A 106,698-nucleotide genomic window follows, 5' to 3' on the forward strand; every position below is an offset into this window, starting at 1 on the left:
TAAATAAAGAAAAGATTGAGGTTGTCAAGGATTTCATTTTACTTGGATCCACAATTAACACCCATGTAACCAGCAGTAAATAAATGACTCATTGCTTTGGGCAAATCTGCTGCAAAAGACCTCTTTAAAGTGTTAAAAAAAAAAAACAACGATGTCACTCTAATGGCTAACATGTGCCTGACCCAAGCCATATTTTCAATCAGCTCATATGCATGTGAAAGCTGGACAATGAATAAGGAAGACTGAAGAAGACTTGACACCTTTGAATTATGGTGTTGGCAAAGAATATCGACTATACCATGGACTGCCAAAAGAATGAACAAATCTGTCTTGGAAGAAGTACAGCCAGAATTTTCCTTAGAAGCAAGGATGGCGGGACTTGATCTCACATACTTTGGGCATGTTATCAGAAGGGATCAGTCCCTGTGGAAGGACATCGTACTTGGTAAAATAGAGGGTCAGCCAAAAAGAGGAAGACCCTCAATGAGATGGCCTGACACAGTGGTCGCAACAGTGGGCTCAAAGCATTACAATGATTGTGAGGCTGGCACAGGACTAGGCAGTGTTTCATTCTGTTGTACATAGGGTCGCTGTAAGTCAGAGCCCACTTGATGAAACATAACTAACGTACAAAGTAATCTTCACAGAAGGTATCTGAGTTCTAAGAATAAATGTCACCTTCTTTGTATGAAAGAAGAAATGACCTGAAGTTAGCATAATACAGACTCATGGGCAGTGGTAACTGGCCTGGCATGCTGGTCAGGGACCTAGAAGAAAGACTGCAGACAAGGAAGTCTAAGGTAGAGGCATGTGAATGGAGATAGCATGAGGGCACCACCAAAAGCCCCACACATTTGGAGGATTTTCTCTCACCACTGTCTTTTAAGGCCACTCCTAATGAGGCTACAGAGTACTGTCATCAATTTTCAGTTTGCACCCACATACCCAGCTGACTCATCCAAATACCAAGTCCAGGCTTTTTCCTCCTCTGTCAGTTGGTCATAAGATGTGAACTGGGGTGGTGGTGGGAGGAGTGTGAGGGAAGGAAAGTGTGGAGGGGGAGGTGGTGGATAACATGAGAGGCTGGGTTCTCTGCTCATGCAGCTTGCTTGTGCCTTCTGATATTATTCATGCTCAAATCTGATGTACCACTTCCATATTATGATGGATTGCTGGCTGCTGGACCCAACCAACTTTATGACTTGTTGGCTCTGACAACCCCCAGCTCATGACAGGCATTGACAGCTGCAAGATCAATCACTTTGTGACCCATGGTCAGAGGCAGTACTCCAGCTCTACTAGGGCATGCCACAAGATATTTTTCAAAGGGCACATAGTTCTCTGCTGCAGATTTCATGGCCTTGCTCCAAAACCTCAAGGACATGCATGCAATTCCCCTACTTGAACTTTTCATAAGCTCCACAAGTCATCTTTACACCACCGATACCTCTAAGACCATAGGGTATGCCAGAGGAGCTCCTTGCACCAAGCCTAGACCTGTGGCAAAGCTCTTTACTGCCCTGGGTCCCACCAAAGCTGACAGCTTTTAGCATTATCCAACATATAGGTCACAGCAGTATTTCAAAGCGTGGGCTATTCTGCCTCCATAATTCAAAGATAACTACCCGCTGTCGAGCGTCCTTCTTTGTGGTAGGAAGTACAAAATGTGATAAATTGTCTTTTGCTTTGGAAGGATATTCTGACATGCCCCTGTCCACTGGGCCCCTAAAATTTTTACTGATGTGAAGAGCCTTGAATCTTTGTAAGGCTTATCGCCCATCCTCTGTAACACAAGTGTCTTATTAAGGCCTCCAACAACTTCTTGCATATCTGGCCCAATCATCATAACAGCACTGATATGGTGGGGCAAACCTATGAATGTATATTATTGCCTATTTATGTGAATGAGAACTCTTTCTTATCCTCTTTTCTTAGTGCAATAGGCGTGTGTCAGTCTGGGTTCTCTAGAGGAGCAAAACCAATGAAGCATATAAATAAATATATAGAGAGCTATTCAAGAAAAATGGCTCATGCAATTGTGAGGAAGTGGCTCATACAGTTGTGGGGACTTGCAAGTCCCAAATCCATGGGTCAGGTGGCGAGCTGAAGACCTCTGCTGGCTCACATGATTGCAAGGGCAAACAAACCAAAAATCTCCAGGTCAGGTGGTAGCCTAAAGACTTCTACATGCTTACATCCCAAGAACTGGAGGTCAGACAATGAGAAGAGTGCATGGGAGGGAGGGAGAGAGAGGAAAGGAGAAAGAGAAAGAAAAAAAATCCGTATATATACTGGAGGCTGGCCACACCCCCAAGGAAACTCCCCTTTCAGCTGACTGGCTGCTCACATCAGATCACAAAATGGAAGATAATTACATCATGTCTGGCAAATCACTGAGAATCATAGCCTAGCTAAGCTGACACATAACCATCACAGTATGCATTCATGTACCTGAAGACATGTTGATTTCCTCTAGCAAAGACACCACATTTGGCATGGCCACTGCAATTTTTGCTACTACTTGGTCGAGTTTGTGGTAGTCTGCTGTAATCTTCCGGGGCCTTTCTGAGTTCTTCAAGGGCCATACCAGTGAATTAAATCAGGATTTGATCCTTTAGATCCATAAGGGTGGCACTAATTTCTCCCATTCTTCTTGGGATGGTATATTGTTTTCGATTTACTATCTCCCCTGAGTTGGGGGGAGGCAAGTTTTAGAGGCTTCCACTTGCCTTCCCCACAATATTAAACCTCCTCTGCAAGCCAAAGACCCAATATGGGGCTTGTGCCAACTCTTTAGTATGTCATCAATTATGTTTCAGGGACTGAGGAAATAAACATTGGATGTGTCTGTGGTCACAGTGAACCCACCACAAACCAGATCTTTTACAGGACTCTGTTTTATTACATGATCCCCATATGCCCACACTCTAACAAAGGGACCATAATGATGCTTCAAATATCTGGTATCAATGTCAATTCAGACTGTGTGTCCAACAGCCCTCAAATGTTTAGCTATACCCCTTTCCCCAAAGCACGGTACTAAGGTAACCAGCTCATCCTTGCTTGCCCAAGACTCCCAATTTTAAGTTGGAAAGTCCCAGATTCTGAGCAGCCCCTCAGTCCTGTGCAAACCACCTCGGCTCGTCATCCCAACTGTAATCCAAGTGGATAGTAAATGACTTTTGGAGAAAGAGTGGTGAGTCATTACTGAGTACATTTTCTATGGAATTACAATTTCCTTCCTTCTGGAATCTTGGCATCCTCTTCAGTCAACATGTTCTGGGTCTTAAAAATACCTCAGGTTCAGAAACTTGGCACAAGATTATGACTTTTAATTGGGGCAAGACTCCTAGTCATCCAACCTTGATTTCTTAAATGGTGCAAACTAGAGTTCCTTTGTTGGATTTCCGTCTATTTTCCCCTGATCACACAATGTTGAATTAACCAACTCCATCCATATGCTTCAAGCTCCTTTGCTGCTTACTCTAAGTGTACTGCTTATTGCAATAATTGTATCACCTGGATTCGTAGACAAGTGCTACCACCTGGCCTTTATTGAGGGGCGGGGTATCCCATCATCTCGATTACAATCAGTGAGCCCAGTAAAAAAGAGACGAGAACCTTTCCTATCTTCAATCCTGGCTTGTAGGAGAGAGCCACCACTGAACATTTTAGTGATGCTGGTGCCCCTCACAACAGCACGTTGTTGGTGGTCTTGATAAATGGTATATTTTATGATCCTTCCCATGGAACATAATCATCTGCTGGGTCTTCTAGACTTATATATTCAGCAAGCCCATTTTCACAGGCTTTTTTTTTTTTTGTAGTTTTATTTTTGCTTTCCATCTGTAATTAAATTTTGTGTCAACTATGAAGTAGAAATCTATTACTTTAATAAATAGCCAATTGTCACAAAGTACTATTTGTTAAATAATCATCTTTTTCACACTTTAAGTACTACTTTTATCATATACTAAATTCTCATATACCTGGGTCTGTTTCTGGACTCTCTATTTTGTTCCCTTGGTCTATTTGCCTGGTTCCGTCCCAATACCACGCTGATTTAATCTGTGGTAGCTTCTGGAACTCTGGCAGGGAGAATACCTTTACTCCCCCAGCACCCTCCCCAAACTCATTATCATTATTTAAAATTGCTTCAGCATTCTTACACATTTATACTTCCAAATGAACTTTAGAATTTGTCAAGTTCAAAAAGGGTGTCTAATTTCAGTAGAATTACAATGAATTATGAGCTGTTTGGGAGACTCAAAATCTTTAAAGGAACATGACATGTATTTTATTTGGGTCAATTTAGAGGAAGCTTATTTTTTTGTTGTTTTTTTTTTTTATGTTAGGTCTTCAGTAGTTCTTTACATATTATAGGTAGGCAGTTCTATAATCTGCAATTAATAATTGTAACTTTCCATAAGCCTTTTATTTCCTTGAACTACTATTTGTCCTTAGTTACCATCAAGTAGATTCCGACTCATAGAGTGACCTCATGTGTGCAGAGTAGAACTAGTCCATAGGGTTTTCAAGGCTGTGACCAACTGGAAATAGATAGCCAAGCCTGTTTTCTGAGGTGCCTCTGGGTGGGTTTGAACCACCAACTTTTTGGTTAGTAGACAAAAGCTTAATGTTTGCGCCACCCAGGGACTTGTTCCTGGAAATGATATCCGTTTATTGATGAGATGTTTGTCTAAGAACTGAGAAGGGCCTGGGAGTTCAAAAATTCCAGGGCCATCCACCCAGATGATCCAAGTGTTAGGTCCCAACCAGGCCCTGAGCTTGTTATAATAGACTCTGCTTTGGTTGTGCATTTACCCTTAAATCCATTACATCCTGGTTCCTAAGCTTTCTCTACCTTCTGGCTGCAGATGAGCTTTGTTAGCTATCCCAGAGGTCCATTATCTGCATACTTGTTCAATTGTCTGTTAATTGCTCATAGCTTTTCATTATCTTTTTCTAGGGTAGCAATGAATTTAACCATAGCCACCTACCCCATTAAGCACTCTTTCCCTAGTACTTCTCAAACATCTGATATTTCACATCAGCTAGTGCTCTAATGGCACAGTAGTTCAGCGTTAAGGCTGCTAACCAGAAAGGCAGCAGTTGGAATCCATCAACCATTCCTTGGAAACCCTATGGGGCCGTTCTACTCTGTCCCATAGGTTTGCTATGAGTCAAAATGAACTTGATGGCAATGGGTTTTTGGTTTGGTTTTTTTAGTGCACACCGTACCCCCACTCTCTTGGTATACCCTCACCAATGGAGAGAGCATTGGTATCCACCTTTTGCCACTTACCAGTAGTGGAGTCCATCTGGGCTAAAATTGATCCAGCTCTCAGATCCCAAATTATTACCTACTTTCTGGTATCTCGGAAGCCCTGGTAGCATAGTGGTTAAGTGTTACGGCTGGTAACCAAAGGGTCGGCAGTTCAAATCTGCCAGGCACTTCTTGGAAACTCTATGGGCCAGTTCTACTCTGTCCTATAGGGTCGCTATGAGTCAGAATCAACTTGACGGCACTGAGTTTGGTTTTTTTTGTTTGTTTTCTGGTATCTCAGGAGCCCTGGTTGCACAGTGGTTAGAGTGATCTACTGCTAACCAAAAGGTTGGTTGGTGGTGGGAAACCACCAGCAGCTCTGTCTGTGAAAGAGAGATGTGGTAACCTGTTTCTGTAGAGACTTACAGCCTTGGAAACCATATGGGAGTTGCTATAAGTTGGAATTGACTCCATGCAGTGGGTTTGGTTTTTGGTTTCTGGTATCCATCACTCCTGGCACCAACTGGTTGACCTTCCAAAAGAAGATGCATAAACAGAGTTTGGTGTACAAGATATTAGGCATTAACATCTGTGGAAGAGAGGGGACTGATTCTGGCTTTATTTAAAATTCTGATATTTTGTTCATCATCTCTCCTCACCCCGGTCCCTTCCCTTGGAAAAGAAAGCAAGATTTGGCAGAAGGAGAAGTAGAACTGCAAGCCTCGGTCATACCCCCAGGAAGAGTTTGGAAAGATCCAGCAATTTGATGTATGAGATTCATCATTTTTAAGCCCCTTATTCTTGAGTCGTTGTTTTGTTGTGTGCTATCGAGTTGATTCTGACACATAGCAACCCTACAGAACAGAGTAGAACTGCCGCATAGGGCTTCCTAAGCTGAATCTTTATCATAGCAGATTGCCAGGTCTTTTCTCCCACTGAACAACTGGTAAGTTCAAACTGCCAACCTTTCAGTTAGCAGCCGAGCGCTTTACCATTGCACCACCAGGGTTCCTTCACTTTTGAGTTATTAGCGGTAAACATAGAGCCCCATGGTGTCATCTAATGTTATGTCAAGGAAACAATGTAGTGAGGCGAGTAGGAGTCTGAATCAATAAGTTGCTGGTGGTCAATTCAGGCTGTGCAGTGGGGGAAAAAGCAGACCAGAGCACAGCAGAGAACATGGTGGGCGACGTAGATGTGGACAGGAAACTGGAGGACAGCAGTTGGACCACTCCTTTTTCTTTCTCTTAATTTCTTTTGTCCCCTCAACAGAGTCACACAATTTAAGAGCTGAATGAACTTTTAGAAATGTTTTCTTTATGAGGAAAATGAGGTTTAAAGGATTTTAGTATCTCACCCAAAGTCACACAGCAAGTGAGAAACCAAAACCAAGAGAAAATCCACATTTCCTTACTCCCAGTCTGATGTGTTCTCCCACCCCCATGCCCCTGTCAGCTTTTAGTTGAGGGAGTATTATGCTATTTTAAATTAGGGTTAGGGTATATTTTTTGGAGTTAGTAAGGTCAAAACATGTTCGTAACAATGAAGTGTAGTTAATTTATATTTATAGACGGTATTATACTGAGCAAATACCTTCAGGAGTATTATCGTGATTAACTATGACAGGTATAATGTGTGTTGCTTGTACATACGGTAATAAATATTTTATTCAAAGGAGCCATTATAACGAAATATTCAGAGGTACATGTTTGTAGAAACATTTCCAAAAGCAATTAGAAGATTAAGAACTGATGGGAACTGCTTTTTTCCTAAGTGATGACTGCTGTGAAACAAATTCTACGTTTAATGTGTTCTTTGAGGACGATGACCAATTTTTTTTTTTTTAATTTAAAATGTCATTATTACTGGGTGAGTGAGTGATCTCTCTGGGGTGGTGAGAGTATTTTTCAAGCTAAGAATAAAGAGCATTGATTCATGTTTAAAAAAAAAAAAAGGTTTTTGGCATATCCTAGAGGTTTAAATCACTGAAGAGGCTCCAAGGTTTGAAAGTTAAATTTTAGGTTGTAAATGAGCTGTACTATTTTGTGGCCACCTCTCTCAACATTGAAACACATTTCCAAAATCTATTCTTGTTCAACCATTTGAAACCCTGAGAATAAGAACTGGAAGATGTAACACAAAACCAAATTATGCCTCAGATATGCAACTTTAATATAGTAATTACATGTTGTTGTTGTTAGGTGCCATCGCATCGGTTCCAACTCATAATGACCTTATGTACCACAGAATGAAGCACAGCCCAGTCCTGCGCCATCCTTCGAATCCTTGTTATGCTTGTTCCGTTGTTGCAGCCACTTCGTCAATCCATTTCATTGAGGCTCTTCCTCTTTTCCATTAACCCTGTATTTTACCAAGCATGATGTCCTTCTCCAGGGACTGGTCCTTCCTAACAAAATAGCCAAAGTATGCAAGACACAGTCTCACCATTCTTGCTTCCAAGGCGCATTCTGGTTGTACTTCTTCCAAGACAGATTTGTTCGTTCTTTTAGCAGTCCAGGGTATATTCAATATTCTTCGCCAGCACCACAATTCAGAGGCATCAATTCTTCCGTCTTCCTTACTCATTGTCCAGCTTTCAGATGCATATAATGCGACTGAAAATACCATGGCTTGGATCAGGCGCACCTTAGTCTTCAAGGTGACTCTTTGCTTTTCAACACTTTGAAGAGGTCCTTTGCAGCAGATTTACCCAATGCAGCACGTCTTTTGATTTCTTGACTGCTGTTTCCATGAGCATTGACTGTGGATCCAAGTAAAATGAAATCTTTGACAACTTCAATCTTTTCTCTGTTTATCATGATGTGGCTTATTGGTCCAGTTGTGAGGATTTTTATTTTCTTTATGTTGATGTGTAATCCATACTGTAGGCTGTGGGCTTTGATCTTCATCAGTAAGTAATTCAAGTTCTCTACACTTTCAGCAAGCAAGGTTGTGTCATCTTTATTACACAGGATGTTAATAAGCCTTCCTCCAATCCTAATGTTGCGTTCTTCTTCGTATAGTCCGTCTTCTTGGATTATTTGCTTAGCATACAGATTGAATAGGTATGGCAAAAGGATACAACCCTGACTCACACCTTCCCTCAATTTAACCACTCAGTATCCCCTTGTTCTGTCTGAACAGCTGCCTCTTGGATCTATGTACAGGTTCCTCATGAGCACAATTAAGTGTTCTGGAATTCCCATTCTTCACAATGTTATCCATAGTTTGTTATGATCCACAGAGTCGAATGCCTTTGCATAGTCAATAAAACACAGATGAACATCCTTCTGGTATTTTCTGCTTTCAGCCAGGATCTGTCTGAAATCAGCAATGATATCCCTGGTTCCACGTCCTCTTCTGAATCCGGCTTGAATTTCTGGCATTTCCCTGTGGATATACTGCTGCAGACACTTTTTAAATGATCTTCAGCAAAATTTTACTTGTGTGTGATACTAATGATATTGTTGGATAATTTATGTATTCGGTTGGATCACCTTTCTTGGGAGTAGGTGTAAATATGGATCTCTTCCACTCAGCCAGGAAGCTGTCTTCCAGATTTCTTGGCATAGATGAGTGAGCACTTCCAGCGCTTCATTCATTTGTTGAAACATCTCAGTGGGTATTCCGTCAGTTCCTGGAGCCTTGTTTTTTGCCAATGCCTTCAGAGCAGCTTGGACTTCTTCCCTCACTACCATCGGTTCCTGATCATATGCTACCTCTTGAAATGGTTGTACATCAACTAATTCTTTTTGATATAATGACTCTGTGTATTCTTTCCACCTTCTTTTGATGCTTCCTGCATCATTTAATATTTTCCCCATAGAATCCTTCACTCTTGCAACTTGAGGCTTGAATTTTTTCTTCAGTTCTTTCAGCTTGAGAAACACCGAGCATGTTCTTCCCTTTTGGTTTTCTATCTATCTCCAGTTCTTTGCACATGTCGTTGTACTACTTTACTTTGTCTTCTCAAACCGCGCTTTAAAATCTTCTGTTCAGTTCTTTTACTTCATGATTTCTTCCTTCTGATTTAGCTGCTCGACACTCGAGAGCAAGTTTCAGAGTTTCCTCTGACATCCATCTTGGTCTTTTTTTTCTTTTTTATCTTTTCAATGACCTGTTGCTTTCTTCATGCATGATGTCTGTGATGTCATTCCACAACTTGTCTGGTCTTCAGTCAACAGTGTTCAGCTCATCAAATCAATTCTTGAAATGGTCTCCAAATTCAGGTGGGATATACTAAAAGTCGTACTTTGGCTTTTGTGGACTTGCTCTGATTTTCTCCAGTTTCGACTTGAACTTGCATATGAGCAGTTGATGGTCTGTTCTGCAGTCAGCCCCTGGCCTTGTTTTGACTGATGCTATTAAGCTTTTCCATTGTCTTTTTCCACAGATAGAGTCGATTTGATTCCTGTGTATTCCATCTGGTGAGGTCCATGTGTATAGTCACTGTTTATGTTGGTGAAAAAAGGTATTTGCAAGAAAGAAGTCATTGGTATTGCAAAATTCTGTCATTTGATCTCTGGCATCTTTTCTGTCACCAAGGCCATTTTTTCAAACTACCAATCCTTCGTCTTTGTTTCCAACTTTCTCATTCCAATCAACAGTAATTATCAATGCATCTTGATTGCATGTTCGATCAATTTCAGACTGCAGAAGGTAAAAAAATCTTCAATTTCTTCATCTTTGGCCTTAGTGGTTGGAGCGTACACAAATTTGAATAGTAGTCATATTAACTAGTCTTCCTTGTAGGCATATGGATATTATCCTATCACTAACAGTGTTGTACTTAAGGACAGATCCATAATTACCTGCCAGTACATTATAGTCAAAGGTGCAAGGTAGCAAAGAAAATGTAAATATTTTATTTGAAAACTGTCAAAAATTGACTGGAGGTATGTTGCAGTGATATTTCAACAATACCTGAGCAAGAAAATTGAGGTACCATACAAAAATTCAGCCCTTCCAAAAAACTACCACTGAGTCATGACTTTAGGAAAAACAAATAGTGGAAAACAATTAAAAAGAAAAAAAGCTTGAAAGAATGAAATAGTTTTCTTTTACAGTAAAACCTATGAAAGCTGGAAATTTTCTCCAATAATAGCAATAATAAAGTGGTAAGACTGCACTCAAAGGCAGAAAATTTGTGAGAACCAGAAAAACAAGGCAGTTCTATCCAGTTCCAGCTCTCACAAGTTTCACTATACACTTTATAAAACCACTAAAATATAATAAATTTAATTTCTCAAAGTTTCACATACCAATGTTGCTGATTCTTTAAAATGAAATGATTTTTTGTGAGTTTTTCCTCCTTCTTATGGATAATAAAATTAATGATTTAGAAGATGCTGAAATTCTAAATGTTTAATTACGGAAGGAAAGAAATAGAATAAGAATCTAATGGTCATTGTTCTCAAATGCAAAATTTCATAAAATCAGTTATTTTGAAGAAAAATACAAATTATTAAAATAGATATTTCGATATTAGTTGTTGCAATACATTTTTTATTGTACTTTAGATGAAGGTTTACAGAGCAAAGTAGTTTCTCATTAAAAACTAATGCACATATTGTTTTGTGGCATTGGTTGCCAATCCCACAACATGTCAACACTCTCCCTGTCTCAACCTTGGGTTCTCCATTACCAGCTTTCCTGTCCCCTCCTGCCTTCTCATCCTTGCCCCTGGCCTGGCGTGCCCATTTAGTCTCTCTTTGTTTTATAGGCATGTCTAATCTTTGGCTGAAGGGTGAACTTCAGGAGTGACTTCAGTATTGAATTAAAAGGGTGTCTGGGGGCCATACTCTCGGGGTTTCTCCAGTCTCTGTCAGACCAATAAGCGTGGGGTTTTTTGTGTGTGTGTGTGAGTTAGAATTTTGTTCTACAGTTTTCTCTAGCTCTTTCTGGGACCTTCTGTTGTGATCACTGTCAGAGCAGTTGGTGGTGGTATCTGGGGACCATCTAGTTGTGCTGGACTCAGTCTGGTGGAGGCTGTGGTAGTTGTGGTCCATTAGTCCTTTGGACTAACCTTTCCCTTGTGTCTTTGGTTTTCTTCATTGTCCCTTGCTCCAGACAGGGTGAGACAAGTGGAGTATCTCAGATGGCCACTCACAAGCTTTTAAGACCCTTATTTCAATAAATTTTATTGTACTAATTATGTAGTCATTTTAAAATAAAATAGTGAAAACATTATAAATGCAGTATGGATTTTGAAAATAAAATATGGCAATACCCACTGATTTATATTTTTTGCTTATGTGAGAACCCTTTTAAAAGTTGTTTAATAAGCATATTCCAGTTTCTGATTTTTCATTAGACTGAAGAGTGCTAAGGGATTATGAAGAAAAAAAAAATAAGAATATGAGAGTGATAATTCTCAAATGCAATAATTTAGCCTTCAAATGATTATTTTGAAGATAGACCAATGAGACAGAATTGAAAACTCAAAAGAAAATCCACCTATAGACAGCTGATCTTCGAAAAAGTGTCAAAATCCATTAAATGGGGAAGAGATAGTCTTTTCAACAAACGGTGCTGGCAAAACTGGATATCCATTTGCAGAAAAGTGAAACAAGATCCATACTTCACACGTAAACAAAAATTGACTCAAAATGGATCAAACACCTAAATATAAAACTTAAAACTATAAAGATCATGGAAGAAAAAATAGGAATAACAAATAAGGGCTCTAATGTATGGCAGAAATAGAATACCAAACATAACTAAAATGCACAAACAAGAGAAGATAAACTAAATAACTGGTATCTCCTAAAAATTAAACACTTATGCTCATCAAAAGACTTCATCAAAAGAGTAAAAAGAGAACCTTGGGAAAAAATCTTTAGCTACGACATATCCAACAAGGGTCTAATCTCTAAAATTTATAGAAAATTTCAATACCTCAACAAAAAAGACAAACAATCCAACTAAAAAATGGGCAAAGGATATGAACAGATGCTTCTAAAAAGACTTTGAGGTGGCCAGCAAACACATGAAGAGATGCTCATGATCATTGGCCATTAGAAAACTGCAAATCAAGACTACAATGAGATACCATCTCGCCCCAGCAATAATGGCACAGATCAAAAAAACAGAAAACAATAAATGCTGGCAAGGTTGTAAGGAGATTGGAACTCTTACGCGCTGCTGGTGGGAGTGTAAAATAGTACAATCACTATGGAAAATGGTATGGCATGTCCCTAAACATAGAAATACCATGTGATCCAGCAATTCCACTCCTAGTTATATATCCTAGAAAAATAAGAGCCATGACAAGAATAGACATATGCACACCTATGTTCATTGCAGCATTATTCACAATGGCAAAAATACAGGAACAAGTGCCCATCAACAGATGAATGGATAAACAAATTGTGGTACATACACACAGTCAAACACTAGCAACAGTAAACAATGATGATGAATCCACAAAACATCTCACACAACTTGGACGAATCTGTAGGGAATTATGCTGAGTGAAATAAATCAGTTACAAAAGGCCAAATATTGTATGAGACCACTATTATAAATTGTCAAGATAAGACTTATACACAGAAAGAAATATTTTTTGGTGGTTACCAGGGATAGGAGCAGGAGAGAATGAGGAGAACTCACTATCTAGAGAGTAGACACGTGTTAACGTTGGTGAGGGGAAAGGCAGTACACAATATGGGGGATGTCAGCATAACATAACCAAGTGGGGTGCGATGGATCACTTTTGTGTGGCCTTTCTCAGCATGCTCTTGTAACTTGATTGGGCAGAACTGTGCAAATAAGGTAATTATGGCCCACCAAGGGAATTGGTCCACTACATATCAGTTTGTCATACTGTGGTGGCTTGCGTGTTGCTGTGATGCTGGAAGCTTTGCTAGTGGTATTTCAAATACTAGCAGGGTCACCCTTAGTGGACAGGTTTCAGCAGAGCTTCCAGACTAAGATAGACTAGGAAGAAGGACCTGACAGTCTACTTCTGAAAACACTGGCCGGTGAAAACGTTATGCATAGCAGCAAAACATTCTCTGATATAGTGCCAGACGGTGAGCCCCTTAGGTTGGAAGGTGCTCAAAATACAACTAAGAGCTGCCTCCTTAAAATAGAGTCAACCTTAATGATGTGGATAGGGTCAAGCTTTTAGGACTTTCATTTGCTGATGTGGCACGACTCAAAATGAGAAGAAATAGCAGCAAACATTCAATAATAATAGCAATGCGGAATGTGGAAAGTATGAACCTAGGAAAATTGAGTTCCCAAAAATGAAACGGAACACATAAACATCGATATCCTAGGCATCAGCTGAAATAGACTGGTATTGGCCATTTTGAATCAGACAATCATGTGGTCTACAATGCTTGGAATGACAAATTGAGGAGGAATGGCATCACATTCATCATCAAAAAGAACATTTTAGATCTATCCTGAAGTACAATACAGTCAGTGATAGGATAACTTCCATACACCTACAAGGAAGACCAGTTAATATGACTATTATTCAAATTTATGCACCAACTACTAAGCCCAAAGAGGAAGAAATTGAAGATTTTTACCAACTTCTGCAGTCTGAAATTGATTGGAATTTGAAAGTTGGAAACAAAAAAGAAGGATTGGTAGTTGGAAAATACAGCCTTGTGATAGAAATAATGCTGGAGTTGCCATGATGGAATTTTGTAAGACCAATGACTTCTTCATTGCAAATACCTTTCTTCACCAACAAAAACGACAACTTCACATGTGAACTTTGCCAGATGAAATACACAGAAATCAAATTTACTATATCTGTGGAAAGAGATGATGGAAAATCTCATTATCATCAGTCAAAACAAGGCCAGGGGCTGACTGTGGAGCGGACCGTCAATTGCTCATGTGGAAGTTCAAGTTGAAGTTGGAGAAAATTAGAACAAGTACACAAAACCCAAAGCCTGACCTTCAGCATGTCCCACATGAATTTAGAAACCATCTCAAGAATAGATTTAAAGCACCGAACACTAACGGCTGAAGACCAGACAAGTTGTAGAATGATATCAAGAACATCATATATGAAGAAAACGAGAGGCCATTAAAAATACAGGAAATAAAAGACCAAAATGGATGTCAGAAAATATTCTGAAACTTGCTTTTGAACATAGAGTAGCTAAATTGAAAGGAAAAAATAATGAAGTAAAAGAACTGAACAGAAGATTTCAAAGGGTGGCCTGAGAAGACAAAGTGAAGTACTGTAATGACACGTGGAAATACCTGGAGTTAGGAAACCGAAAGAAAAGTACAAGCCCGGCAATTCTCGAGCAGAAAGAATTGAAGAAAAAATTCAAGCCTCAAGTTGCAATATTGAAGGATTCTACAAGGAAAGTGTTAAATGACACAGGAAGCATCAAAAGAAGATGGAAAGAATACACAGAGTCACTATATCCCAAAAGATTGGTCAACATTCAGCCATTTCAGGAAGTAGCATATGGTCAGGAACTGATGGTACTGAAGGAAGAAGCCCAAGCTGTATTGAAGGCATTGGTGAAAAACTAGACTCCAGGAATTGACGAAATATCAATTGAGATGTTTCAACAAAGGGATGCAGCGCTGGAAGTGCTCGCTCATCTATGCCAAGAAATTTAGAAGACAGCTACCTGGCCAACTGACTGGAAGAGATCCACATTTATGCCTACTCCCAGGAAAGGTGATCCAACCGAAAGCAGAAATTATCAAACAATATCATTAGCATCACACACAAGTAAAATTTTGCTGTATCATTTAAAAAGCGGCTGCAGCAGTATATCAACAGGGAACTGCCAGAAGTTCAAGCCAGATTCAGAAAAGGATGTGGAACCAAGATGATCATTGCTGATGTCAGATGGATCCTGGCTGAAAGCAGAGAGTATCAGAAAGATGTTTACCTATGTTTTATTGCCTATGCAAAGGCATTCGACTGTGTGGATCATAACAAATTATGGATAACATCGTGAAGAATGGGAATTCCAGAACACTTAATTGTGCTGATGAGGAATCTGTACTTAGACTAAGAGGCAGTCATTCAAACAGAACAAGGGGATACTGCATGGTTTAAGGTCAAGAAAGATGTGTGTCATGGTTGTATATTTTCACCATACTTATTCGATGGATGCTGAGCAAATAATTCAAGAAGCTGGACTCATGAAGATGTAAGTGGCATCAGGATTGGAGGAAGGCTCGTTAACAACCTGTGTTATGCAGATGACACAACCTTGCTTGCTGAAGGTGAAGAGGACTTGAAGCACTTACTAATGAAGATCAAAGACCACAGCCTTCAGTATGGATTGATTACACCTTAACTTAAAACAAAAATCCTCATAAGTGGACCAATAAGTGACACCATGATAAATGGAGAAAAGACTGAAGTTGTCAAGGATTTCATTTTACTTGGATTCACAAGCAACACCCATGAAAGCAGCAGTCAAGAAATCAAAAGACAAATTGCACTGGGCAAACCTGCTGCAAAAGACCTCTTTTAAGTGTTTTAAAAGAAGTAAAGATGTCACCTTGAAGACTAAGGTGCGCCTGACCTAAGCCATGGTGTTTTTAATCACCTCATATGCATGTGAAAGCTGAACAATAAATAGGGAAGACCGGAGAAGAATTGATACATTTGAGTTATGGTGTTGGTGAAGAATATTGAATATACCATGGACTTCCAGAAGAATGAACAAATCTGTCTTGGAAGAAGTGCATCCAGAATGCTCCTTAGAAGCAAGGATGGTGAGATTACATCTCACATACTTTGGACATGTTAACAGGAGGGATGAGTACCTGGAGAAGGACATCATGCTTGGTAGCGGGTCAGCCAAAACGAGGAAGACCCTCAATGAGATGGATTGACACAGCGGCTGCAACAATGGTTTCAAGCATAACAGCGATTGTGAGAATGGCACAGGACTGGGTAGTGTCCCTATGAGTCTAAACCTACTTAAAGGCACCTAAAAAAACAAGCTGGATTTGAAAAGAGTCACCTCAGAAGCAGAACGGAGAGGATCCCACCACCACCAAGGAAGGAAAGCCAAGAGTGGAGAGTGTCCTGTGGACCTGAGATCTCTGAGCTGAGAAGCTCCTGGAACCAGGACACTGAAAGAGAGAGAGAGAGAGTGTTGTGGCACCAGACAGCTAGAAGTGATGGCCGAGAAACAACAGCAGGAGTGACTGGCAGGAGACAGCGTAGCGGGATTCCCAATCCACGGAGCAAGAAAGGAGAGGCCGAGGTCCATAGAAGCGAGCACAGCTGGGAAGAGGCTGTCCTGATGGAAGAATAGTGTCCTGAGTGTTCCTAAACCTGAACTGTAACCTTTTACTTCCCTAATAAACCCCATAATTGTGAGTATTGTCTGTGAATTCTCTGTGGCCATTGCAATGAATTATCAAACCCAGCAGAGAAGCAGAGAGTGCTGTGGGAGGGACTGTTGCTGTCAGAATTGGTGAAGATGGAGGAGAGGAGGCATGTCTGACTCCTGCCTCATAGGAATCAGCCTTGGATTATTGATCTTGATCCTCCTTCCCCTTTGTGAAGTTAGAGGAGTTCAGATGCCATCTCCACACCATTTTAACACCAAGGCAAGGGAAGACACTGAGAGGCTCACAAGAATAAAAGGCAACAAAGGTAAATACTATAACGTACACATATAGGTTTGGCTATTGTCTTGATTATCTGGTGCTGCTATAACAGAAACACAACAAGTAGCATCAAAAAACAAAAGTTTATTCTTTCACAGTCTATTAGGCTAGAAATATAAATACCAGACTAGAAGTGCCAGCCCCAGGGGAATGCTTTCTCTCTCTGTAAGCTCTGGGGGAAGGTCCTTGTCATCAATCTTCCCCTAGTCTAGGAGTTCCTCTGCACAGGAACCCAGGGTCCAAAGGACATGCTTTGCTCCTGGTTTTGCTTTCTTGGTGATATGTGGTCCCCCTGCCTCTCTGCTCGCTTCTCTCTTTTACATCTCAAAACAGATTGGCTTAAATTGTAAATTAATCTTGTAGATTGAGGTTACATAACTGCCACTAATCCCATCTCACTACCATCATAGAGACAGAATTCACAACAAGTAGGAAAATCACATCAGGTGACAAAATGGTGGACAATCATACAATACTGGAAATCATGGCCTAGCCAAGTTGGCAGATATTTTAGGGGGACACAATTCAATCCATGACAGCTATGGATAGTTCTACATACATATTTGTATGTGTTGCATGTATATTCATATATATAATAGAGCACACAGCGGGCACAGTCATGGAAACAACCTAGGCATAACTGAACACCTCTCAAGACTGAGTTACTGAGCTTGGAGGCTAAGGACCATAGTCCCGGGAGACATCTAGGTCAATTGACATAACGTAGTTCATAAAGAAAACGTTCTACATCCTACTTTGGTGAGTAGCGTCTGGTGTCTTAAATGCTTGCAAGTGGCCATCTGGGGCAAAGGAGAGTGAAGAAAACCGAAGATTCAAGGAAACAACTAGTCTAAAGGACAATTGGACCACAGCAACCACAGCCTGCACAAGGCTGAGACTAGAAGAACTAAATGGTGCCTTGCTACCACTATCTACTGCGCTAATTGGAATCCCAATAGAAGATCCCAGTTAGAGTGGGGGGGAAAAAAAGTAAAATTCAAATTCTCCCAGATTTACTGGTCTGAGAGAGGCTAAAGGAACCCCCGAGACTACAGCTCTTAGACACCCTTCTAACTTGGAACTGAAGCCATTTCCAGAGATCACCTTTCAGCCAAAGAGTAGACAGACAGACCTATAAATAAACAATAATATATATCAGGGAAGTGCTCCTTAGAACAATCATCTACCTGAGACCAAAAGGATGACATCTACCCAAAAGCAAAGATGAGAAGGCAGAAAGGGGTAGGAAAACCGGATGAATTGAAATGGGGAACTCAGGGTGGTAATAAGGAATGTGCTGACACATTGCAGGCAATGTAGCCTATGCCATGGAACAATCTGTGTATAAATTGTTGAACGGGAAACTAATTTGCTCTGTAAACCTCCACCTTAAGCACAATAAAAAAATTAAATCTGACCTCCACCAGACTGGGTCCAGTACAACTAGATGATGCCCAGGTACTACCACTGATTGCTCTGACAGGGATCACAATAGAGGGTTCTGGACAGAGCTGGAGAAAAATGTAGAATAAAATTCTAACACACACAAAAAAAACGGACTTACTAGTCTGACAGAGACTAGAGAAACCCCGAGAGTATGGCTCCCGGAAACCCTTATAGCTCAATAATGAACTCACTCCTGAGGTTCACCCTTCAGTCAAAGATTAGACAGGCCTGTAAAACAAAAAGTGAGACTAAATGAGCGCACCAGCCCAGGGGCAAGGATGAGACAGCAGGAAGGGACAGGAAAGCTGGTAATGGGGAACCCAAGGTAGAGAAGAGAGAGCATTGACATGTTGTGGGGTTGGCAACCAATATCACAAAACAGTACGTGTATTAATTGTTTAATGAGAAACTAGTTTGCTCTGTAAACCTTCATCTAAAGTACAATAAAAAAAAGTTTTTTAATTAAATCTGAAATGCATCACATCTGCATGTATTCTTTAGCTTTCCCAATGCAGTTCTTTTATAGGATGATATAAAACTGGCTGTTCCTGATTTACTAGAAGCCAGAGAGGCCTGGACTTTAATGAGAGAGTATTATATGATCTAGTAGAAAACAAAGTTGTCCATAGGAATAATGACCAGAGGAATATGAAGGAATGCATCTTGGATGTACTGTATGGGAGTTCAGCTATACAATTCCTAGTAGTCTCTACACAATGAACTAAAGGCTAACATTATACAAAGAGATCTTTCCAAGGATTATTTTAGTTATAAAATGAGTTGTATTATTAGATCATTGTTTCCTTTAATTTTACAAAATCTTTGTTGTGATAGAAAACCTATTATAAAGTTCGAGAAAGTTTAAAGAGTTCACCTGCAATAAATATTATTCCATTGAAGACATGTCTTCTTTTTCTCTTGGAAAGGAATCTCAAATCATAAAAAAAAATATCCTTTCTAAAATAATTTTTTTGCCAGTATATATTATGGAGGAGCCTCGGTGGTGCAAGCAGTTTGTAATTGACTGTTAATCTAAAGGGTGGCAGTTTGAATATGCCCAGTGGTTCTGCAGAAGAAAGGTTTGGTAGGCTAACTGCTTCTAAAAGAATTACAGCCAAGAAAACCTTATGGAGTGGTCCTACTCATTAACACATGGTGTCACCATGAATTGAGGGCTGAATCGACGGTAGCTAACAATGATATGTTATGGATTGAATTGTGTGCCCCCCAACATATGCATTGGAATCCTGATCCTTATTTCTGCGCATGTATTCCTGTTTGGAAATAGGGGGTGCCTTGTTATGTTAATGAGGCTATGCCAATATATAGAGTGTATCTTAAACCTAATCACTTCTGACATAAAAAGAGCAGATCAGACGGAGAAGAGTGCACATCCTGGGGAAGACAGATGCCATGTAAGGATCGTTTACAAATCAAGAAATTAAGGAACACTCAGGTCTACCTACCTACAAAGAAGGAATGAATCTACATGGCTGAGATTCTGATTTGTCTTTTAACCTCAAGAACAGTGAGAAAATAAATTTTGGTTCATTAAAGCCTTCTTCCATCCTACTTCACCTATCAGAAAGCCCTGGTGGGCTGTAAAGCACTTTGGTATCCAGGTAAGGGCGGGGGTGAGTTGTATCACTAACCATACTTGTGCTGACTTACCTAGGGCCATGACAGGAAAGCTCATACCCAGGGGTCATATCATGATATGAATGTGTTCTTCTGTGCCTGGCTCCAGTAGGACATGGCCAATGGAGAAGACACAAGATATTAAGCATTCTAACCTGGTAACTAGTCTGTAGAAAATTCTTCCAATTTTAAGACATATATAATTGTTAAGCAGAAGTTTCTGTTCTAAAAAGTATCTAGTCAGAAGGTAAGTTATCTCCTGTAAGAAGTATATTTCACAAGGCAACACATACATTTATAAAGATACTATCTGTTTTTTTCTTTTTTTTTTTGGAGGGTAAAAGTTAGAAATCGTGTTTAATAGGATTTATCAGAATGCCTGTGTTTATAGGGTATAAACCTATAGCAGTGCTATAAAGTGCAAGAACATCTGCATTTGAAGTCATATTTTATGAATCTCAGTTACCTGTACTAAACAAATTTTGAGCAACCATACTAGAGAAGAAAAACTGAATCATCTTCCTAGTCTCCCCACAGAACATATAATGAAACTGTCAAATGAAGAGGAGATCAAGGAGTATGCAACTGAAAATCAAGGAAAAAATATACATGGGATCAGGAACTTAATATTATTTGTCTGAATTTTGTGATGTTTGTGGTGTGTGTTAGATTTTAAAATTTGTAGTATTTCTTTTCATACCTAAATTTGCAATGCTATGTTTTTGTTTAAAGAGAGCCCCTAAAATTGTATAAGCTGGCTCTCTGTCAGACAAAATCTGAATCTTCCCTTCCCTGCCTCACAACCACTGTTCACATGACTTCCTGAGTGATCTAAGAAGCACATTGTATCACATCACTTCTCTTCTTAAAATATTTCAGTAGTTCTCCATTGGACAAAATCCATTATCATTTATTAATCCATAACTCCATGACTCAATCACGTACATATATAACAAAGGTATTTTCGGGAATGGGAAAAGTTATAAAGTTGGTTCTTGTCCATAAAGATATTATGATCTAAGGAGGTAAATATAAGCAAGACATAAGTAAGAGTTCAATATAACAATTCAGTACCTGCCATAATGCAGTGCATGCAGAATTATCATACAGTCATTATCTCCTTTAGAAGCGAATTAAGGAGTCTACCTTGGGGTAGATAGAATTTTAGAAATTCCCTGATTGAGAGTAGAGTTGCTTTATTAAGGTTGAAGACCTTGGGTGGCACGAATGGTTAAGTATGTGGCTACTAACTGAAAGGTTAGTGGTTTGCATCCAACGAAAACTACCTCAGAAGAAAGGCCTCGCGATCTACTTCTGAAAAATCAGCCGTTGAAAACCCTATGCAACACACGTGGAATCACCAGAAGTGGGAATTGACTGGATGGCATTTTTTTTTTTTTTTTACTAAGGATAATTTTAATGGTATCAAACTTCACCTCGACTTCTAAAATAAGCAGAAAGAAATAGATAAGGTCCAAATATCAAGTAGAACAAGTACAGTTTTCTTGTAAGCTAATTCATTACAGCTAGTCCTTGTGTCTCACCATGAAAAAAGAAAATGATAAACCAGGGTTTCAGTAAACAGGTATGTGGTGAAGATCTTTAGCATAATTTTCTCACAGAGGGACTTTTGTGTGTGTGTTATGTATACACGCATGCACACGTCCTTGCATGCATGTGGGTGTATGCAGTTTTATCTACACACAAAGAAAAAATGATTCCTGGCCAGAGAAGCAACTACTTCTTTTTCTTTTTTCTTCTTCTTTTTTTTTTTAATGTAAACATGCTCTAGAAAAGATTGATGAACTCTTGAATTCTAAAACCTCATCTCTTTGTCATTAACATCTTCTTAAGAGGCAAGTATTCAAATTAGAAGTATTCTTTGTTAAATAACCCATGAAATAAAGAAAAGCAACTCATGTTCAAAAAAAAAAAATCAGTAATAAACAGTAAGTGAAAAAATAACAATGAGAAAATGTATGTAAAAAAATGTAAAAGCGCATGTTAATAATGAAATTTCTTCTCTATTTAATGGACACAAATCTTTCAGAAGTTACTAAATTAGAAAACAGGGTGTCTTAGGCTGGGTTCTCTAGAGAAGCAAAACCAGTAAAGTGTATAAATATATACAGAGAGAGAGATTCATATCAAGGAAATGTCCCACGCAATTGTAGAGGCTAGAACATCCCAAGTCCATGGATCAGGATAGAGGCATATCCTGATTCACATAGCTGCAGGGGCTGACCACCTAAGATCAGCAGGTCAGAGAGTAGGGCTCTTGCTCACAGACTCCAAAGATCAACAAATCCCAAGATCAGCAGGCAAAATGGGAAGTAAGCTGCTAGCTCAAGTCCTGAGAACCAGAGGTCAGACAAACAGGACACAACAGCAGGATTCAGTGCAACCAAAAGCCACGAGCCCTGCCAGAATGTCCATTTATATCTAATACAGGCCACATGCCCAAGGAAACTCCCTTTCAACTAATTGGCTACTCACAGTCAATCCCATCATGGAGGTGATCACAACATCATATGACTGCCAAACCACTGAGAATCATGGCCCAGCAAAGTTGACACACAACCTTAACCATCAGAGTCCACTCCTTGTCAACTCGGCACCTGTACGCGTATTAAACCAGACATGATCTCTGAATAAAGACAATTATAAAGTCATACTTATGCCTAACATGATACAATGAACACACATACAACCAAAAATGCACTAGCCTTGTTTACATCTTATATTTTATAAGTGAAGACAACAAAAATATTTGATGCACACATACAAAACAGAAACACTCATAACAATTACAGTCCTCATTTCTGCAGTGGGTCATGTGGTCATAACTGGTATTTAGATCTACCTTCTTCCACCGACCACTCTGTATTCCCTTTGCCCTCAGCAAGCACCTCAGCTGGTTGCGGTTCTTGGCCTGGTGCAGTGACCCAAACCTTCATTCCTTAAGGGTCTGGACCATTAGTAGTCATGTCAGAATTGGGTTGCTGCAGTTTTCCATTGACTTGAACCACAGGGCATGGTAGTACTGAGACGCCCTAAGGGATCTCCTGCATGCCAGACATACTCTTCTTTACCTTCATTATGTTTATCAATCTGATCTCCTCTTGGTAATCAGGATCAATCACACCAGCCAGTATGGTAACTCCCTTCTTTGCCCGTCATTCAGAGCCATAAGGAGCCCAAAGTGGCCAGGTGGCATTCTTAGCTTCCAGTTCAATTGAATCAGTGATGTGTCTCCAGGTGGGAACATTCCTCCCTTTGGCGCTAAGACTTCTAGACCTGCAGAACATAAAGTCACAGGCACAGGAAGCAAAAATTTTGCAATTTTTTGCAATCACCAGGGGTAATAGTGAGTGGTACCACCCTCATTTCTACCCCTTGATTCCCAGATCCATGAATCCTGGCTACAGGAAAAACAGAACCATATATTGGATACTGGTTTAGAGCATATACAGCCTCCTAGAGAACATTGCCACAACCCCACAAGGCATTGCCACCTAGCTGGTGCATAATTGTGTCTTTAGAAGGCTATTCCACTGTTCTGTCAAACCAGATGCCTCAGGAGGATGGGAAATATGGTAAGACCAGTGAATTCCATGAGCGTGGACCCATTGCTGCACCTCATTTGCTGTGAAGTGAGTCCCTTGATCCAAGGCTATGCTGTGTGGAATACCATGACTGTGGATAAGGCATTCTGTAAGTCCACGGATGGTAGTTTTGGCAGAAGCGTTGCATGCAGGGAAGGCAAATCCATATCCAGAGTAAGTCTCTATTCCAGTAAGAACAAAACGTTGTCCTTTCCACAATGGAAGTGGCCCAGTGTAATCAACTTGCCACCAGGTTGCCGGCTGATCACCTCAAAGGATGGTGTCATCTCGGGGACTCAGTGTTGGTCTTTGCTGCTGGCAGATTGGGGACTCAGAAGTGGCTATAGCCAAGTCACCCTTGGTGAGTGGAAGTCCATATTGCTGAGTTCATGCATAATCTCCATCCCTACCACCCTGGCCACTTTGTTTATGAGCCCATTGAGCAATGAGGGGAGCGGCTGGGGAAAGAAGATGACTGGTTTCCACAAAATGCATCATCCTATCCACTTGATTGTTAAAATTCTCCTTTGCCAAGGTCACCCTTTGGTGAGCATTCACATGAGACACAAATATCTTCACTTCTTTGTCCCATTCATAGAGGTCTATCCACATACTTTTTCCCCATATCTCCTTCTCTCCAATTTTTCAGTCCTGTTCTTTCCAAGTCCCTGACTATGAAGCCAAATCATTGGCCACAGTCCATGAATCAGTACACAATAGCACATCTGGCCATTTTTCCCTCCAAGCAAAGTGAACAACCAGGAGTACTGCTTCAGTTTTGCCCATCGGGAGATTTCTCTTCACCACTGTCCTTCAGGGAGATACCAGAAAGGGGGGTTGTAGTGCTTCCACTGTCCACTTTCAAATGGTGCCTGCATAGCATGCAGAACCACCTGTAAACCAGGCATGAATTTTCTCTTCCTCAGTCGGCTGATTGTAAGAAACTCCCCATGAGGCCATAGGTGCAGACTGGGAGATGGAAGGTAATGTGACAGGAGTGGAGAACATGGGCGTTTTGGACCACTTCCTCATGCAACTTACTGGTGCCGCCAGGTCCTGCTTAGGACCTATCTCATATATATCACTTCCATTTAATGATGGAACGCTGTTGTGCATGTCCAACTTTATGACTGTGTGGGGCAGACAATACTCAGTTCATGATTGGCAGCTCAGGCCACATGGTGACTTGATGGCCTATAGTTAAGTGTTCAGTATCTATTAAGGCCTGGCTGCGCAGAGCCTTCTCTTGTTCTGGGCCCCACTCAAAACTAGGAACTTTTCAAGTCACTTGATAAATAGGATTGAGTTGTTGTTGTTGTTAGGTGCCATTGAGTCTGTTCCGACTCATAATGATCCTATGCACAACAGAAGGAAACACTGCCTGGTCCTGCGCCATCCTTACAATCGTTGTTATGCTTGAGCTCATTGTTGCAGCCACTGTGTCAATCCACCTTGTTGAGGGCCTTCCTATTTTCCGCCAACCCTGTACTCTGCCAAGCATGATGTCCTTCTCCAGGGACTGATCCCTCCTGACAACATGTCCAAAGTATGTAAGACGCAGTGTCGCCATCCTCAGCTCTAAGGAGCATTCTGGCCACACTTCTTCCAAGACAGATTTGTTCGTTCTTTTGGCAGTCTATGGTATATTCAATATTCTTTGCCAACACCACAATTCAAAGGCATCAACACTTCTTCGGTATTCCTTATTCATTGTCCAGCTTTCACATGCATATGATGTGATTGAAAATACCATGGCTTGAATCAGGTGCACCTTAGTCTTCAGGGTGACATCTTTGCTCTTCAACACTTTGAAGAGGTCCTTTGCAGCAGATTTGCACAATGTAATGAGTCTTTTGATTTCTTGACTGCCGCTTCCATGGCTGTTGATTGTGGGTCCAAGTAAAATGAAATTCTTGACAACTTCAATCTTTTCTCCGTTTATCATGATGTTGCTCATTGGTCCAGTTGTGAGGACTTTTGTTTTCTTTATGTTGAGGTGCAGTCCATACTGAAGGCTGTGGTCTTTGATCTTCATTAGTAAGTGCTTCAAGTCCTCTTCACTTTCAGCAGCAAGGTCGTGTCATCTGCATAACACAGGTTGTAATGAGTCTTCCTCTAATCCTGATGCCCCATTCTTCTTCATATAGTCCAGCTTCTCGTATTATTTGTTCAGCATACAGATTAAATAGGTATGGTGAAAGAATACAACCCTGACTCACACCTTTCCTGACTTTAAACCAATCAGGCTTGAGTAGCATGCCCAAATGAGGAATATGTTGCCTCCAAAATCCAAAGAGGCCTACTAGTCATTGTGCTTCCTTTTTAGTTGTGAGAGGAGCCAGATGCAATAACTTACCCTTCACTTTAAAAGGAATATCTCAACATGCCCCACACCACTGGGCCCCTAGGAATTTCACTGAGTTGGAAGGCAATGGAATTTTTGTCAGATTAATGGTCGCTATGAGTCAGAATCAACTTGACAGCAATGAGTTTGGAGCACGTAAATGTTTTACCAATAAATCCAAAGTCATTGACACTTCTTTCTTAGTAGGTCCAATCAGCATAATGTCATCAATGTAATGGACCAGAGTGACATCTTGTGGAAAGGAAAGGCAATCAAGGTCCCTGCAGACTAAATTATGACCTAGGGCCTGAGAATTGATGTAGCTCTGAGGTAGGCAACTAAACGTGTATTGCTGGCCTTGCCAGCTAAAAGCAAACTGCCTCTGATGGTCCTTCAAAACAGGTATGGTGAAAAAGGCATTAGCCAGATCAATAGTAGCTGCATACCAGGTACTAGGAGATGTATTAATTTGCCCAAGCAATGAAACTATACCATGAACAGCAGCTGCAATTGGGGTCACCACTTGGTTAAGTTTTCAAAAATCCACTGTCATTCTCCAAGATCCATTTGTTTTTTGAACAGTCCAAATAGCCAAGTTGAAAGAGGATGTGGTGAGATTAACCACCCTGCATCCTTCAAGTCATTAACGGTGGCAGTACTCTCTGCAATCTCTCCAGGAATGCAGTATTGCTTTTGGTTTACTGTTTTCCTAGAGAGGGGCAGTTCTATTGGCTTCCACTTGGCTTTTCCTACCATAATAGCCTAATAGCCCTTACTCCATTTGTCAGGGATCCAGTGTGGGGGTTCTGCCACTTGTTGAGTATATCTATTCCAATTATGCACTCTGCAACTGGGGAAATCACTATATGATGGGTTCAGGGACCCACTGGACCTACTGTGAGATGGATATGAGCTAAGACTCCGTTAATAACCTGGCCTCCATATGCCCCTACTCTGACTGGTGGGCCGCAGTGTTGTTTCAGGTCTCCTGGAGTTAGTGTTAGTTCAGAGCCAGTATCCAGTAATCCCAGAAAATTCTGATTATTTCCTCTTCCCAATGAACAGTCACTCTCACAAAAGGCTGTAGATCCCTTTCGGGAAGACTGGGAGAAAGATTAATAGTATAAGTTTTTGACAGTGTATTGGAGTCATTCCTCAAGTGGATTCAGCCTCCCCTTCATTCAAAACTGTCATGGATTGAATTATGTCCCCCCAAAAATGTGTTTATCAATTGGGCTGTGCCATGATTCCCGGTATTGTGTGATTTCCCTATATGTTGTAAACCCTACCTCTATGATGTTAATGAGGGAGGATGGGCAGCAGTCGTGTTAGTGAGGTAGGGCTCAACCTACAGGATTGGATTGTGTCTTGAGGCATAAAAGAAAGAAGCAAGCAGAGAGACGGGGGACCTCATACCACCAAGAAAGCAGTGCCGTGAGCAGAGTGTGTCCTTTAGACTCCGGGTCCCTGTGCTGAGTAGCTTCCAGTCCAGAAGAAGATCGATAGAAGGCTGACAGAAAGAGAAGGCCTTCCCCTGGAGCTGACACCCTGAATTTGGACTTTTAGCCTACTTTACCGTGAGAAAATAAACTTGTTTGTTAAAGCCAATCTCTTATGGTATTTCTGTTAGCAGCACTAGGTAACTAAGACAAAAGGGTTGTGGGTCTTTAAACTCACTCGAGTCTGGGAATTGATTGAGTGACTGTGATTCTCTATTCTGGGAGTTCAAATTAGACTGCTTTTCACTTGACCTAGAATTCATCCACTTGTACAGATGAAGTAAATATTTAGTAGATTTCCTGTTTCACTCCTAAGAACATCATGACCAAGTAGCTAACACCATAACGCCATAAGTCCATACAAGTCAGACTATTCTAATTACTGCTTTGACTCTGCTGTCCATTATGGTAACCATGCCCACCTTATCTTTGTCAGTTGAATGTTGCCACTTGGCCCCTGCCACCACGGGGTCTGATCAGCCCCATTGCAGTAAAAACCAAAAACCAAACCCACTGCCATCAAGTGAATTCTGACTCATAGTCACCCATTGTAGTTAGGTGTCTTAATTCAGTTAGAGCAGTTACCACTGTTAACTCTTACAAAAATAGCAATCACAGTAGTCTTCAAGGATGCTGGAACTCCCTCCACAAATGTGTTCCTCACTGTTGTAAAAAGTGTGTCCTCTGGGCAGTCCACATGTGGGTCTGTGAGTCTAACCTGATAAATCTACTCTAACATGCCATTTTTCCTAAGCCTTTGGATACCTTCTTCTTCAGTATACCAACGCAGGTCCGGTATTTCAACTTGATTTAGTGTAGGCCACCATGTAATCCATGCTTCAGCGATCCAACCAAATAAACTATTAGATCCTTTCCTAACTTCTCGAGCTGAAACATTTAATGAAGAATCTGTTTAGTGGGCCCATATCAATAAACTCAGACTGATCCATCTTTATGTTCCTTGCACCATTACCCTGCACCCTTAATAGCCATTCCCACACATATTCCCCAGGATTCTGTTTGTACATATTAGAAAAGCCAAGCAGTTCTTTTGGAGTGTGATGTACCTCCTCCTGGGTCACACTTTGTACTTCACCTTTTGGGGCTTGCTGGGACTTAAGTCTAATTACAGGTATAGAAGCCAAAATTGGTAATGTGGAAGTGTTTTGAGAACATTCAGCATTGTCTTGTAAAGCATCTGCCTCAGGTGATGACCCAGGCAATGACTCACACAAGGGCTCTGTAGATGCAGCTGGGTTAATCTCACTAGATGAGGGTGTAGGGGCTAATGTTTTTACTGGGGAGGGTTGTTTAGCAGACAAACATGGAATAATCTCTTCAGATTTGAGTGAGGGGGCTGGTTCTCTTGGCAGGAGTGATTCAACCGAATTTAGGGGCTCAATGTCTCTGGCTTCCTGATTATCATAAATTTTTTTTTATGTTCCTTAATAACCACAATTATGCTTTTCAGTATCATATTTAGAAAAAGGTTTTTTAAACTAAGCTATTCAAGTCCAGAGGCTCCTGGGAATGTAACTATCTGGTTTGTTTTGAATCAGACTGTCTGCAGTCGTCTAGTGTTTTAATAAGGCCTACAAGGATTAGAACCAGTCAACATATGAATTATGAAATCTCTAGTCAACCTGGGAAAGAAAAGAAAAAAAAAAAAAAAAAACCTCAGGTGGGAAATTGTGGTATTCTTAAGGGACTGTCAGATATTCACAACATAACTCATGTAGGCTTGAAAACCAGGAAATATCTGGTTCATCATCCAAGAGACAAACAGCATATACTCCTTAACATATGAACTTTTCTGACAGAAACAGAAAGGCCTTCATCTACTGTAGCTAATAATGTGGAGAAGAATGTAATTGTAATGTTTTGACAAACACCATAGGTAGTCAAAAATGTGATCTTTATGCTTAGCTATTTTAGAGATAGTTATATTCAACTTAAATATTTTTCCATTATTTGTAACTGAGTTTAATTTTTTGGTATTTAACATTATAAATTGTGATAGATTTCTTGACCATTTTTACATAGTCAAATTCTGATGATTTTTTTAAAAAATCTTAACTCAATGGCTTAATTCACACCCCCAAAATAATCTGAGGCTCAAAATATAGGTAAAAAATAAGAAAACAAGTAAAAAAAAAAAAAAAGAATATTTTGATATGGCAACCAACAAATCTAGGACAACAGGACATTTTCTCTGGAGGAAATAACCTTACAATTAAAGAGCGCATACTGACTGTCTCACCGTGTATCATAAGTTAATCTACCTATAAAAAGACTAAAAAGGAATGTTCTAGCCTAGATAAAGGAACACTGTTTAACATTTTCCAGCATGTAGTTAGCTGTCACAATTATCAAGTACTGATAGGTAAACCACTTTGGATAGGCTGACTGAAGTATCACTTAACCCCATCCAACTACCCTTCCTATACTTCTGAAGTATCAATCTCATAGTAATTTGCCTTCTGAGAGGAAAATGTGATGATTAGCTCATGAACATCATATTTGGCAGCTATGCTTCTCATTGTGATTGATTACATTTGCTTTCTGTTACAACACAGTTCCTTGAGTTTGGGTACTGTGTGACTCTTCCAGGGGTTGCATTACAAGATTCAAGATCGCCTAGATGGAAAACAGGTCTTAGAACAAAGGTGGCTACAGCCTGGCTCCACTCCGTAGGGCTCAAGTGGAAGTATCTGATGCCAGTATTGGGGGTCAAAATCTTCGCTGTATTTGGGAATATGAATTCAAAACCTGATCCCCTTTAGGATGAACCAAAGATATTTCTAGTACCATACCAGTTCACATAAGTTATGCAGGAAATGTCTGAAAACATGGCAACCAGGATGACTCTGAAAAGTATTCTAAAGCCCCAAAATAAAAACTGCCTAAACTTATATATTGTTCATTCAGTCAAGAGAAGGGCTCTTGGCGGAGTTCTAACACTCTAGGAGCAAACAGACTTTGTATTATCATTTAGTCTTAGGTCTAAACAAGTACAAACATCTTTGTAAAAGGGCAGGGGATATTGTATTATTTTCCCATTTAGCTTTACTGTGAATTACATTTTATTTTACACTCTCTCAGATTATAAGTAAATCTCTTCATCAGATGGAAAATAATTTATCTGTATGAAGTTACCCAACATCAATAGTAAAAATAGTGAACTTTGGAGAACATGAAATATAAAGAGAAATTAAGTTCATTATATAAAGTGTATTAAAAAAATATAATGCTTATCTTACTATAGGGAGTGTAATGAAAAGGTAATAACTGAGTATTTATTAAATAACAATTTAGGGAAGGATGGTAGCTTACACAAATTAAACAATGCATCAAGTACTTTTTTAGATTTATTTTATTATCTTTAATGAACTGTTTAACATTTTTATAAATCTTCAGATTGTTACAGTTTTCAGCAGTAAATATAGTAGTAAATATACTGAAAGAAGAGATTCCTCTGATGAAAGAATATAAAACACAGAAACACTTGGAAACAAGAGGGCAAAATGTCAACTCTAGGTCTGAGATGGAAACTAATAGATCAAAGTTCTTTAGGATGCTAGTACATGGGAAATGAATTAACTTTTATCTTTAAATTAATGTGTAACTCTGAGCTTCAGCTTTCTAGAATTGTGAGTAATGAGGGACATTATTTGACCCACAGGTCTCTAAAACCTTATAATATATATTGATATCAGAGGATTTGAATGCACAGAAAGTGATCTGAAAATGATTGCCAAAGCAAAGAAGTGCTTTTATTCCTCAACATTTGTGATCTTCGTGGTACACCATATATTACAAAAGGGCTTAATCCCTATACAACTGCATAAATGTCATAAAAATGGATTTTATAAAGTCTCAATGCCATAATATGTATTCAAAAATACATATACCATATTTTATGTAAATAATGGATGCCTTCTGTGTTCGTTTGCCGGCCCCCGTGAGGTATTTCTGTAAGCACACTATGCTTTTTTTTACAGCGACATGTGGAAGAGGACTGGAATAGTTGCGCTTGTGAGGGTGGCTCATGGGAGAGGGCGCCTCATGGGGGAGGGCACCTCACGGGGGAGGGCGTGGCCAGCAAAGAAACACAGAAAGTGGGTGCTATCTGCATAAAAATATGGTAGCTGTGCTTTAGTAAATGAATCCATCGTTAATTAGAGGGATAATTTTGCCTCTAAGATATATCCAAAGTATATACAACGGATCCACAAATACTACCAATTCATGACCAAAAGTATCTTAAGTTTACATTTGCAAAAAACTGTGTTGGTTTTCAATTAAAAAATTTAAGAAAGTTGAGAATATTGTTGGTTTATTATCACTTGGTTAAGAAAAAGTACATGGCTTCAGCTTTTTAACAGGAAATTTGTGAACTACTCAGAAATGAGAAGTTTCACACTTGATTATTAGAAAGGATAAATTGTCTATAATTCCCAATTGAGAACAGAATGTGCAGTGTATAAAAAATAAAGTCTTATTCTGAAACCAAACAAGTATTTCTAGAAAAGCCCTTGGGATAAATCTGCTCATTTGCCTTACATAAGATGAATAAAATAAGTGGCATACTTGAATGGTATACCTTTATGTCAGTATGTATACTCTATTACCAATCTGAGAGGTGAAACATTCCTATTTAAATGTGGGAAAAATACATAAATAATTGAAGAGGTGCAACATTTTACTGTATATTTTCTAATTTCACTCCAACTAATTTATCTATATTGGATTAAAAAAAAAAGATTAAACACACACAAGAAAGAGATATATGTTACTTACATGCAAGATTCATTGTTCCAACATGAAACACTAGATCTATACCTTTTAAATTAATAAAAACTGCACATCTGTTTAATTTGGCTAACAGAAAGAAAACGCACACTTACGAGGTCATTATATCCTCCTAATATAACAAGTCTATATCAAAGGCACTTCAGCAGAGCAATAACTCAACCTTTTCCAAATCATTTTTATTTATGCCACTTTTAATGCATTTTTCTGTATAAGACCAATAAGAAGCCTCCTCTAATTGTGGATCTTATCATCACACACACAAAAAGAAAAAGACTAAGTACTATCCTAAACATGTATCCCTTCTGTGAAGGAGAGTAACATACAGCAAGCTTGTGCCTAGATCTTTAAGTTCTTTGGGTTAATAGAGAAAAGTAGGAGTGTTTCAGATGTTTCAGAAGTGGTTACAGGAAAAAACTGGCTGAAGTCTACTGTCTTGAGGAAAAAAGCTGTTGTCTTTCACTGTATATCTACCTACAATTTTACTAAAGCTAATGTGACTATTTTGGTTCTTTCATCTTGTTTGTGTGGCTTAGGTCTCTATGTAGCTCCCACATTGAACAGCAGGAGATGAGAAATAAAGCAATTTGATTTCATTGCTCCCCTGAGAAAAGGGGACGCTGCTTCAGACATTTTGCCTTCATGAAAATTTTAAGAAAAATGGAATGAATTGATTTTATTTAACAAAGAGCCTTTATTTTTAGGAAAAGACATAATTAAAATAGCTGTTGAATGTGCTCACTCTAAATTCTTAGCAAAGATGAAAATAATATGAATATATTACTTCCAAAACTAGAAACAAAAAAGTTGCAAAGGCTATATATAAATGATTTAAGGAAAACTGTCTGCTTTTCCCATGCAATCAAAATTGTTTTTCTCAAATGTCTTTTATGAATGTCAACAGAAAAAAAGTAACATCTGAATACATAATAACCTGAAGACATTTTTCAGCCTCAGGAAAATGGCATTATCTTTTTCTTCTCGTCAACATTTCAGGAAAAAAAAAAAGTGAAACATTTCCTTTATCGCTACATAGTTTATTAAATTTTTGGTATTCACAAACCTAACTGACATTTTAAATCAAGTTTGATAGCTGTTAAATGGTTGAGTTTGGGTTTTTCAAATATAAGAAATAATCTTGAAACTGATCTTTAGCATATGTGTTATCAGTCAGACTTAAAGTCATTCCCTCCCTTACCCCAGAATGGTAAAAAGTTTTTCTTGACATCGCTGAGCTCACTTCATTTTTCAGGGAAATAAAGGAAAAATCTAAAATAAAAATTCAGTATCAGAGCATTAATTTTTCAGATTTTTAAATGACAAATTAACACTTTAATCACTTATTCTGTGTAGTTACATCCAAAAAACAACCAAAGAGCTGGCATTTCCTCTCTTAACTACCAAATAGTTTCTTGCCTGTCTTCTATGAACTGAGTGTGAGACTTACTTTTCTGGAAGATGCAATACACATGCTGTTTATCACAAAAAAAGAAAATGTTTGGTCTTTAAATTCTAGAATGAAATCAGTCCAGAACATTTATCAAGTTATTTTCAAGTACAGGCAGAGAACAACGTAATGGTGATATTTCACAAGAATATGATGCCTGAAGAAGACAGGTTTCACTTTTTAAACGCTTCACAGGGGTAGTCATCAACGCAGAGGCAACGTTTTTGGAAGCAACTTTAAAACACGTTTTACTATGTTATTCTTAAGAGAGTCAGGGCCAAATTGGCCCATTGAGCAACATTTTCAAATAACTAACATCTTGAGCTATTTTACATTTGAAAACTTGTTCAAATTCATTGCCCAAAAATAAATGAAAAGAATTCCTCAGTATCCTTCTGATTACCGTAATTACCATTTTACTATTTGCTCTGCTTGACACATGTCCGGGGCCATGAGATTCTTCAGTCTCAACTTCCTAAGAAGTTCATACTTCGATTTACAACAAGAAGCAAGAACAAACAGCACAGACGCACCAGAGATACAACCACCTTTGATGTTAATTTATGGGAATTAGTGGGCGTTCCTCTCGCTTCTTCCAGATGTTAGTCTTGCTATCTCTTTTGGCTAGCGGTGGTCTGCTCCTTTTTTTAGTGGGGGATGTATTGGCTTCAAAATCTTCAACAGTGCTTTTTCTTCCTGGGGACTCTTCTATAGGGTGTTCCATGATAGCTCCAGTCCCTCCATCTAGTATGTGCCTTAAAGCAGGGTCCTCAGGGGAGCAGACAGTGGTTCCACTCTCACTACTGCTCAGGTCTAAATCTTCTAAGTAAAGGATCTTAGGTTGATGCATGCTTTTGATGAACGTTTTCTCCCTCTCAAGCTTTCTACTCGAGTGGTGCTCATTCATATCCACCCCAGAGTCCAGACTGGTGTCATTGCTCTGGGCTCTCTTGCCCTTTTTCAGGTCTATAAAGGAATGCCTCACTTGGGCAACTGGCTTTCCATCAAGAGACACAAACCAGGCTCTGGGGTGGGGGGAGGGCTTCCCTTTGGACAGCTCCAGGAGGGTCTGTTCTGAAATGCCTTGAAGCTCTGATGAAAATGGAGTCATTACAACAGCTTCATTTAGGGTTCCAGGAACTGAGACAGATTCTAGTAAGCTGTTAGAGTACCGGCTCCAATCTGACGTTTGGGATGGCAAGCTCTGCTGACCTTCGAGTACAATATTCTCTTCTCTGGCATCTGGTGGCTGTGCATGAGAATGCATTGGCATTTTCGGTAATGTCTGTGTAAAGTTCTCTCTGTTAACTGGCTCCATCAATTGGCCATAGACTATCTGTCCCTTTCTTGGCAAAGTTGCTGACTTAGCAGTATGCATCTGCTCGGGAGTGGAGAAAACGTCAGATGTTTGAAGGATGGCAATGGGCTGACTGTAGATATGCATAAGCTGTTCAGGAATGTGGGAACGCCCATACACCTCTTCGTTACCTGTGAAATACCTCTTTTCTTCTTGAGCATCATCTAGAGATGGAGATAGATTGTTGTTAATATGTTTAGGTGGCTTGGATCCTACACTGGGCTCCAAAGACTGTGTTGGGTTTCTTGAGTAATTATTTTGATTGATTGACAGAAATGAAACATCTTCATTATAGATTTTAAAATTGTCCCTAGTTTTTACCATGGATACTCTTTCTTCTGCTTCTGCCTTTGGTGGATCCTTTTTTTGAGGGCTGTATGAAGAGTTTTTGGTGTTGAATAACTGTGACCGGTCCTCAGCTTTTAATGCAACTTTGACTGAACTAATGTGATTTATATGTGTGGTTGAAGTTGTTTGGTCTCTCTTAAGGATCTCAAGTTTAGTGATGTTTCTTTCTCTTTTCCGTGGAGTACCACATTTATCCCTAGAGTAGAAGAGAAAACAAAATGTCTAATACTTGTGCTATAGAAGGCTCATTCAGTAAATCACCACACAACATATGTATCATACAGGTAATGCCCATGTTAGTATATATACATATTTTACATTTAATCCATCTATTTTAAAGACCAAACATTTGATTTATACAAATAAACTCTGTAACACAGAGAATATACTAATGTGACAGTTTTCTATGTTTATACACACTGATGAATATTGTTCTTACCTGCAATAACAAAGAAGTACAGCAAAAAATCCAATGACAATGACCATAGTGCCTCCTAATATGGCTGTAAGAAACACTGTGTGGTAGGCAGTAATGTCCTTGGAATCTTCATTTATACCTAAACCTAAATGGTTCAATACAAACAAACAAAACAATGAGAAAGCATATTATTTTAGATCATATTTTCAACTCTGTCATATCCTAGATGAGGCAGGCTGAATATCTATACACAATTTTATTTGTTTGCTCCCCTCCTGTGGCAGGTTTCCCTATAGGTAAAGTATACCTTTCCCACTCTACTGACTTTGGGCTTAATCAATTGACTTGCTTTTGCCCAATGAAAAGTGAGCATCTTAAACGAGCTTACTTGGCTCTTACTCTGGCCCTCTAATATGTGAGAGGTATAACCCCACAGGTGGCTGCTAACCAAAAAGTCAGCAGTTCGAATCCACCAGCCACTCCTTAGAAACCCTGTGGGGCAGTTCTACTCTGTCCAGGGTCGCTGGGAGTTAGAATCAACTTGATGGCAATAGGTTTGGTTTTTTTCATAACCCAAAGAGTCACTATTCCTTCAGTCTTGGTTCTGGAATGAGAAAGCATGTTAAGCTGAGCTAAACTGAGCCCAACAGAGCAGCAGCCAACCTAAAGCACTTATGAATTATAAACAAAGAATAAATATTTGTTACTGTAAGCCACTGAGATAGAGGGGTTATTACTGCCACAAGAGCTAACTAAAACAGACATCAGTACATAGATGCTGAAATGCTGCTTGCTATAACAAAAACATAAAATATGTGACAATGGCTTCTAGGCCAGGCAGTAAGTGGGAAGGAGAGATTAAGAGACTGTATGGTTATACATACAGTCTTTGGAGCCAGAGTGTCTGAATTGGTATCCTGGCCTCATCATTTATTTCTATGTGAGCTTGGGCAAGTTTTATTTCTTTGTGCCTCAGTCCCTTATCTGTAAAGCAGTGGTAATAGTGACAGTCACACCTAACCCATATAGGTTGTCTAGAGAATTAAATGAGTTAATACTTGTAAAACCCTTAGAATAGTGTATCACACATGATAAGCACTCAGTAAGTGTTAGCCATACTACAGTGTTGTTGTTGTTATGAAATGAAAATTCAAGGTTATTTAAGAAGGCACTCCAGTCTTGACCATAATTTCATATATGCTGACTGATAATAAAGTGCTTATTATATCTTATAGGCAACCAAATACATACAATATGAAAATTCTTCGAACAAAATTTAAAAATGAAATTAGAGTAACTTAAGTTTATCTGCAAATTCTTATTCCTATGCCAGGCCTGCAACAGAGTGAAGTTTGATTATTAACCGCGTGAAATTCAACTTCTTTTCCTAAGAATAAATGCTTCCTCCATGGAGTAATACCAGCAACTTTCACTCCACAGCCTCCCAGCAGAAAACATTTTTGGAAATAGGTGGCTGATTCTGTTGAGTTTTCTCCAAATCCTATATGTATGACAGTAGCAAAAATGTGTGTATGTACATCTGTGCTTGTGTGTCTAGGCCTAGATGGGGTTAGAAAAGTAGAAAATTATATTTTCATTTACATATATTTGAAATGCTATTTTAAACATTAATTAATGCTTATTTATTAAATTCTACATTCAGCCTATTTTTCTACAGCAATCTGTGAAAAACTACTTGATTTTTTTTTTTAGAAAGCATCTTTCTTTTTTTATTGTACTTTAGATGAAGGTTTATAGAACAAACTAGTTTCTCATTAAACAGTACACATATTGTTTTATGACACTGGTTAACTACCCCATGACATGTCAATGCTCTCCCTTCTCAACTTAGGTTCCCTATTACCAGCCCTCCTGTTCACTCCTGCCTTCTAGTCCTTGCCCCTGGGCTGGTGTGCCCTTTAGTCTCATTTTGTTTTATGGGCCTGTCCAAGCTTTGGCTGAAGGGTGACCCTCAGAAGTGACTTCGTTACAGAGCTGAGAGGGTGTCTGGGGGCCATACTCTAAGGGTTTCTCTAGTCTCTGTCAGGCCAGCAAGTCTGGTCTCTCTTTCGAGTTGGAATCTTGTTCTACATTTTTCTCCAGCTCTGTCCAAGGGCCCTCTCTTGTAAGCCCTGTCAGAGCAGTCAGTGGTGGTAGCTGGGAACCATTCAGTTGTACTAGACTCAGTCTGGTAGAAGCCATGGTAGATGAGGTCCATTAGCTCTCTGGTCATAAAGTCCCCTTGTATCTTAAGTTTTCTTCATTGTTCCTTGCTCCCAATGGGGTGAGACCAGTTGAGTATCCTAGATGGCTGCTCAAAGGCTTTTAAGACCCCAAACGCTACTCACCACAGGAGAATGGAGAACATTATCTTTATAAACTATGTCATGCCAGTTGAGTTAGATGTTCCCCGAGAGCACAGTCCCACAACCCTCAGCCCAGCAATTTGGTCCCTCAGAGAGTTTGGAGGCATCTATGGAGCTTCCATGACTTTGCCTTGTACAAGTTGTACTGGCTTCCCCAGTACTGTGTACTGTCTATCTTACCCTTCACCAAAGTTACCACTTGTCTATTTAGTAAAAACTTGATTTTTAATATAATGTACTTAACTTTTTTTTTTTTTTTAGGGAATTCTAGAATTCCATTGAAATGTAATTAAAAAAACATATTTAGTCTATTTACTAAATTATAACTAAAGTAGCTCCAGCAAATATATAGAATCAATTTTTATTTTACAATACCACTCACATTCTAAAATGTTTAGGATCATTAGGGATCATCATACCTAACACCCTTAATTTAGAAACAGGAAAACTAAGACTCACATAGGCAAATGCCTATTTCTAGGTCACACAGTTAGCTACAGGCAAACCCAGAGCTACACTGAAGTTACTCATACTTCTAGTAGAGTGTTTCATTGGCTGGGATATGCTTGCAGAACAGATTTTTCAAAAGTCATCACTAGAAGATTTCTAGTGTAAATGAAATGGGAATATCATGCTTCTGTTTTAGAATTCCAGTTCACACAAATTTTTTTCCAAAAGATAAGTTGCAACAGAATTCCTACCTATGTTACAAAACTCAAATGTTCCTTAGGTTATTTTTATTAAAAATTAAATAGCTTGGGTTTAGTTAAAGTTCAAGTATTAAATTAAATATTAACTGTTTTTTCCATCAATATTTCATTATAGTTGCAAATCTAGAATGGGATAAGGTCAGACAGCTGGTAAGACTGCATGATATTTTGCATCATGAATAACAAAAACAACCACCCTCTGATTTCTGAATAAATCATCTCTTAAGCATTAAGTTCAAATAGGAACAGAAAGAATACCTCTCTTGATCATATACGGTTAATGGTTCATATTTCTTCCCCTGAAATGTTAAATTTTGGCTTCCCTGAAAAGACTCTTTGTACTTTCCATGGTTTAAAATTCAAGCATAAAATGTCAACTGTCAACATAAAATGACAAGAAAAATCAAATTGGATTTAAAAAAACAAACAAACCCTTCTTCAGAAAAAACCTGGAGAACCTTCAAAGTAATAGAGAGTCAAATAGAAGTAGATGATAGAATGCTACAGAGAAACATATATAGAATGCCATTCATGTCCTGAATCAGGGTTTATACTGGGACTATTCTTGACCATCATGAGATAGCCAGGTAGCACCTGCCTCTCAGCTTGGAGCCAAGACCCTAGATAAACCCAAAGGAATCATCTCTGGTACATGATCAGCAATGGAAAAATGACATATGCATTTAACTTTCACTCTCTCCCAAAACCTCATTAAAGTGACACTAAAACTTTTGCTCTGTTTTGTTTCTGTAAACACACAAACCCACAAAGACAAAAGAGAATGAAATAAGAAACAACAGCACCAGATTGCTGAATGCCAGAAAGATGATTTAGCAAAGCTGGCAGAGGCGAAAGCCTAGTTGCTTCCTGGCTTATATATCAGAGAACACCCAAACAGCCCAAAAGTGGTAGCGACTGGTTCCTCAGGAAATGGAAGTGAAGTGGGGCACAAAAAATTGACTGAAAGTCTAAGAAATGTGTCCAAATCACTTCTGGAAACTATACATAGTCAGACAAATTCCCCTCCACAATTCTGGCAAATGACTTCTAGATGTAATCTCTCTGGAGAAGGTTAAGAGACAGAGACTGAGAGGCTGACTCTGTACTGGAGGACTCAAGCCATAGTCAACAGCTTACCATATTGAAAATTCAGGTATAGATAGATCCCCAGCCTTCTTCTGGCACTTGGCACAGAATTTGACCAGTCCATTAGAAAAGACCCAAAAATACTAACATCAAAATTTCCCAACAAAAAGGCCCCAGCCAGGCAGGGGTCTGGGGACCATGGTTTCAGGGGACATCTAAGTCAATTGGCATAATAAAATCTATTAAGAAAACATTCTGCACCCCACTTTGAAAAGTGGTGTCTGGGGTCTTAAATGCTAGCAAGCACCATCTAAGATGCATCAATTGGTCTCAACCCACCTGGATCAAAGGATAATGAAGAACACCAAGGACACAAAGCAATTACGAGCCCAAGTGGCAGAAAGGGCCACATGAACCAGCGACTACATCATCCTGAGACCAGAAAAACTAGATGGTGCCCGGCTGCAACCGATGGCTGCCCTGACAGAGAACACACAGAGAACCCCTGAAGAAGCAGGAGAGCAGCGAGAAGCAGACCCCAAATTCTCATAAGACCAGACTTAATGGTCTGACTGAGACTGGAAGGACCCTGGTGGTCATGGCGCCCAGACCTTCTGTTGCCCCAGGACAGGAACCATTCCCGAAGCCAACTCTTCAGACATGGATTGGACTGGACAATGGGTTGGAGAGGGATGCTGGTGAGGAGTGAGCTTCTTGGATCAAGTGGACACTTGAGACTATGTTGGCATCTCCTGCCTGGAGGGGAGATGAGAGGGTGGAGGGGGTTAGAAGCTGACGAAAAGGACACAAAAAGAGAGAGTGGAGGGAGAGAGCAGGCTGTCTCATTAGGGGGGGAGTAATTGTGAGTGTGTAGCAAGGTGTATATGGGTTTTTGTGTGAGAGACTGATTGATTTGTAAACTTTCACTTAAAGCACAATAAACATTATTAAAAAAAAAAGGCCCCAGCCAGATCATGCTATAATGAAATCCATAGTCTATAAGCTCCATCCATGCATACAGAGTTTGAAATTGAATTTTTAATGCTCTATTCTTCAATATGATCTGCCAGTCAAGGGTCATCAGATATTTATCTAATGCATTTAATATGAAAGACATTAAAGCAAACAAATTTGGAGAAAACTTTTAAAAATATAAATATCCTCAGAGAGATATGAGGAAAATATTATAATCATGAAACAAGAATAGAAAGCTGTAAGTAGGAACTTAAGACAGGGCTTAGAAAGGTCTAAAAATAGGGGGAGAGGATAAAAAATATATATAAAGAAAAAAATTATAGAAAACTGGCCAGATTTGGAACACATATATTTCCAGACTGATGGCCTATATCATGTGCTCTTCAAGATGACTGAAAACAGACCCACAACAAGACATGGTAAATGCAATCTCCATACAATGGAACAAAGAGACAATCCTACAACCTTCCAAAGAGGGAAAAAATGTGCTTCATACAAAAGATCAAGTCTTAGAATAGCATCCTACTTCTTAAGAACACACTGGATGTTAGAAGAATCCCTTCAAAACTCTGAGGGAAAAATTATTTCCAATCTAGAATTCTATGTTTAACCAAATTATCGATTATGTATGAGTATAGAATAAAGGCATTTTCACACAAGAAAGGTTTTAAAATGCATACATCCTATATACCTTTTCTCTGAGGCTACTGGTCTACCACTACTTCTAAAACTATGTCATAAACCAAGAAAATAAAAAATACATGATCTATGAAATAAGGAACAGTCAGAAAACAATAACAAAAATAACCCCCAGGATGATAATGAAAGTAGTCCCAGAATGTGAGCTCTGCAGCAGAGGCATAGTTTTTCTAGATTACACATTCAGTTTTTCAAGAACATTCAATGAACAAAATATGTAATGTGTTCGAATAGTTGGAGAGATTTACACAACTCGAGGTGAATGTATTTTCCTTGGGTACAAATTATATATTTTGACACCATGTTAAATTTAAGAAAATAAAATACTCATTTTCCTAGGAGTAGATCCTCCCTAGTGGTGTTGTTAGGTGTCGCCGAGTCGGTTCTGACCCACAGCGACCCTATGCACAACAGAATGAAACATTGCCCAGTCCTGCGCCATCCTTATAATCGTTGTTACGTTTGAGCCCATTGTTGCAGCCACTGTGTCAATCTACCTCGTTGAGGGTCTTCCTCTTTTCTGCTGTCCCTGTACTTTGCCAAGCATGATGTCCTTCTCCAGAGACTGATCCCTCCTGCCAACAAGTCCAAAGTATGTAAGACGCAGTCCTGCCATCCTTGCTTCTAAGGAGCCTTCTGGTTCTACTTCTTCCAAGACAGATTTATTCATTCTTCTGGCAGTCCACGGTATATTCAATATTCTTTGCCAACACCACAATTAAGAGACATCAATTCCTTCTTCAGTCTTCCTTATTCATTGTCCAGCTTTCACATGAATATGATGTGATTGAAAATACCATGGCTTGGATCAGGCACACCTTAGTCTTCAAGGTGACATCTTTGCTCTTCAATACTTTAAAGAGGTCCTTTGCAGCAGATTTACCCAATGCAATGTGCCTTTTGATTTCTTGACTGCTGCTTCCATGGCTGTTGATTGTGGATCCAAGTAAAATGAAATCCTTGACAACTTCAATCTTTGCTCCGTTTATCATGATGTTGCTTATTGGTCCAGTTGTGAGGATTTTTTTTTCTTTAGGTTGAGGTTCAATCCCTACTGAAGGCTGCGGTCTTTGATCTTCATTAGTAAGTACTTCAAGTCCTCTTCACTTTCAGCAATCAAGGTTCTGTCATCTGCATATTGCAGGTTGTTAATGAGTCTTCCTCCAATCCTGATGCCCCGTTCTTCTTCATATAGTCCAGCTTCTCGGGTTATTTGCTCAGCATACAGATTGAATAGGTATGGTAAAAGAATACAACCCTGGCGTACACATTTCCTAACTTTAAGGGAATCAGTATCCCCTTGTTCTGTCTGAAAAACTGCCTCTAGACCTATGTAAAGGTTCCTCAGGAGCACGATTAAGTGTTCTGGAATTCCCATTCTTTGCAATGTTATATCCATAATTTGTTATGATCCACACAGTCGAATGCCATTGCATAGTCAATAAAACACAAGTAAACATACTTCTGGTATTCTCTGCTTTCAGCCAGGATCCATCTGACATCAGCAATGATATCCCTGGTTCCACGTCTTCTTCTGAAACCGGCCTGAATTTCTGGCAGTTCCCTGTCGATATACTGCTGCAGCCGTTTTTGAATGACCTTCAGCAAAATTTTGCTCGTGTGTGATATTAATGATACTGTTCTATAATATCCACGTTTGGTTGGATCACCTTTCTTTGGATTAGGCATAAATATGGATCTCTTCCAGTCAGCTGGCCAGGAAACTATCTTCCATATTTCTTGGCATAGATGAGTGAGCACCTCCAGTGCTGCATCCACTTGTTGAAACATCTCAATTGATATTCCATCAATTCCTGGAGCCTTGTTTTTCACCAATGCCTTCAGAGCAGCTTGGACTTCTTCCTTCAGTGCCATCGGTTCCTGATCATATGCTACATCTTGAAATGGTTGAACATTAACTAATTCTTTTTGGTATAATGACTCTGTATTCCTTCCGGAAACCCTGTTGGTATAGTGGTTAAGTGCTTCGGCTGCTAACCAAGAGGTCAGCAGTTCTAATCTGCCAGGTGCTCCTTGGAAACTCTATGGGGGCAGTTCTACTCTGTCCTATAGGGTCGTCATGAATCAGAATCAACTCAACAGCAGTGGGTTTAGGTTTTTGGGTTTTTTTTTTTTTTTTTTTTGATGCTTCTTTTGATGCTTCCTGTGTTATTTAATGTATTCCCCATAGAATCCTTCACTACTGACCCTCGAGGCTTGAATTTTTTCTTCAGTTCTTTCAGCTTGAGAAATACCGAGTGTGTTCTTCCCCTTTGGTTTTCCATTTCCAGCTCTTTGCACATGTCATTATAACACTTTACTTTGTCTTCTTGAGCTGCCCTTTGAAATCTTCTGTTCAGTTGTTTTACTTCATCAATTCTTCCTTTTGCTTTAGCTGCTTGACGTTTGAGAGCAAGTTTCAGAGTCTCCTCTGACCTCCACCTTGGTCTTTGCTTTCTTTCCCGTCTTTTAAATGACCTCTTGATTTCTTCATGTATGATGTCCCTGATGCTGGTCTTCGGTCACCAGTGTTCAATGCGTCAAATCTATTCTTCAGATGGTCTCTAAATTCAGGTGGGATATACTCAAGGTCATATTTTTGTTCTCGTGGACTTGCTCTGATATTCTTCAGTTTCAGCTTGAACTTGCATATGAGCAATTGACGGTCTGTTCCACAGTTGCCCCCTGGCCTTGTTCTGACTGATGATATTGAGCTTTTCCATCGTCTCTTTCCACAGATGTAGTCAATTTGATTTCTGTGTGTTCCATCTGGCGAGGTCCATGTGTACAGTTGCTGTTTATGTTGGTGAAAGAAGGTATTTGCAATGAAGAACTTGTTGGTGCTAGAAAATTCTATCATTCGATCTCCAGCATTGTTTCTATCACCAAGGCTGTATTTTCCAACTACTGACCCTTCTTGTTTCCGACGTTCACATTAAAATCACCAGTAATTATCAATGAATCTTGATTGCATGTTCGATCAATTTCAGACTGCAGCAGCTGATAAAAATCTTTTATTTCTTCATCTTTGGCCCTAGCGGTTGGTGCGTAAAATTGAATAGTAGTCTTATTAACTGGTCTTCCTTGTAGGCTTATGGATATTATCCTATCATTGACAGCTTTGTACTTCAGGATAGATCTTGAACATTCCTTTTGACAATGAATGCAACACCATTCCTCTTCAAGCTGTCATTCCGAGCACAGTAGACGATATAATTGTCCAATTCAAAATGGCCAATACCAGTTCATTTCAGTTCACTAATGCCTAGGATATCGATGTTTATGTGTTCCATTTCATTTTTGACTATTTCTAATTTTCTAAGATTCATACTTCGTACATTCCAGGTTCTGATTAATGGATGTTTGCAGCTGTTTCTTCTCATTTTGAGTTGTGCCACATCGGCAAATGAAGGTCCCGAAAGCTTTACTCCATCCATGTCATTAAGGCTGACTCTACTTTGAGGAAGCAGCTCTTCCCCAGTCATCTTCTGAGTGCCTTCCAACCTGGGGGCCTCATCTTCCAGCACTATATCAGACAATGTTCCGCTGCTATTCATAAGGTTTTCACTGGCTAATACTTTTCAGAAGTAGACTGCTGGGTCCTTCTTCCTAGTCTGTCTTGGTTCGGAAGCTCAGCTAAAACCCGTCCTCTATGGGTGCCCCTGCTGGTATCTGAATACCGGTGGCATAGCTTCCAGCATCACAGTAACACACAAGCACCCACAGTACGACAAACTGACAGTAGAAAATTTCCTTAGTAGAAAATTCTTTTTTTGACTCTCAGGCTCCATATAGCTTCTGTTCATAATGTCAGGCCAGTCTTCATTTGGAGTTATCACCTGTCTTCTCTCGGAAAAAGTCTGGGTATACTATTCAAGAGCCCTTCCTCCCTTCCTTTGCCTAGGGGTATGTTCATGACCCAAGGCTGAACCAATCAGATACTTCCTCCCTAGAATGACCATGAAGAGAGTGAGGAAAAGACTGGAAAGTGTTGGAGCCATCTATCAGGCAGCAGCAAGCTGGAGAAGATGGTAGAGCAGGCTGGTTAACTAGGTTGTCTGGGGGTACGGGGATTCCTGTCTTCTAGCATCTAGTTCTTCAACCTTCCCTGTGCTCCTGTGAGCTCCTTATATCTTTCTAACACATTATTGTTTAAGTTATCCAGAATCCATTTCCGTTGCTCGCAACCAAAAACCTCTAACTGGTTTGGTCAGGGATTTACTTATGAAGAGTGCACTAAAAAAGAAAATACCTGACTTGAACAATCCTCATATTTCAAAGACTCATCAGACATTATAGCTCTAAGGGACCTGAGAGTTCATGTAGCTTAATCTTTTCTTATACACATAAAACCCAAAACCACAAAATCTGAGATTAAGAGATTGTTTTTTCCCAACATCATGCAGCAGGTTAGTGGCAAAGCTTAGAATAAAATCCAGATCTGTTAATATCAACTCCAGCATGTCTATTTGAATTGTTAAAAACAAACAAACGATCAATTTTTGCTTTGTTTTTACAATACCTCTAGTTCCTGGAAGTGGAGCAGCTATCCAGTAGCCTAAATGTGGTGCATCATATGTCCAAATTAAGTGATTGTTGTATTCCTTAACTATGCCCTGGCCATGATTTATCCAAGTACCTAAGAAGGGAAGCAAGTAAAAAATATCAGTGAATTAGTCACAGCTTATATACTTTAGAGCTGGTAAGAGTTTGCTGATAGTCATATGTAGAATACTTTACAGAACTTTTTCGAAGATAATTAAAACTGTGGCAACATACTACCATGGAATAATAAAAAAACAAACAAAAAGGAAACCATGGAATAATTTATATCATATATTGTGTATAAAATAATATGTAAAATAGAATAACTTGAATGGTTGTTATGACCAAAGGAAATAAAATCATTATAAATAAACTAGGATGCAGGTGCACTTAGGGAAATCATGACTATTCCCAGTGTTTAGATCGTGCATATTGATATATGCCTTGAGGATATGAATAGTGAAATCCCAATTCATCAACAGGTAGTTATTTGTCACCTAGCCTAAGTTTTTGATTAAATACTTGTAGTGTGCACTTTATGGCCTTTTTTTTTTTTTTCTAATCCGATTTTGACCATTAGTGTTGGTATAACTCTTTTGAATTAAATTTTTTTAAGTGTTAAAAAATGCTGATAGTTTTATCATCTGTAGAAAAAGAATTCAATGAAACATACATTTTATGCAAGTCAGCATAATAAAACTACTTAGAATTTTAGTGTATATTAGTATTTGGTTTATTGATTTGTTGCAATGACCTATCTACATAGTACAAAATAGTGTTTTTAATAAGATGGAGAAATTTAAAATGATGGGAACCAGTCAACCTATTGCCTTTAAATAATCACATTAAAATTAAGTGTTAAGATGTGATAGACTGATTCGCAACTTTTGTCACTGGAAGGTACATAAACACAGAGGTCTTTGTCAGGAGGAGCAATCAGAAATCAGGACTGAAACAGAGCAGTTATTTTTCTTTGTTTTTGTTGTTGTTAAATGCCATCAACTTGGTTCCGACTCACAGCGACCCTATGTACAAAAGGACGAAACACAGCCCAGTCCTGCGCCATCCTCATGATCACTGTTATGCTTGAGCCCATTCTTGCAGCTGCTATGTCGGTCCATCTTGTTTGATTGTGGATCTAAGTAAAATGAAATCCTTGACAACTATTTTTCTTTAAAGTGCTTCAAAATAACTGATGCAACAGATTAGGAAACTGAGGTCCAAATAAGTTAAGTGACTTGTTCAAAATCACACTGCTGATAAATGGACTGAAATCCTGATCTTAGAGCTCTTAGCCTAATTACTGTATTTACAACACAGCATGTTACCATTGTTACTTATATAGTTTCTGCTCTTTCTTAAAAACATGGGTATATGCGGCTTAACTTCTATAGTGGATATTTGCACAGTTTTTTGGCCCTGAATACCCATCCATCCACATTCCCAGAATGGAATGTAAGTAAATAACGCTATTCTTTGACATAACGTATTGGCGTCATATTTCCCCACAGTTGTATAAGTGAGGCCAATTTTGGTCACTGACAAAGTGCTTAAAATAGTAACATTACTAGAAAGTATACAAAGAAGAATATTTAAAATATTCAGAATATTTTCACCTAGTTCACATACCCATGCTCATATCAAATCTCCAGGCTGGTACATAATCCCCTGCATTTATATCATCTGTATGTAAAAGGGGGAGAGAAACTTGGATAGAGCCATCCACCTTCAATTCTTTCCCTCCAGAGTATATTTTCACACATATTGCAGCAAGAGGAGTCAATTCAGTGCTTTCAAAACCTAAACAAGAAGATATTTAATTAAAATCATATTTAAACACAGGTCGTAATTACATGTTGTTGGGTGCTCCTGAGCCAATTCCAACTCACAGCGACCCCATGTGACAGGGTAGAACTGCCTCATATGGTTTTCTAGGCTGCAATCTTCATGGGAGCAGATAGCCAGGTCTTTTTCCTGCAGAGCCTGAGATAACAATTAAAGTACAAATCATTTATTTGGTAGGTAATTCCAGGAAGTGCCTACCACTAAGGGAGTTGAAAAGTTTATACAAAAGAAGCCAACGCAGACCCACTGAAAACCAGCTCAGACCCACTGAGGACCTTGGAGAGACTGCACAAAACCTGGTTCAGAGTCGTCCTAGTCAAGGCAAGGAACCTGGAGTATTTTTATGTACCAACACTTATTCATCATTGGTTGAAGGCTCTCCCTACGTGAGGGTCAGCAGGTAAAAAAAAAAAAAAACTTATCATAGCAAAGGAGTCCCTGGGTGATGTCAACAGTTAGCTCTTGGCTGCTGACCTAAAGGTTAACAGTTCAAGTGCACCCACAGATGCCTCGAAGACAGGCCTGGCGATCTACTTCCAAAAGAATCAGCCATGAAAAACCCTACAGAGTACAGTTCTAATCTGACACACAGGGTGCCATGAATCGGAATCCACTTCATGGCACTGGGTTTTATCTTACCAAAACACCTATTTGCCTTTATCACTGTGGTTTCTGGCTCTTGCCCAAATGAAAGAAAAGAAAAACAATTTGATACAACTGAAACCATCAGAACTATGGATTATCTGAAGGTGATTTTTTTAAATGGTGGCGTTTCAGGTATGTTGCAACCAATGGTTGAAATGGTGGAACAAGTATGGATATACAGAAGGGAGTACAGAATGTTTTTAAAGGGGTTATTCACAGGTGCATTGCCAAATAAATATAAAATTTCACCATTCCCTTAACTTTTAGATTATGACAAAATACATTAGTGCTGTTGACTCCAGCATAGAGATATTCTCAATACTCATAAAAAGAACAAAACCAAACCCACTGCCGTTGAGTCGATTCTGACTCATAGCGACCCTATAGGACAGAGCAGAACTGCCCCTTAGAGTTTCCAAGGAGCGCCTGGTGGATTAGAACTGCCAACCTTTTGGTTAGCAGCCATAGCACTTAACCACTATGCCAGCAGGGTTTCCTCAATACTCACAGAGAATAGAGAATAGCAAATACATGTGAAAAGAAAAATTTACAGTAATTTACTCCAATCTCTAGCTTTCTTCTGAGAATTTTTTTTATTGTGGTAAATACATGTGAGATAAAATCTGTCTTTTTAACCATCCTTAAGTGTACATTTCAGTGTCATTAATTATATTCAAAATGTTGTACAACAATCCCCAGCATTTACTTCCAAGACTTTTTATTACCCCAAACAGAAACTCTACACTCATTAAGTAATAACTTCCTGTAATTTTTTTTTATATCACAATAATTGAATCTTCTGATCTATCTGATAAGAATGACTAGAAGATCAAGTTATGAAAAGATACGTGTAAACTTCCTGGACACGAATATCCATTTTTAAGTGTATTTTTTTAATTTACAAAGTTATATGGTAATCCTAACTATTTTGTATACCATATTTACCTCCTCTGGATCAAAACAGCCTGTAAATAAAATTTCATTAATTTGAAACAATGTATACAGGAGACTCTGGAATAAATTTTCTTTTATTAGTTCAAAGGAAATTGTTTATTAACATTTTGATAGCTAGATTTCCTTTTCAAAGGTGAAATGAATCCTCCAAAGCTTAAATATTAAATATCTAAATAACTTAACTAGGATTTGGTGAAAGATTCATGCACTGATGTTTCTTTTAAATATAATTACATTATATAAAAATTTAGAAAATACCTGATTTATTGAGAGTAATTCCAGTTGTATATAGAAAATTGTCCACTTTCAAAAATTGTTGTAGGACTGTAAGATAGCCAGTAACATTGCTAATATGATGGTTGTCGGGCAGTTGAATTAATGCCTTTGAAAACTGAACACTTGGCTGAGATTTGACATCTAGAAAAAAGGAAAATTCAATAAATAAAAAGACAAGCAAATGCATATTAAGCATAGCATCACTGATCAGGATATTTTACTTAAATAAAAGCAGTTATAATTATCTCTGACCATCACTAACACTTCCCCATATAATTACGATTTGAAATTCATAACTGACTACAATAATTCCTCTTTTTTTTTTTTTTTGATCCCATGGAATGCCTTTATACTTGATTCTGCTGCCCAGTATTTCTTCACCCTGGTTTAAGGGCTAGTTAAGGGAGGTGGAGCGTGAAGTAGAGATGAAAATATGATCCTCATGGTTGGTAAAGCTGAACTGGAAGATTTGTAACTTAAATCTTTACTCTAAATAAAGCTTCCCACATTCTCCCCCTTAGGATATGCAAGTGGGACAAGTCAGGTTCGCGGTGCGGATACTGAACTACCCACTTCTCAGGCCTTCCCACACAGACAGCAAAAGGAGTGCTGGAGACAGGCATGGGGGAGACCTGCAAATAGCCCCAAAGGTCCGAGTGACAGGTATTCCGTCCTTTTCCCAACTTCCCCAGCCTCTAATGTCCCCAGAGAAGGAAACAAAGATGACAGTATTCAGCCCTTTTCCCAATTTCCTCAACTTCTAACGTCCCCAGAGGAGAAAAGAAAGATGTGATTTGGAATAAAAGACAGAAGATGTCTTTCCAATATTTCTGAAAGTCCAATGTTCCTATTTTGGGGGGCTAAAACAGTAAATGAAAAAACGATTCCTCCTACACAAGAAACTCATGGTGCAGTTTTATAGTGGAATAAGAAACAGTTAATCATCCCTGATCAATTAAATTTTTCCCAAGTTATAATCAACACCGATTCATTACTGAAATACAGTTACGTAATAATCACTTTACATAGTATTAGACAGAGAGGTGTTGTACTTACCAGCTAATTTTCCAGTAATTAAAACAGTGTCTTCAAATAGCCATATATTTGCTTGGCTTTGCGGGAACAGTGAAAGTGTAACCGACGAATATACTGTGAAATATAGCACAATTAGCATATTTTATTAAATGTGGGGGAAAAAACAGGGATAAACATAGATCTGTTCCAACAGGTCCTGAAAAGTAGGGGGGAAAAAAGGGTGTTGGAAACAGCAACTCAAAACGAAGGAAGAAACAGGTACGCAGCACAAAGAATGTAATCAAAATCATTGTACTGCAAATGTAGCAAGTGTTGTATTGGTGATTATTTTTGACAATTAAAAAAATTTTTTTATTAAAAAAAGGAAGAAGAAAGAATGTAAAATATGATGGAGAGGGAAAAAAGGCACAATAGAGTGAGAAGAAATCATTTGGCATCTATCTCTATCTTGTTTTATTAATATTTTCTATTTCCCTCTTTTCCACCAGGGTGTTGTTACTGAACACCAGGAGCACTGCCACAGCTTCCTAGCCAGGGCTTCTGAATCCATTTTAGCCCTGCTTCTGGGCTTTTCTCCTTATACACAGCTGAGTGAATCCCATTTCCAAACAGCTTACACTCAGTGTGCTCAAAAATTTACAGTAACTGCCTTATTACTTGGCATATAAATCTAAGCTGTTTGTCTCATACTTTGATAACATCATGATCTGGCCCCACTTAATCAGACCCAACCTGCTTTTTACTTATCCTTTGGGCATGCCAATCCCCTCACTGCCACCTGCAGGCAAGCTTCATGGCATAGCAGAGCTCTTGCTCAGGATTCCTTCAATCCTCTTTCCAACGAAAGGAAAAATTCCTTCATATTTTCTTCAAACTGGCACTCCCTTCTAGTCTTTTTATATTGAATTCACATAGGCATTTTCATTTTCAGTTTACCAGAACAAGAGATTTCCAAAACAGAAGAAAAAAACATTTATATTTAACAATACCAAACCCATCGTCATCACGTTGATTCTGACTCATAGCAACACTGTAGGACAGAGTAGAACTGCCCCACAGGGTCTCCAAGGAGTGGCTGGTGGATTTGAACTGCTGATCTGTTGGTTAGCAGCCAAGGTCTTAACCACTGTGCCACCGTTTACATTTAGGGAAGGCAAACTCTCTCAGTGCTTACTTGGCATTCTTCCGGTCTTCCAAGGCAGTGGTGTCAATACGTAGCCATCTTTGTATGCAATAATAGTTAAGCTGAGTCCTAGTTTATAGGGTACTTTTATCAACACTGCGCCATTTTTTTTAGTTACTGTGGAATTTGTCTTCGTATAGTTTACAAAAACTTCTACAACTGCTTGACTCAGGTACTGACGACTGATGATGTCATTCACCTGGACCTTCAGCATAAATACAGATACTAGAAGAAAAAAAAAAACACACAAATTGCAGCATGTTAGATCCTAGAATGCATATGCTACTATGTTTTAAAATGTCATTCAGGACATACGAATAACAACAAAACTGTTGATAAATTTAGGAAATACATATGTATGTGTGCAGAGATAGACAGAGGTATAAAAACATTCCAATAAATTCATTATTTGTCCTAAAGCTGAATAAATTTGAATGTTTATTATTGATAAAACACAGTATTACTTCTCATTTTTTCTGCCAATTAAAAAGAAGAAAAAAGTAAAGCAGTGAGTAATAAAAAGGCATGCTTAAAAATGGGGTCTTTCGCTATTTATTCAATCTGTATGCTGAGCAAATACTCTGAGAAACTGGACTATATGAAGAAGGTGGAATCGGAATTGGTGGGAGGCTCATTAACCACCTGCTATAAAAAATAGATGAAAACCACTACAGGGTCGCTATGAGTTGGAATCGACTCGACGACAGTGGGTTTGTTTTTTTTGGTTTTATATGTAGATGACACAACCTTGCTTGCTGAAAGCAAAGAGGACTTGAAATACTTCCTGATGAAAATCAAAGACCACAGGCTTCTTCAACGTAAAGAAAACAAAAATCCTCACAACTGAACTAATAACCAACATCATGATAAACAGAGAAACTATTAAAGCTGTCAAGGATTACATTTTACTTTAATCCACAACCAGCACCCACAGAAGCGGCAGTCAAGAAATCAAATGACGTATTGCACTGGGCAAATCTTCTGCAAAAGATTTCTTTAAAGTGCTGAAAAGCAAAGATGTTACTCCGAGGACTAAGGTGTACCTGACCCAAGCCATGATATTTTCAAAAGCCTCATATGCATGCAAAAGCTGAACAATGAATAAGGAAGACTGAAGAAGAACTAATGCCTTTGAATTATGGTGCTGGCGAAGAATAGTGAATATACCATAGACTGCCTGAAGAACAAAACAAGTCTGTCTTGGAAGAAGTACAGCCAGAGTGCTCCTTGGAAGCCAGAATGGTGAGACTTCATTTCACATACTTTGGACATTTAATCAGGAGGGATCAGCTCCTGGAGAAGGACATTGTGCTTGGTAAGGTAGAGGGTCAGCAAAAAAGAGGAAGACCCCCAACAAGATGGACTGACACAGTGGCTGCAACAATAGGCTCAAACATAACAACGACTGGGAGGATGGCGCAGAAGCAGGTAGTGTTTCGTTTTATTGTACATATAGGGTCGTTATGAGTTGAAACCAACTCTACAGTACCTAACAACGATAACAACAGGCTAAAAAAGTAGTCAAAGTAATTAGTCATGACCACCATTTTTTTCCTACAGATAAAAAGAGAAGTTGTAAAGAATTACCTTGCTTCTGACTTCTCTGGTGTCAACTGCTTGATCAAGCAAACAATGCTGGCAGCCTAAAGCAATATAAATCCGTAACAATCCCCCTTACTAGTTCTCTCCTTCAAAAAAAATACTTTGACATTTAGACTGGGCAGCTTCTGTGATTAAATATATGATTTCCTCCATTCCTCCATAATCTACCTTCTCTTCTCCATTGTATTTCTCAGCTTTCCATGCACATATTATTTTCTCTGTCGCTTAATTATAATCATTACACGTTGCCCACATAATCTTCTTTTCAATATGTCACCACTGGTTTAAAAATAGTTCAGTATCAAATGATTTCAACTACACTCTTAGAAAACACATAATCTAAATGTTGAGAGAAACAAGTAAAAATAAAATATAAATCAATAACCTAAGCTCTGAGTTGCTAGGAAAGAGCTAACTACTTATCACATAATTAGAAAGCATTGTTAAGTAATGAGGAACACTAAAATTCAAAACAATAAATAGGTATAGAGAAATGTTTTTCAACAAGCATATTAAAACCAGCACTATATTATATTTTGCTATAGGATACAGATACATAACTCAAAGTCCAGGAAGGGTTAAAAAGTACTGCTGTATATTCATTTGGATGACATCTACCACTTGGGGTGAGCTGGGCTGGTAAAATTACTATCCCATTTCTTTCCAAAAGAAGTTGACATCATCCTATTATATGGTTAAATTTACATAATGGAGAAGCCACCTCAGTTTCAGATTTCTTCAGCAAAAAAAAACTAGCCCACTCTTGACTGTGTTTCAAGTATCTAGCAATAATTGCATTTAGTTACTACAACTTTTTTCCTCTATCGGAAAATGTTAAAAAGGAAGTTTTTATGAACAAATCATGGGTAAAAAAAAATTTAACAATAGAATGAATTTTAAAAATTTCTTTGAAGTTTATGGATTCTGATGAAAACTAAAAAAAAAAAAAAATGAAGAGCACAAAAAAATTGACTGGAATAAAACAGTTGTCTGGCAACCATTAGAAATGTTCACCTATATTCATTTACTTAACAAATGTTGTAAGTTGCCACCAAGTCAGGTCTGATTCACGGCAATTTTATGTATAGCAGAACAAAACACTGCCTGGACCTGGACCATCCTCACAATCTTTGGTATGTTTGAGCCATCATGTCAATCTATCTTATGGAGGGTTTCCCTTGTTTTGCTGACCCTCTGCTTTACCAAACATGATGTCCTTTTCTAGCAACTGGTCTTTCCTGACAACGTGGCCAAAGTAAGTAAGAGGAAGCCCTGCCATCCTCACTTCTAAAGAGCATTCTGGCAATTCCTCCAAGACAGATTTGTTCATCCTTCTAACAGTCATCGTATATTCAATATTCTTCGCCAATACCACAATTTATATGCATCAATTCTTTATTCTTCTTTTTTCCCTGTCCAGGTTTTTCATGCATATGAGGTGACTGAAAAGGCCATGACTTTATTGAGGGTTTGTTTTGAGTCAGATCTGCACTAAACAGGTATTGTGGATACAAACGTAAAATACAGTCTTGCCTTAACAAAGTTTACTCTGAAAAACAATGTAAAAAAAAATAACAAAAAACACTGTAGAATTATGTGATAACACCAAGAACTTTCTACAACATGTAACATGGTCTTATATAAGATTATGTAGAAATTATATATAAAAACCAATCCAAATGCATTGCCAACGAGTCGATTCTGACTTGTAGCAACTCTACAGGACAGAATAGAATTGCCCCCTAGGGTTTCTAAGGAGCGGCTCGTAGATTTGAGTTAGCAGCTGAGCTCTTAACCACACACACACACAAATATATATATGTATATAGAAACCACCAGGGCTTCTATACACACACACACACACACATACATACATATTATGTATACACACAGACTTATATATCACAATTCCTATAAGAAATATTAAAAAATATGGATCTAATTCCTATAAGAAATATTAAAAAATATGGATCTAATATTGACTTTAGAATCACTTTACAGTATCATCTTCCTGAACAGGAAGAATGTCAACATTTTGAGGTCAGACCTCCAAGGGGCATGGCCATTCATTCTCTCCCATTCTCCATGATCTGAGCTTTTGGCCCATTTCAGTGAAGACTTTATAGTGAGAACCTGAAAGATGCCAAACTTCAGGCTATGACCCAAATCAGGCTTTAACTAGGGCTATTCAGATTCCCAGTTCACTTCCAGTTTACTCCCGCCTACCATCTTCACACAAAATAATCAGTCATAGAAAAATCTTAGAGCTAGGCATAACTATACAAATATATTAATATGTAAACAACAAAAAAATCTGGTTCCAAATTTAAATGACTATGTATTTGAAACCTTTAATACAGATATTAAAGGGGCATGGAGATTAAAGGGTCAGCAGAAAAAGGGAAGACCCTCAACGAGGTGGATTGACACAGTTGCTGCAACAATGAGCTCAGGCATAACAATGACTGTAAGGGTGGCTCAGGACCCAGCAGTGTTTCATTCTGTTGTGCATAGGGTCGCTACGAGTCAGAACCGACTCGGTGGCACCTAACAACAATAGAGATACAACAATCATTGTTTCACTAAAGAAAATAATCAATTGAATCCCACCAATTTACCCTGGCATTTGAAATCTGAGATTTGGCTACCACCTCCCTTACAACCTTATTTCCCATTATCTACACACTAGTATCACAGACCAGCAAACCAAAGCCTGCAGGCCAACTCTGGCTCATGACCTATTTTTATAAATAAAGTTTTACTGTAACACAGACATGTTCATTCATTTCTGTATTGTCCATGGCTTCTTTAGCTAACAATTTGAGTTCAAAGATCCTTCAGAGGCCATAGGGCCCACAAAGACTAAAATATTTACTATCTGGCACTTTACCGAAAAAGTATGTCGAAATTCTAACTCAGAAAAAAAGACCAGACTTACTGGTCTGACAGAGACTGGAGAAATCCTGAGAGTATGGCCCTCGGACTCCTTTTTAACTCAGTACTGAAGACAATCTTGAGGTTCACCCTTCAGCCAAAGATTAGGCAGTCCCATAAAACAAAACGAAACTAGACAGGCACACTAGCCCAGTGGCAAGGACAAGAAGGCAGGAGGGGACAGGAAAGCTGGTAACGGGGACCCAAAAGTCAAGAAGGGAAGAGTGTTGACATATCGTAGGGGTGGCAACCAATGTCACAAAACAATACATGTATTAATTGTTTAATGAGAAACTAATTTGCTCTGTAAACCCTCACCTAAAATACAATTTTAAAAAAGTCTGTCACCTAAATGGGCACTTTCTTGCTACAACATCATTATCTATTTCTTCCTTCTAACTGAAATGCCCTCCTTTCATTTCTACTGGACAAAATCCTAATCCATCTTTCAAAATTTCATTATATTCCACTTCTTCAAATAAATGTTTCCTTATTCCAATCAGATAGGATCTCCTTTTTTGTACAGATTAATCTAATGGCACATGATACATCCTGCATGTGTTCCACTTCTCTGTGTATCTGTCTCCTGTTTCTGAGAGTAGGCTTCTTGACAGCTTATGCTGTTTCAAAATTAACTTTGTGTCTTACCAGAGCACAGAAAGGGGCTTAGCATTGATGGATAAACACTCACTGAATGGAAGAGGGTAGGAGAAAGGAGGGAAAGACGAAGAAAGCTGGAAAGAGACAAGGAATGAAGGGAGAGAGGTAGATGACAGTACCATAAAGGAGGATAGAGCGGATCAGCAGTAGCCAAGCACCCAGGAAAAGAGAGATAATTGTAGATTCCTACACAGAGGCCACCTAAAGTTACAGCTAGCTTTCTATCCCCAGTATTCAGTCTACATTTTTTAGCTTAATCCCACAATTGCTAGGGAAAAATATTTTATATTACTACAGTAGTCATAACAATACATAAATAGTAAGAATCCTTTTCCTTGTGGAAATTAATATAACTTTCCCTTCTTCTTCATCTAAATATTTAATCTGGAAATACTGACTAGAGAATACATGAACAGCAAACGTCCTAAATAAATATAATGAAACTGTATCATGGCAAAGACTAAGAATTTTATTTTCACTATTACAAAATAATGCCAACGACAAAGTTCACAATTCTTTCTCCCAGGGTACTAGCACAATTTCCCTATTTAATTGGAACAAGGGCTAAGAATTCAGAAAAGAGCCAAGGAGAGCGAAGCAGCTTATAAAGAGAAACGACCACACTATTATGCATTCTGTAAAGCAGAGTGGAAAGGGCTTAGACAGTTCAGTCTTTACATCATTTCCAGTATGGACACACAAGCCTCCTTCTTTAAAAAGGAACAAAAGGGCACTGAATTTAAAAAGCAAAACTCAGTGACATAGAAAAGCCTCCTTTTTCATCGCTTAAGCCACAGATTGGATCAAAAGTTCATATTGGCTTTGGAGTTCAAAAGCAAAAGAAATCTGTGCATGTTTGAAGCAAAACACAAATCTTTTTTCAATAAGCTAACACAGTAAGTCCCTGACTTATGAACGTCCGACTTACGGACAACTCCTACGTGCCCTTTAATGTTACGTAAATTTGCCCTCACTTTGAAAGGCCTGAACGAACCCCTAAAAAAAAAAAATTCATCAAATCACCTTCACCCGCTGCACATGCCGATCTGAAATCACCAAAAAGGCTTTAAGGCTTTTCTTGCACTAAATTAAGGCTAAATAAGAACTGCATACACCTACCAATTTGACTTAACGACACACTTAGGAATGAATCTTGTTCGTAACTCAGGGAATGCCTGTATTCATTACAGAGAAAATGTCAAATCTAAGAAGAAATTACACAGAATAACAACATGATCTCCAAAGGTAAAAAACAAAAATGTTACGGCACAAATAAAATACTCATTTTTCTCCATTAGGATTGGAGGTTTAAGTGAGTAATTCACCAAAACTAATGAAATAGATAACAAAAAGTCTTTGTAACTTCAGAACCTAGTAAAAAAGACAACTCGATAGGGAACAAATGAGACAGCTGAACCACTAGTGTCTGGACTCAATTCCTTCTTGCTAATCCAAAGGGCCCTTTTTCTCAATGGCAACAAATCAATCTGATTCAAGCTCCTAAAACACGTTGTCCAAGCTCTCTCCACAGGCATCTGCCATCCTTTTATTTTTCCTGCCCAATGTTTCATCCTGTCTTAGAATTACTTCCAATAATTCATTCACTCACTCACAAATTCACTCAACATACATTTGATAAATAGGTTATATTTGAAGGCACTAGGTGTAGAGCGACAGAACTTGTAGCTCACTAAGAAAAAGTTAAGGGTCACATTATTTACGTCTTTGAAAGCAACACTTACTAGAGGCAATCATGGCTGCCATGGAAGTACTGGTTACAGGATGGGTACCTAACTCAGACCAAGGGTCCAAGAGGGTTCCTTTGTGGAGGCAAAACCAGAAATGAGTTTTGAAGAAGTGGTGTCGGGGGGCAGATGGATAGTATAGGTCCCCACTTCACACGGGAATTAAATTATCCCTAACGAGTTTTTGGGTTGGACCCTTTTATGGGGCAGTTCTACTCTGTCCTACAGGGTCACTATGAGTCGGAATCGACTCAACGGCACTGGGACTTACCCTTTAGACTCAGCTCAGGCATCCCCTCCACATTTAGATCTTCCCTGGGTCACCACGTCCAGTTCCAGGTAGAGGGAGGGTGACTGGTTTTCCTCCTCCTTTATACTGAGCTACATGTTACCTTGTCTGAGCTATACACTAGCTCAACTCAAACTGAGTTATCACCCAAGATCAGGGTCATGTACGCCATCACAGAAGAAAAGACAACTGAGAGAAAGGAGGAGTAAATTTTTCTTTCTGAGGTAATTCAGTTAAAAAAAAAAAATTCAGTTAGAGTATAAAAAAAATGAAGAAAGGAATACTGAGGTTAAGAAGAATATGTGAAGGCTGCCTAAAATAGAAAAAAGTGAGCTGAGAAAATGTGAAGAACAGAGCATACCCCCTCCAAGGGGTAAAACTGGAGGGACTAAGGTGCTGGGGCTGGGTACCATAGTCTAGGGGGACTTTTAGGACAATTGGCATAATATAGCTCATAAAGAAAATGTTCTACATTCCACTCTAGTGTGTAGTCTAGGGTCTTATGAGCTTGCAAGCAGCCACTGAAGATACATCTATTGGTACCACCCCATCTGGAGCAAAGGACAATGAAGAAAACCAAAGACGCAAGGAAAATATAGCCTAAAGGACTAAAGGACCACATGAACCAGAGCCTCCATCAGCCTGAGCCCAGAAGAACTAGATGGTGTCTGGCTACCACCACTGACCACTCTGACAGAGATCACAACACAGAGTCCCATATAGAACAGGAGGAAAATGTAGAAGAGAATTCAAATTCATAAAAAAAAGACCAGACTTACTGGTCTGAGAGAGACTGGAGGAACACCCGAGACTGTGGTCCCTGGACACTCTGCTAACCCAGAAGTGAAACCATTACCAAAGTCAACTTTTCAGACAAAGACTAGACAGGCCTATAAAACAACCTAACACACGAGGAATGTGCTTCTTAGACCAGAAGGCAGGAAGGGACAAGAACTGGATGAACGAACACAGGAAATCCAGTGTGGAAAGGAGGAGAGTGCTGTCACGTTATGGGGATTACAACCAATGTCACAAAACAGTATGTGTATAAATTTTTCAATGAAAAATTGACTTGTAAACTTTCACCTGAAGCTATATATATACACACACACACATATATAGTGTGAGCATGTGTCCATGCTATTAAACATTTTCCAAAATTACCATATTTATTATTAAAGAATATTCTATGGGTTGTTTAACACTTCCTCTATTGCTGTACGTTTAGTTATTTTTAGTTTTTCACATTTTCAAACGATCCTTCAGTTAAAATCCATGTATAAATTTTCGATGATTTCCTTGGGAAGGGAAATAAGGCCAATAGGTATCAACTGTTTAAAGTTTCTTGATAGGTATTGCTAAACTGCTTTCCAGAAGGTAACACCAAAGTATACTGTAAACTGAAGAGTATTCATATTTTATTTTATTATAGCCAATGTATCAATGTGATGGTTCCTATCTCCCCAGGGAGTTACATGAATAAGAACATTCAGTAAAGCTTTGAAATCATTTCTTTTCCTTTAACGTACCTTTCATTCTCAACATTGTTATTTATTTATTTATTTATTGACACCCTCATGATAGGCTGAGAGAGCGTCTATGAAGAAAATTAAATACACAAACGATAGCCTGGCAAAGAGTAACAAGAGACCAATATGTACTACACTCTGTTGTCTTGGGATTCCATTGGTGAATTCATTTTTATGGCAAATAGAGTGGTAAGGACTTAAAAATATCCATTTCCCATCTTACAGAGGCTTTCTCTCTTTGTTCTTTCTATACACAAAGTATGTTTAAATCAAGGAAGAGAAAATGGAACTTATTTAGAAACTGCCAGACACATGCTACAGCAAGTCTTTCAGAAAAGGTTTGAAACCTACTACTGTCAGCATCTAAGCAGACGGGACCCACCCTGAAGTGCAAGAGGCTAGATTTAAACAGAATGAGCCACCAGCATCATCTCCAGGGCTTCTCTAACATTTAGTAAAATGTAGCATTTTCTCCTGTTATTAGACGTCTGAAAAGAATATTAACCAGTAAATAGAAATTCAGGTGGTATGAGAATACTAAGTGCCTAAACGGCAGTGGGTGTGGTGGAAACCATTAGCAGAGCATGAATCCTTCAGCATGAACGCGACCCAGTCTACAGAATTAGTAGATAGCCAAGATAGTGCCAACCCCCAAAAAAACCCCAGTGCCTGGAAATTCTGCATAAATGAATCATTTGTTAATTTAGTTTTTCATTGAAAATGAGAATTGAGTTGAAAGATCTCAAAAGACAAAGCAGATACGACTCAATTTTATATAGTATACATTGTATAAAACAAAAGTCCATAAGTAACATCCCAACGTTTTCAAAATTTAATTTATCAATTAAATTCACCTCAGTAAACATTTATTAAATACTGATGAGGTATCAGGTAAAGCCCAGGTCCAGTGAGAGCATATATCATAATAGTTCCGCTTTATGAAATCTTGCTGCTTTATGTTATCCTTACATATGCTTATGCTTGCTCTGCCTACAAATGTCAATTACATGTACCTCAAGGGTAGAAGCCTTGCTCTTGAGTCTCTTCAAAAATCCAGAGACGCTGTGCATAGTTAACATCCACCTGTGCTTGCCAAATTTAATTTGGGTGTTGTACTGTATATCCAAGGAGCCCTGGTGGCACAGTGGTTAAGCACTCAGCAGCTAACCAAAAGGTGGGTGGTTCGAACCCAGCAGCCGGGTCTACAGCAGAAAGATACGGCAGTCTGCTCCCCTAAAGATTTACAGCCTTAAAACCTTATGGGGCAGTTCTACTCTGTCCTACTGAGTCACTATGAGTAGGAATAGACTCATCATTAGGGGACTATATGTCCATCTCTCTAGTGGACTGTTTGAATAATTTTCCATCCTAGAATTTCAGTATTTCATATTTAATTTTAATTCTGGGGCTTTATAAGAAATCATCTTCTCTAGAGTAAATCCTTCTAATTCCAATTCTCTTACGAAAAAGCCCGAGAGAATAACGTAAACTGCTTTAGGTTAAGAGCTGAGTGACAGAGGTCAAATCTTATATTCAGCCAGTCATCAATTTAGACACAGCCGCCTTACTGGCCTTCACCACATGTGTCAATCAATTGTATCTAACTGAGGGAGAAGCAAACATTTACCCACCAGTCCAACCAAGCAGGGAGCTATCGCTGTCAGTCTAAGTTCAGCACTGATAATGCCCTCTTACCATTTGCCAGGCTCTGGAAATACAGACTAAAAAAAGATCAGTTTGACATGGCTGAATCCTTTGTTTTCAACTACATCCTAAATAGACTAAAAATAATCCTGATATGACTTGCTTCAATTTATTTTTGTCCCACTAAATTTCTAAACCCTCATCTGGTTTATTACTTTAATTTGGACACAACCCATATCATGATTAGGAGTTCTTAATAAACTCCTAATGAATCTTATTTGGCCTTTATAAGCCACGACTTTATTCCTACTTCCTACTCATAGAAATAAGATGGGCAAGTATTTTCTGAATATTTTCCTCTAAATGTGTAGTTTCTAATCTCTTCCATTTTTTTTCATTCTATCCTTTAATGAAAACCTCTTAGTGTTAACATCAGAAAATTTTAAACTGTTTAGATGCAATCGCCATCTTAATTTGAGAATTCAAGCTGCCTTGAATTTCACAGAAGACAATCTTCCATATCAAATCGATATATTAGTCAATCAACTGCCTCCATTAGGATGTTAATGCCTTTCTCTGCTGTTGAGTAGTAATCACGGTAACAGGAAGAAACGTAATTTACTACTCCTTTGAGGTAAGTATTCAAAAAAATAAGACATCATCTGCTCTGCAGCAGAATTCTTTTCCAAAGAGACTGTTCCAAGACCACAGTTTTAGTGGAGAAATACTACTACCCAGCACAATGCCAAGGCTAGCAGAGAAAATGGAGAGCTATAAAACATTGTTTTTCCCATAAAGAAACACTACCTTATAAATAAAAAATTTTCCAAAGGACCACAGCCAGTATTATTTTTTATTGGATATGATGACAATATTCTGGTTCATGTTAAGATTTTCTGGACAGGAAAAAAGCCTACTACTTGAATGCAGCCTTTCATAAGAGCCAATTTATCTTCTCAGCAAAACAAAAGGAATCAATGTACTAGTGAAAACCTGAAGCTGACACATTAATACCTCACTCTGGCTTTTGGCAGTCAAATGTATTTTGCTTGCTTGTTTGCTTGATTGCCTTCTTTGAGTAATGTTCCAAAGACAATATTGTTTCTATATAATTTTAAAAGAAAAATGGTGATTTTATTCCATGTTGTTAAGTGCCGTTGAGTTGGTTCTGACTGATAGCGACCCTGTGTACAACAGAACAAAACACTGTGCAGTCCTGCGTCATCCTCATGATTGTTGCTATGGTTGCATCCATTGTTGCAGCCACTGTGTCAATCCATCTCGTTGAGGGTCTTCGTCTTTTTTGCTGACCCTCTATTTTACCAAGCATGATGTCCTTCTCCAGGAACTAATCCCTCCTGATAACATGTCCAAAGTATGTGAGATGTAGTCCTGCCATCCTTGCTTCTAAGGAGCGTTCAGGTTGTACTTCTTCCAATAATTTTATTCCATAATACGCTTTAATAGTTCGTACTACAGAAACATATAAGTACGTTTATCATCACTTTGCAGGAAGACTAAGAAAACAATGAAAAAAATCACCTCATTTACTACAAAGTTATAAAACTGGTATGTTACCTTTTCTGTCCACTTATTAAATCCTTACTACCTATTATCATAGACTAAGTCAATAAAGCATATTATCAGTACTTCTGAAATATTTAATTTACTAAAAATTATATTTAATAATAACAGTAATCAATAAGTATCTGCTAAGTTCTAGGTATTTTACATACATTATCTCTAATACTTAAATTGTGAAAGATAACTATCATTATCTCCATCCTAGAGAATGTTCAAGAGTCCCCTGGTTGTGCAAACGTTAATGCACTCAGCTGCTAACTGAAAGGTTAGAGGTTCGAGTTCACCCAGAGATGCCTTGGCAATCTATTTCCAAAACATTAGCCACTGAAAACCCTGCGCAGCACAGTTCTACTCTGACATACATGGGTCTCCATCAGTCAGAACAGAATCGACAGCAACTGGTTTAGAGAGTTTAAGACCACATTTAAGAAGGGTCAGAGCAAGTTTTTAATCACTGCCGCACAAACTCCAAAGCCCATTATTTACCCAACAAACCATTAAGCCATAGAATTTTTCCTGTGCTGGTAAAGACATCACCCAGGGAAGCATGTGCGTGCGTACAGAACACAATATTCTGTCCTGACTATGCCTAAGCCCTGCCCTCCTTGACAGCTCCATCCCACACCCTCTTGCTTCACTCTCTAGCATAGCCACACTGGCCTTCTTAAAAAAAAAAAAAAAAAAAAAATTACCTGTCTTAAATTCACCAAGGTCTTTCCTGCCCAACCTTACAATTAAGAACTAAAAGTTAGCTAGTCACTCAATTTTTTAAAGCACCAAGAAAATAGTCTTAATGACTGCCTTAAGTTGTCATATTTTTATGGCAAAGAAAACTTTTTATAATTATTGAGGGCTGATTAATTAAATGTGCTTGTTGCAATGTAGATTTAGAAATGTGTTTTTTTAAGTCAGAGGCCCTTGGGCAGTTATCTTGGGGATTACATATATACATTTATTCTTTTAAGGACATCTAAAATAGTACAGTGATGTGAGGGAAAAAATGGAGGTGAGAAGCAGTAGCAGAGAGGGAGTGAGAAAGCATGAGGTTATCATCATGGACCAAAAAAGTAACAAAACTAAGTGCTAATAGGAGACAAAAAAATCAAGGTAGAAATGGAAGAAAACAAAAATTAAGAACAGGGAAAGAAAATGACTCCTAAAAAATGTTCCAGGTTACTATCATGACTGACAATTCTCAATCTCAAAATGTCTTATAGTATTATAAATTCATCATCTTCAAATTCATTTTTCATACCTTAAGCATTTGCCCTACCCTGGAAACTAACAGGTATTCTGGAGTACCTGTTGTGTGTCCAGCACTGTGACAAGTAGAAGGATACTTCAGAGGACCAAATAGATACTGTCCATGGAATACATTCTAACAGGGAGACAGGTAACTATCAATTAGTCCCATTTAAAAATATTGTGGGGCATGCTATGGGTACAAAGAAAAGGGTATGATGAGAGATTACATCTCATAATGATATACTTGGATAATTAAATGTTATATTTAAAAAGACAGCAAAATAAGGAATATAATAAGTAAAACACTATTTAGTTATCCTGAACATCTTGGGAACAGATAAGTAACATGAAGATACTTAATTCCTTAGCTATTTCTCTTAATATATACAATCATATCATGTTATGAGTCAACACGCTTTTATTGAGCACTTAGTGAGTACTAAGTATTCTGGGATATAAGATGCGTGAATATATCTATTCTCTGAAGGCATAAGCTCAAGAAAGACAATATATAAACACAACAGAAACAATCAGAGACTAATTTAAGACAACATATTATCAAGTGTTGACTCACCAAATAGAGATTATTAATGATCTAATGAGAGAGAGATAATTGTGGACTGAAAATTGTGCTTCCTGGAGGAAGCAGAACTATGGTGGTTTCCTATCTTTAACAGATAAGGAAGAGGTAGGGCAGTGCCAAAGGGGAAAGGAAAATGTTAACAGAGTTAAAATTTGCTTAGCGTTAAGAAGTTAGAAACCCTGGTTGCATAGTGGTTAAGACCTATGGCTGCTAACAAAAAGGTCAGCAGTTCAGATCCACCAGGCGCTCACTGGAAACCCTATGGGGCAGTTTTACTCTGTCCTATATCATTGCTATGAGTCGGAATCAACTCGATGGCTCTGGGTTTGGTTTTTGGTTTTATGTTGTTGTTGTTAGTTGCCATTGAGTCTATCCGACTCATGATGACCATGTGTAGACTAGAATTGCTCCACAGGGTTTTCAAGGATGTGGCTTTTCAGTATCAGATTGCCAGACTTGTCTTCTGAGGTGCCTCTGAGTGGGTTCCAACTGTCAACCTTTCAGCTAGTAGTCGAGTACTTAACTGTTTGCACAATCCAAGGACTCCATAGGAGTTAGTGCAGGAAATAACATATTGAGCTAGTTAAGACTTCTTTGGTTGAAAGTTACAGAAATCCAATCAGAATTTGCTGAGACAAAAATGAGAATTTATCAACTCATAAACTATAAGGAGACCATGGGAATGGCAGTTATCCTCTTGGATCTCCATAACAACTAGAGCCAGAAACTTTATATATCTGTATGGGCTTTACCCTTTCTGTTCATAGGCTAGCTTACCTTCTCCACATTGTGGGAGGCATGGCTGATGACAACTCCCAGGTTTTACATCTTATCATTTCCAACATCAAATTTATTCCCATTCTCGATTTCAAAAAATTCCAGGGAAGTGTCTAGTTGGGATCAGGTGTCTTCTTCTGCACCAAGGGGATCAGACTATTTATCTAAGATAACATCTTCTAAAGTAGCCATATGGATGGACAACGGTGCATGTGAGCAGAAGAAAGGAGAAGAGAGATACTAGACAGACAATTCTACACACGTCCACCATAAAAATTACATGTAAGAGCAGAGTTGACCAGTGGGAAATGACCCTATGTTAGTAGGATATGACCAAAGAACAAAATGAAAGTCTGGGAGAACCTCCAATTTTGGAGAGTAATAGAGCTAAAATGCTCATCTTTATACAAAACTAAGGAGCCCTGGTGGTGCCATGGTTAAACTGCTCAGCTGTGAGCCAAAAGGTTGGCAGTTCAAACCCACCAGCTGCTCCACGAGACAAAGATGTGCTAGACTGCTTCAGTAACAATTTACAGCCTTGGAAACCATATGGAGTCACCATAAGTGGGAATCGACTCCAGGACAGTGGATTTGGTTTGGTTGTATACAAAACTCAGTTTAACCACAACCTGGTGAATATGTGAATAAAACACATTATTTGCACAAATATAACAAGCCAATCAAAGTAAAACCTAAGAATTTGCCACATGAAAAGTTAGTCTATAAGATTCATTTATTTATATTTGAAGTTCAATACCTTTTCCTCATTGATTTTTGACACAGTTCATTGAAGTTTTTAATAACTGGGTTACAATCTCAAGAAAAGGAATTTATTATTTGCCCATTAAAAGCTACCTTGATCTTAAGAGATGCACGCTGAAGCTTTTAGTGTATAACTAAGCTTCTACTGGTTCTGCAAAACCATCATGTGCATTAAAAAAACCAAACTCACTGCCATCAAGTTGATTCTGACTTATGGCTAACTCACGTATTGCAAGAGTAGAACGGCTCCATAGGGTTTCCTCACTACAATCTTTACAGAGGCAGATCACCAGGCCTTTCTTTCATGGCACTGCTGGGTGGGTTCAAACTACCAATCCTTAGGTTAGTAGTTGAGCGCAAACTGTGCCACCTTAGCATGTGCATAGAAAGATAGTAATAGAGATAAAACAAATATGACAAATTTTTATAACTGATGCATCTTGGTAGAGGATATATGGGTATTCATTGCAGTATTTCAATTTTTCAGTACATTCCAACTATCCATTACAAAACATTGGAGGTGGGTAGAAGCTTGGTGGAAGGCTTCAAATTTTAAAGGCATGATAGTAAAACCTACAAAAGCCAAAACCTGTGTAAGGTAGAAACCTGTCAGAGAAGGAAATTCAAATATTTTCCACTAAAACAAGTGACAGAAAAGTGGTAAGGCTGCACCATGTCAAAGATGGAAAACTTGCAAGACTCAGAAAAACAAGACAAGTGCGTTGAGTGCTCGCTCTCACAGGTTTCACTATATAATGAACGTTTTAGAAAAGAAAGCAGTGTTTGAGTAATATCCATGCAGAAAAGGGTATGGTATGAATTAGAGGGAGGAGAAAATGGGGAGACCTAATAGAGTACTCTAACAGTCCAAACATGTAGAGTAGGGGGGTATGGACAGTGCAAGTGGCTTATGAAAATTAAACAGAGGGAATGGACACTAAGGGCACTATGACCAAGTACACCAAAGAACCTGATCAGCAACAGATTGCTGTAGGAGAGGGAGAAGACAGAGTTGATGACAATTCCAGGTTCTCCAGGTTGGATGATTATAGAGAAATGATAGGAATAGGTCTAATGGGGGAGCAAATCTTCTGGGTGAAGACAATGTCTTTCATTAAATAGATTTATAGGCTAACCCTTCCATATTAACAGTTTACATTCTGAATTGTGGTATAATCTTCCTTTAATCTCTGAAGGCCCAAAAAGACAATGTATACACCCTCAGAACATTGAGAAGCTAACATGCTGGGCCGAAGCCCGAGTGAGGACAACTGCAGTCAGCCCATGTGCTTCCTGTTATGACACCTGTTCTCAGAGTCTCAGTTCCTCCAGCTTGGACGACTGACAGCATCTCATGAATTTAAAAAACATGCAGAAACTGCATGACAAGGTGCTTTAAGTGGTATGAGCGAGTCAAAATTTCTATCGTATTCACAAAAAACACATCACTATAAAAAAAAAATCATCATGCTGTAATTCCCTTCTTATGCTTTGGTAATTCCCAACTAGGTAGACTACTGTTAACAGTATGAAAACCTAAAATTCTTGGCAAACTTTTTGATTTGGCAGGAAATCAGGCAACCTCCATGTGCAATTTTGTATATATCTATATACTTTTAAGCTTCAATTCAGATTTGCAGCCGCAATCACAGTATATTAAATCATTCACTGCCTTGTGGTGGAATGTGCAGTTGTTGACGAGGGAAGAAGAAAAATGAGGTTGTGTCCATGACAGACTGGGGAAATGGCCATCAGGACAGAAGTGATGGGAAAAAGAGAAAGGTTATTTCTGGGAGTCATCAAGACATTTGGTCTGTACTATACACATATTAAGGACTGATAAGTTAAGAATACTTCACAATTTGGTGAAGGAGGTAACATGCCCTCTTTCAGTGATCAAAAAAAAAAAAAAAAACCAAACCCATTGCCATCAAGTTGATTTCAACTCATAGCAACCCTATAGGACAGAGTAGAACTGCCCCATAGGGTTTCCATGGAGCAACTGGTGGATTCGAACTGCCAACCTTTTGGTTAGCAGCTGAAGCTTTTAACCACTGTACCACCAGGGCTCCTCTTTCAGTGACAGTATTTCTATTACATATCAATATAACGGCAAAAAGTACCAATTGCTAGCTTACAGTAGTTCCAGTAAGTTGAAAGAAATGGAGATTATGTTAGAACTCTGAATTCAATTCCCTTATTTAAGAAAGGTGCCTCGCCCATCTGGTTTCTTCAAGAATGTGGGCACTACGGAAGAAGCTACATTCTTTTTGCCTTTTCTGACAATATCATTACTGGAAAAACAAGCCATAAAAGTAGGTACCAAAAAAAAAAAAAGCAAACCCAGTGCCATCAAGTCGATTACAACTCATAGCGACCCTATAGGCCAGAGTAGAACTACCCCCCCAGAGTTTCTAAGGAGCGCCTGGCAGATTCGAACTGCCAACGCTTGGGTTAGCAGCTGTAGCACTTAACCACTATGACACCAGGGTTTCCATAAAAGTAGGTATTAAAAAAAATTCAGAGATTACTAAAGATAAAGGGGAATAGATTTATTATATTTTTCTCACAAAAAGAAAAGTAAATGGGAAAAAAAAGATCTAAATCAAAAATAAGAAAAAGTCAAAGGATATGAACACACATTTCACTAAAGAAGATATTCAGGCAGCCAACGGATACCTGAGAAAATGCTCTCGATCATTAGCCATTAGAGAAATGCAAATTAAAACTACGATGAGATTCCATCTCCCACCAGCAAGGCTGGCATTAATCCAAAAAACACAAAATAATAATGCTGGAGAGGCTGCGGAGAGATTGGAACTCTCATACACTGCTGGTGGGAATGTAAAATGGTACAACCACTTTGGAAATCTATCTGGCGTTATCTTAAACAGTTAGAAATAGAACTACCATACAACCCAGAAATCCCACTCCTGGGAATATACCCTAGAGATACAAGAGCCTTCATACAAACAGATATATGCACACCCATGTTTATTGCAGCTCTGTTTACAATAGCAAAAAGTTGGAAGCAACCAAGGTGTCCATCAATGGATGAATGGTTAAATAAATTGTGGTATATTCACACAATGGAATACTACGCATCGATAAAGAACAGTGACGAATCTCTGAAACATTTCATAACATGGAGGAACCTGGAAGGCATTATGCTGAGCGAAATTAGTCAGAGGCAAAAGGACAAATATTGTATAAGACCACTATTATAAAATCTTGAGAAATAGTAAACCTGAGAAGAACACATACTTTTGTGGTTACGAGGAGGGGAGGGAGGGAGGGTGGGAGAGGGTTTTTTATTGATTAATCAGTAGATAAGAACTGCTTTAGATGAAGGGAAAGACAACACTCAATACATGGAAGGTCAGCTCAACTGGACTGGACCAAAAGCAAAGAAGTTTCCGGGATAAAATGAATTCTTCAAAGGTCAGCGGAGCAAGCGCGGGGGTCTGGGGAACATGGTTTGAGGGGACTTCTAAGTCAATTGGCAAAATAATTCTATTATGAAATCATTCTGCATCCCACTTTGAAATGTGGCGTCTGGGGTCTTAAATGCTAACAAGCGGCCATCTAAGATGCATCAATTGGTCTCAACCCACCTGGAGCAAAGGAAAATGAAGAACACCAAGGCCACACGACAACTAAGAGCCCAAGAGGCAGAAAGGGCCACATGAACCAGAGACCTACATCATCCTGAGACCAGAAGAACTAGTTGGTGCCCGGCCACAATCGATGACTGCCCTGACAGGGAGCACAGCAGAGGACCCCTGAGGGAGCAGGAGATCAGTGGGATACAGACCCCAAATTCTCATAAAAAGACCAAACTTAATGGTCTGACTGAGACTAGAGGAATCCCAGCGGCCATGGTCCCCAGACCTTCTGTTGGCACAGGACAGGAACCATCCCCGAAGACAACTCATCAGACATGAAAGGGACTGGTCAGCGGGTGGGAGAGAGACGCTGATGAAGAGTGAGCTAATTATATCAGGTGGACACTTGAGAGTGTGTTGGCAACTCTTGTCTGGAGGGGGGATGGGAGGATAGAGAGAGAGGGAAGCCAGCAAAATTGTCACGAAAGGAGAGACTGAAAGGGCTGACTCAAGAGGGGGAGAGGAAGTGGGAGTAGGGAGTGAGATGTATGTAAACTTATATGTGACAGACTGATTGGATTTGTAAACGTTCACTTGAAGCTTAATAAAATTTATAAAAAAAAAAAAAAAGAAGAAAAAGTATTATCTCCTTCTCCTGCCTTTCTACACCTTTAAGTGTGCTTTCTTCCAGGAAACTCAGGCCAAATTACTTTTCCCAGTCTGTGTTTCCATAGTGCCCTACACACCCCACTTATACACCAATTTTCACACTCCATTATCACTTGTGGTCTCTTTCTCTATGTCCCTACTGGGTATTCTCTGCAAGCAGTGACGATGTGTTTTATTTCTATATCTGTAGTACGTTGTGCAGTACCTGGCAGATAATACTCTATGAGTTTTGTTTTTTAAAATAGAAAAGACTGAGTTTCTGTTAAAGCTGATGGAAAATTTTGGAAATGGATAGTGGTGACAGTTGCACAACATGATGAATGTAATTAACGTCACTGAATTGTGTACATGTAAAACAATGCTGAAGTTGCAAATAATTTGTTATATGTATTTTTACCACAATAAAAAATGCCTATGATTGCCTAAAAAGGTGAATGAATGAAATTGGTCACGTGGAATCTTATCTGTTGAAACTGGGTAAATACTAGTGCCTCTTTCTGCACATTTTTTTCAAAGTAGACATTGTTCTTGATACAAAACACACATACTTTGGCCACTTCACTCCTATAACCTTTTCACAGTATAAGATCCTTTTCATATACACCCTCTAAAGCGAACAGTTCAAGCTTGAGGATGAAAGAAGATACTCAATTACCCAAATATGTATCTTTATCGGAGTCATTCATTTATTCATTCAATAAATACTCCTACAGCACCAGAGATATAGCCACAAGCAAAACAATTATGGTCTCTTGCCTCACGGAGTTTCCAACGTATAAGTGAGATATGGAAGAGGTGCCAAACAACAGATCAATTCCATAAAGACCCTGGGCAAGTAGTGGATGTCTCTAAGAGCACATAACAGAAGAATCCAGTTCAGACTGGACAATCAAGGAAAACCTTTGTAAAGGAAATGGCACTTAAGCTGATATCTAAAGTTTGAATGCAATTACCCAAGTGGCTGAAAAGAAGTATTCAAGCAGAGAAACAACCTGTTTAAATACCCTAAGGTATAAACCTATTGCACTCAAGGTACAGAGAACCGAAGCACAGTAATGGAGTGGCAGAGAAACTGGAGCTAGGCTGGAGTCATGGTTTATGCAAAGCCTTATACGTAATGGTAAATCCTTCAATTAAGTCATCAAGGTAATGGGAAGTCTGATTAGATTTGTATCTTAAAATAATCGCCAAGGGATGAAAAATGATCCCCATGCTTGCTCTGGAGAGTACAGATTTTAGAACATCAAGAATGGACATTTAAAAAACTGGACATAAGGAGGCCAGTTAACACACTAACCTGAGCTAGGGCAGGGGCAGTGAAGATGGAGACAAATTAACTGATGAGGAATATTCAGGAGTTAGGCTTAATGGGGTTTGGTGACTGATTAGCTGAAGGGAGGATTATAGTATAGGCGGTAAGGGCAGCAACCACAGCTCCCCCTCACTGGCCACTGGGGATATTTACTGGCTGTTAAAAACAGTAAGGAGCAGCTTTTTTATTCTGGAGGATGTGGTAGGAAATCAGGAGTCCAGTTTTTTTGTTGTTGTTGTTGTTAGGTGTCAGCTCCAACTCATAGCAATTCCATGCACAAAACAAAACACTGCACCATCCTCACAACTGTTGCTATGTTTGAGTCCATTGTTGCAGCCACTACATCAATCCATCTCATTGACAGTCTTTCTCTTTTTCTCTTACCCTCTACTTTACCAAGCATGATGTCTTTCTCCAGCGACTGGTACCTCCTGATAACATGTCCAAAGTCAGCGAGACAAAGTCTCACCATCCTCACTTCTAAGGAGCATTCTAGCTGTACTTCTTCCACGACAGATTTGTTCATTCTTCTGGCAGTCCGTGGTATAATCAGTGTTCTTCATCAACACTGTAATTCAAAGGCAGCAATTCTTCTTCGGTCTTCCCTACTCATTGTCCAGCTTTCACAAGCATATAAGGCAACTGAAAACACCATGGCTTAGTTCAGGCACACCTTATTCTTTAGAGTGACATCTTTGCTTTTTAACACTTTAAAGAGGTCTTTTGCAGCATATCTGCCCAATGCAATGTGTCATTTGATTTCCTGACTGCTGTTTCCATGGGCGTTGATTAAGGATCCAAGTAAAATGAAATCCTTGAAACTTTAGTACTTTCTCCATTTATCATGATGCTGAGAGTTCTGGGAAGTCTTAGCATATAAATGGTACTTAAATCAACCGAATTGGATGAGATTATCTTGTGAATGATGTGAGCGAGAGTCAGAATTTTAAATTAAATGTAAAAATACACTATTTTTCAACTTTTATGTTTAAGAATATAAAAATATTTCAGTGACATATATTACAGTGTCAAACATTTATGGCTGTAATATTAATAAAGTATAATTTCTAAATATAATGCAATTATTAGATAACAAATTATTCAAGAGCTATATAGACCTTAGAATATATTATTGATAAGCCCATTCTAAAAGTCTTGGGGAAGAAAGGAGAGTAAATTGAGTCACCATATTTTCATCTGCCTCTGTCATACCTTTGTCTGTGCTGCTGGGTCCATGACAAGCTTTGCATATAGTCTCAGTCTTTGAGTCTGTCTTTATATGCAGAAAGCGCAACGGTCACAATAGGACTTGGATTTACCAGGGACACCTATATCTTTCCTACCTCCATATCTGCTTCCATGCTGTTCTCTTAAGGCAAAGTTTTCCACATCTCAACACATGCTATCATTTATCTTTGGAACATCAGAATGTACTGAAATGAAAATTTTTCCATTTGGATTTTTCAAATGAAAGAAAAATCCTGCAAGATAAAACTCTTCTTAAAACAAAGATATACTTCACTCTACTATTCGCTCTTCACAGCATCTAGCTTTTCTAATGTTTTCAGCTGCTAGTGAAACCTGGAAAGGTGTGAGTCAAAAATGTGAGTAAAGAAATACCATTTTCACTGTTTTAGACATATTAAATTCAAAAGCCTGGAACAGTCCAAATCAAATCAAACCAATTGCTGTCAGGTAGATTCCGACTCATAGCGACCCTATAGGACAGGGCAGAACTGCCCAATAGGGTTTTCAGGGCTGTAACCTTATGGAAACTGACTGCCACATCTTTCTTCCGCGGAGCAGCTTGTGGGTTCAAACCACTGACCTTTCGGTTACCAGTCAAGCACTTAACTACTGCACCACAACCACTCCTTCTTGCAACAGCAGCAGTCATGAGAACTGCTGATTTAAAACAGCGTAGGCTGAAATTGCTATTTTGACCCCAAAACTGTTTAATAACCAGAGATTAATACTTGTTTCGGGGGGAAACAGGGCATAGGTTTTTATAAATGGCTTCTTTGGAAATTAATAACAACCAGGGCAGACCCTCATCTGCTAAGACTGACTGAGGTTTATAATCAGGCCTGGAGGGATTAGATGACTTGCAAAGTCATCAGGACCCTTATTAAGGTTTTATTAACTTAATCTCAGCGACTCTATCCTTCAGTGAAATAACTAAGCACCAAGATGCAGTAAGCTTCTGGGCTGACTGCCAAGAATTCTGAACAGAGGGTTTTTTCAGATATAAGGTATCCCACCAATTTATTATATGAAACCTGGATATGGAATAATTTAAGGTCATGTGATTCATCAAGAGATACCTGTTGCAAGATATGTGCATCTTAGTTATTTTAAAGGTGAAAGCCTTCTGGCAGGATTACTTAGGTTGCTGTCAGAACTTTACCCATCACATCGGCACGATAACAGAAAACCCCATATTAAGAAAACACAAAAATATTACTTGAGCCTAAATGTTACTTCAGTCTGAAAGTTACCTTTTGTTCACTTCTTGAGTTCACTTACCAAGCCTTAACTAACCTTGGCAAGTTTTCTTAACCTTTTGGAGGTCAAATGTTCTTTTAAAAATTTTATAGAATCTCTAGACACCAGAAAAATACACAGCATATAGTTAATTTCAGGGAGTACATGAACCTTCTACACCCTTCCACTGGTTCTCTAGAAGTACACTGTAAAGTGTAAAAGACACGGAGTCCCTTACATGTATGAGGGAAAAAGAATACACCACTTTTTTTTTCTCTCCCATGGGCTATTGACTTGTCACAATGAGTTATACTACCTCTCTCTTCTTTTCTCTTGAGCCTCCAAAGTCTGCACCTCCTACATCTTTACATCCTACATTTGCCACGCTTTACTGATTCATAAGATTTCTTTCTCCCTTGAAATATTCTGGTACAGAAGCAATTTTAAAATACACATTCTTTGACTCTTCTGATTCACAAACTTGAATCAGTTGGTAGTGAAAGTTTAGATTATGAAAAAGGTAATTCTTATCTTAGTCATACTTACTATGAAGGAAATCATCAAATTATCCTTAACTAACAACTGGTCAGTTAGTCACCTACAGCCCAGCTAGCATTTGGGTCCACAGGTATGAACTGCTATTGGCATAGCTAAGCAGATGGTCCAAATTTCAAAACTAAAAAGTGAATTAAAAATATAGTTTATAAATAATATTTATTTTGGCAACCAAACACATGAAAAGACGCTCAACATCATTAACCATCAGAGAGATACAAATCAAAACCAAAATGAGATATCATTTTACTCCCACTGGAATGGCTAAGATAAAAACAAATAAATAGTAACAAATGTTGGCAAGGACATGGGGAAACTGGAACCCTTATCCATCATTGGTGGGAATGCAAAATAGTATAGCTGTTGTGGAAAACAGTGTAATGGTTTGTCAAGAAACTGAAAATAGAAATACCATCCATATGACCCAGCAGTTCCACTCCTAAGTATATACCCAAAAGACGTGAAAGCAAAGCTGGAGCCAACATAGTGCCCTAGGCAGTCACACCATGCCATCCCTCTGCATCAAAGACCCAAAAAACTAAAACAGGTAACAATCACCAATCCTGGAAACTTGAGCATCAAATGACGGAATAAAGAACTAGATCAAACACCAAATGGAAGAAGAAACTGACGGAAAACAGAGAATGAGGGCAGACATGGAGTGGAGGTCCCCTGCCGAATAACACGGCACAGTGTCACCATCTTGAAATATAGCCAGCAATAACCCTGGACAGCAAATACAGGAAGGCAGATTCACAGAGATCCCAACAGGAGACAGAGCAACCTGGTAAGCAGAGAAACATACTTTCCCACCCCTCACTGTTCTCATGAGTAGAAGCAAGAACCTCTCCAATGTGGCCGACTTCCACAATATGAACTACCCCCCACCACCACCCCAGCCCACCTCGCCCCTCTTACCATGTGGCTTTTTCTTTCTTTCTTCCTCTTCTTTCTCCCTCCTACCAACCCATCTACCTATACTACCTGCCCCACTTCCTGCTGGCTCCTGCCACACTGCCATTTTTTTCTTTTCTTTCTCCATCCCATCTAACTCCATATGCCACACCACCTCCCCACCCCACTGCTACCCAGGTCGGTCCCACCCCCACTGCACCACCATTTCTTCTTCTTCTCTTTTTTACTTTTCTTTCTCCCTCCCACCTAGCCCTGTATGCCACCTCCTGCCTCTTCCCACTGGCCCCCACCAGGCCACAACACCTAGAGAGCCACCAGCCCACCCTTGGGTTTACCCCCCCCACCCACCAACCCCCATCACGAGGCCATTTTTTCTTTTCTTTCTCCCTCTCATCTAGCCCATATACCACCTCCCTTCCCTTCCCACTGGCCACTGGGTCTGCCCTGCCCCCACTGACCAGCCTTTACCAAGCTGTCATTTTTTCTTCTTCCTTTTCTTTCTCCCTCCCACCCAACCCCATACACCACCTCGTCCCCCTTCCAACCCCTACCATACCACTACTGCTAGAGTACCTCCAGCTCTCAGGCTCTCTCTCCCCTCCTGCCACTTGACCAGCTGCTGAATGGTGGGAAGTGAGCCAGTGCCACTCCCCATCCAACACCCCACCCATCTGGTGAGGGGCTGTGAACACCCCCACACTGCTGGACCAACATCAGGAGGTAGAGAGTGTCCACCCAGTCTGCCCTCAGCCACCTTGCCAAACCAGCATACAGAGAAGTGGGCTCACCCTGCCTACTGCTGTCCTGCCCACTAGGATAAGATGGTAAGAGCTATTGTGACCAGAGATGAGAAAGCATAAAAGCACACCTGACCCACCCCCTCTGAAATGACAAAACAAAACAAAAAAGCAGGATGAAACAAACGAACATACTGTCAATAAATAAAGAAAATAACACCTTAATGTCTTGGAGAAAGCAAACAAGATCAAAACATATAAAAAAGCAGGACAAGATGGCTCAAGCAAGTGACAAAAATAAAGAATCACATAATCTTCTGGGAGAAGAAAAGGCAGTGGTACTACCTGATATGGATTCAAAAGACTAAAATATAGGGCTTTCCAAGAGATTAGTAAAGAGATCAAGGAAAACATAGATAAAACCAAGGAAAAATAGACAAAATCATAGAACACACAGACAAAACCAATCAAAAAAAAAAAAAAAACCAAAACAGAACCAAAATTAAGGAAAACACAGACAAATCAATAGAAGAATTCAAGAAAATAATTCAAGAACAAAAGTCAAAATAAATAAAAAATTAGAAATCATACAAAAACAGCAACTAGAAATTCAAATGATAAACAACAAAATTTCAGAAATGGAAAACTCAATAGAAGGCTTTAGGAACAAATATGAAAGAACAGAAGACAGAATCAGTGAGATTAAAGACAAATCCATGGATGCCACTTTGAGGATGGTGACCATCCAAGAAGCTCAATGAACCCCATATAGGATAGACTCTCAATAATAAAACAAAGCTAAACAACTTAAAACAGGGAAACAATGACATCAATCTGTAAATGACTTTAACATCAAAACAATAAAAGGGGGAATAAATGGTGTACATATGTTGTTGTTAGGTGTTGTCGAGTCAGTTCCGACTCATAGCGACCCTATGCATAACAGAACGAAACACTGCCCGGTCCTGAGCCATCCTTACAATTGTTGTTATGCTTGAGCTCATTGTAGGAGCCACTGTGTCACTGTGGTGTATGTATAGAACTTTCAAATGGAGAGGAAGTCAAGGTGACAGAGTAATAAAAGATTGGTTCAAACTTAGGAAGGTAAGGGTAAATTTCAAGGTAACCACAAAGGAGTTAACAAACCTACTCATCAAAATAAAAAAGAAGAAAAACATAAAGACTCAGTAAATACAAAATCTATAAAAACAAAAGAAAATCAACAAACAAAAGGAACTGAGGACAGGAAAATAAGAGGAACAAAGGAAAGGTTACCACCACAAACAAACAAACCACAACAATACGACAGCAATAACTCATACCTATTGATAATCACACTGAATGTAAATGTTTTAAATGCACCTGTAAAGAGACAGAGAGTGGCAGAATGGATTTAAAAAAAACCAGAAATATACTGTCTACAAGAGACACATCGTAGACACAAAGACATAAATATATTAAAACCAAAGGATGGAAAAAATATGTATCAAGCAAACAGTAACCAAAAAAGAGGACTATCAATATTAATCCCAAACAAAAACAGACTTTAAGGCAAAATCTGTCATAAAAGGAAGGACATTTTGACTGATTCAAGGGACAATCCATCATTATGACATAACCTTAATAAATATCTACACACCCAATGAGAAGGCTCCAAAATACATAAAATGAACTCTAACAGCACTGAAAAGAGAAACTGACAGTTCCACAATAATAATAGCAGACTTCAACATACCACTCTCGATAAGGACAGAACATCTAGAAAGAAAACTCAACAAAGGTACTGAACATCTAAAGGCCAAAATCAACCAACTTGATCTCACAGACATATATTCAATACTCTACCCAACAGTAGCAAAGGATACACTCTTTTCCAATGCACATGGACAACTCCCCATAAAGACCACATTTTAGGCCACAAAGCAATTCTTAATAAATCCAAAACATCGAAATAAAACAAAGCATTCTCTCTGATCACAATGCCATAGAATAACAGGAAGAGCAAGAAAACAAGAAGTACCCTGCTTAAAAACAACGGAGTAATAGAAGAAATCAAAGGGGGAACTAAAAAAGTCCTGTAATCAAATGAGAATGAAAACACATCATACCAAAATTTGGGGGCACAGCAAAGGCAATGCTCAGAGGTCAGCTTTCAGCAATAAACACACGCCAAAAAAAAAAAAAAATCAACGTTTGCCCTACAACTCAACAAATAGAGAAGAGCAGAAGAAGCCACAGGCACCAGAAGGAAGGAAATAATAAAGATTAAAACAGAAATAAATGAAATAAAAGAAAAAACAATAGAAAAAAAATCAAAAGACCAAAAGTTGGTTCTTTGAGAAGATCAACAAAATTGACAAATCACTGGCCAAACTAACAAAAGAAAAACAAGAGAGGAAGCAAATAACCCAAATAAGAAATGAGATGGGGGATATTACAACAGGCCCAACTGATATAAAAAGGTCCATAAAAGAATACTATGAAAAATTATACTTCAACTAATTTGAGAATATGGAATGGACAAATCTGTAGAAACACACTGCCTACCTAAACTGACACAAACTAAGACAGAAAATTTGAATACACAAATAACAAAAGAGGATGCTGAAGAGGTTAAAAAAAAAAAAAAACTCCCAAACAAAAAAAAGCCCTGGCCCAGATGGCTTCACTGGAGAATTCTACCAAACATACAGAGAAGAGCTCACACCAGTACTACTCAAACTATTTCAGAGGAAGAATACGCACAAAAGCACTTGATGAAGCCAGCATAACTCTGATACCAAAGCCAGGTGAAATACCACAAAAAAGAAAATTAGAGACCTATATCTCTCATGAATACAGGTGCAAAAATTCTAAACAAAATGCTAGGCAATAGAATTCAGCATCATACCAAAAAAAAATACACCGTGACCAAGTGGGATTCATATCAGCTATGCAAGATGGTTTAACATTAGAAAATCAATTATCGTAATCCACTACATAACTAGAACAAAAGAAAAGAATCACATGATCATCTCAATCAACGCAGAAAAGGCATTTGAGAAAGTCCAAAACCCATTCCTGATAGAAACTTTCAATACAATAGGAACAGAAGAGCAATTTCTCAACATAATAAAGGGTATCTACACAAAACCAACAGCCAATACTATTCTCAACAGAGAGAGGCTGAAAGAATTCCCCCTGAGAACAGGAACAAGACAAAGATACCCTTTATCACCACTCCTATTAAACACTGTGCTGGAAGTCCTAGCAAGAGCTATAGGAAAAAGAAATAAAAAAAAAAAAAAGGGCATCTAAATTGGCAAGGAAGAAGTAAAACTATCCCTTTTCACAGATGATAGAATAGTACATAGAGAGCCCCAAAGATTCCACAAAAAAACTACCGTAATTAATAGAAATATTAAGCAGGATACAAGATCAACATATAATAATCAACTGGATTACCATACACCAACAAAGAGAACTTATAAAAGGAAATCGGGAAAACAATACTGGTTACAATTAAAAAAATACCAAACCCAGTGCCGTTGAGCTGATACCGACTCATAGCGACCCTACAGGACAGAGTAGAACTGCCCTGTAGAGTTTCCAAGGAGCACCTGGCGGATATGAACTGCCGACCCTTCGGTTAACAGCTGTAGCACTTAACCACTATGCCACCAGGGTTTCCCCATTTACAACAGTCCCTAAAAAAAGATAAAATAATTAGAACTCTAACCGCAGATATAAAGGATCATACAAACAAAACTACAAAACACTACCGCAAAAAACCAAAAGAGAGCTATGTAAGTGGAAAAACATACCGTGCTTATGGACAGGAAGATTCAACACTGTGAAAATACCAATTCTACACAAAGTGATCTACAGATACAATGCAATCCCAATCCAAATACCAACAGCACTCTCAATGAGACAGAAAAACTACTCACAAACTTTATGTGGAAAGGGAAGAGGCCCCTGATAAGTGAGGCATTACTGAAAAAAAAAGAACAAAGTAGGAGGCCTCACGCTACCTGATCTCAGAATCCACTATACAGCCATGGTAGTGGTACAACAACAGACACATAGATCAATGGAAAAGAATCCATTCACCTATGGTCACATGATCTTTGACAAAGGCCCAAAGTCCATTAAATGGGGAAAAGACAGTCTTTTTAACAAATGGCAAAACTGGATGTCCATCTGTAAAAAAAATGACACAGGACCAATATCTCACACCATTCACAAATACGAACTCAAAAGGGGTTAAAGACCTAAATATAAAGCCTAAATCAATAAAGATCATGGAAGAAAAAGACACAGATTAATGCTAAGGGCCCTAATACATGGTATAAATAGTATACAAACCATAACAAAGCACAAACACCAGAAGATAAACTAGGTAACTGGAGCTCCTAAAAATTAAATGCTTATGCTCATCAAAATACTTCACCGAAAGAATTAAAAGAGAATCTACAGACTGGGAAAAATATTTTGGCTACAAGATATCCAACAAGGGTTTAATCTCTAAAATCCATAAAATCAAAAACAAAATGCCAAATAACCTAATTAAAGGGAAAAGGACAGGAAAAGATACTTCACCAAAGTAGACATTCAGGAGGCTAACAGACAGATGAGGAAATGCTTGCGCTCATTAGCCATTACAGAAATGCAAATAAAAACTACAATGAGATACTATCTCACCCTGACATTACCAGCACTAATAAAAAAAAAAAAAAAAAAAAAAACGGAAAACAACTAATGTTGGAGAGGTTGCGGGGAGATTGGAACTTTTATGTATTGCTGTTGGGAATATAAAATGGTACAGCCACTATGGAAAATCATATGGTACCTCCTTAAAAAGCTAGAAATAGAAATACCATATGAACCAGTAATCCCACTACTAGGAATACATCCATGAATAGATGTATGCACACCCATGTTCACTGCAGCATTATTCACAATAGCAAAAAGATGGAAACAACTTAAGTGCCCTTCAACAGAAGAACGGATAAACATATTATGGTACGTAGACACAATGGAATACTATGCAACAATAAAGAACAATGATGAATCCAGAAAACACCTCACACAACATGGATGAATTTGGAGGGTATTATGCTGAGTGAAATAAGTCAATCATAAAAGGCTAAACATTATAGGAGACCACTATTATAAAAATTCAAGAAAAGGTTTACACAGAGAAAAAAAACAATCTTTGATTGTTATAAGAAAGGGGAGGCTTGGGAAGGGGAAATCACTAACTAGATAGTAAACAAGTATTAATTTTGATGAAGGGAAAGATAACACACATTATAGGGAAAGTCAGCACAACCTGACCAAAGCAAAGTCATAGAAGCTTCCTAGATACATTCAAACACCTTGAGGGACTGAGTTACTGAGGCTGAGGGCTTGGGACCATAGTCTCGGGGGGACATCTAGATCAACTGACATAGTTCATAAAGAAAATGTTCTACAATCTACTTCGGTGAGTAGCATCTGGGGTCTTAAAAGCTTGCAAGTGGCTATCTAAGCTACATCTATTGGTCATATCCCATCAGTAGCAAAGGAGAATGAAAAAAACCAAAAACACAAGGAAAATATTAGTCCCAAGGACCACTGGACCACAGGAACCACCACCTCGACCAGCCTGAACCCAGAAGAACTAGGCGGCCCCTGTCTGCTACCACTGACCACTCTGACAGGGATTACAATAGAGGGTCCTAGACAGAGCGGGAGAAAAAGATAGAACAAATTTCAAATTCACAAAGATGAGACTCAACTGGTCTGACAGAGACTGGACAAACCTCAAGGTTATGGTCCTCAGACGCCCTACTAACTCAGAACTGAAGCCATTCCTGAAGTTCATTTTTCAACCAAAGATTAGCCAGGGCTATAAAACAAAACACATATGAGGAACATCCTTCTTAGTTCAAGTATGCAAGACCAAATGGGCAACACCTGCCCTAAAGCAAAACTGGACGAATGGACATGGAGAACCCAGGGTGTAAAGGGAAAGTTATAGAGTGCTGACACATTGGGGGGATTGCAATCAGTGTCACAAAACAATTTGTGTATAAATTTTTGAATGAGAATCTAACTTGCACTGTAAACTTTCACAGTAAAAAAAAAATTTTTAATTACAAAAAAAAAAAAAGACTTGAAAGCAATGTTCATTGCAGGACTATTCACAATAGCTAGAAGGTGGAAACAACCTAAATGCCCATCAACAGATGAATGGATAAACAAAATGTGGTACACACATAAAATGGAATACTACTCAGCCAGCAGAAGAAACAAAGTCTTGATACACGCTACAATGTGGATGGCGACATTATGTTGAGTGAAATAAGTTGATCAAAAAGGACAAATATTATATGACTTCGCTTATATAAAAAGACAAGAAATGGCAAATCTGTAGAGTCCAAAGTTTATTAGTGGTTACCAAGAGCAGGAGGGAGGGGGAAAGGGGAGTTTAATAGTGATGGAAAAATCACATTGATTAAGGATAGGGTTACACAGCCAATTACTGTAATTGCTGTCAATAAGGTATACATCTGCAAAAAAGGTGAACTGGCAAAAGCTGTGTGATGGATATATTTATAACAGGAAAAAAAAAAAAAAAGAGAGAGAGTAGCTGCTGAGGCTGCTCACATACAATGAAACAACTCATGGGATTTAGTTCCTTGGTTTGCAGGTTTAGGGTCATGGTTTCACGGAACAGACCTGTTAATTGGCCTAAGGGTGTATTTAGTGCTTCTGTTCTACCACCGGAAACCCTGGTAGCATAGTGGTTAAGTGCTACAGCTGCTAACCAAGGGGTCAGCAGTTCAAATCCACCAGGCACTCCATGGAAACTATCGGGCAGTTCTACTCTGTTAGGGTTGCTATGAGTCGGAATCGACTTGACAGCAGTGGGTGTGTGGTGTGTGTGTTCTACCACCTAGTTCATTGCTTAGTTTCTGGGGTCTTAAAAGCTTGCAAACAGCCATCCAAGGCATGACAATTGGTCTCTATTTGCCTGGAACAACACAGGACGAAGAAAGAGTCAGGACTTGGAGGAAGATATGGAACGTGTTGCTAACTGCCTCCATGAACAACTGCCTCCTCTGCCATGAGACCAGAACTGGATGGTGCCCGGATACCATTACTGAACATTTTGATTAAAGATTCTGTAGAGGAATCCTGATCAAAAAGGGAAAAATGCAGAACGGAATTTCACATTCTTGTAGACTCCAGACTTCCTAAAGTCAAGGAAGCTGGATGAAGCCCTGAAACTACTGCCCTGAGATAATCTTTAAAACTTAAACTAAAAATATCCCCTGAAGTCTTCTTAAAACCAAACAACAGTTTAGCTTAACTAGTAAAAAAACTCTCCCTTGAGTATTATGCTCTTTTAAGAACTACCTATATGGGATCAAAGTGACAAGAGCAACTTGAAAGATTAGATAGGAACCTTAGGGGGCAGTGAGTTTATGTTAATGGGGGAGGAACAAGTCAGAAAAGGAGGGTGAGAATGGTTGCACAACTCAAAGAATGTAATCAATGTCACTAAATTGTACCTGTAGAAATGGCTGAATTAGTGTATGTTTTGCTGTGTATATTCTCAACAACAAAATAAAATTTTTCAAAAATTTATTTACTGAACAGGAACAAAACTGAACTAAACACAACTGATAATATTGGCATAAACCTACCTGAGGAAAAAAAAGCACATTCCAAAGAAGTTCATATCTCACAAGTATAAATGAAATTAATTTTAAATCTCAATTTTCATGCAAGACATAGCCTTATTATGGAGAGTTTAACATGAATTCTCAACTGAAGGTCTGGGAGAGGCGTAATATGTTACTGAGACATTTTACACTCTTGGTTCACTAGGTTACTGAGGCGGAGCTGACACGTTAGTAATGATAAAAAGTGATTACCATTTCCTTGACACCCACTGCCCTAGATGAAATAACACTCAGAATTACTCATTTCAGGCCCAAGTGAAATAGCCTTTATACCCACACACGTCATCAGTAAGTATTTAAGAACACCACCTATAGCATAAACAGTCATAAAAGAAAAAGAATGTAAAAGGCACAGAACCTGATGTCTTGAACAAGGGGACTGAGTTTACACGAAGAGGCATATCCAAACACAATCTTTCAAGACATGGATATATCTCATTACTACATATAGCTTTCATAGTTTCAGAATTTTCCAGGTAAAATTTCAGAGCACACTTTTTACCAATAAACTCATTACTGTGGAGTCAAACTCCGACTCATAGAGACCCTATAGGACAGGGTAGAAACTGCCCCATGGGCTTTTCAAGGCTATAAATCTTTACTGAAGCAGACTGCCACAGAGCACTGGTGGGTTTCTAATCCTCAATCTTTCGATTAGTGCCAAGTGCTTAACCACTGTGGCACCAGGGCTCCTCCTTTTACCAATTTAAAAAAACAAAACAAAACCGTTTCCGTTGAGTCAATTCCGACTCATAGCAGCCCTATAGGATAGAGTAGAACTGACCCATAGGAGTTCCAAGGAGCAGCTGGTGGACTCAAACTGCTGACCTTTTGGTTAGCAGCTGTAGCTCTCAACCACTGCACCACCAGGGCCCCCCTTTTACCAACAGCAGATGGAAAATACAGCATCCATTTCCTACTAAGGCAATCTGAAATTGACGTAAGAAAATCAAGAAACATGACACTAAGCCAATGAATGAATGACAACAATACTGCAGCTAACCTTGTCAGGCAGAACAATGAAAGAGAATCAAGTTCAATATTTATATACTTGGGGGGAAGAGGTTTGCTCCAGAAAAATATTTGGTACAGTTTCTGTTCAGTCACATTAAGAACACTGTAAAAAACCACCACTAAAACAAACTGGACTCAAATCCAACAAAATGGCATGTGTTTTTCAACCTGTAATTAACACCAAGAAATAGCTCCTTTTGGTTATTAAAATCCTGGAAAGAAATCATAATTACCCCATCTGGGAATATGGTCTTTAAAGCATGAGTACTTTTGGATAGTCAATTTCTTTTCCTACTTCTCCTATTGATTTTCTAATTTCCTTGAACAGAAACAAGTAAACAAACACTTTCATGGATGGGAAATTTTCATCAGGTTTACTTAAAATAATAAGTTTAAATCAAGTTATTTGACTCTATAAGAAAGTTTATAATACTACCCTATATCAAATTTCATTAAATTTAATTAATCATTTTATGTAGCTTCCTAGCATACATAATATTAAGAAAAAATGCTTCTTAACTTTCAAAAGTATATCACTTGGCCCAGCAATTCCACTCCTTGGCATTTATTCAAGAGAAATGAAAACATAACAACACAGAGATCTGTGCAAGAATGTTCACAGCAGCTTCATTCACGACAGCCAAAATTGGAAACCCAAAAGTTCATCATCAGAAGGGAAAAACCAAACTGTGACGATTCATACAATAGAGTACTACCCAGTAATAAAAAGGAATAAACTTCTCAACAAGCCACATGGATGAAACCTATGGAAATTATATTAAAGAGGCTGGACACAAAAGAGTACTATGCTATGATTCCATTTTATTAAGTTCTAGAAACCCTGGTGGCACAGTGGTTAAGAGCTCAGGCTGCTAACCAAAAGGTCGGCAGTTCAAATCCACCAGCAGCTCTTTAGAAACTCTATGGGGCAGATCTACTCTATCCTATAGGGTCGCTATGAGTCAGAATCGACTCGACAGCAACGGTTTTAGTATTTTTTAGTTTTGAAACACAAAAATCAATCTATGATGGGAAAAATCAGAGCAACAGTTGTCCCTGGGTAAGAAAGGGACATAAGGGAACTTACTGGGGTTATATAAAGGTTCTACGTTTTCACAGGAGTGAGGGTTACATGGGCATATCCATTTGTCAAAATAGTACAAGTATGTATGCATATAATATATGAATGTACATCTTACCTTAAAAAAAAAAACTTAAAAAAAAATAATCCCATGTAGTGAGAGTGAGTGGAGGTGTGTGTAAAACCGTAATGGCAGAATTTTGATTATTGTTGAAGGTGGGTGATGGGTATGAGCGTTCATTATATACACTGTTATGTAAACTTTGAATATATTTGACATTTTGCAAAAATAAAGTTTTAAAATACATACCTCTGAAACGTACAATCAAAATATTCCATAGCCTGAAAATATACCTTCTTAAGAAGCTTCCTCTGTGAGCAGAGAACATTTTCTAAAACATCCATGAAGATCCCCTGTGTCTAGCCTCTCATGGAGAATTTAAAATGGAGCTCATTATTTTCTCCAGCTCCCCTCGCCCCCACCCCCAGCACCAGAGGGAACATGATATGGTTGCCTAAGCTACCACCAACCCCCAAATTAATTCTTCTCTGCTCCCTCAAATAGTTATTTCTAGCAAATACTGTTGCAGATGGAGAAATCAGAGCTGCATAAACTAGAGAAAACAATTGATTTGACAGCTATATCCCCATCTTCATCTTTATTCTCACTACTCTCGGAAGACAGTGTTTATAAGTTAACGAGAAAATGGATTTTTTTTTAAATCCTCATCTTATTTATAATTCCTTCCAGAAGACCAATTCACATTTTTTTTAATCTCATATTTAACTTTTTTTAACCTCACTTTCTTGTTTCTTGTTTCAATACAAAGAGACATAAAATTTCAGAATAATAAAATCCAGAGAATATTAATCAAAGTCAATGGTCAGTTTCTCTACTATGGACTGATAAGCCTCAATCACATACAAGTCACTGAACAAGTTACTGAAATGTGTCTTATTAGTTTTCTAAATTTTGCCTGAGTAAAGTTCCATAGGTTTTCACAAGGCATGTCAGAAGACCATACAGAGGCAAAGAATGAACTCGGGCTCAATCACAGTTATTTTAAGTATAATATGTTAATACCCTTCTAGGTCAAAAGAGGATTGTAAACACACTTGAGCAAAGAATCTTTAGACAGAAGGTAATGAGGAGACTCAAATGTTACTTATCAATCAGTCCTCTGTAGTTAGCACATGATGAAACATTGAATTTAGCAAAGATTAAAGATCTAAAATTTAAATACTTTATAATTTCTACACACATATATCTCTACCTAACTTTAGTTTTATATGTCCCCTGCTAAAATTGTTTCAACGGCACACAACAAATTCCAAAGAAGAATTTCACAAGACATTAAACAGCATATACCCAGAAAGTGAGTGATCCTACTGCCAGCATATACATTCATTCAGTCAATAAATATTTGCGTGCCTCTCGCATACCAGGCACTCTTCTAGGTGCTAGACATATATAACAAAACAAAGTTTATATCCTCATGGAGTTTACATTCTAGTAAGGGAGATAGGCTTATAAGAATAGTAGAGGATAATAAGTGCCTCAGAGGAAAATGAATTAGGGAAAGGCTGAAAGAGTGTGCAGATTACTATCTAATATTAGCTGGTCAGGAAAGGTCTCTCAGCTAGAGTGACATATAAGCAAAACCTGAAGAAAGTGAAGTTTCAGAATTCCAAGTAGAGGAAATGGCAAGTGCAAGGGTCCAGGGCCTGAGCCAACATGCAAATTCAAGAAACTGCGAGGCCAGTGGGGTTACAGTGGCGTGAGTTAGCCTAAAAGCCATGGGAACTGAGGGTGGGAGGGGGGATTGGGAGAGATTATCCAGGCTTTTGTAGGCCGCTTTAAGGATCTAGGCTTCCAGCATGAGATAGATGAGAAACTACTCTGTTATGAGCAGAAATGAACCTATTTAACATTTTTAAAAGAACCATTCTAGCTGTGTGTAGAAAATAGGAGGTAGGCGAATAAAGGTTGAAGCAGAAAGACTACTTCACTGTAGAGGTCACAATGTGCTCAGAGGAATATTTTAACTTTACTTGCTTGTAGGCTGTGTCTCATTATATACCTCAATATTCCAATAACTAAAAGCGTGGTTAATGGACTTGCTCTCTTCTTTGGGGGTTAGTTTTTGAGGGAGAAGCAAGAACCATCACATGTTGCTTTTCAGGCTCTAGTTTAATCTACTGGATACCAAACCCAAAAACCAAACCTGTGGCCCTCAAGTTGATTCCGACTCATAGTGACCCCACAGGACAGAGTAAAACTGCCCCAGAGGGTTTTCAAGGAGCAGCTAGTGGATTCGAACTGCTGACCTTTAAGTTAGCAGCCATAGCTCTTAAACCACTGTGCCTTCAGGACTCCGGTAGTGGCTCCTTTATCATAAATAATCCAAAAGGTAAATAAGACAAAAATTGTTAGTTTCCCAAACTATCATCCTTTTGAAAAATATCCCCTTACAGAATAGCAGAAAACAAATATTTTAATTTAGGTGCTTGATATGAAAGGTTTCATATTATTGCACTTATTCATAACCCTCATCACAATGTATGTACACTGTTGTAGTCAAAACCCATTTAACTAATATTCCTGAAAGAAGATTAATTGAAATAAAAATATACTGCAAACCATAAAACCATCAACATTCTCCCAAACTTCTGTTTTCGTAGTTAATTTATGAAATCCCTCTTGTAATGAAGACAGGTTCTGAGTCACTCTCCTATCTCAAATTTCCTAAAGTTTCGTGAATAGCATGTCTACAGGAGCCTTACCCAAGCCATGTTGTTATCACTTTCAGTTATAAAAACCTGGGGAGGAAAACCACAAAACACTGTATATCTTTCAGGACTTTTATCCACATGTGAGTGTTATTAATTGGTTTAAGAGCGTGTCAGAAACACATGATTTCCTGCACACTTTGGTGATTTCACCCTATGCACAGAGCACTCGGATAAATTAAATCATCCTGGCTGTGTCATGAATCGCAGCTGGCTTGCCTGGGTATTGCTCTTTGATGATGAGCAAGCAATACAAAATAAGACACTGATTCCACTTTTTAAAATCTCGTTTTCAGCATCTTGTATAATGTTACTAGGGAGGACTTGAAAACAAAAACAAATGCTACAATACACTCTGCTTTGGTTTTGCAGAAACCTAAACCCACTTGCCAGAAATTTGATGGCTATTTCATTTTCAAATAGCAGGCAGCATCTACAGTACTGAAGAGAAATGTAGTGAGGGGTGGGGAGAGGCTATTAAAATGGATATTCATTTTTTGCTTGCCAGAAGAGTTTTAATGGGATGGAGGGCAAGCGGGCTAAGTAGGACCTGTGGGACTTTCACGGCCATATATGCTCCAGTCGTATTTCCTCACCTTCACTGAATAACGTCAAAAATTTGTGTCATTTAAGTTCTACTGACAAGTAAGGAGATTTCCTTCTCTTAGGGCAGGCATTTGCTGTTCTAACATCACTACAGGCTTTATTTTATCTGTCCTCCTCTCCTTTTCTCCTTCCTTCAATGACAACCTATTTCGTTTTGTTTCATATTCTTGTACTGAAGGCCTTCTGGCAAACTGCCTTAAAACCTTCCTGGGAAAAGGGGAAGCAGAAATAAATACTAAATCAAAATTTCTTTCTCCAGATCTAAATTTAAATACAGCATGCGCGGAGAGATGGTGAAAAGGCTGTGTGTGGGTGTCTACTGCAAGATTTTTCGGTCTCTAGGAGAGAAAAGGAAAGATAACAAAATGCTAAAGGGGTTTGAGACGCGTGCGTGTCTGCGTGTACGTCGTTCCCAGGGCAAAGGGAAGAATTCAGGAAGAAGGGAGGGAGAAGAACAAAATCAGTCGAGGCAGTGACCCACCTCCCACCTCTTCAGACCCCTCCCCACCCCACTGCAGTGCTGCTCTGCGTTTCCCAGAAAGCTCTTCTTCCAAAGGGCAGATTCCCAACACCACAGCAGGGATGGAGTCCCGGGCAGGCAGTCTCAGAAGGTGGGGACTGGGTAGAAACAGGCGATGGGAAGCGATCTGGGCAGGGGTAAAGAAGGCGGAGACGCCAGTTAACATCGCCGGCCGAGATGGAAAGGGCCGGACTGGCGGGACCCACCTGGAACAGGCGTGGTGGAGGATGCCCCAGGCACCTCTGGCCTCTCCTCCTCAGCTTCCTCCCTCTGCTGCTGCTGCTGCTGTTGGATGAGGCTGAGGTCGGAGCGGCTGAGCTCGGCTCTGGCGGCCGCGGAAACCAGCTGCGCCTTCAGCAGCACCGCAGCCAGGCCAAGGAGCAGAGTGCAGGGGACCGGCCGGCAGAGCCTCGCCATGGCCAATAGCCAGAGGGCTGAGGCGGCATATTGCGGGGCTCCAGGCGGCGGCGGGCGCTAGGGCTGCGGGCTCCTGGCCGCGCCCGCTCTCTCGCTCGCTGCTCCTCGCGCGGTCTGCCTAGTACACCCTCACCGCCAGAAGGCCGGGGAGGAGGAGGAGGGGGCGGATGATAGGAGCGGGGAGTGTGCATCCTCTTGCACGTGACGCGCGGGGAGGGGCACGCCGGGCGCCCGCTGCCCTGCGCCCCAGAGCCCACCCGGCCGGGTTGCCCCGAGGCTACTGGCTCCGTGGGGTGCTGGCTGCGCTGTTCGGGTTGAGGCTTCCGAGGATAAACGAGAAAGGGAAGCTTTTCTGGTACCTGGTAGACCTTCAGATTCCCCAACCCCTACAGAAGCACCGGAAACCTTTGCAGAAAAATAAAACCAAACCCAGTGCGGTCTAGTCGATTCCGACTCACAGCGACCCTATAGGACAGAGTAGAACTGCCCCATAGAGTTTCCAGGAGCGCCTGGCGGATTCGAACTGCGGTCCCTATGGTTAGTAGCCATAGCACTTAACCACTACACCACCTGGGTTTCCTTGGAATAAAATTCCCCTCACCTGTCCCCAGAGTACATTGATTCCCCTCATACCGCACTTAACTTGGACTAAGGGATCAAGATTTGATTGCTTTAAGCATACGGTAGCCAATCAAAAAATAATTTAACACTTTTAAATGCACAGACTTATATTTCTCCATTTTGGAGTAACAGAGTGCAATTCATATTTCATAAATTTTGCAACAGCACAAAAAAGAAAACATTTTTCTCTGGACCAAATTTCTTTTGACCCCCCAGAACAAGACCCTAAATGGGTATGGGATGTGTCTATCCTGGGAGAGTGGTGCTTTTTTTTTTTTTTTTTAATAGACTTGTATAACTCGGTTTGAAAAAAAAACGGGGGGGGGGTGGAGTGGAGGGAGGACACAACAGCTACTTTCTCTTCCTCTTCTCCCCTACCTGTTCCGTGATACTTTCGCCTTCTAATCCCACTTTAGCTTTTCTGAGCTAAAAGCTACCCAAACCTTCATTACTGTAGGGATCATTACAAACAAAGTTGTTTGGCTTACTAATAGTATTTGTTATTACTATGGTCACCATGTTATAGGTAAGAAAACAGAGATTAAGTAACTGATGGAAGAGCATAGACCCAACAGGTGATGGAGAGCTGAGATTGGATCCCAGGCATTCTAATTCCAAAGCCCAGGTCTCTTAAACATACAGGCTTTGCTGCCTCAAGGTCATCACTGGTTTTAGCTAGAAATTAAACTGCGTCTCTCCAGATTTTGACTTCCCTTTCCTGCACAAGTAGGGATTTCTTTCTATTCCATAAAATATTCCTAATTACATTATGTCCAGTTGTAAACTATACTTTTCATTTGTTCAAACAAATATTTTACTGTGTGCTTACTAGTGCCAGCATTCAGTCAGGTGATTGAAATACGTTCAATCAACCCCTGCATCTAGGACCTCACCACCTAGTAGGAGAGAGGAACATATAAAGAAATTATAATCCAATGGATAAATAAACTATGGTACATACACACAATGGAACACTACACAACAATAAAGAACAATGATGAATCTGTGAAACATCTCACAACATGGATGAATCTGGAGGGCATTATGCTGAGTGAAATAAGTCAATCAAAAAAGGACAAATACTGTATGAGACCACAATTATAAAAACTCATGAAAAGGTTTACACACAAAAAAAAACAATCTTGATGGTTACAAGGGAGATGTGGTATGGGGAGGTAAAAACACTAAATAGACAATAGGTAAGTGGTAACTTTGATGAAGGGTAAGACAGTACACAATATTGGGACAGTCAGCACAACTTGATCAAGGTAAGGTAATGGAAGCTTCATAGACACATTCAAACTCCCTGAGGGACCTAATTACTGGGCCGAGGGCTGAGGACCATGGTCTCGGGGTACATCTAGTTCAATAGGCATAACATAGTCTATAAATAAAATGTTCTATATCCTACTTTGGTGAGTAGCATCTGGGGTCTTAATAGTTTGTGAGCGACCATCTAAAATACTCTGTTGATCCCAGCCCATCTGGAACAAGGGCAAATGAAGAAAACCAAAGACACAAGGGAAAGATTAGTCCAAAGCACTAATCTACCATATGAACCACAGCCTCCACCAGACTGGGTCCATCACTACTAGATGGTGCCCGGCTACCACCACTGACTGCTGTCACAGGGATCACAATAGAAGGTCAAGATCAGAGATGGAGAAAAATGTAGAAAAAAATTCAAACTAAAAAAAAAACACACCAGACTTACTGTCTGACAGCGACTGGAGAAACCTCGAGAGTATAGCTCTGGACACCCTTTTTTTTTTAAGTAATTTTTATTGTGCTTTAAGTGAAAGTTTACAAATCAAGTCAGCCTCTCACATAAACACCCATATACACCTTGCTATACACTCCCAATTATTCTCCCCCGCTCTCTCTCTCCACTCTTTCTTTTCGTGTCCATTTCGCCAGCTTCTAACCCCCTCCACCCTCTCATCTCCCCTTCAGGCAGGAGATGCGAACATAGTCTCAAGTGTCTGGACACTCTTTTAACTCAGTACTGAAGTCACTCCTGAGGTTCACCCTTCAGTCAAAGATTGTTATTGTTAAGTGCCATGGAGTCAGTTCCATCTCGCAGCAACCCTATGTACAAATAGAATGAAACACTGCCTGGTCCTATGCCATCCTCACAATTGTTGTTATGCCTGAACTATTGTTGTAGCCACTGTGTCACAGGCCCATAAAACGAGCGCACAAGCCCCCGGGCAAGGATGAGAGGGCAGGAGAGGACAGGAAAACTGGTAATTGGGAACCTAAGGTCAAGGAGAATATCGACATGTCGTGGCGTTGGCAACCAATGTCACAAAACAATATGTGTATTGTTTAATGAGTAACTAATTTGCTCTGTAAATCATCTAAAACCCAATTAAAAAATTATAATCCATATTAAAATTGGAAAAAATTAACTATCTAGTTTATGGAAGAGGTCTTTAAAACCCCAGATATATAAAAGAGAATAAGACTCCACAGATAAGAAAAACCAGGTTGTCTAAAAAGTGGTGCAGTGTGTGTGTGAAACAGGGCTTCAAACTGGTTCATTCCGTTTCAAGCTCTGCTGAGAATCTGCATTTCTACCCCAGATGTACTGAATCAGAATCTACATTTTAACAAGATTTCCAGGTGATTCTTATGTATAATAAATTTTGAGACCCACTCCTCTAGTGGTTCTCAGAAATAGTCCCTAACCAGCAGCATTAGCATCACCTGGGGACTTGTTAGAAATGCAAATTCTTAGCAGTGATTTGAACTAGAACCAGTTCAAAGCCCTGGTGTGAAATCCCAGAGGTGAGTTATAGTATGGTGTGCTTGGAAAACCTTGAGCAATGACTGCAACAAAAGAGAGTGGCAGTGTTTTAGATTGAAAAGGAGAGTAGGGACCAGGTGGTCATCATCATCATCATCATAACAGCAAACACTTCTACAGCAGTGTGTGCCAGGTGTTGTTCAAGCACTTAACATATGTTAACTTCTGTATAAACTTGGACTCTAAGTGTTATGATTGAATCGTGTCCCCCAAAATATGTGTTGTAAATCCTAACCACTATACCTGTGGAAGTAGCCCTGGTGGCAGAGTGGTTAAGAGCTCAGTTGCTAACCAAAAGGTCAGCAGTTTGAATCTACCAGCTGCTCTGCGGGAGCAAGCTGTTCCTCACCAGTTCAAACCCACCAGCTACTCTTGGGGAGAAATTGGCAGTCTGCTTCGAAGATTATAACCTCGGAAACCCCAGTGGGGCAGTTCTACCCTGTTCTATAGGGCTGGTACACTATGAGTAGGAATATACTTGATGCTAATGGGTTTTGGGTATACCTATGGATATAATCCAATTTGGGAATAGGGTTTTGTTATGTTAATGAGGCTACATCAGTATAGGGTTGTCTTAAATCTACTCACTTCCAAGATATAAGAAGAGATTAGGCACAAAGAAGCAAGCACAAATGGAGGGGAAAATACGTACCACATGTAGATGGACAAGGATCCAAGGAATGTTGGGTCTACAGAAACTGAAGGAGATCATGCCCCAGAAGAGAGCGTTCCCCTAGAGCCAGTGTCCTGAATACGGACTTCTAGCCTCCTAAAAAGGAGCTGAATTGACTCAACGACGATGGGTTTGGTTTTCGGTTTGGTGGTGCAATGGTTAAGTGCTTGGCTGCTAACCCAACAGTCACTGAAGGTGGTTGTTTCAAAACCACCGGCGGCTCCTCAGGAGAAAAGACCTGGTAATCTGTTCTGCTCCCGTAAAAATATCAGCCTAGGAAACCCTATGGGACAGTTCTACTCCATCATATAGGTTTGCTATGAGTCAGAATCAACTTGACAGGATGCAACAAGAAGCCTCCTAAACTATGAGAAAATACATTTCTGTTTTCTAAAATCACCCATTCATCCTATTTCTATTTATAGTAACACTAGATAACTAAGGCACTAAGGAACTTGAAATTTACACTGTGAGTGATTATAAACTACTGAAAGAAATGAAGCAGGGAAGAGACTTGTCACCAGCCATGCATTTTAGAAGGAGCACTTTACTAGCAGCATGGAGGATGGATTAGCAGGGGGTGGATTGGATAAGAGGCCCCATTAGAGGTATTTGCAAAAGCCCATGAGGAGGTTTCCAAGGCTTGTGAGACTGAAAAGGAGTCAGGACATTCACTATTTAGGGCTAGAATCAACAGAGATACTTGATTGATTGGAAAGGAGAAGGGGGAGATGGATGTGTCTAGTGAGGCACCCATATAGCCAGATTGAAATTTGCGTGGCTACTTAGGACATTATCAAGATTAACTCAGGATATAGACTGAAAAATGGGTCTAGAGTGATGGGCCATGGCTTGTTCGGTTGTAATCTCTGTGAACGAGCTAGTATAATGTGAATGTGATCTGTGACATCATTCCATTGGTCATCATGGTTGATTCAGCTCCTTTGACTTACTGGATGGTGTCCCTTTCCACCTTCACCATTCTTACGTGTGTTCCTCCCAACATTCCCAACTTGCTGGAAAAGAACAAACTTCTCAGGAATGGAAAATTATTCTTTGGTGAAAGGGTATGAAAATAGTACCTATAAAAATTTTTTTTTTTTTTTTATAGAACCCATGAAAAAACCAAAAACCAAACCCAATGCCGCCGAGTCGATTCCGACTCATAGCAACCCTATAGGACAGAGTAGAACTGCCCCATAGAGTTTCCAAAGAGCGCCTGGCAGATTCGAACTGCTGACCCTTTGGTTAGCAGCCGTAGCACTTAACCACTATGCCACCAGGGTTAAAAGAAAGTAATAATAACAATAAAGGGCATTTTACATACATTATTTCATTATATCCTCACAGCAACTCTGCAACATAGCTATCATTATCCTACTTAGCAAGTAGAAACACTGAAGTTCAGAGAGTATGGAAATTTACCCTTCTGCATTGTTTGAAACTTCTATCATGAGCTTGCATTGATTTTATACAAAAATAAATGATGCGAACCACGTAATTATTTGGAAAATAAATGCTAAAGTTAGGCCCTTCACATTGAACACCATTGTTCCATCACTGCTTTCCCACGTCTGTGTGAGCAGGAACTATTGGGGGCAGGGAGATTTCTGAGCTGAATGCAGGGAGCCTTCGTTAGTCTCCTCAAGCTGTTTTTGTTTCATTTTCTTCCAAGTTACATCTGTTCCTGGAGAGGAGAAAGAAGAAAATGGAAATGGTTCCAAAAACCCGACTGGCTGATCAGAAGGAAAAGAACACTGCCAGGATTTCAGTAGTCCTGCCTCATGGTGGCCAAGTCATCTTTAATATATTAGAGCTGATCTTCTTGGAGGCAAAGCCCCTGACGATCCCCAGTAAAGAGAGTACATGAAATTCTTCAGCACTATGGACTATTTAAAGAGATAACAAGATTCCTCAATCAAGAGTGCTTAGATGGTTTAAAAACGCTCCATTACTCATATTTAAACAGCTTATGCTAATTTCTGTGCAGTATACAGAAGCCATATTATCTGATGCAATCTGGGCTAGTAGTTGGTCAATTTAAAAAACTGGTCAAGTGACATAAAAATCGGTATATAAAAATTGGTATATCTTACTTATCTTAAATCCGTATTTTACCTTTCAGTTAATGTGTATTCGTTCACCAATCACGATGAACGCAAGGATTTTTACCAGTCAACCCATACTCCAGGGTTTAGGGTCATAAATCATAGTTAAAATGCACCATGATTTACAGTTTTAGTTGAAGCTGAAGGAGTTCTTAAAAGCAAACAATTTCAGTGCCAAGTTCTTCTGAATATTTTTAATTTTTTCCCCAAATATTGAAAATTTTCTCACCCACACCTAATTTTATAGCCATCTCTTTCTCTGTTTCTCTTGCAAAATGCCTTTTGAGCTAAAGGCCTTTATAGTCTCACACAAGCATTTAGTTTTAATAGAAAAACACATTTCTTTCACACTCATATTTCATCCATTCCTTTTTTTTTTTATAACAAGTAAAACTGGCAATAACGACTTTGTGAATAAACATTTGTTGTTGTTAGGTGCCGTAGAGTTGGTTCCGACTCATACCGACCCTATGCACAACAGAACAAAACACTGCCTGGTCCTGTGCCATCCTTACTATCATGCTTGAGCTCATTGTTGCAGCCACTGTGTCAATCCACCTCGCTGAGGGTCTTCCTACTTTTTGCTGACCCTGTACTCTGCCAAGCATGATGTCCTTCTCCAGGGACTAATCCCTCCTGACAACATGTCCAAAGTGTATAAGACACAGTCTTGCCATCCTTGCCTCCAAGGAGCATTCTGGCCGCACTTCCTCCAAGACAGATTTGTTCGTTCTTTTGGCAGTCCATGGTATATTCAATATTCTTCGCCAACACCACAATTCAAAGGCATCAACTCTTCTTTGGTCTTCCTTATTCATTGTCCAGCTTTCACATGCATGTGATGTGATTGAAAATACCATGGATTGGGTCAGGCGCACCTTAGTCTTCAAGGTGATATCTTTGCTTTTCAACACTTTGAAGAGGTCCTTTGCAGCAGATTTACCCAATGCAACGCATCTTTTGATTTCTTGACTGCTGCTTCCATGGCTGTTGATTATGGATCCAAGTAAAATGAAATCCTTGACAATGTCAATCTTTTCTCCATTTATCATGATTTTGCTCATTGGTCCAGTTGTGAGGATTTTTGTTTATGCTGAGGGGCAATCCATACTGAAGGCTGCGGTCTTTGATCTTCATTAGTAAGTGCTTCAATTCATCTTCACTTTCAGCAAGCAAGATTGTGTCATCTGCATAACGCAGGTTGTTAATGAGTCTTCCTCCAATCCTGATGCCCCGTTCTTCTTCATATAGTCCAGCTTCTTGGATTATTTGCTCAGCATACAGATTGAATAGGTATGGTGAAAGAAGACAACCCTGATTCACACCTTTCCTGACTTTAAAATAATCAGTATCCCCTTGTTCTGTCTGAAAAACTATCTCTTGATTTATGTAAAGGTTCCTCATGAGCACAATAAAGTGTTCTGGAATTCCCATTCTTCGCAGTGTTATCCATAGTTTGTTATGATCCACACAGCCAAATGCCTTTGCATAGTCAATAAAACACAGGTAAACATCCTTCTGGTATTCTCTGCTTTCAGCCAGGATCCATCTGGCATCAGCAATGAGATCCCTGGTTCCACGTCCTCTTCTGAAACTGGCCTGAATTTCTGGCAGTTCCCTGTCGATACACTGCTGCCACCATTTTTGAATGATCTTCAGCAAAATTTTGCTTGCGTGTGATATTAATGATATTGTTCCATAATTTCCACATTTGGTTGGATCACCTTTCTTGGGAATAGGCATAAATATGGATCTCTTCCAGTCAGTTGGCCAGGAAGGTGTCTTCCATATTTCTTGGCATAGACGAGAGAACACCTCCAGTGCTGCATCTGTTTGTTGAAACATCTCTGTTGATATTCTATCAATTCCTGGACCCTTGTTTCTTACCAACGCCTTCAGAGAAGCTTGGACTTCTTCCTTTGGTACCATCGGTTCCTGATCATATGCCACCTCTTGAAATGGTTGAACATCGACTAATTCTTTTGGTATAATGACTCTGTGTATTCCTTTCATCTTCTCTTGATGCTTCCTGCATCGTTTAATATTTTCCCCATGGAATCCTTCACTATTGCAACTTGAGGCTTGAACTTTTTCTTCAGTTCTTTCAGCTTGAGAAATGCCAAGTGTGTTCTTCCCTTTTGGTTTTCCATCTCCAGCTCTTTGCACATGTCATTATAACACTTTACTTTGTCTTCTCGAGAGGCTCTTTGAAATCTTATGTTCAGTCAGTTTGTCGTACTATGGGGGCTTGTGTGTTTCTGTGATGCTGGGAGCTATGTCACCAGTATTCAGATACCAGCAGAGTCACCCATGGAGGACAGGTTTCAGCTGAGCTTCCAGACTAAGACAGACTAGGAAGAAGGACCTGGCAGTCTACTTCTGAAAAGCATTAGCCAGTGAAAACCTCATGAATAGCAGCAGAACATTGTCTGATATAGTGCTGGAAGATGAGCCCCCCAGGTTGGAAGGCACTCAAAACAGGACTGGGGAAGAGCTGCCTCCTCAAAGTAGAGTCGGCCTTAATGACATGGATGGAGTAAAGCTTTCGGGACCTTCATCTGCCGATGTGGCACGACTCAAAATGAGAAGAAACAGCTGCAAACATCCATTAATAATCAGAACCTGGAATGTATGAAGTATGATACTAGGAAAATTGGGAGTCATCAGAAATGAAATGGAACACATAAACATTGATATCCTAGGTATTAGTGAACTGAAATGGACTGATATTAGCCATTTTGAATCAGACAATCATATAGTCTACTATGCTGGGAATGACAGCTTGAAGAGGAATGGTGTTGCATTCATCATCAAAAAGAACATTTCAAGATCTATCCTGAAGTACAACTCTGTCAGTGATAGGATAATATCCATACACCTACAAGGAAGACCAGTTAATACGACTATTATTCTAATTTACACACCAACCACTAGGGCCAAAGATGAAGAAATAGAAGATTTTTATCACTTGCTGCAGTCTGAAATTGATTGAACATGCAATCAAGATGCATTGATAATTACTGGCAACTGGAATGCGAAAGTTGGAAACAAAGAAGGATCAGTAGTTGGAAAATATGGCCTTGGTGATAGACACAACGCCGGAGATTGAATGATAGAATTTTGCAAGACCAACGACTTCTTCATTGCAAATACCTTCTTTCACCAACATAAACAGCGACTATACACATGGACCTTGCCAGATGAAACACACAGAAATCAAATAGACTACATCTGTGGAAAAAGACAATGGAAAAGCTCAATATCATCAGTCAGAACAAGGCCAGGAACCGACTGTGGAACAGACCACCAATTGCTCATATGCAAGTTCAAGCTAAAACTGAAGAAAATCAGAGCAAGTCCACGAGAGCCAAAATATGATCTTGAGTACATCTCACCTGAATTTAAAGACCATCTGAAGAATAGATTTGATGCACTGAACACTAGTGACCGAAGGCCAGACAAGTTGTGGAATGACATCAAGGACATCATCCATGAAGAAAGCAAGAGGTCACTGAAAAGACAGGAAAGAAAGAAAAGACCAAGATGGATGTCAGAGGAGACTCTGAAACTTGCTCTTGAGCATTGAGCAGCCAAAGGAAAAGGAAGAATTGATGAAGTAAAAGAACTGAACAGGAGATTTCAAAGGGCCTCTCGAAAAGACAAAGTAAAGCGGATAAACATAACTGACATATAAGGTGTATCCTGCTAACTGAATGAACGTCAGGTATCATTGTTTTACAAAGGAATGGAAAATGTCAGTTAACCCAGGAAGTTATTTTCAGGTTCACGATCCATGATAATGCTTCATGTTTAATACAGTATAATCATTAATGTTAGAAATTCTTCTTTTTTACAAAAACACTTCAAAAGCCATCAAAAAACAAAGTATAATATTGTACATATACTTCATTTGTTTTTAAGGATCTTAAAAATACAGGAGGAATCCTTGGGTGAGGCTAAAGTTTAAGTGCTCATCTACTGACTGTAAAGGTTGAAAGCTGAAACCCACCCAGAGATGCCTCAGAAGCTCTGCTTCTGGGAGGTCACGGCCTTTAATACTCAATGCAGTGCAGCAATACTCTGTGACTCAGGTGGTCACCATGAGTAAGAATCGACTGGAGGGCAAGTGATTTGATTTGTTTTTTATTAAGAATACATGAAGGTTGGGGCGGGACCAAGATGACTGACTAGGTAGAAGCTACCTTGAATCCCTCTTGCAAAAAAGACTTGGAAAAACAAGTGAATTGATCACATACATGACAATCTACGAACCCTGAGCATCAAATACAGATCTAAAGAGTTGACCTGAGTGACAGGGGAGCAAAAAGCTGCACTCTGAAGCAGCAACCGCTTCTGGAACCAGCGACCCACGCCACAGCCTTAAGCCCTCGCGGTTCCCGGGTGCCGAGTGGTGGGGCTGATTGAGGCTTGCTGAGGCGGAGCAGGCACGGGACACAGCCCCAACCCCTAGCCCCTTGGGGTAACCTCTGTAGAGACTCAGCCAGAGCAAGCAGGCTGCACACTGATGGGGCTAACGAGAGAATGAGCAACCACGGGGAAGCAGTGACTGTTTTCGGAGCCTGGAGCCAGTGTCCCAGTCAGAAAACCTTGGTGCTGGGTTTTGGACTGGGCGCAGGGGAGCTGAGCACGGCTTCCTGAGACGGCGCAAACACGGGACGCAGCCCTAGCCCCCTGAAGTGACCTCAGGGGAAGCCCAGCCAGCACATGCAGGCAGTGCAGCGACGCGGCTGACAGGAGAAGTCACTGGGAGGCAGCGACTGGTTTTGGAGCCGGGAGTGCGGCATTCCAGCCAAGGAACCTTAGCGCTGGGCTTCAGATTGGAAGCGGAGGAACGGACCACAGCTTCTGAGACAGCACAACCACAGGATGGCGGGCCTGACCCTTGGGGGCAATCTCCACCCAGTTAACGCACACAGACTACGCGCCCCTATAGATAAAAGACATTACCAAGCAAGATAAGTAACTGTCTGTATTCCTGGGTGCTACTCTATCTATCTGATCCCTCCCCTCCCCTTCCAAGGTGGCTTTGTTAACATTGAAATTTCCTGGGCCAGAGAGTGAAGTGCTCTGTGGGTTTTTTTTGTTTGTTTGTTTTTTGTCTTTTCCTAACCCATTCTCCTGCCCTGAGAGAAGCAGCTACAAAAAACCCAGGGACCAAAAATCCTTCCCTGACTTCCCGAAATTGGACTAAAAAAACAGAACCAGCTCCAGCCAAGCATATGAGATCCACAGTCTTGGGCTTTCATCCCTACAGGCAAAAGGTGGCTATTATAATACAAAGGCATTCTGATAGGGATCTGACTGTAATTGTTTCAGCAGATTACTGGAAAGACAAGTTTCCCAGGTCTGATATCTCTACCTATTAAACAGAGCCCTCCCTGATCGGAACTGAAGGCTGAAGCTCCACCCAAACCACCTAGCCTCCTGCCATAGGGGTCTGAGGATAGTAACACCTAACAATCTGTAGAGGTACATGCATTGGGTGCCTAAGGTACAGCTGCAGAGCCCACCCACCAAAGTGCTTTAGGAATAGAGACACACCTACCTCAGTGGCACTTGGGGGAAGCCTGTCAGCACCCTACCCCCACTGGAGTGTGACCCCCTGTTGCTACTAGAATCTGGTGCACACAACTATCACTGCTACTCCTCTAAGCGAATAGGTGACAGTCTACCCCACACACTTGGTGACCTAAAATCAGATTCTACTCAAGAATAGTGAATAGACTCTTAGGCTTCGATGTCTGGTAACAGCCCAAACCAGCTGGTAATAGGACATAAGTGATTCAAAGGCTACAACAATCAAGACAGTGCAATCCAGTAGCCCATAATGTATATTAAAAGAAAACAAAACAAGATAAGACTCAGTGAGCAAATATAAAATAAATCATTACAATATCTTATAGATGGCTCGGAGACAGCAGTCGATATCAAACCACATAAAGAAGCAGACCATGATTGCTTCTACAACTCCCCAAATTAAAGAATCAAAATCTTTCCCAAATGAAGATACAATCTTGGAATTGCCAGATGCAGAATATAAAAAACTAATTTACAGAATGCTTCAAGACATCAGGGATGACCTCAAAAACGAAATAAGGCAATCTACAAAAAAAGCCAAGGAGCACACTGATAAAGCAGTTGAAGAAATCAAAAAGACTATTCAAGAACATAGTGGAAAAATTAATAAGCTACAAGAATCCACAAAGAGACAGCATTCAGAAATCCAAAAGATTAACAGTAAAATTACAGGATTAGACAACTCAATAGGAAGTCAGAGGAGCAGAATCGAGGGATTGGAATGCAGAGTGGGGGAGGTGGAGGACAAAGCAATTGACACCAATATAAAAAAAATAGTTGAAGAAAAATCAGATAAAAGAATTTAAAAAAATGAAGAAACCCTAAGAATCATGTGGGACTCTATCAAGAAGAATAACTTGCGTGTCATTGGAGTTCCAGAACAAGGAGGGATAACAGAAAATACAGAGAGAATAGTTGAAGATCTGTTGGCAGAAAACTTCCCTGACATCATGAAAGATGAAAGGATATCTATCCAAGATGCTCATCGAACCCCATATAAGATTGATCCAAAAAGAAAATCCCCAAGACATATTATCATCAAACTTGCCAAAACCAAAGATAAAGAGAAAATTTTAAAAGCAGCCAGGGATAAAAGAAAGGTCTCCTACAAAGGAGAATCAATAAGTTCAGACTACTCAGCAGAAACCATGCAGTCAAGAAGGCAATGGGATAACATATATAGAGCACTGAAGGAGAAAAACTGCCAGCCAAGGATCATATATCCAGCAAAACTTTCTCTCAAATATGAATTTGAAATTAAAATATTTACAGATAAACATAAGCTTACAGAATTTTCAAAAACCAAACCAAAGCTACAAGAAATACTAAAGGAAATTGTTTGCTCAGAAAATCAATAATATCAGATTCCAACACAATACAAGGTCACAGAACAGAACATCCTGATATCAACTCAGATAGGCAAATCACAAAAACAAATTAAGATTAATTTTAAAAAGAAAAAGATGCTCAAAACAGGGAATCATTGAAGTCGTTATGTAAAAGATCACAATAGTCAAAAAGAGGGACTAAATACAAGAGGCATAGAACTGCCATATGGAAAGGAAAACAAGGTGATATAGGACGATACAAGTTAGGTTTTTACTTAGAAAAATAGGGGCAAATATTAAGGTAACCACAAAGAGGTACAACAACTCCATAACTCAAAATAAAAACCAAGAAAAACATAACGACTCAGCAAACATAAATTCAACTACTATGAAAATGAGGAACACAATTTACAAAGAAAAACATCTCAGCAGAAAAAGTAAGTGGAAAAATGAAATTGTCAACAACACACACAAAAAGGCATGGAAATGACAGCACTAAACACATACTTATCTATAATTATGCTGAATGTAAATGGACTAAATGCACCAATAAAGAGACAGAGAGTCTCAGACTGGATAAAGAAACACAATCCGTCTATATGCTGCCTACAAGAGATACGCCTTAGAGACACAAACAAACTAAAACTCAAAGGATGGAAAAAAATATATCAAGCAAACAACAATCAAAAAAGAGCAGGAGTAGCAATATTAATTTCTGACAAAATAGGCTTTAAAATTAAATCCACCACAAAGGATAAAGAAAGACACTACATAATGATTAAAGGGACAATTGACCAGGAAGATATAACCATATTAAATATTTATGCACCCAATGACAGGGCTGCAAGATACATAAAACAAACTTTAACAGAACTGAAAAGTGAGATAGACAGCTCCACAATTATAGTAGGAGACTTCAACACACCACTTTTGGAGAAGGATAGGACTTCCAGTAAGAAGCTCAATAAAGACACGGGAGACCTAATTGCTGCAACCAACCAGCTTGATCTCATAGACCTATACAGAACACTCCACCCAACAGCTGCAAAATATACTTTTTTTTTCTAGTGCACATGGAACATTCTCTAGAATAGATCACATATTAGGTCATAAAACAAACCTTTGCAGAATCCAAAACATCGAAATATTACAAAGCATCTTCTCAGACCACAAGGGCATACAAGTGGAAATCAATAACGGAAAAATCAGGAAAAGAAATCAAATACATGGAAACTGAACAATACCCTGCTCAAAAAAGACTGGGTTATAGAAGACATTAAGAACAGAATAAAGAAATTCATAGAATGCAACGAGAATGAAAACACTTCCTATCAAAACCTCTGGGACACAGCTAAAGCAGTGCTCAGAGGTCAATTTATATCAATAAATGCACACATACAAAAAGAAGAAAGAGCCAAAATCAGAGTACTGTTCCTACAACTTGAACAAATAGAAAGCGAGCAACAAAAGAATCCATCAGGCACCAGAAGAAAACAAATAATAAAAATTAGAGCTGAACTAAATGAATTAGAGAACAGAAAAACAATTGAAAGAATTAACAAAGTCAAAAGCTGGTTCTTTCAAAAAATTAACAAAATTGATAAACCATTGGCCAGACTGACATAAGAAATATAGGAAAGGCAACAAATAACCCGAATAAGAAACG

At 39.2% G+C, this 106,698-nt stretch overlaps 1 protein-coding gene across 1 annotated transcript; it reads right to left on the reverse strand.

Annotated features, from left to right (window-relative positions):
• Positions 1-30,702: 30,702 nt before the first annotated feature.
• FAM171B (family with sequence similarity 171 member B) lies at positions 30,703-91,951 on the reverse strand. Its single transcript, XM_003406178.4, has 8 exons — positions 91,685-91,951; positions 52,113-52,346; positions 50,960-51,052; positions 49,886-50,044; positions 47,813-47,983; positions 46,161-46,277; positions 35,824-35,947; positions 30,703-35,580 (listed from the first exon to the last, which is right to left on the reverse strand). The coding sequence occupies exons 1-8, from the start codon at positions 91,893-91,895 to the stop codon at positions 34,236-34,238; spliced, it is 2,454 nt and encodes an 817-aa protein (XP_003406226.1). The 5' UTR covers positions 91,896-91,951; the 3' UTR covers positions 30,703-34,235.
• Positions 91,952-106,698: the final 14,747 nt, after the last annotated feature.

This window comes from Loxodonta africana, chromosome 6 (genome assembly GCF_030014295.1).
Source record: "Loxodonta africana isolate mLoxAfr1 chromosome 6, mLoxAfr1.hap2, whole genome shotgun sequence".
Taxonomy (NCBI): Eukaryota; Metazoa; Chordata; class Mammalia; order Proboscidea; family Elephantidae; genus Loxodonta; species Loxodonta africana.

Coding starts and splice junctions, on each gene's coding strand:
- FAM171B (XM_003406178.4), bottom strand. CDS start 91,895: ATGGCGAGGCTCTGCCGGCCGGTCCCCTGCACTCTGCTCCTTGGCCTG. Junction 51,053..52,112: donor GAAGACCGGAAGAATGCCAA/GTAAGCACTGAG, acceptor TATATTTCACAG/TATATTCGTCGGTTACACTT. Junction 35,948..46,160: donor TCCACTTCCAGGAACTAGAG/GTATTGTAAAAA, acceptor TGAACCATTTAG/GTTTAGGTATAAATGAAGAT.